The 144,179-nt window shown below is 38.8% G+C and overlaps 1 protein-coding gene and 1 long non-coding RNA gene across 2 annotated transcripts; one reads left to right on the top strand and one right to left on the bottom strand.

Annotated features, from left to right (window-relative positions):
- Positions 1 to 54,553: 54,553 nt before the first annotated feature.
- COLEC10 (collectin subfamily member 10) lies at positions 54,554 to 91,202 on the top strand. Its single transcript, XM_032858431.1, has 6 exons — positions 54,554 to 54,835; positions 75,864 to 75,935; positions 77,458 to 77,529; positions 86,628 to 86,681; positions 88,079 to 88,174; positions 90,037 to 91,202. The coding sequence occupies exons 1-6, from the start codon at positions 54,688 to 54,690 to the stop codon at positions 90,426 to 90,428; spliced, it is 834 nt and encodes a 277-aa protein (XP_032714322.1). The 5' UTR covers positions 54,554 to 54,687; the 3' UTR covers positions 90,429 to 91,202.
- On the bottom strand, positions 69,430 to 121,966 carry LOC116868293. The gene is made up of 4 exons (XR_004382794.1): positions 121,638 to 121,966; positions 77,583 to 77,699; positions 71,112 to 71,149; positions 69,430 to 69,732 (listed from the first exon to the last, which is right to left on the bottom strand). It is a non-coding gene; the product is annotated as an uncharacterized LOC116868293 (long non-coding RNA).
- Positions 121,967 to 144,179: the final 22,213 nt, after the last annotated feature.

Raw genomic sequence — 144,179 nt, 5'->3', positions numbered from 1 at the left:
CCTACGTTCTGGCACTTCTAGATAATGAATCCTGGGTATGACTCTCCATATCTTTGTAAACTTGAGAAAGTTACTTAAATCTTCAGAGTTTCAGTTTCTTCATGTGTAAAATAGGGATGATGATACCTACTGTCAAATTGTTGTAATGATTAAATGAGAATAATATGCATGTATTATCTAGCACTGTACCTGGCACTTAATAGATACTCAGTAACAATTTCTCCCTCTTCCCCACCTTCCTTCCTCCCTCCCTCACGCCCCTCCTTCCCTCCCTTCCATTAGAATTTTAATTAAGCAAGAGTAAAAAGAGATGGTCTCAATGAGAAAATCAAATTAAAAGTGCATTGAGCACCAAGAACCATAAGATACCTGGGAATAAACCTAACCAAAGAGGTAAAGGATCTGTACTCAAGGAACTACAGAACACTCATGAAAGAAATTGAAGAAGACACAAAAAGATGGAAGACCGTTCCATGCTCTTGGATCGGAAGAATAAACATTGTTAAAATGTCTATACTGCCTAGAGCAATCTATACTTTTAATGTCATTCCGATCAAAATTCCACCGGTATTTTTCAAAGAGCTGGAGCAAATAATCCAAAATTTGTATGGAATCAGAAGAGACTCCAAATTGCTAAGGAAATGTTGAAAAACAAAAATAAAACTGGGGGCATCACGTTACCTGATTTCAAGCTTTACTACAAAGCTGTGATCACCAAGACAGCATGGTACTGGTATAAAAACAGACACATAGACCAGTGGAACAGAGTAGAGAGCCCAGATATGGACCCTCAACTCTATGGTCAAATAATGTTCAACAAAACAGGAAAAAATATACAGTGGAAAAAAGACTATCTCTTCAATAAATGGTGCTGGGAAAACTGCACAGCTATATGTAGAAGAATGAAACTCGACCATTCTCTTACACCGTACACAAAGATAAACTCAAAATGGATAAAAGACCTCAACGTGAGACAGGAATCCATCAGAATCCTAGAGGAGAACATAGGCAGTAATCTCTTCGATATCAGCCACAGCAACTTCTTTCAAGATATGTCTCCAAAGGCAAAGGAAACAAAAGCGAAAATGAACTTTTGGGACTTCATCAAAATCAAAAGCTTCTGCACAGCAAAGGAAACAGTCAAGAAAACAAAGAGGCAACCCACGGAATGGGAGAAGATATTTGCAAATGACAGTACAGACAAAAGGTTGATATCCAGGATCTATAAAGAACTCCTCAAACTCAACACACACAAAACAGATAATCATATCAAAAAATGGGCAGAAGATATGAACAGACACTTCTCCAATGAAGACATACAAATGGCTATCAGACACATGAAAAAATGTTCATCATCACTAGCCATCAGGGAGATGCAAATTAAAACCACATTGAGATACCACCTTACACCAGTTAGGATGGCCAAAACTAGCAAGACAGGAAACAATATGTGTTGGAGGGGATGTGGAGAAAGGGGAACCCTCTTACACTGTTGGTGGGAATGCAATTTGGTGCAGCCACTTTGGAGAACAGTGTGGAGATTCCTCAAGAAATTAAAAATAGAGCTTCCCTTTGACCCTGCCATTGCACTACTGGGTATTTACCCCAAAGATACAGATGTAGTGAAAAGAAGGGCCATCTGTACCCCAGTGTTTATAGCAGCAATGGCCACGGTTGCCAAACTGTGGAAAGAACCAAGATGCCCTTCAACGGACGAATGGATAAGGAAGATGTGATCCATATACACTATGGAGTATTATGCCTCCATCAGAAAGGATGAATACCCAACTTTTGTAGCAACATGGACGGGACTGGAAGAGATTATGCTGAGTGAAATAAGTCAAATAGAGAGAGTCAATTATCATATGGTTTCACTTATTTGTGGAGCATAACAAATAGCATGGAGAACAAGGGGAGTTAGAGAGGAGAAGGGAGTTGGGGGAAATTGGAAGGGGAGGTGAACCATGAGAGACTATGGACTCTGAAAACAATCTGAGGGGTTTGAAGGGGCGAGGGTGTGGGAGGTTGGGGGAGCCAGGTGGTGGGTATCAGAGAGGGCACGGATTGCATGGAGCACTGGGTGTGGTGCAAAAACAATGAATACTGTTATGCTGAAAATAAAAAAAAATACAAAAAAAAAAGTGCATTGAGTACCAACTTGGAATTCTTGAACACGAAATGCATACACTATTCCAGTTTCCTCCTTTAGGCAGGCAGGGACTTTCATACCTTGCTTGGGCTCCTGCCAACATTTCCCCATAAAATTCACCTGTGAGATTCTTTTTGATAAAACCCTATAGGTACAGACAGGTGAGTGAGGGAGGAAGGAGCATTGATTCAGATCCGCTGCACAAATCCCCTCCCCTTGGGGGAGGATTCTGTAGGAAGTTAGAATAAATCCTACAGAAGTGACAGATTCCTGGGGCACAGAACAAACTGGGGTTTGGTTTTTCTTTCCTCAGTTTCCCTGGGAAGCTTGGGTAATTCACCTTTGATCTGCTAATCTGCAGATTAAGGATTAAACGCACTTCAAGAAGACTACTTTGGCTTGGTTGTAACACAGTTTAACAACTTACTCCAAAGGAAGCCAAGAAAGCTTAGCTTTTCATGCTGTCTTTATTAGAGTTAATAATAACAAGTCCTAGAACACATAGTATGTTCCCGGGAGTTACCTAATCCTTACATCACTTAGGATACAGGTAGACTATCATTCTACCTTTCACGGATGAAGAAAGTGAGGCACAAAAAATCCAAAGTAACATGCCCAACATCACAATACTAGGGAGTGGCAGAGTCAGAATCTGAATCCACCAGAGGTGCCCCCAGAAGCTTTGAGCTTAACCATGACGTCCTACTGCTGAGTTCCTTTAGCAGCTCTTAATTAAAAGGCAATGCCTCTTGAGAAAATGTGTTGCATTCTTTTGAAGAATTCTTGCTGCAGATTTTTACTTCCAGTGAAGTCCTCTTTGGCTTGACAGAGAATAAAAGTTGCCAGTTATGTCACAAGATGCTGGCTTTATTCAAATAACACATTTCTCTTCAACTTACAGTTATATATTTTTCTTTACAGGTTTTTTTTTTTAAACCTAAATAAATCCTGTAGAAGACGGTCTCTACATGGGGTATAAGAATCACAGGGGTCTGCACAGGGCAATCCACAAGGGTGTAAGAAGAAATACTTGAGCACCTAATCATTCCATCTCATCTGCTTAAATATTCCACTGTTAGTACCTTTTAATAAATAATATATTATTTATTGTTACAGTAGTTCTTCTATGTAATTTACAACTAATATTCACCTCTATTGGAGAGTAACCCTCAAAAATGTTTTTGATAAAGGTGAAGATTCACACAAGTTGGCAGATCACTATTTTAGAGGTCCTAGAATTTAGGAATTTAACCTTTAATGATTATTGCAATGAATCGATTTCATCCCTTTCACAGGAGAGTTTAAGTTACCTTCTAAAGACTCACTGGATTTATGGTCGGTATCAAAGCTACATATACTTCTGAGGGATGCACTGTAACACAAAATTTTGAGATTTCTAGCATAGCATCTAATGCGTAATGAACTCTCAAAGAATATGGTTGGAAAGAAAGAGGGAGGGAAGCAGCAGGGAAGGATGGGAGGAACGGAGGGAGGAAGGAGAGAAAGAAAGAAGGAAAGGAAAGTTGACATCTTTTTTTACATAGCCTTAAGAGATGTTTAAGATCATGGATTTTGTACACAGTCTTGATTTTTCCCCTAGAGTTGGGAAACTTCCTAGGTAAGAAACACAGACTGTTCTTAGACTCAGCTCTATTAGGATGCTCATCCTGGAACTAAACAAATCTGGGGTCTTATGGGAGTCAAGGGAAATTTCACAACATCATTGTGAAACAGATTCTGTTATTAACCTCATTTTACAGACATGGAAACTGAGGCCAGAGAGATTAAGTAATTTGCCCAAGGTCACAGAGCTAGTGACAGATGGAAAATTTAAACCCAGATAATCTGGCCCCCAAGGCCTTGCTCCTACTCTCTACATTATTACATTGGAACTCTTCATCTCTTCCTTCTTTCACATTTTTAAACTTCTTTTCCCTTTTGAGGATGACTTTGATTTTCATTTGAACATATTTATCTCGGATTTTGCAAGGTGGGGGCTGGGGGGCTTGCCACGGAGACTTCCCAGAATACTATGAAAGATTAGTTAAAACCATAATACCAAGAATATTGTCACAATAACCCACATCTTGTGTTGGTTCAACCCTTCAGTTTTCAAAGTACCCACAGATACTTCTATATTTAACACCTCAGATGCTTCTCAGGGAGACAATATTTTCCCATATCTGATAAAGAAAGACGATGGCATATGAAAGGTTTAGTCACAATCACAAACCTAGCTAGAATTTGGATCATTTGATTCCTGGTCCTGTGTCCTTCAAACAATTTGTCCAACTTATATCCTTTGACAATGGGCAGTATAGGTGGGCAACTGTTCTTAAAGCACTCTAATAGCAATTCCTTACACTTGTAGAGAGCCAGATTAGCAAGTAGCTTCTGTGCCAGCTCTTAGTTACTGATGGTGATCAGTTGTGTTAAGAAGGATTCTGAGGCTCAAACTCAGATCTATGGGAAATGAGGGCAATCACAGATTAGTGACGTCTTTCACTAGCACCTGTGCCATGATTGAGGGTGCACCTCTAGCATAGTCACTGAACCTCTTATTGAGATTTATATTCCGGAAATTGATGTCTTATATATTGCTTCTTCCAGATAGTGTTATCCCTTTGGGGACCCTACAGCACTATATTCATAGTTCTATGTTTTTTTTAATAACTACATAAATATCTAATGTCATTTCTCTCTCTCACTCTTAAAGTCGGAGACTTCATGTATCTGAGTATTTCCTTAGCCTGACACGAACCCTGGCACATAGCAGGATTCAATAAATTATTGTTAAACATTTTACAGCTGAAAGTAATTTTGTGAGATGAGCATTATCAGCTGTCAGTTGAAGAAGGCTGAGAAGTCCATGAAAGCCATCTTGAGTCGACACAGAGCTAATGAGATTTTTCTCTGCACTCTGTCTTATTCCTAACATGCAAATGGCTTTCCTCATGACCACTGGGACTTTTGAAAGCCATTAGTATTCTAGGAGGGGACAAAAGATTTCTAAAGTTGCTCTCTCCAGCTGACCTACTGCACTTTGTTTGAAATTACGCTGCCTGTGTTTCCTGCAAACTTCATCGGTTCCCTACAGACATGAAAAGGAATCGTTTCCACTGAACCATCTTGCTAGAAGACCTTTACTAAAATTGTCCTGAAGAAGAAATTATTCTTCCCTCCTGGGGTCACTTGGTAGCTAAAAGAGACTTCTCCTTTTTCTTTTAATCTGTTCTACTTCACTGCCTCCCTTTTTGTGTGTTCTTAAAGGTATTGCCTTATTTACTTTGATGGTTTCTCAACTAATTGAACACAACAGTGAGTTCATTCTTCCTTGACTCTTTTGGATGTTTCTACTACCCTAGGGGGAAGGGTCCCTATCAGACAGCTTGACTTTGAGATACTTGCTTATTGATATCACTTTAAATGCTATTGTTATATATGATGCTGTTAAAAGCTTGTACATTTGACTAAAATGAAACATAGAGACTGCAGTGATACCATACATAGCATGTGATGGCAACATTCCTGATTTATGGATAGGGAAATGGCTTCTGAAAACAAAAGGATGGGTAAATCTTATAGCTTGATCTTAGTTCCATGTAAGTTGTCACCAAAGGTTCCTAAAAGATTTTAAAAAACACAACTAAGGAATTATCTTATGTGAAGAAAAGGAAAATGAACTGTGAAGTCCAAATCATATCGAAACATTACTTAGGAGAAAGAAAGAATTGTCTTAGAACTGGATTCTTCCTTCTGACATGGAGATGACTTCTTTCTGACTCCATGGTTAGCAAATATTTTCTGACTCCCTGACGCAGGTGCACATGTGTATACATAGGCACACACACCCCACAGAAAAAGGAAATCTTCCCCAACTGGTCATGTTGATAAGTATCTCGTCACTTCCTTTCTCCATCCTTCTCTACCAAATTCATGTTATGAAACGCTCTCAAAACCATTTTCACCACAGTCAGGGTTTTACGTGAAAAGCCCTAAAACTCTGAGAAAACATTACTACTACCTTCTCCTTCTGCACGCTGGCCCATACCCAGCAACTCTCCAGAGCCCAGGATTTTCCAAGTTTCTATCTTTAGTGAGCCATGTGTGTAATGAATCATAGTGTCCACCTGTAAGTGTCATAAACAGATGGTATAAATATGCTTGCATAATATGACTCAAAACACATCTCCAGTTTTAGCTGGAGTTCAAACAATATTTGCAGTTCCAAGAAACCTGTGGCTGGCAGCTTCAGGGTCAGTGGGAGGAGAATACTGGAAGACTGAAGCCCATGTTCCCTGCTGCCTGTCAATGCAGACTCCAGGGCAGGGGCCAGGGAAAAGGTGGAGTGGAGGAGGAGTGACAGGAAAGCCTGTTTTCCACTGGCTCTTGAAGCCATTCAAGACCAAGAAATTGGTCTTTGGATCCTATCGGAGTGGGTGGTTTCACATGCAGCCTTCCCTTTTCCTGGAATGCCCTTCCCTCCCCCAGAATCCCTCCCATTTTCCCTGTTTGTCTCTGCTCTGCTTATCAGATCCCAGCTTCCATGTGCTTTCCTGTGCGAGGGGAGGCCTTCCCAGCCCCCAGACCAGCGGAAGGGGTCTGTGCTTCATGCTCATGATGCACCAGTGTGGGAATCGTCTAGGGCAAGGGTTGTGCCATCTCCTACGTGGACGGAAGCCCAACCTTGCACACAGACACTGCTGGGCAATTAATACACCTTGTTCATTTGAAGGCCTGTCCCAAAAACACTGACCAAGCGAAAGAGCCCAGTTGAAATCTCAGGATGAGGTGATCTGGCTTCTTAAAGAACGTTGAGGATTGACTTTTGAAGAAAAAGGGGAATAGAGTCATCCTTGATTCTTGAGGTTCCATTCCTTCTTCAGCATGTATCCCCCAGGAGATCCAGATGAAGCATCCTGTCCTCTCGGAGATCCTGTCCAGGCTCCCCAGGCAAGCAGTAGTTTCCTCTTCTGTGACCACATAGTGCTTACTCATAGCCTGGGTTTCTTTTCATCTCTTTTTGACCTTCCTTACCAGGTCCCTAGCTATTTAAGGTGGTGAACTGAGTCTCTGGTTCTTCTGCCTTGGTCTACTTTTCCTAGGAACCAAGTACGCTGCTGGGCATTGGATAAGCACTCACATTTGTTGAAATGATTGAGATGTTGGTGAGGACAATAGAACATCTACTCAGTTAACCAACATTCAATAAATATTTATTGAGAGCTCCACTGTTTACCAAGTCATGTTTCAGGTGCTTGGAATGTATCAATAAAACATTGCCTCTTCAAATAAGCATTTGGAGATATTTAACTTTTCCACAAACTAGAGAAAGGTTTTTGGGTTCGTTCTGTAACTCTGTTGACCTAAGAGATGCACATAGCCAGTACAAGTTGCTAAACACTAGGTGTTAAATCCTAAGGTAGTGATTGAGAGTCAAGCTCAGTGTTATTACCTTTCTTTCTTTCTTTCTTTTTTTTTTAAGATTTTATAATTTTTTTGAAGAGAAAGAGAGTGAGCAAGAGGGAGAATGCACAAGAGCCAAGGGAGGGGCAGAGAAGCAGACTCCCTGCTGAGCAGGGACAGGATCTCTGGGATCATGAGTTGGGCCAAAGGTAGATGCTTAACCGATTGAGCCCCCAGGCTCTCACGGTATTTCTTCTTAATGGTATCCTTAATGGATGAACTTAGTACACTGAAAAAGTGTATTCAGTAACAGAAATAAAAGAAGGGGCCAAGTTAGCAAATAATTGTTATGCTTACTAGTGTCACCATGGGCACAAATATCAGTGTCATGGTGAGCGTTCTTTTCACTTTTTTCATTATAAGCACCCTAAAATGTCAGAAGGCTAAGAGCTTGGTAATCTTGAACCAGTTTCTAAAATTGTACTCAATTAAATTTCATTTTTAAAAAAGTGTCTAGTCCTTCTTCAGTACATAATCCTCTTTATCATGTTTAAATTAAGTTCACCTAGAAATAGATTTTTTGTAGTTTGTTTTAAGCTAGCATCATTAAAAATGCACACGAATTTCATGCTGTGCAATCTTTATCTTTTCTAATGATGTTACTTTAGTTGAAAAGTGTTTAAACAACTAGGACTTGCTCATTATCAGTCATTTTGACATTGAGGGTGATGTGTGGAATATAGCAATTCATGTCAATTATTATCCACTGGCACACTTTATTTCTGAGCCAGTAAGCAAAATTTTCGGGAGCAAACCTTCAATGTTAATTGAAAAATCAATAAACTTCTGATGGAGTGATTTTCGTGCCTTCTATTTCCCTAATTTTAGAAGCCGCCTCAATTTAAAGCCGTGGTGTTAGCCCCATTAATATTATTTTGTGAAAAGACAGATGGTGACTTTTTATTCTTCTAGCCCATAATGGAGACATGTATCAAATTATTTCTAGATTTATACTAACAGGATTTAACATTTCTTAAAGGGCTTTGTGGCGCTGCAGACTTCATAAACAGATCCTCCCATTCATCAGGGATCCTTACTCCCTGTGGAAGAACTACAGCAGCAATTACATCTGAGACAGGGACTCTCGAACACAGTTTAGGATCAGGGAATGAATGTCTTCTATAATTGAAACATAGAAGCTGGAAAAAATTATTCCCACTGGACTTGGTAGAGGCTCACTGAGTCTGAATCCCAGGTCAAGACCTTAGGGACCGTAGAAACTTCCTGAACCCTTTCGCCTTTGGTTCCTGGAAAGACCAATCCTCAGCAAGACTGTGAACTAGAACAATGTTCACTTCTGGTTCCCCTTCTCTTCACAGAGCCATCAACTGCTGCAAGGAGGAACATGCCTCGGCCCCAGAGTAGAGTATGACTAGAATTAAATTCTGAACCCAATGTGGAGCATGGCTCAGTCATTTCCCAGTGATATGACCTGGGGAAATCCATTAGCCTCCTTGAGACAACACGCTCCTCGTATGATACACGCAATGACACATAACTCCCAGGTTTGTTTTGAGGATTACATAGGTTAATGTGTGTAAAACAGCTCAGTCAACTGAGCAATTGACACATGTGGTAGATAATATCATCATTATCCATAAAGCTGGCTCCTGCAGAGAAACTGGCAAGACCTTTTCATGGTTGGTGTTCATCCCCCTGGCAGTCATCTTGTTCAGATGCCAAGATTCCTCATACCTCTCTCCTGGCAACATCCAAATTTAAGGTCTTGATGTTTCAGAGACAAAATAAAAACTGTAACTGTCAAAACCCTGATGGAAATTTTTTTTTTTTGAGATTTATTTATTTATCTTAGAGAACACACAAGCAGGGGAAGGGGAAGAGGGAGAGGGAGACAAGCAGACTCCCTGCGGGGTGGGAGCCCAATGTGGGGCTCAATCCCTGGGATCCTGCCTGATATCAAATGATCTGAGCTGAAATCAAGAGTCAGACGCTTAACTGACTGAGCCACCCAGAGACCCATCTGATGGAAGTGTGAAAGCAAATTAAATCAGTTACATAAATTGTGAAACACATATGAATTTTATTTGTTCTGTGATAGTTTAAACATTGCCTTTTTTTTTTTTTTTAAGGAGAGTAAATGAGAAACAGACTATGGGCACCCCCTTTTGAGAGGCAGGCTGCTCCCATTGTCAAGCAATCATGCTTCTTAAACCTTTTTTTTTCCTGCTAAGTTTGTGATGGATGAAACAGCAAAGATACAAAAATATTAGCAGAATGTTAGCATTACATTAAAAGGATTGGAATATTAAGCAGAAGAAAATGCTCAAAGTGGGAAAGATAGAAAAGAAATGTTTGTCATTCGTGCAGCATAACAATACTGGGGAAGGCCAGCCAGGTTCCTCACACCCACATCCAACCTCTCAGGAAATCCTGTTGGCTCTTCCTTCAAAATAGATCTAGAAAGTGCCTTGCCTGAATCAGTGCAGTAGCCTCCAGACTGGTTTCCCCCAACTGTGTCTGCCTGCCCAGTCTTCTCTCAATTCAGCTGCAGAATAATCCTTTTAAAATGAAAAAAGATCTTGTCATTCTTCTGTTAAAAACCCTTCAGGGGGTTACATCTCACTCAGAGTGAATGCCAAAATCCTGAAAATGCCCAGAAGGCCCTCTTTATCCCACTCTATCTCTCTGACATTGGCCCTTTTAGCCTTCTGCTGCTCACTCTGAATGCCTACATCTTCCTCCTTGTCAACAGGCATCTTCCCGCCTGAGGGCCTTTGCACTGGCCATTTGCTCTGCCAGGGGCAGCTTCAGTAATTCATGATCTTTTCCAAACACCAACCTGGTTGTACTTGCATCTGCTTCCATTCTTTGCCTAAATAGCCTTGTCTCCAAGTCCACCCTGAACAATCTGCCCACCAATTCCCAGCTTCCCGATATTGTTGAACCTGCTTTATTTTTTTCTGTAGCACTTGTCACCATGTAATATACCATTACTTTATTTATTTATTATGTTTATAATTGATTGCCTCTCTTCCATCCGTTTCCCCAATACAAATTCCAAGAACGCAAGGATACGTGTCTATATGGTTCATGTATGTATCCGATTTGTAGAATGAATAAATGGGTGATATTCCTGACCATATGCTTTAAAGAAGGTATTTTTCAAGGGAAACTTGAGAGAGAAGCACGGAGCCTGGAGGATAGTACTTTGTCAACAAGGTGCAAACCCAACAAAAACAGAGGGCAAGTTATAGAAAGACAAATGGAGCAACTGAATTTAATGAACAGAACTAAAATGAGATTATAAAATTCCGAAGACTCATTTTAAGCCTCCAGTGTCTTTTTTTATAAAAAAATGTTTTGTTTGTTTGTTTGTTTGTTTATTCATTTATTTTAGAAAGAAAAAGTGCAGGTGCCAGCCTGCTGAGCAAGAAAGTGTAGGGGCAGAGGGGGCGTGAGGGGAACAAGAAGACTCTGTGCTGGCTGAGCACGAGCCCATCACAGGGCTTGATCTCATGACTCTGAGATGATGATCGCTGAAATCTAGAGTCCAAAGTCTAACAGAAGGAGCCACCCAAGCACCCTATTAAACCTTCAGCTTCTAAACACATTAATTATTCAGCTTACTTCTCCCTTTGTGCTTTCTATGAAAACTGGGAAACATTCTGATTTTACATTTTTGTTATGTTGAAAGAGGGGGTAAAATTTGGTGAAATAGAACAATGATATTCCTGCTAGAATTTATACCTCAATTACTATATCTTACAGCAAAAGTCACAGCCCCTTCCATATTTATCTTTCAGTCAATGTATTTGATGTCAATACACTCTGGGAAAGCTGTAATTATGCACCACCATTTGAAATCAGAAGAACAGCTTTTGAATAAGCAGAAGCAGGATTTTGTCACTGCTTTTGTCCTGGAAGACTGTGTGACAGTCCTGTATTCCAGCCAGCTGCTTTTGTCCTGAGCGAGGCACTGAGGGTCAAACCCCCATGTGAATGCCTCTTCCTTCTGGACGGTCTCACTTGTCACACGTTCACACCGATATGGTAAGGGCTGGAAGGTGGGGAGGATACAGTACAGCTTAGATATTAAATTTGCTCTGTACTCACCATGTTTCAGCACTTCATTTCAAGAAGGTATTTTAAACTTTGTGTTTCCATGCCTTTGTTTGGGAAGGGGGTGGCCATATTAGCCATTGACCAAAGACAAAGTTGATGGGTTTGATGAGAACCCAGAAGTTCTCTCTCACCCATTCCTAAGGTATCCCTTGGGACTGTTTGGCGTCGCCTTTTATAAAGAAAATCTTCAAGGACTGGGAAAGTTGGAAGTAAAACGAACTAGGAAAAGTATTTGTATTATTTTTAGAGCTTCCCCGGGGACGGGGCCAGATTTATTTTACTAGTGTTCTTGTAGTGGGACCCCCTGTAGGGCCTAGATTACGTGTGTGACCTCAACTGGGAACAGGTGCATAGAACATCTTGGGTGCTGGACACTGATGGCCAAGGTCCTCAGGGTAGAAACCCATCTCTGCCACCCCATGTACCTACACACACACACACATACACACACACGTGTGTGTGCACACACGTCTGTGATGATGTGTGGCCCCCTGCCTTAGGAATGGTGGGTAGAGGGTCCTTCACTGAATATTCTAGATGGCATGAGGCCTCAACTCTTCTTATATGACACTGAGGACAAGGTGTCATATGGAAGCCTGGATACAATTGTTCAGTTTTTCCAGAAACATGGAGGCTCAGAACAGACCATCCAATTTCCTAAACTAAAGTAAGATGACATTCCTTGCTTCCAAGTTTTGTGGAATAAAAGTCATACCTGCTATTTACATGGATTATCATAACTAACAAAAAGATCCCATTGCAGTGTTACGACTGCAGTAACACGCTATTGCATCTGCACCGTGCCATTTTTCAGAGTGTGGTCCCCAGCTCAAATCGACGGAGTCTGTTCCTTCTAGAATGTGGAAATTGACTGCAAGGTCATGCATTTGATCTCCGCTTTCCAAAGCTAAATGCAGAGAAAGTGAGACTGAAGCATCTGGCAATTCGGTCCACGGAGTGGAAAATCTGAAATGTTCCAGTCCTCAGCATCCACTTTTAAATTTACCACAGAGATTATTTTTTAAAAGTTGTAACTGCTATCGCCTCCATTACATAATGCTCGGTTCTGCACCCTGCTGAGGAGAAACGAGCTGAGAAACACGGGCATTTCAGACATGGATCCTGTGCTCTGTGGGTTCGTGGGAAACACTTTCTGTGGTTAATCCCCCCAGGCCACCCACCCTGTGGCCTTAGGTCAGGAACGTCTTACCTGAAACAGCTCTTGGCATTCCTCATTGTGCAATGGCAGGGCAAGGCCTTAAGGAGAACTCTGGTTCCTAAAAAATCGGCAGCGGGGACACCGGGCATGAAGTGACTAAGAACGCGGCTTGACCACATCACAGCGTGGGATTTGGGAATTCACTCTTGGGAGCCTCCAGTTCTTGAGAAAGGAGAGGACGCGATGTGAACGGCTGTTCCCAGAGTCTTGTATGTTTGTTCAAGATTATTGCAAACCTCATTACTCTGGATTCCCTGTGCATATGCGGCGGACATCGACCCCACTCGCCTTTGACAGTGGGCAATGTTAGAAAACAGCAAGACTCTATTCTGGCTCCCTTGAAAGCTGGGCTCCTAGACAGCAGAGTTTACCATCAATCATCTTTACATCTTCCCTCTGTCCTCTCTGGAATATACCAATATGGCGATGCCCGCCTTATGTCACGCCAACAAAAGTCAGATTGCCCAAACTTCCATTGCCAACGCCATTGGACAGTTTTTCGCCCTTATCCCATTTAATCTGCCCTCAGTATTTGATGCATTTGACTAGTTCCTTCTTTATTTAATTTATTTGTTTAGATTTTATTTATTTGACAGAGAGAGAGAGAAATCACAAGTAGGCACAGAGGCAGGCAGAGAGAGAGGGAAGCAGGCTCCCCGCTGAGCAGAGAGCCCGATGTGGGGCTCAATCCCAGGACCCCGAGATCATGACCTCAGCCAAAGGCAGAGGCTTAACCCACTGAGCCACCCAGGTGCCCCTAGTTCCTTCTTTAAATGTTCTCCTTATTTGATTTTGACAGTGCCTTGTTCAATATCTCCTCAATTCTCTCCTTTTCATTTCAAGTACATTTTTATTGAATGACTGTACTGCACCATGAACTAATACAAAAAGAAGAAATCATCATTTGTCCATTTATGAATCATTTTTGCAGTACCGGGTATTGCCCTAGAGTCTTTGACTTTGTGAAACTGTATGGAAAAGCATTTAAAACCATGGCTACTGCAAGGAATCTATTGGAGTTCAAATGCTAGCTCTGCCACTTGGTGGCTGTTCAGAAGGGAGTCCTCGGAGAGCAGATTCTGAAATGATTAATTAGTAGGATGTTTATTAAGGAGTGCCCTTGAGACCAACACCTTGGGCAGGAAGCAAGATTGGGCAAAAGTAAAGTCTGCTGTGTGCACTCTCTCATCAAAGGTAATCGCATGGGGATCTGAAGTTGGAATAAGCTTTCAGAGTTATCTGAGCCTGGAGAGAAAAGCCTTTGCCTTTGTACCCCTGGAATTTGCCAATTATTGGTTGTAGGCTGCCCCCTGGAAGGGGCTTTATGACTTTGGGCAATGTGGCACTCCTCCCAATGGGGCTGAGAACCGAGGGCTGTTAGGCAGCAACACTGCTTGCCATTAGAGATATTTGTCCTGGTCCTAAAGGGAACCCAGGCAGAGCCTCATAGTCCCTATTACCATTGCTCTATATCCTTTGAAGTCATCTTTCTGTGCCTCACTTCCATGGCTACAAAATAGGAATCACGAGAAGCACCTGGGTAGCTCAGTCGGTTAAGTGTCTGCCTCCCGCTAGATCATGATCCCAGGGTCCTGGGATGGAGCCCCACATCAGGCTTCTTACTCAGAGAGGAGTCTGCTTCTCCCTCTCCCTCTGCCTCTACCCCCCTGGTCATGCTCTGTCCCACTCCCTGTGTCTCTCTCCCTCACTTTTAAATAAATAAATAAATAAATAAATAGAAATCTTAAAACAAAACAAAACAGGGCCGCCTCAGTCGCTCAGTGGGTTAAAGCCTCTGCCTTCGGCTCAGGTCATGATCCCAGGGTCCTGGGATCAAGCCCCGTGTCGGGCTTTCTGCTCAGCAGGGAGCATGATTCCTCCTCTCTCTCTCTGCCTGCTTCTCTGCCTACTTGTGATCTCCGTCTGACAAATGAATAAATAAAATCTTTAAAAACAAAACAAAACAAAACAAAACAGAATATATAACACATGGTTTTACTGTGATTGCTTCAAACTGTATCTGACACAAACTAGTGTCCAGTAAAATTAGTTACTGCTTTATTCCTCAACCACTCAAGACAACACATATTAGAGGGCTGAATTCAACAGATTGCCAAACTATAACCTTGGACTCATTCTAGACCCCTGCCCGCATTCAATTCATAAATTCTGTTGATTCTTTTTTTGTTAAGATTTTATTTATTTGGGGGCGGGGTAGAAGGACGAGGTGGCAGTGGGGCAGAGGGAGAGAGAGAAGCAGGCTCCCAGCTGAGCAGAGAGCCTGGTGTGGGGCTCGATCCCAGGACCTATGATCATGACCTGAGCTGAAGGCAGACACTTAACCGACTGAGCCACTCTGGCGCCACTACTGATTCTTTTAACCATATTTTTCTTATTAGTGACCTCTTCTCCAGCTCCCACAATACTTCCCTAGTTCAAATCCTTATTTGCTGTTATCCGGACCATGTCTTTGCTTCCAGTATTTCTCTCTCCCAAATAATCCTTTGTAAATAGCTAATGATATTTTATACAAATTCAAATCCAACCATCCTGTTCCTACTTAAAACACCATTACCAGTAAGACAAAGTACAAGTTTCTTAGCAGAGAGACAATCATTCCAATTCTTGCCACTCCCTTGAATGTAGCAAATTCTCCAGCAACGGCTAATTACTTTTAACTTACCTTACGAAGCTCTGGCATTGCTCTGAGACCTTAACAATTTTTTCTTTTTCTTAGTTTAACTTCTCACCGTAGCTAAAATATTTTTTTCTTTTATGAAGCCTTCTCCAACTTGTATACATGAGTGCACAGATACACAAAGACCTTCCTTTCTCTGCCTGTGGGAAAATTCCTATCTCCTCCCTATGACCCTGCCTCTTCTGTTCAGGTCTGGATTTAAAGCACTTACCATATTGTATCATAATGTGATATGGTAAGCTCTGGAATTGAACAGTCCTAGATTTAAACCATAACTCAACTCTTAGTGGAGTGGCCTTTGACCAACTGTACCCTTGATTTTCTCAATTTACCCTGGGAAGGTATACGTAAGGGTTAAGTGAGAAAATACATACCAAAATACATACCAAATGTATAAAGTGTGTACTCAGTACTTAGTAGCTATGAATATATTGTGTTTATCTGCCTGTCTCCTTTATTGATTATAAGCTCTTCAACAGAAGAAGCCTTACCTTCTACATCTTGGTTTCTTTGACATCTAAGAGAATGTCTGGCATATTAAATGAATAATTGCTGGATACATGGCTAAGGAAAGGTTTGATATGTATCATATATCATATTGAAATTGCACGGTAGTGTAAAGGACAGACTTCTGGAGAAAAAAAGTAAAATGTCAAGTGTATGACACAGAAACTTAGGAGTTATTATTCTATTTTAAAATGAGAATGCTTCCTAGTCTCCCTTTTGAAAAAGTGAAAGCTGCTTCAAAGGTTAACTCATATGTGGTTGTGTCATCTCAGGTAGATAAGCATTATTTTCCCCTGCTGATGGGAATAAAAATCACACTGGCTAGTTAATGGTAGTATGCTATTTGTTCATTCATTCATTCAGCAATTATTTGTTGAGCATCTGCTAAATGTGAACCATACTAGATGCAAGTCATTAGAAGATGAACAAAGACCAATATGGCTCCTGCCCTCAAGAAGCCTGCAGTCTAGCTGGGGGTATGGCTGTTACAGCAGCAAGTCACAATCAACGTGTAAGACCTCTCATAGCAGATATACACGACGCTACCACAAAACAGACCACCGAACTCGTCTGGAGGTAGCCGGGGAGGGAAGAGTATAGTACAGCAGTGCAGAGCACAGAGTTCCTAAGGGGCTTTGTGGTCCTAATTAAGTCTTTGGACTTTATGCAAGGGTACTTTGTAGGATGAAACAAGGGAACAAAAGAATCATATTTCTGTTTTATGAAGACCACTCTGACTTCTTTATGGAGGTTGGATGAAAAAAGCCCAAAATGAAGCTAGAAAGATCATCTGGGGGGCTACCAGAAATCTGGACAGTCAAGTCTTCAGTCTCAGAATCTGATGATCATTCACTATTTCTTTTTGTTCCAAGGAATGAGTATTATGGTATTAGGCTAATAAAGAGTAGGCACCCTAAGTGTAAGGACAATAAGGACTCTGATTACACAAGAAAAATTAATATTTACATATAAAGGAGCAATTTAGAAACCATCTTCTCTATGACTCTTTCAGGTGGAGAAATTTTGGCTCACAAAGGGATGTATCTCACCTAAGTCCCACTCACTAAGCTTCACATTGTACCATGTCCTGAAAGCAAGAGAAAAGAAATAGAGGCAAGTTCTCTAGTTCCAAGAATTTTTTAATCCGGTTGAAGAAAATAGTCTACTTAAGTGAATTGCAACCAAGGATGAAGAATGAATTTGAGGCTAATTTTTTTCCCACTCCTCTAACTAAGCATCCTTGATGATGAATGAGAAATCTTTACGGGCCCTTCAGCTCTATACAAACCTATATAAGTTCATAGCCAGCAGTAGAGTTTCTCCAGAAGGGCTACCACTACTGTGCCTGAAAGAATTCCAAATTCTCCTCTTCTCTATAGGAATAGTTTGCAGAAATAGGGATAGAGTAGGAATATCTCCCCATTCATACTCCTTTAACCTCTCCCTGCATGCATTGCAGACCTATTCAGATGATTGGTGGCTTGGAGCCATATATTTAACTCCTTATCCCCAGAGTGGACAATGAATATGACCACACAAAAAGGCTTGAAGACCCACAGTCTGATACTATGGAAATATTGTAATTATGGAACAAAGCTTTGAAGAATATCAGATACGTAGTTATTGGACATCATGTCTTCCCTGCAATAAAAATGTATTTTTAAAGCATGGGCAGTTTCTTATTTTAAACATAGCACTAATAATTTAATATTTATAAGGCAACTTAAATGTTTCTAAAAAAGAAAATACAGTTTAAAATACAAAGTGTGTCAGGACTTTCCTGTGGTTAGCTCTGGAGTTTGAATCTTGGTTCCACTCTGACTAATCATTTGAACATAAACAGATTATTTATCATCTATGTCCCTCAATTCCTATCACTAAGATAGTGATAATAAGGGTGGTCACTTCACTGATGTTGTCAGGAGGGTTAAATGACTCAACACGTGTAATGAGAATGATACCTAGAATGATACTTGGCACAGAAACATTAATTATTATTATGTTGTTATTTTGAAGACTTTGAGAACATGTGGTCTTGTCCACCAATAAATTTCCATAAAGCTATGAACATGTAAATGCTTGCCTATAGAACTGACCACATTTCATATCAAAAGCAACTATTACCCTACCTCTCACCTACAATTCTGAGTTATGTGGCAAAGTATTTATAATTATTCATCCTGTATTTTACATGGAGATTTCAAAATTCCACTGATGACTCTAGGATGGAGAAATGAAAGTTGAGAGAGCATCACATCATGTCGGGCTCTAATCATCTCATACAGAAACCATATGTAAAGGTCCAACATATTCTTTGAAAAGAAAGATGTAGGGTGGTGCCAGGCCAGATTAAAGGTCTCTGGAGTTGTGGTTGTGCACACCCTGTTTAACGGTTGCGAGAACCCACTTCACAACCAAGGACACATGGAACTTCCTTTAAAGTTCCATCTCTGAAAATTGTAGGGCAAATGATATATCATGTTGCAACAAATGATTATCAATTGCAAGAGAGTGGAAGGTTCTTATGCATTAAAAGAAATCTTTTGAGTACCTACTCTTTGCCAGGTATCTGGATAGACATGAGGCTTTCAATAAGAAAACTTAACCCTCCAGTCAAGAAAGTTCCAATTAACATGAGGCTTTCAATAAGAAAACTTAACCCTCCAGTCAAGAAAGTTCCAATTAATGGAAGAAAGAGAAAAGTAAAAATTTCCTATACAGTGTGATAATAGAGGTATGTAAAATTCAAGACAAGCAGACAAGGGGAGTGAGGACAGGGTGCTGTTAGAGGAGGCTGTCCACAGAGAGGCAGAACCTGAGCTGAACTATGAAGGACAAATAGGAGTCAATCATTAAATAAGATATTATCATGCGAAGAGCATTTTAGTTAGAAGGAATAAAGTCCAGGAATTCGGCATGTTTGGCAAACTGCAATCATCTCAGTACATCCAGGACACACAACCTGGGGTAAGTATTGGTGGGAGTTGAGACCGGAGAAGGCTTTTGTCTTGAATATCTTGCTGAACAGTTTAGACTTTATTCTGTGGGCAGTAGGGGCCCCTGGGTGATTTTTGACAAGATAGTAACACAATCTTACTTTTTGTTTTAGAAAGGTTCCTCCAGATGCAGTGTGGAAAATGGGGTGGGGGTAGGGAGAGCTACAGAGATTCTTGGATAATAAAATGACAGGTGATGAGGGTTGGCATTTATCATGGTGGGAATGAACATAAGGGATAGATCAGATGCAGAGTACAGTGATAAAACTTACAGGACTAAGTCACTGATTAACTGGAAGTGTTGGGAAAAAAGAGAGAAAGTAGGAGTCAAAGAAGATCGCCATATTTCCAATGTAAGTAAATAAATTAGCAAAGAGAGATGCTGATGATTGACATGGAGCACACGATTGAAACAGATGGTAAATCAGGGGATGGGCTAGAACAGTCTCAGAGTGCCTTCCCACTCCCCTGTGACGTACTGCAAACACTTTCTGGTTATCTAGAATTCTTTCCCTGACCACGTTACATATTAATTCATAAGAAGAGCAAACAAGAGGAAGAATTATATTTAGATTTCTATTATGTTATCATTGCCTTTAATTCACTTGCAATGAAAATTGAGCACTTATAGAGAGTAAATGCAATTTTTAAAGCCCATATGTGCCACATCTTGGAGAAAAAGACTTTGATTTAGAAAGCATTGCATTAATAATAATAATGATCATAATAACAGTAATAATAATAATTGATGTTAAATTGGCACTTACTGTGTATCTAGCTTTGTGTCAAGCTTTTCACAGGCATCATTTCATTTAAGCCTCACAATAAACCTATGAGGCAAGTACCAGTATTCTTCCCATTTTACAGATGGGGAAATTTGAGGCTTAGAGAGTTTGATCACCCACCTTTAGAAAATTAGCCAGGATTCAAAGTGAGCTCATCTGCTCTTGTGGTATGAGCAAAAGAGTGGGGATTCAGAAACCTGGTTTAGTGTCCTAATATCACCATTTATTGGCAAAACACAGCCATATCACCCTTTTTCATATGTAAAATATAAGTCAAAGGATGAGTTACTTGGGCAAGGAGATTTGAAAATGTTGGAATCAAGACCTTTGTAGCCCTTTCAAGTGTTGGCATTCTGTGATTTTGATGTGCACAACAGAATGTTCATTCTGAGAGTGACTCTGAACTCTCAGGGATATGGTGACTGGTCCATACCATAAGCCAACGGGACAAGCACGTCACTGAAAGGAAGGCAGAACATTGTCCAATAAACGAGATCACTGGTTTAATTCAGACATTTATAAAAGCCCCTCCACATTTCTCCTGGCTACGGTTTTGTACTCAACCTAAGGAATTATTTGGCTTGTTGCCCTTTCCTTTATAGGAAAAGGAGTGAGAACAATTTCTCCAGAGGAGAAAAATCTTGTTCTCACATAAACAAAAATCTCCATCCCTGTCTATGTTTTAAAACGATACAGAAAGGGACTTTTTGTGTTCAGTTCTCTTGAATTTTGCCATCTTTTACCTTGTAGTTATATTGCCCAAATATGGTAGAATAAAAACCCTTCTAAGTAGAGATTTGGAGAGTATAAACATTTCCAGGAAAACCTACAGAAAGGGTCTTTTCAAGCTGCACTTGGGGGCAGCAAAGTGAGAGGTGAAGATCCTAGCTGTTTCTAACTTCCATCTTTTACACCGAGCTTTGAACAGCTCTTTCATTGTGGCTATAGGGAAGTTATTGGGGTTTTTTGGTAACTCCTTCTCTTAGGAGATAAAACAAAATGGCCACTTTGGACATTAAAAGTTCTGTGATGTTAGTCCTACTCTTGGGGTTGAGAAGAAAATACATAGACACTCAAGTCACAATACTTATTAACTGTGTGATTCCAGATAATATTCCTGAACCTCCATTTCTCATTTGTAAAATTGAATCAACATCCTTCTTTCAAAGGTTGTCAAGAACTTTAAATGCAATAATATATGTAAAGTACTAGGGCCAGTGCCTGGCTGAAGTTCAATAGATGAGAACTAATCACATTGTTCGAAAGGAGCAGACGAATATTCCGAGGTAACAGAAGTAATGCTAACAGCGTAGTATGCCCTATCCATTGGGCGTGACCATCTACGAGTCGTTCTTCCATCTACCATATTGAGCCTTTTTATAGCACATGTGAGTAACAATAGCCAACAGATGCTGCATCAATAAACAAACAGAATAGAAAATAATTAACACAATATGCTTGCATGCATGGAAGTTTCCATCAGAAATTACAACACTCAAGATCTGAATTCTTCTTGACAGCAATTTGAGCTCAAAATAGCTCTGTATGTGCATTAGCTATTATTTTGTGTCCTTTCAGGAATACCTGCTCTCTATGGTTGGTGGTGAGTATTGATGAGAAGCAGACACAGGAAGAAGAATGTCTGAGGCATAGAAAGAATATTAATATACTTTGTGCAAAAATGGGCTGAGCCAGATGAGCTCGGATATCAAACCTATCTGTGTATACAAGGATGTTAATTTTCAGTGAAAAATCTTGGCTGAATACCAATACGTTCTGGGAAAAAGAGGTCATGTTATACAGACTTCTTCCCAGAGACCTTTGCTGTCCACAAAGAAAACTTTCCTGAAAAGATAATTATTTTCTTCTTTGGCTCATCTTTGAGGATTGGTCGAAGTAGGTCATTTTGCATCTGAAGACCACCACAAAGTTCAGAGAAGGTAGGAGGGGCCTTCCCTTTAAATTCTTGGTCAACCATTCGCATTTTCCAAAAGTTAGTTGACAATTATAAGGTTTAGGGACTTCCAGTTATAATTGTATTGCAAAAGTAATAAGAGAGAAAACAAGCAGAGGTTATGTTAACAGGCCCCTGGTGGCTCTCAAAGACATGTGGTTCAGCCTTTGAAGTCAGTTTCAATAGGTTTTCATGAGAAATACGTAGAGTAATATGCTCTCATTTTAGGTTTTACAAGTCATACTGTTTAATGTCCGGATGTTGTTTCTTGTAAATTTGTTTTAGAGACTTACTTTATTTCCTCTGAATTACTACTGTTTTGGAAGTCAGAACTACTATATTAAGCTAATAAGGTAGGGGGTTGAGATTTCATCTTTATTCCTATTTTTATGTTGTTTAATAAAAATAATTCAAGCACATAGTTTTTAAAAGATAAAATAGATACTGAAAGCTGAAAGAATGTGAATTAACAATTTCCCTTCCTTAGCATTGCTTTACAAAAGTATCCCTTTCAAAATTTCTTTTTCTGTAAGTCCAAAAAATCCCCACCCCAAAACCCAACTCAAAAACCAAAACCAAAACAAATTTTATGTGTAGACCTACTCCTATGTGTTTTGTTTTTCACAAATAATATAACATACTGTCAAGTACTTTAATTTTCTCAATATATCTTGGAAACTTTTCAATGTTAACACATACAGATCTATTACATTCTTTTTAACATATGCATATCATCCCATTGTTTGGTTGTACCATAATGTGTCTTAACAGTGATTTCTGTATTTTGTTATTACAAATAATGCTGTAGGTAAATATTTTGCATGGTGTTTCTGGGGCAATGGGTAAGTATATTTTAAATTTTGACAGACATATTAATTAAGCTCCTACTAAAAGTATGTGACAGTGCTTATTTTAAGCAGACCTTATTTGTCTCTATCTGTGTGTCCTCCTCTACACCTGGTTGAAGGTATGGTGTCAATCAATGTTAGCAGAATAAGTAAATGAAGGATAGAAACTTCAAAGACAACAAAGGTGTTATTTTAATCAGGGTCCCAACAGGGAATAGGAGACACATTCAAATAGGAAAATTTAAGGATGAGTCATTTACAAAGGGACTATTTATGAAGATGCAGGTGGATATGGGGGAAACCCATGGAAATGTGCAATTACCTGGAGCTAGTAAATAATGGCTGAGTTGTTATCACCCCTAAGCCATCATGGAGAGAGAAGGAAGCTGATGCTGGATCTTAACAGGAGTCATGTAGATAGATTCACTTTGAGAAGAGCAACAGCCTTACATTGAGGACCAAGGCATCATGAGGGTCCCTTTCCCTGTGATGCTGCTGTGGCTTCCCATCAGCTTAGCCAAGAGGAAGCCAAAACACGTGCCCTGTAATGGGATCCATGCTGATCAATTTCGTGAGGCAAAAAGGACATTTGCTCCAGGTGAGTACATCTGATGGGGCAGAAAATTCAAATCACCCAACACAGAGGTGATTTCTATTATCAGTGATTTTAAGACATCCGTTCCAAACCAGATAAGGATCCATACAACTTTTATAAACATTAAGGAGCAAAGTCTGTAAATTTTTTTTTTTTTGGTAAAATATGATCCTGTCCATTATAAACTTATCTTACTTTGTTAGTTGTCTGCGGTGTGGACCATGTCTAACTCACTCATCACACTTTTGGCAGAGCCCAGAATAGGGCCTGACATTTAATAACTACCTGCTGAATGAATGTGTGAATAAATAAGTTGTCAGAAAAAAATATTTATTTCTGAACTTGACATTTTATATTGTTATTGAAGCCCATTTCTTCATTGTTAATGAATTTTTTAGTGCTGGTGGTGAACAATCTCCTTGTGGAGAACGGCTGGGCTTCTAAAACCTGAAATCATACTTAGTTTTGTTCCTCCAGTGTGTTCAACTACATGGTGAGTCCCAGGTGTATGGCATTTTACCCACACAGAGAGCATAACTCATTATATATTATAAATATACAAAAGGCACTCTCTCCAAAGTCCTTTATTTTCCTCCAGCTTTACTGACAATTGACAAAGTTGTACATATTTAAGGTGTATAGTGCGATGATGTTATGTGGTTGCCACAATCAAGGTCATTAACATATCCATTACCTCCCATAGTTACTATAGTCCATGCTGTGCATTAGACGCTCAGTCTACAAAGTTTTCTGAACCCTAGTTACTCATCTCAAGCACTGCTATATGTTATCTACTTCCTTGGTGGCAACTTTTCTTCTTTTGCTCACATATATCTAGATTATTATTCTCAGAAACTTTCTCTGGACTTGGTTGATAACTCTTTCCATAAAAGCATTTATCATATTGAATTGTATATTTTCCTTGAGTGACTGTATCAAATACAAAATCTTGTTGTATAGCTGCCTGAGGGATTGGACTCCATCTTTTTCATGATGGACCCACAAACATGGAGCCCAACACATAACAGACGCTCATCAAATAGAATGACATTTATTTAAGAGTACAACATTCTTCTCTTTTCTAGGCTCTTTCTGACACATTCTTTAGAGATGCAGCAGAAAGTGGATTCTCACTCTGTTCTGCTGCTGAAGTGAAAGTGTGAAAATCAACATGGTACAATAGAATAAACTGGGACTTTAACACGAAACATATCTGGGCTCACATCACAGTTTTGCCATGTCTAGCTTGGTAACCTTGAGCATTATTTGATTTTTCTGAGGTTCCTGGGAGAATGTAATAAGATTACATACATAGTAAATTCACTGAAATGATAAAGTATTAGATTCCCTTCCTCTATCACCCTGCCCTTAAGGATATCAAAACTGTGCACTCATTGAAGTTGAAGGATGAGGTAATGGATTTAAATAGGGGATTTAAAGAATTTGTAATTTTAGGAAAAGGGCATGACATCATGGTAAACAGCATTCTCTTAAACTTTCTTATCCCTTAGGATGGGGAATATTAATGTTAGTACTATTTTATCTAAATAAACCACTGAAAAAATACCATAAAAGTTTATGTAAGGGACACCTGAGTGGCTTTTGGCTCGGATCAGGGTCCTGGAATCCTGGGATTGAGCCCAGGACTTGGTGGGAAGTCTGCTTCTCCCTCTTCCTCTGCCCTTCTTTCTCCCCAGCTTGTGCCCTCTCTCTCTCAAGTAAACACAACCTATAAAAAAGAAAGCTTATGTACATTCACTCTCCCTTTTTTATATAAGTTGTTATTTCAACTCTTGTTAGGAATGTATTTGAATCAATGGATATTGGAGTCTAGATGGCGATGAAATATCCTTGCTCTCATCCAAGAACTATCAAAGGAAGTGGAAGACATGGAGGGGAACTGGGTTATTGGGGTTCCATGACACTGAGCATTTGCACTGGTCTGCAGGGAGACTGTGGAAGGGAGCTCTCGCTTCCCTCTCTCCTCATCTTGTGAGCTCCAACCAGTGCTACTTCCCTGATGAACACGTTCAAACCTGGAAGCCACAAGGCAAATAAGGCTGTGACATCCCCTAAAAAGTACAATCTTCCAGGACAAAAGAACAGAGGTAAACGAAGAATCAGTAACCTAGAATGAGTCCCAAACATGGGAAATTACAGTTTGTGTGCCTGGGCATAACGGCAGTGAACTTCACAGTCAGTCTGACACAATGCCAAAGGGGCACACGGATTCTCATCTAAAGGTCTGCTTGTAGCCAGAAACAGCAATGGGGCTGCTTCTCTATCCAGCTTTGCTTGCTCCAAGGCCCGCGTTGTTATCTACTTGCCTGATGCTGGCTCTTGACAGATGCTCAGCCGAGAATATGTTCAAGAAGCATTTTTTTTTTTTTTTTCTGCCCTGATCCCAAAATGATTGGGTACCATTCAATTCTGGTAGAAAAACCTGAAGGTCTTTTTTTTTTTTTTTCTTGAATAGTGTTTGTTGTTGCTGTTGTTGTTTTTATCCAGTACATCAGTACAGTAGCAAACACGATTGGAATGTCTTTTTAATATTTTTATGAAATGAATCAGAGACGTAAAGAATACCCCCAACAGAATTGCTAAGTGGTGATGAGTTAGAATTCTTAATTTTTTCTAAAGTGCATTAACTGGGTTCAAATTCTCACCTTGCCTCTTACTCTGCCTCTTACTGCCAAACTGCTTAAAATCTTTGTACTTCAGTTGTCAAACCTGGGAGATTGGGGTAAAAGAAGAGAGCTATTAGGATTAAATATTTTAACATACTTAAAGTACTTAGCTTCTGGCATATGTTAACGATTCAGGACTTAATGTTATTTTACATGTCTTAGCAAAAATACCCTCTGCTTATTGTCAAAAACTTTTAGTGAGCACTTACTTGATGGAAAGACCTACAAAAAATGGTTTCTGTACTTAACACTAGGAATGAATAGGAAAACCAGGCCATTCAATGTAAGCTGGTACATGATAACACAGGGAGTCCTAGAGATGTGGTTATATTAACCAGCATGACTGGGGTTGTCACAAATTCAGACTGGCCAGCCATTGGCTGGGATGTGAACTAGTAAAGAGAGGGGAAAGAAGGATTTGTTAAATGGTACCTCCAGGGCTGCCTGGGTGGCCCTGTCACTTAAGCATCTGCCTTTGACTCAAGTCACAGTCCCAGGGTCTTGGGATTGAGCCCCACGTTGCACTGAGTTTCTTGCTCAGCAGGGAGCTTGCTTCTCCCTCTGCCACTCCCCCTGCTTGTGCTTCCTCTCCCTCTCTGGAAAATAAATAAAATATTAAAAAAAAATAAATGGTACTTCCAGCATTTGTGATTAATATGGCAAGTGTTCCTTATTTAAGATTGATTAATGTATGCTTTCAAATTTTTCTTTCTTTAAGGCTTTATTTATCTTTTTCTTTTTTTAGTTTTTGAGGAAATTACTCTAGTTTTAAGGACTTTGCCACCAGGACAGCTGCCCAAAGACACAGGTACAGTCTTATTAGCACCAGGGCTTGCTAGCTTTGGGACACTGGATCACCCTGTCCGGGCACTGATTCCTCATCTATGAAATGAAGCTAACACACACCCTTTTTGCTGCCCTCATAGAGCATCGTGAGGACCAATATGCTAAGTGCGTGTGCGAGGAAGAGTTTTTAAAATGTAAGCCTTGGGGCGCCTGGGTTGCTCAGTGGGTTAAGCCTCTGCCTTCGGCTCGGGTCATGGTCTCAGGGTCCTGGGATCGAGCCCCGCACTGGGCTCTCTGCTCAGCAGGGAGCCTGTTTCTCTCTCTGCCTGCCTCTCTGCCTACTTAGTGATCTATCTCTCTCTGCTCTCTGTTAAATAAATAAATAAAATCTTCAAAAAAATTTTTTTAAAATGTAAGCCTTTGTTCAAATGTAAGGAAGAGAGTTGTTACCCTATGGAATACCCACCGATAACACACTACAGTAGTTAAAGGCACAGGTTTTGGATTTCAGACATGCTTGGGTTTGAATCCCGGCTTTGCCACTTACTAACTGTGCAGACTTGGTTGAGTAATTGACCTTTCTGAGCCTAAATGTTTTATCTGTGTAATGGATCGTATTGAGGATTGATTGAGTTTATTTGTATAAAATGCTCAGCACATTGTGAAGCTCACAGCTTGATAAATTCTTTTTTAAGAAAGTTATTCCTTGTGCTGTAGGTTGGGTAAGAATGAATTGCAGTAATTGAATGAAAAAGCAATCTTGTGCCTTTACCTTACAACAAAGAGTCAAACCTGGCTGGCTCAGTCTGCAAAGCGTGTGACTCTTGAACCTGGGGTTTTAAGTTCAAGCTCCATGTTGGGTGTAGAGATTACTTTAAAAAAGGGGCGGGGGGACAAAACCCTTATTTAAAAAAATAAAATAAAAGGTCATAGCTTAAGGGAGAAACAACCCATGTTTGCACTTGTCTCCCTGGCTCAGCAAGATTCCTTGAGGAAGTTTTGAAATGTTAGAGTAAGACAAGCAATATGGAAAGACAAAACACTGCCCTAGATTGTGCCTGTGACATATGCAGAAAGCAGATAAGGCTTATTGCTTATAATTTAAAAGGGGGATTTATTAAACTGGATAAGGATCTAGAATTTATGATAAATTCTGTTTCTGTTTCTTATCCAACCACTTTTATGTTTTTAATAATTCACACCTCTGAAGTTACATGGGCCGTGTAAAGCTCTTTTATCACCTACCCAGTCTTTCCTTTCAATAGACACATAAAAGATAGCCAAGGCTTGCAGACACCCAGAGACAATAGCAGGAAGCCAGAGAATTTGCCTAAAAATTGAAGGTGAGTCAAATAGGAAAAGCCTTCGTAACCAAGAGCAACCAGACAGCGTCTAATGTGACTTTGCCACATAAAAGACTTCGTGTAACAAAAAAACCACCACTATCCCAAGCTGAAGAGTCTTGCCAAAAACACACATGAACAAACATTTCCTGTCTGTCACTGAGCTACCAAGTTGCTATAACATTATGTCTCTAGGTGTGACTTTCAATATAGATAAACAATTTTTGCTTTCTTTTCAAAGATAACATTACCAATGGCATACTCCAGACTCAAAGTCTGGTTATTTTCTTATTTAGTATTTACTGACACTTTATGTCCTTTTCATAATTGACCTGTGTTTTTTATACATGCATATGGATATGTGCAGATGTATGCATGTACGTATGCATACACATGTAAAAATACATACATGTTAAATGGAAATTTGGAGAGCATATAAATCCTAGACCTTAGGTAGGAGAAAAGTTAGTGATGACTTAGTCTATCCCTGTCTTTTAATTAGGAAAAATACTGAATCCAAAAGAGAACAATGATTTTTGCAAGTTTCACAGTTAGAAGCAAGGCTTGGACCACCATATCTTTTTCTATTTCTTTTTATCTTTCCACTACATAACAGTGCTTTTCAAAATAAAACAAAACAAAACAAAACAAAACAAAAACATCAAATACCTACTAAATAGACAGAGATGAATGTCTGAATGTACAGGGAGATTTTTATTATTATGGATGTTGGAATCACTAACATGAGGGAGATCACATGTCCTAGCTTGCCAAGAATGGTTTCAAGTTTGCACCCTTGTCCTTTTGTAGTAATGAATACCACTCTGTCTGTTTCCATAAGTGTGTGATTTGGAAGATAATTTATATGATCTCCTTAATTAAAACAAAAGTTTCAGGTTGAATGTAAAGATTCACATTTTACATGCAAAAAATCTGAAGATACATTGTAAATCTTGGCTTTCTGTAAAGAAATATACAGAAAACCTCACAAGAGCTTGGGACTTAAAAGGGGGACATGGGATACTATGTACTTGAAAATGATCATGGTCACACACAAAGGCCGTAGCAGGGCTAACCCTTGCCAGGAAGACCCAAGTGTGTATGTGTGGCTTTGCAAGATGCCTTCAATGAGAATTTTGGTTCTCTTTTTCATTTCTGTTTATCTTTAACAAACAAAATGAAAATACATGAAAGAGTTGCAAAACCATGCTGTGACCAAAACAAACAAACAAAAACAAAAACAAAAAAAACTATAGCTGGGAGTTGAGACCCAAATACATGTCTTAGCAAAGTGTGACTTGAGGTTAGTTGCTCTATATCTCTGGGTCTTATCATTTCTACCATCCACGAAATAAAGGGATTTAATGACTCTATCTCTGGTTCTTTCCATCTCCAATTTTAGACTCCCATAGATTGTTCGTTAATTTCCATAATTGTATCATTTCCCAGGAAAATGTATTACCCACCTCTTCCCCCAAACAGCAATTTGCCCCAAGTTCTCCATGATACAAATTTTCCCCAGAATTTTCAAGAATGTGAGAGAATTTCTCCTTTTGGAATTTAGCTTAGGCATCAACACAAGCTAAAGACATAAGGTTGATACACTGAGAGTCCATCTCTCCATCCCAGTGTCCAGACTGGCTCAGATATTTCTTGTTTGTCTCACATTTTTATTCTACTGGCTTCATGGCAAACCAAGACACTGTCTGTAGGTGTGGATGGAAAACTGTGGCATGGCCAATTGGCTCAACTCTGCCTTTTCCCCTAGTTGGTGCAGACCACGGCTCAGCAACTTGTGTTGACAATAGAGAAAGCCGAAAACGACAGATTAGATATGCTATAACCCTATTTGATGGCATGAATAGACCCCGGTTCATTTTTCCGGCCTCAATTGCTGAGTTTTAATGAGAAGTCCAAAGGTCAATTACTTTTTGACCGACTATATGAAGAGCAAACTGATAGCTGGGGAAAGTTGATTGTATTATCCGCTCTGCGCACACATGGCAAATTGGTTTTCTATTTATGGAGAATGTTTTTAATCAGCGCTCAAATTGTGCATTAAAATGGGGCATCTATAAATAGTTCACAGATGTGATATTTTATACCTTAAAATTCAAAACTTTTTTCTTCCTCTCATTTGATGAATTCTAACCCATAGCTCTCTGTTTACATGTTTGCTATTTTGGTTCTGTGTAATTCTAGAAATAACTAGTTTCAGACAGTTATGGTTTAGTGAACGCAGGGAATTGCTTTAGCTAAAATTATTGTTGCTTGTTTCTAAAACTCCTACAGAATAAATCTACGGTATTCGGAAAAGCAGAAGTTATTTCCAATGACACATACTATTTGCTGAAACTTTACGGTAGATTGACTCATGTGTCTTTGCATTGTACTTAGATTAAAATACTATAGCTTTGGTTGAAGGGTAGATGTGTCAGTGGCCTTGCTGTGGCCTAACAGTTTGTTTTGATAGGACGGAGAAAGTTTGCCTAATTATAGGAGGCTCATTATTGGTTCTGAAGAAGGAAAAAAGTCACCTCAACATTGATTTCTTCTGGAAATGAATCATGCATTTGTATAACTTTTAGCACCACTGTCTGTCTCCATCTATAAACATTTTTTTCTCTTTTAGTTAATGTGAAGTTTGTCATTTCAAATAATGTCTGATGTCTGGCCCCAGGCTATTTGCAGATTTATCCTACCCAACATGTGTCACTCATCTCTGTTTAGAATTTGCAACCTTCATCCTAGCAACCTCTTTTTATTTTATCCTTGCAGCTGCTTCATTGGTGGCTCTGTCCGGATGATAATGGGCTCTCTCAGTAGAAGTATGATTAATGGTGGGTATCATAAGTCCATAGCTGTCCAGTAAATTGGAATTCCTGACATGAATTTCTCATCCAGATAAATATTGGCTGCATCTTATTTTAGCAGTTGCTTTGCTCAGATTTTATAATGGCCAACCCATCCTTTTAGTGGCGCTTCTTAAAGAAACAATGGACAGTTCAAACGATTCCCCTTACACATCTCATTTCTAAATCGAAGTTGGAGATGGCAGACTTCTTCCAAATATGAAAGAAAAAAAAAAAAGACTTGGTGTTCCAACCATTGTAATTTTTACCCTCGTCTTTCATGATTTTTATGTGATGGCTGCTTTGTCTACCTGCTTACAAGCACACAAATAAAAAGTGGAATCTGGAAGGTTGTTGCCCATTTAGGAATCAACTTTCTCATCATTTAAGCCCAATCCTGAGCCATACTTTATCTTCCTATGGCCTCATTTGTTTGACAGTGGCCCCAAAACACATGGAACCACAGAATTTTCTACTTCGCCTTTGGCTTTTACCATGAAGTAAGCAGCGTGAACTTGTACATCAAGAACTTAGCTAAGAATGTGACAAGATGTTGGCGACAGCATTCCTTTGGAAACCCCTAAATGATGATTTAGCTCTCCGAAGTAATCAGATACTTCTACCTTGGACTTTATTCAAAAGTGTGTGTGTGTGTGTTTTGGAATGTATGTAATTCCAAAAAACAACAGATATTAATGGGTACCATCTCCAAAGAGATGGTACAACATTTTCACAAAGTAGCAAACAACTTCAAATAAGAGAGTCTATGTATCAGTGTACACGGTAAATATTTTGGGTACATCTGAGCCTTGGTGAAGCTGGTTTACCACTTTGGCTCTCTTGTCACATGGGTACTGGATCAGGCAGCCAGAAAATCATGGACTCATTTCAACTGTGGAAGTTCAGGGCGCAACTCCAAGCCAAAAGCGTGGCCATGGCCAGCCATCTCGAGCCTCTGTGTGTACTCAGTAACCAACAGTGTGTTACAACATACACTGTGTCAAATCCAGCCATTTGTCTTCCAGATCAAGTTGGGAGAGTCTTTCTCCTATTTGGTGCGCCAGCAAGGAAGTTTCCACTGAGGTATAGGGACAGGAAGTAGAAAGGTGCACAAACTAAAGATCAAAAAGCAATTTGGATTTTCACTTTCTGTAAAAAGACAAATGTCTATCCATGTTTGTCTTCTTATAGAACTAACCTATATGTATTATGCAGATGTGGATTTTCCAAAACCTTCCCCATCAGTTGGAATATTGAAGAGTTTCTTCTCTGAAAAATGTGCCAAAAAGTAAATATGTACTCTGATAAACACAAACGCCATTGACTTAGGGTTTGGGTTCATTTCTGTTCTAAAGCTCTCCAGTTTTCTACATTTTTTCTTCTGTAGGAATAAGATTGCCTGATCTAAAGAAAAAATAAAAACTAATAGGATAAAACAAATGGCTTTCAGTGTCCAGTGTCAAAGGTGTCATGTCAATTACAATTTAAAAAAGCACAGCTCTCAGCAATGATGCAAATAGATGGGAAGTCTGGATTGCCTTCTTTTAGTAAAGAAAGAAAGAAAGAAAGAAAGAAAGAAAGAAAGAAAGAAAGAAAGAAAGAAAGAAAGAAATTTTTCAGCAAAAAGTTTATTTTACAGATGTTAGAAAAATATTATATTTAAGGTAAATCCCAGAGTTTGAACAAATCTAATGTTATCTTACTCCTCTACTATAGAATAAGGACCGTCATTCCACATGAGAACCCCCAATTCTCAAGGCTCAATCATCAAATAGAGAAAGGAATTTTTAGCATACTTACTTACCAAGGCACAAGAATAGCATGCTAGTATTTTTAAAGTTTGGTTTCTTTTTTAAAATTGTTTTTTTTTTTTTTTTAACAAAAAGGGATTCTCAAGTTCAAGGACCAAGTCTTACTCATTGTACTATCTCCACTGACTTGGTAAGTACATGGCAGAGCAGGTACTCATAAATTTCTCATGAACCTGGAATCTTCTTTTAACATCAACTGCAGAAGCTGTTAATTGGCTCTGAAGAAGAAATGAAATCTCATCTCTGCACTGATTGACCTTGGCAAAGAGCCATGCTATGACTTCTAACACCCCTGGCTGTCTCCATCAAAGAGATGAGAATGCAATTTTTTAAAAATTAAATTTCATCCATTTTCCAGGGAATGCACTATTGGTATGGTTGAACCAGCTTTTGGTAGGCTTTCAGGGCTGAAGTTGATGGCTTGGTTTTTTGTGAGAATCTAGTTCGTATATGTAAAGAACTTATAAAATGGGATATTCCCCAGAACTTCATAGGTCTTAACTATGTTATTTTTAATGAGATTGTTAAAAGTAAACATTCAGTTTAAAGTATGTGTCATTTATAATTTTTAAGAATTTCCACAGTAACCAGAGAATAACTGAGTTTCCTTTTAATATATCCTGGATGTCAAGGAAAAGCAACAAATAAGGAAGTTCATTTTCCCTTTAAAATTTGAATTATAAACCCACAGTTACCTATGAAAATCATCTTACAGTAGCCCTAAAGTGATAAATTTCTTGGAAGTTGGTCAGTAAAGAGAGTTTCTATCCAAAAAAAGCTTATAAATTATTAGCTAACATCTGGAAGAAACAATATAGACACATTTACAGTCTGATTAAAAGTCAGGGTGGATGTGTTTTTTTAGGAAAAAGTTTTCATTTTGTTTGGCTTGGTAATTTATTTTATTTTAATAAAGCTACCACCTTTTAAGACAACATGAAATTAAATAAATGACTGCATGGTTCTAAGATCCCCGGAAAAAAAAAAAAAAGTATTTTTGGAGATAAAAAGGCCAATAAATCAGTCCACATTCTGGTCACTAATGCAAAAGAATTCTCTGCCACTATGGGAAAATATTGGAATGGCTCTGTCCTGGTTATACAGACTTGATTCTAGATGGAAACAAGGCCAAAGTCATGTTTTTGTTGCATGTGTTGGTCTGGTTGCTGTTTTGTGCCCATCACTCCTACAGTGCTCCATATTCAATTTAGCCAATTAATTTTTCATACATCTAAAAAATTCTGAGAAGTGTCCTCACCAACAAGAAAGACTGAAGTATCAATAAATACTTGGTCTAAGGATAAAATAGAGTAAAAGAGAATACAAAGTGCTTTTTAAAAAATGAGTAAGTGTTTAAGGGAAACACATGTGTCTTTCAGAGCTATTGACCGAAGCTTGTTTCCAAGTTGGAGGACTCAGAGCTGCAAAATTAAAAACACACTCGTATTTACTTATGGACATTAAGAGTCTATAATAAAATGAAATTTAAAAATTTCACCGACTGTGGGAATTGGAGTATCAATGAAAGCGTGAATTACAAGTAATGCACCCATTCTTGACTCTTCCCAGATAACGGTTTTAGGTAGAACTTGGATGACTGCAACTTTTTTCCTTTTTAGGGCTAAAGGGAGATAAGCAGAAGATAGCAAAACAGAAGATCTGGACTCAAGGGCCTACAATTTTCTAACCGTCTGGTTGAAGGCAAGTCTCTTGACCTTCCTTGAAGTTGAGTTATTATATTTATGAAATCAGGTTTTTATGAGGAAGGTGGAGATAAGGTATCTAGAGAAAACATCACTGGTGTTTGACAGCAGCAACGAAAATACTAAATACTTTACTCAGGAAGTCTGGGCCGTCATCACAAACAAGAGTATCTGGCACCCAGATGGGGCCAAAGAAATGTTTGTTGAATGTACATCAATGCATAAATGAATAAATGAATGTACGATAGATAAAGGATTGTGACATTATCTCAGCATGAGGAAAAAAGTTAAAAACGCATCTCATATTAACAGAGGCAGAGACATCGCCTTCATGTGGGGCAGAGAGAGCATTCTTTAAGTTGTCAGTTTCCCCAATGCATCGCATGCACATTGCTAACCGTGTTGAAGCAACATGGCACACCGTAAAGGTGAAGATTCTGGATCTAGTGGCAGAGCACAGAGACGCTCAGGCTCAGCTTAAATGCAGCCTAATTACAGGCTTGAATCCTAGCTCCGCCCCTCCCTTGCTGTCTGATATTAAGCCAGTTGCTCAAACACTGTCTCAGTTTTCTCTCAAGCACAGTGGGAAAGAAAAGTTTTATTTATTATAGATTTTTAATATTGTACAGCATCAAAAGAAATAGTTGAGGTACTCAGGACTCAGCAAAATATGACCTTTCTGGGGTAACTTGATCAGCCCCTGAAGGATTGCTAGAAAAACACATCAGGCTGGTAAAATGGCTGTAATGATCCTCATCTACAAGATTACTGGCATTTCTAATTAAGGCTCCTATGGCTATCATTACTGACTTCCATTTTTTTCTGATAAATTTTATTTATTTTACTTGATTATTTTTAACTGAAGTACAGCTGACAGACAATGTCACTTTAGTTTCAGGGACCCAACATGGTGATTTGACGAATTCCGTACATTATGCAATTCTCACCAAAATAAGTGTACTTATCATTTGTCACCATACACCATTACTACAATATTATTGACTGTATTCCCTATGCTATGCTTTTCATTCCATGACTTATTTATTTTAAAACTGGAAGTTTATACCTCTTAATCCCTTTTACCTATTTTGCCCATCTTCACACTCTCCTCCCCTCTGGGACCACCAGTTCGTTCTCTGAATTTATGAGTTGATTTCTGTTTGTTTGTTTGTTCATTTATTGTTTTATTTTTAGATTCCACATGAGTGAAATAATATAATATTTGTCTTTTTCTGCCTGACTTTTGACTTAGGCCCATCCATGTATTTGCAAATGGCAAGATTTTGTTCTTTTTTTTTTATCACTGAGTAATATTCCATTATCAATCTATCTAGCTACATATCTCAATTTCTAAGTTCTGAACCCAAATTCTCTTTGTGGTACTTATTAGTTGTATAAATTTATCATGTCACTGAAAGTCCCTGAACCTCCATGTCTTCACAGTTAATCAGATTCTCAGATTAATATAATACCATGGAACAAATTATAAATAGTAAAGCAAGCCAGTGTTCTCTCCCATTAGCTGGTGACATTGCTTTGTGCCCATTCCATTTCTAGAGGAGATAAAAATAAGCATTTTCACATTTTAATGGAATCAAGAGAAATGTTGCTGGTGGCAATTCATACCAGGAAAAGGGCATTTTATTTTTAGAAATTATTGGGGAAATTCAGCAGAAGGCACACAAGGAGAAGGCAAAAGTATCTGCAAAATGAAAACAAAACAACAAAAAAATGGTTTTGGAGCTTCATTGGCAGCCCTGGGAAGATGGAACGTGAGGGTACCGGGAACCAAGAGGAGTGGAGCAGGGGTAAAATTGCCAAGAAAAATGTGGAGAAGGAAAGCCGAGAGAAGATGGCAAAGAGGAAATTCTCAGTGTCTTACTGGCTCCACAACGTTGAAGAAGAGGAACGCCTGCTACTCAGATTTAAGTTGCTTGATATTCTCTGAAATAGCCTCTGATATCCTCAGAACTTCAGTAGAAAGACACTACACATAACTACCTTGTACTAGTGATGCTTCGGGAAAATCAAAGTAAAGGATTCACCTACTTGTGTGTGAAAGAGGACGGAGGACTGAGATGAGGTGTCTGTGACAGACAAGGAAACACTTAGCAGAAACACCATGGATCTGAGTCTGAAAAACAGAATGCAAAACCCAACTTGAGTAGAGCTCAGTGGTATGGTCCTGATCACCTAACGCATTAACCTATACACATGTCCTCACAGCGCCCAGAAACATGAGCAAAATTATGTCTGGGAGTCCCAAAATTCTGGCTTCCACTTTCTACAGTGTATTCTTGTCTCTTAAATGAACATGTTTAAAACAATATTTTTAGTCACAAAATGCTCATTTTAAAACACACTTGTCCTTTGGTGTTATATACATTGTGATGTGTCCTTGTCAGCTTTTGGACACTTTGAATGAAAAAGTAATTACGTGAAAGATTTCAGGATCTCTGCATGTTATCAAATAGACATTTGAGAGTGATTTATGGGAATTTAGGATATGAAGGATATTTGCTTAATTATTAAGTTTAGGTCTTCTCAAAAGTATTTTATGAAGGGACACCTGGGTGGCTCAGTCATTAAGCCTCTGCCTTCGGCTCAGCATGATCCCAGGGACTTGGGATCGAGCCCCACATCGGGCTCCCTGCTAGGCGGGAAGCCTGCTTTTCCCTCTCCAACTCCCCTGCTTGTGTTCCCTCTCTTACTGTCTCTCTCTGTCAAATAAAGAAATAAAATCTTTTTTTAAAAAAGTATTTCATGAGGGACACCTGGGTGGCTCAGTTGGTTAAGCAGCTGCCTTCGGCTCAGGTCATGATCCCAGCGTCCGGGGATCGAGTCCCACATCGGGCTCCTTGCTCGGCGGGGAGCCTGCTTCTCCCTCTGCCTCTGCCTACCACTCTGTCTGCCTGTGCTCATGCTCTCTCTCTCTCTCTCTATCTAACAAGTAAATAAATAAAATCTTTAAAAAAAATAAAAAAAAATAAAAAAAGTATTTCATGAAAATATGTTCTGAGATTTATATATGACGTCAATGACCAAGATTTGTGATGTGAAGTCCCTAAAACATAAACAGGCCATTAAAAAAAAAAAAAAAAGAGCATGTCATTTATTGATTTCATGCTTCCCAGCACAGCTGAGATAAATATTTATCTCTATAATGCAGGAAATATTTTCCCAGGAATGCGTTATATTCTGCATTTCCTCAGTTCAACAAATGCCTGATGGTTTGTTTCTCTTAACTCCTCCGTGTTGAGTATCAAGCAGGTACAACAGGTCAACCACATACTGTCTGTCTGTGTGGAAACCCTGCTTCTTCAGGCTTTTCAGAAGCGAGGGGGTAGGGCAAGAGTGTGCTGTAGCGATTATGCTGAAGAACACCCATCCCTGACCTCTGTTTACAGGGAGAAGAGAGGTGAAGTTGCCCTTCAGTTACTCAGTCTGTATCTGCCTGGTGCCTGTGTCCTGGAGCTCGGGTACCGGAAATCCTTTTCTGACCCATCTCTACAAGCTGGGAACGGCAGGGAATGGGTGTGGGTCTCCACATTGGCAAAACAGAGAAGTGAGATGTAGAACAAGTAAATAATCTTCCCAGAGGCAAAAATCTGTGCTGGAATTGGAAGTTGAGCTCAGGCCTCTTAAATGTCAAGTCATGACGACTGTTTAACAGAGTTTCTATTAAACGTATTCAGTTTAATCATCTATTTGTCCTAGAGAGCATAAAGCAATTCAAAAGAGATCATGTATTTGAGCTGACTGCAAACAATAAAAAAATGCCTTGTCAAAAAGAAAAAAAAAAGTGCCATAAAGAATAATTTCCTTTTTGGGCTGCCTAAAGCATCCAAGCTTCTCGCAGTTATAAAATGTGAACTTTCTTCAACACGGATTGGACTATTTCCCAAACTCTCTTGATACTTCCTTTTAAATAACATGACAGTCTTTTCTTCTCACTTTTTATTCTCTCAAGCTCTCCTTCATGCCCGTGGTTTTAATTACAGTCTATATGGGGATGACTTTCTAATCTGTACCTCTGGCGGGGCTATCTTTTGGGCCATCAGATGTGTCCCCTTGAATATTACAGAAGGAGGTTGAACCAATTTAATTCACCATCTTTTTTCCCAAATTTGAATTCCTTGCACCAGTAAATGACACCACATCCAATAGCTCAGGTTAGGAACCTAGGAATCCACTAGACTCCTGCCCCTCTCCTCCCCTCCATTGCTGGACAATCAGCAAGTCTTGTTACTTCCACTTTGTTTTTAAAAATCCATTTACATCTTTGTATTCTCATTGCCACTGCTAAAGCTCAGGTCATTTGGATAATCAGGCACTACTGGTTACCTAGTTAATTAAGATCCATTCTTGCTTCCAAATCCCTGGTTTACGTAACTGAAATATTTGATCGCTGAGCCTCCTTAGCTGCTACCAAAGGACCTAATCCTGGCCAATGAGATATAAGTTGATTTCACCCCAGAAATTTTCCAGAAAGTTTCTTTAAAAAGATGACCTCGTTAACAGTCTTGTTGTCTTTGACCTTTGTCACAACCATTCTCTTCATCCTGCATGTAGGTGCAATGTGTGAACAGTAGCAGCCCTTCTGTGACTATGAGGAAGGAAACCACAAATAAAATGGGAAAGGCAGAAAGCGGAAGTCATGGTGCCTGGTGATAGCATGGTAATACTCTGTTGGGATTCTCTGCCTTCAGATTCCTAATTATCTAAACAAACAAACAAAAAACAAATAATCCTGTCTCATTTCACTAAGCCAGTAAGTTCCCATTCCTGGGTTCCTATTACATGAAGCTGTTGAAGTTTTATCTTGACACATCTCTCATATTCCGATTACCAGCTCTAACAGTGACATCCCCTTTCTTAAAATCCTTCACGTGCTTCCACTATTTCTCAAACTTTTAAGCAGCACATACAACACCCTGTGGGGTCTAGTTTTTAATCATTACCTTGAGCCTCATCTACCCCACCAAGTTCTAAACTCTAGCCTTAGTGAACTCCTTTTACTTCCCACAGACTTGCATATGCTAGTCTGTTCATGTAGATTATCTTCTCTTTATTCCTTTTCAAGTTTGCTTGGCTAATTCTGACAGGTTTTTCCAAAACCCCATTTAGGAAATATCCCCTAAAGGAAACATTTCTTGATCTACCAAGCCTAGACTAGACCTCTCTCTTCTAGGCCTCCATGAGAGCTGGATACCTGGTATTTATCTCTATCCAAATGGGAAAAAGAAAAAAAAGAATGGCAACTACTTTAAACTTCTCTGTCTCCTCAACAAGATAAAGGGAAATTCCTTGAAGAAGAGACTGTGTCTTATGGACTCCTGTAACTTCAGATATTGTACCATAATATCTGATAAATAATAGTTGAATGAGTAAGTGAATTAATGCATCTTCATCTCACATTTCTATCGAACTCAAACTCCCATCATTATGTGCCTGTATAATTATCCATTCTCATTCATCCAATATTATTCAAGAGATTACTATGTATAATTAATCACAGAACAGAAATAATGAAAATCAAGAATTTGCCCCTTGCTCCCTTAGAGCCAAAAGAAAGTACTGACCCTTTTGTAAGTGAAAAAGATTGGAGAAAGCTCTGCTCTTTAATGCAATAAATTTTTATAATTAACTTTATACTTAGATGCATTTAAATAATAAAATTTAGTTGTGCATCTATAGTAATATTTTTTCATTCCTCTGATAATTTTCTATTGATGGTTTAACTGAAAAAAAAAGTCTCACATAAAGATGCTCTTTGGGTGTGCTAAACCAATACACTCTGAACTCAAAACAATCTTGAGATTGATGACTTACTGAATTTATAAGGACGGCTCTCTAAAGGGGAGCAAAGCCAAGTTTGTCTCCTTCATGATTTCCAGGCTTATAAACACTTCTCGGGTTTTAAAACGTTCTAGGAGTTTTGAATGCCATTTTAATGCTAATTATTTACAGTTTTATGAGGCATAAATTATATATCACACAATTAACCAGTTGTAAGTAAAGAGTTGGGTTCTTCGGTGTATTTATGTAGTTGTGTAACCATCCCTGTAGTTCAGTTTTACAACCTAACCATCACGTGCTGACGTTCCATTGTGCCAATACGCAATCAATCCCCACTTCCACTCCCAGTTCTAAGCAATCACTCACCTACTTTCTATCTTTAGAATCTTGCTTTTGTAGGGGTGCTTGGGTGGTGCAGTCCGTTAAATGTCTTACTCTTGGTTTTGGCTCAGGTCATGATCTTAGGGTTGTGAGATCGAGCCCCATGTCAGGCTCTGAGCTCAGCAAGAAGTCTGCTTGAGATTCTCTCTCTCTCTCTCTCCCACTTTACCCCTCCCTCCTGTGCTCTCTTTAAAATAAATAAATCTTGTTTTCAAACTCTTGCTTTTTTTTTTTCAGAAATTTCATGTAAAAAAGGCATATAATATGTAGTCATTTGTTTCTTATTTCTTTCACTTAGCATAATCTGGAGAGAAAGCAGAATCCATATTGCTACATCTAGAGTAGTTTGATCCTTTACTACTGAAGAGTATTCTGTTCTATGGATATACTACTTGATAGACAAAATACATTCACTGCTGGATGGACACTCGTATTGTTTCCAATTTTTTACTTCTATGAATAATACTATTACACACATTCATGTACAAGTGTTTGTATGGACACAGGCTTTAATTTCTCTTGGGTAGAGTTGAATTGCTGAGTTATATTTTAAGTTTATATTTAACTTTCCAAGAAACTGCCAAACTGTTTTGCAAAGTGACTGTACCATTTTATATCCTTATCAGCAATATATCAGAATTCCTCTTTATTACATCCGAGTCAACACTTACTCCTGTCACATTTTTTATTATTATGGTCAGTCTTATCTGTGTGTATGGTATCTCATTGCAATTTAATAAATAATGACATAGGGCATCTTTTCATACATATATTAGCTATTTGTCTTCTTTGTAGATATATCTGCTCAAGTGTTTAGCTCATGTTTTTTATTTAGTCATTAGTATTCTTATTATTATTGGATACAAGCTCTTTATTAGATTTATCACTTATAAATATTTTCTTCCAGTCTGTGACTTGCTGGTTTTATTGTCTTTTTTTTGTTTTGTTTTGTTTTGTTTTTGCTTAAAGATGTGTGTGTATTTCTGTGTGTGTGTGTTTGAAGCACAAATGTTTTAAGTTTTTGATTAGAATGACTTATCAATTTTTTTTATGAACCATAGCTTTGGTTCAATACCTAAGAAATTTTTACCTAATGCAAGGTCACAATGGTTTTTTCTTATGTTTTCTTCTACAAGTTTTATACTATGCTTAATTGCTTATGTTAAATACAAGTACTTATAAATACATAAAAGTAAGTATATTATATATACCATATGTATATATATTATTTATATGTAATTACTTTTTTAAAGGACTTACATTAATCTTTTATATTCAAGTCTGTAATCAATTTTGAGTTAATTTTTGCTGACAGTGTGAGCTATGTTTCTAAGTTCATTTCTTTTCATGTGGCTATCCAATTTTCCACATGGCACTGTTTGTTGACTATCATTTCCTTCATCAAATTGCCTTGGTATTTTTTTTTAATATTTTATTTATTTATTTGACAGAGAGATCACAAGTAGGCAAAGAGGCAGGCAGAGAGAGAGGAAGGAAAGCAGGCTCCCTGCTGAGCAGAGAGTCCGATGTGGGGCTCGATCCCAGGACTCTGGGATCACGACCTGAGCCGAAGGCAAAGGCTTTAACCCACTGAGCCACCCAGGCGCCCCTTGCCTTGGTATTTTTGTCAACCTTCAATGAGCCATCAATGTTAGGATGTACTTCTGTACTCATTAGTCACTTACATTAATATATAACTGTGTCTTCACACTCTGTACAATATTGAGTTTGCCTGTGGCAACAAAGTTGCTGGATTTTTTGGCTATGCTTGCGCTGATAAAACTGCAATTTTCACCAGCAGAGGTAGGAGAAGGATGGAGTTGGCTCCATGCATGAAAGCCTCATACTTCCACTAGTCTTATACAAAGCTATGGGATTGGGGATCCTGGGTGGCTTAGTGGGTTAAAGCCTCTGCCTTCGGCTCAGGTCATGATCCCAGAGTCCTGGGATCGAGCCCTGCGTCAGGCTCTCTGCTCGGCAGGGAGCCTGCTTCCTCCTCCCTCTCTGCCTGCCTCTGCCTACTTGTGATCTCTCTCTCTGTCAAATAAAATGTTTAAAAAAAAAGCAACCACAAAGCTATGGGATCTTTTCAAGAATAAATGCTTCTAAGCTTGTATTCTTTGGTCAACTTTCAGAATTCCTAAAGGTTATTATTATTTTTTAAAAAATTTGTCTAGTTTCATACATGTTATATGGAAAGCATGCTCTGATCTCTTCACATGGTCAAGTTGGAATTCCCTTCTAAGACTGATTTTTAGGGGCAAGAATAGCCTTGGCAAACCTCACCTATAGGAATTGTTTGAAACTGTATTATAAGGTAATTGAAATATCTGAGTCTGTATAGAAATTTGAATCTCTATGCTTATGTTCTGCTCCCTGCAGAATGTCACCAAAATAGCAGTAATGGAATAAAAAATAATAATAATCTACAAAGACAGAGAGAAGAGAAGAAGCAACAGAAAAGTGACTACAGATAACCCAGTGCAGTGAATATAAAAAGACCCATATTAAGGTCGTGTCACCAAAATTTCAAAACATAACATATAAAGAAATGCTCCTAAAAGTTTCCAGAGAGAGGGAAAAAAAATATTCTGTACGAAGTATAGAGAAATTAAACAACATCAAAATTCTTAACACCACCACAAGAAACTAGAAGAAAATAGAACAGTTTTACACCACAGGTTGAAACCTACTTTCAACCTGGGATTCCATACCTAGCCAAAATATTACATAATTTGGAGATAGAATTATTATGTTTTCAGAAGTGCAAGATCTCAGAAACATATCTATAGCTCCATGATCTATAGGAAATTACTAGAGAACATGTTACAGTAAAATGAGAAATGAAAACCGAGAATAAAAAAACAATGATGAAACCAAGAAAAAAAAAAGATGTGGATATAGAAAAAGGACTTATAACACAGATTTCTAGTCAATGGTGAAGACATATCCCAAATGAATAGCTCTATCAAAAGCCAATAGAATATCTAAACCAGATGGAGCAAGATGCATGAGGGTTCCAGAAGAGGTATTTCTCAGAAAAGCAATGAAACTAATAGAATATTTTACATTTTCTGCAGAACTGACAAATCTCAAAGAATGAGTAGTTATTGTGGGATTGGTACATAGAACACTGTGCAAAAGAAAACAACCCAATTACTAAATCTTGTGAAAACAAAATTAGTACAAGCAACAAAATGTAATCATAATGCACCACATGATTCAGCTATGAATAACTGTTACAGAGTCATTATGATATAAACATTGAATATTGTATTAGTGATAATATTACTAAATTATAAAGAGAAAGAAAGGAAATGTGTGTCGAGGGGATGTAGGATTAAGAATGGAAGAGAAAGAAATCTCCGTGTTCCATATTAAGAAGACATTGAGTATCCAAATTGAATCAAATAAAAATCAAGAACATTAACATAAATTTATTTTAGAATACAGAAGAGATAAAAGAAGCAGCACTAAAATTATTAAAATAATTTCTCTCCAGAAGTAAGAATCAAGAATGGGGCAAGAACAGCAGGAGGCTTCAACTTAATCTCAGAAGCTTGTTAAAATCATTTTTAAAAAATATGCTTTTATAAATGTGAAATTTCAAAAGCAAACAATAATAAAATAATTTTATGAGTGTGTTTGCTAGCATGTTGTTTTCTAATTATATGTCATTTTAAAATCTGTTCTACTAATTCCATTTTGTACAAACTGCATTCAATTAACTCACAAGAGAGGTTAATCCAAAAAGATACTTTTGTGAATGGACAAATACAAAACCAGGTCCAAACCTGAGGTTTATCAATTTGTCAGGAAATTCCTTCAGGAGAGGAGATTGTCATTTTGTTGCTATCCTTTTTCAACTAGTAAATCATTCCTGCCTTATGATGTGCTGGTTTCATATCCTGTATTTTATCTCCCTCCAGATATCATATAAGCTGAATGCATGATAATTAAAATGTACAAGAACAGATGTTGCTCAGTCTCTGTCAGGCACTGAGTAAATGTTTTGATGTGTCATTCCTTCCAGTAACTGTGGATGGATATCACAAGAATGGTGCCTTAATTTCCTAGGGTTGCTATAACAAATTACCACAATGTGGTGGCTTAAGAATGAGAAAACCTTATTAATACAGTTCTGAAGGCCAGATGTAGGAAATCAAGGCGTCGGGAGAGCTGAGTTCCTTGTGAAGACTCTAGAGGAGGACTTCTCTTAACCCTGCTAGTTTCTGGCAATTCCAGATGTTCCTTAGCTTACAGCTATAGAACTTCAACCTTTGCCAGTTTTCACATGGCCTTCTCCTTTTGTCCCTGTGCCTCTCCTTTGAGAGTCTCCTAAGGACACTTGTTCCTATCACCCAGATATTCCAAGATTCTTTCATCTGGAGATCCTTAGCTTAATTACACCTGCAAAGACCCTTTTGTCAAAGAAGATCATATTTCAGACTTTGGGGATTAGCAAGTGGACATAACTTTTATGCGCCTACCATTCAGCCCATGAAAAATGGGTAAAAGAATAACAGGGGAGAAATACCATATATTATTCACTTTAGTGGCATGTCATATGTAGACAGGCACAAAACCAAGCCTGAAATTTCAGTGCCTCAGGAAATGGAAGACAAAAATATTTAAGAAAAGATGGAATCACAGAGAGAGTTTCATAAGCCAGTCACTGATTTCTGTCTTGTTAGAATTACCATTAACTTCTTCCAGTTTTATACCTGCTGAAAATTTGATTGGCTCATTGTCTATTTCCAAACCATATTTTAAAGAAAAAAAGCAATGTCACTTGTAGTTCTCAATGACCTTATTTTCTAAATAACTGAGAGTGGGTTGTTTTAAGTCTCAATAGAAATCTTTTGGGACACTAGATATTATCACACATTAAGAAGAGTACACTTAACATAATTTGATCCCTTCCTTTCATTTATCCAATCATCTGTCTTATTTTAAAACTTAGGTCATTATTTACTCCACCCCTTATATATTAGGTTATCAAGGAACCTGTACAAAGTTCTTAAATAATGGCATCAGTATCATGATTTTGGTCCATATACATCACTTCTTCAATGATTCAGATAGGGTCCTATCAATACCTTCTTTACATTAATTTTCTTTTCCTCCATCAACAAGTTTTGGAAACTTAGTCTAGATTCCATTGCCTCACATGCCATCCCATTCCATTTTAACTGCACTCTTGTTTAAACACTGTTTAGAAACATTAAGAAGAAAACATACATTCTTAGGTGCTGAGAATAAGAGAAACTTGGGTCAATAAACACAAGCATTATTATTATTGTTGTTTTCATTACTATGACTGTTCAACAATGACTTTCCCAGTGGTCATGGGACTCTGTCACTCTTTTCCTTTCATCTTTATGAAATCTCTTTCACTTATAAGGTTCTATTTGTAGAATCCCTAAATCCCATGTCAACCTTCATCTTATGGTTCCATGCATTAATTGCCACCAGTTATATGTTTAAACTTCCTTGTCTTTTGGCTTCCATGACATTTTGCTCCCTCTCTGATTTATTTGTTAGCTTCTCCTCCTTTAGGTCCCTGAATATAGACTCTGACATTTATACTCCTGAACTTTATTCACTCAACATTCTACTTTCATCTATAATCTCCATACCTTGTAACTTTAAACCTGAAATCTCAAATTCTAGATTATCTCTTAGCATCAAGACCTGCATTCCAAACTGCCTGCCTACTATCTCCATCCTGTTATTTTCCTGACCCTTAAACTCGCCCAGCTTCATTACTGTCTTCTCGAAACTAGTTCTTTTCTTAACCAAAGTTTCTTAGTGGCAATAGTGTTTTTCCAGTCACCCAGATTGTAGCTGAAAAGAGATTTTTAAGATCACATTTCTTAGTAAATCCTTGCTAAAAGTAGAGCGGTTCTTTCCAGTTTATGAAAATATTCTTCTTTGAATATCCACCTTGTTACAAGCTCCTCATATTTATCAGTCAGGAAAAAAGGGAACTATAATGTTTAAGGAGAAGAAAATATAACTACAATATATGAGATACTGTTTAAAAATTTCTCCTTTTATGTTGCTCTCAACATTCAGTGAGTTACCAAGCCATATACATTAGTCTTCTTCAATGTTCAAAAGGAATAGGCACGTAGATTGAGCTCTATGGGGTGCCTGGATAGCTCAGTCAGTTAAGTGTCTGACTCTTGATTTCTGCTCAAGTTATGATCTCAGGATCCTGAGATTGAGCCCCACTTAGCACAGAATCTGCTTGAGATTCCCTCTTCCTCTCCCCCCACTCATATGATCTCTCTCTCCCTCTCAAATAAATAAATAAAAATCTTTAAAGATGTTCTTTACAGTGTTACTTATATTAATAATATTATAAACGTTAACTTTCCAACAGTAGAGCATTGGTTGGATAAGTAGTACTTTACATACAAAATATGTGATGAATAATCTATAGCAATTTGAATCTTGGTATAATGGTCTATTCATTCATATAGAAATATATTTATATGCATTTGTAAAAGTTTTTATTTAGATCCCAGTTATTTAACATACCATGTAATATTAGTTTCAGGTATACAATAGAGTGATTTAACACTTTCATACATCACCTGGAGCTCATCACAAGTGTACCCCTTAATTCCCATCACCTATTTAACCCATCTCCCCCTCTTTGCTACACCCCTTTTCTTCTCAGTTTGTTCTCCATAGTTAAGAATCTATTTCTTGGTTTGCCTCTCTCTCTTTTTTCCCCCCATGCTCATTTATTTTGTTTCTTAAATTCCACATATAAGTGAAATCATATGGTATTTTTATTTCTCTGACTGATTTATTTCACATAGCATTATATCCTCTAGATCAATTTATGTTGTTGTAAATGGCAAGAGCTCATCCTTTTTCATGGCTAGGAAAATTTATATATATAATATATATGTGTAAGTATTATATATACATATATATTATATATTATTTTGATGTAATCTCAATAGTTTATTTTTGCTTCTACTTCCCTTGCCTCAGGAGCTATATCTAGAAAAATGTTGCTACAGCTGATGTCAGAGAAATTACTGTCTGTGTCCTTTTCTGGGATTTTTTCACATCTTCTTTATCTATTCATCAATCAGTGGACATTTGGGCTGCTTTCATAATTTGGTTATTGTAAATACTGCTGCAATAAACATAGAGAGGCATATATCTTTTTGAATTAGTGTTTTCATATTCTTTGGGTAAATACCCAGTAGTGGAATTACTGGATCATAGAGTAATTCTATTTTAAATATTTTGAGGAATGTCCATGCTATTTTCCTTTTTTAAAAAATTTTTAAAATTTCTTTTCAGCATAACAGAATTCATTGTTTTTGCATCACACCCAGTGCTCCATGCAATACGTGCCCTCCTTAATACCCACCACCTGTTACCCCCAACCTCCCACCCCCCACCCCTTCAAAACCCTCAGATTGTTTTTCAGAGTCCATAGTCTCTCATGGTTCACCTCCCCTTCCAATTTCCCTCAATTCCCATGTGGTTGTACCATTTTACATTCCCATGAACAGTGCACAAATGTTCCTTTTTCTTTACATACTTACCAAAACTTGTTTTTTGTGTTTTTGTTTTTAGCCATTCTGACCAGGCATGAAGTGATATCCCATTATGATTTTAATTTGCTTTTTCCTGATGATGAGGGAAGTTGAGTATCTTTTCATGTGTCTATTGGCCATCCAAATTTCTTCTTTGGAGAAATGTTCATGTCTGTTCATGTCCTCTGCCCATTTTTAGACTGGATTATTTATTTCGGTTTAGTTTGTTTTTTTTAGTTTAGCTTAGTTTTGTTTTTGTTTTTGCGTTCATTTGTACTAGTTCTTTATATATTTTGGATACTAACCGTCTGTAGGGGGTTAGTGGTAGAGTGCTTGACTAGATACTAAACCTTTATCAGATATGTCATTTGCAAATATCTTCTCCTATTTATTAGGTTGTCTTTTAGTTTTGGTGATTGTTTCCTTTGTTGAGCAGAAGCTTCTTATTTTTATGTAGTCCCAATAGTTTATTTTTGCTTTTATTTCCCTTCCCTCAGGAACTATATCTAGAAAAATGTTGTTATGGCCTATGTCAGAGAAATTACTTCCTGTGTTCTCTTCCAGGATTTTTATGGCTTCAAGTCTCACATTCAGGTCCTTAATCCATTTTGAGTTTATTTTTGTGTATAGTGTAAGAAAGTTGTCCAGTTTCAATCTTTTGCATGTAGCTGTCCAGTGTTCCCAACATCATTTATTGAAGAGATTGTATTTTTCTCATTGCATATTCTTGCCTCCTTTGTCAAAGATTAATTGACCATATAACTATCGATTTCTTTCTGGGCTCTCATCCTGTTCCATTGATCTAAGAGATTAAAAGGGGTGCCTGGGTGGCTCAGTTGGTGAAACATCTGCCTTCAGCTCTGGTCATGGTCTTAGGGTCCTGAGATTGAGCACCAAGTTGGTCTCCCTGCTTAGTGGGGCATCTGCTTCTCCTTATCCTTCTTCCCCTCCCTCACATTTGTGCATGCTCTCTCTTTCTCTCTCTCTCTCTCTTTCTCCCTCACTCTCTCTCTCAAATAAATAAATGAAATCTTAAAAAAAAAAAGAGCAAGCTTTATCTACATGTTGCCTGCAAGAAACGTATTTCCAACACAGATTCAAAGTGAAGGGATGGAAATGAATTGATCATACAAATAGAAGTGAAGAGAAGGCTGAGGTAGCAATACTTTGTCAGACAAAATAGACTTTAAGATGAAAACTGTAACAAGAGACAAAGAAGAACACACCATAATCATAAAAGGAACAATCCAACAAAAAGATAATAATTTTATGCATCCAACATGGGAGCACCCAAATAAATAAAGCACCTAATAACAATTATAAACTGATAGCAATGCAATAATAGTAGGGGACTATAACTCTCTATTTATATCAATGGATAGATCATCCAAACAGAAAATCAACAAGGAAACAGTGGCTTTGAATGACACATTGGACCAGGTGGAACTAAAAGATATATTCAGAATACTCCATCCTAAAATAGTACAATTCACATTCTTTTCAAGTGCACATGGGAACGTTCTTCAGAATAGATCACATATTAGGACACAAGATAAGTCTCAATAAGAATCATACCAAGCATATTTTCCATCCACAATGGTATGAAATGAGTAATCAACCTCAAGGAAAAAATCTGGAAAGAACACAAATACATGGAGGTTAAGTAACATGCTCCTAATCAATGGATGGATCAACCAAGAAATGAGAGAGGAAATCCAAAAATACACACACACACACACACACACACACACACACACACAAATGAAAATAAAAACACAATGTTTCAAAATCTCTGGGATGCAGCAAAAGCTATTCTAAGAGTGAGAATTATAGCAATACAGACCTACCTCAAGAAGCAAGAAAAATCTCAAAAAAACCAACTAGCCTTGCACTTAAAGAAGCTAGAAAAAGAAGAATAAAAAACAGTTAAGAAGGAAATAACAGGTTTAGAGCAGAAATAAATAACAGAAACTAACAACTAAAAAATTTAAAAAGCTAAAAAAAAAAAATAGAACAGATCAATGAAACCAAGAACTGGCACTTTGAAAAGATCAACAAATTGATAAATCTTTACCTGGATTCATCAAAGAAGAAAAAGAGAGAGAGAGAGAGAGAACTCAAAATCAGACGTGAAAGAGGAAGCATAACAATGGACACCACAGAAATACAGATTATAAGAGAATATTATGAAATATTGCATGTCAACAAACTGGACAACCTAGATGAAATGGATAAATTCCTAAAAATATATAAGCTCCCAAACCGAATCAGAAATAAAAAATTTGAACAAACTGATTACCAGCAATACAATTGAACCAGTTCTCAAAAAAACTCCCACCAAATTCCAGAACTATATGACTTCATAAGTAAATTCTACTAAAACCCTGCTTTCCATTACTCTGTCCTCCAGGTTGCTGATTCACTCTTCATCTTCCTCTAGTCTGTTATTTATTCCATTTAGTGTATTTTAAATTTCAGTTATTGTGTTCTTCATTTCTTTTGGTTCTTTTTCATGTTTTCTATCTGTTTGTTAAGGGTCTCACTAAGGTCCTCCACATTTTTCTCAAGTCCAGTGAGTGTCTGATGACCATTACTTTGAGTACTTTATGAAGCATATTACTTACCTCCACTTCATTTAGGTCTCTTGCTGTGATTTTGTCCTGTTCTTCATTTGGGACATATTCTTGTCTCATTATGTTTAACTCTGTGTCTATTTCTATGTGTTAAGAAAATCAGTTACATCTCTGCTTTTGAAAGCAGTGGCCTTATGAGGCCACTTCCTACCTTCCTACCCTTTTCAATATAGCCTCTTCTCTACACTTAGCTGGAGAATCTGTTCTGCTAGTCTTTGGGTCATTTTCTGGGTTATTTTCATTGATGTTGGGGTTTTCTAGGTGTATCTGTGGGATAAATGAGTTTAAGGTCCTCCTATTCTGCTATCTTCCCTGGAAGTCTCTATACTTTGTTAAACTCAAAGAGAGAGAGAGAGAAAGAGGGAGAGACAGAGAAAGGTTAGAAAGAACAGGCATAGCATATCCCAAGGAAAAATACTAAGGACTATTATTTGCTTCAAATTGTCACCAGTGGATTTCTACATATAAATATAATGAATGTATTTCACTATGTGCCAGGGAATGCTTGAAAAGAAATGAAAGAAAAAAATATATTTAGAATAATCTAAACAGCTTAAAAATACCTATTTTAAAAGAATCTTAATTCAGAAAGTACATTAATTATCAAGTCTAAACTCACTTTATATGTCTTATGGCAATTGAAATTGAGTGATTTGCTCTGTATCATTTATCTGCTTATCATAGATGTAGAATTTGAGTTTCTCACACCATTCTGTGGATTCCCACTATTTTCCTATCACTGTTAATATGACATATGCAACCATTTTGATGTTTTAAGAATGTGTGAAAATTAATGCATCTTCAAAGCTTGAGCCTGCTCACCTGTATGGAATACAAGTAGCATTTTATAACAGGAACTTTGGAAAAGAATTTACATTTGAATTTTTGGGGGGCATCCCATTCTCAATTGGTGACTTTTAATCAGGGTTCTCCAAGGAAACAGACCATCAAGATATATCTATATTGATATCTGTATGTATCAATATCTATATCAAGAGAGAAAGATTTGGTAAAAGAAATTGGCTGACATGATTATGGAGGCCGAGAAGTCCCACAATCTGCCACTTGCATGGTGGAGGCACTAAAAAGGTGGTGGCAAAGGCCCGAGAATCAGGGAAATAATGGTGTTAAGTTCAGTTCAAGTCCAAAGGCCCAAGAACCAGGGAGATGATGCCACAAACTCCCCCGTTATTAGTGCAGGAAAAGGACAATCTCAGCTCCACCAACGAGGCAAAAGAGGAATTCTTTCCTCTATATTTTCACTCTGATAAGACTCTCAATGATTTCGGTGGGGCCCACCAAGATTGAGAAGGAAAATCTGCTTTACACAGTCTATAGATTCAAAAGCTAATCTCATCTGGAAACACTCTCATAAGCATGCCCAAAAATAATGTTTGGCCAAACATTTGGGCATCCCATAATCTAGTCAAGTTAACACATAAAATTAATGTTCACAGTGATGTTAAATTGCTTAATTTTTCTGAGCCTCAAGTTATTTGTCTGCAAAATGGGGGAGGTACTATCTATTCCAAGGGTTATATAAAGGCTTAAACAAGATACACTTAGGGATCAATGCAATTTAGCACATGACTATTCAATTAATGCCAGTTCCTTTTGCTTCCTCTTCCTGAATTGCTAATAAAAAGATCCAGTTACATCACCCTATAAGCCTGTTATGGATTGAATCATATCTTCCCAGACCAAAAAAAAAAAAAAAAAAAAAAAGAAAAGAAAAGCCTCCTAACTCTCACTACCTCATAATGTAACTGTATTTAGAGGTAAGTTTTTAAGAGGTTTTCTTTCTTTCTTTTTTTTAAATACAGTTTGGTTATTTATTTATTTTTTAAATTTTTATTGTGTTATGTTAGTCATCATACAATACATCATTAGTTTTTGATGTAGTGTTCCAAGATTCACTGTTTACATAATTGAAATTAGATCATTAGTGGGGGGGTGCTAATCCATTATGAATGGTATGCTTATAGAAAGGGAAACATTTTGATGCAGACAGACAGACAGATACACACAGAGAGAATGCTGTGTGAAGATTAGAGCTGTGCTGTCATAAGCCAAGCAAATACCAGAAAGTAGGAAAGGGGCTTAGAACAGATCCTTTCCTGGTATCTTTAGAACAAGCATGGCTTTGCACCTTGATATTAGACTTCCAGCCTCCAGAACCGTGACACAATAAATGTTTGTTATTCAGGCCATCCCATTGGGGGTATTTTGTTACAGCAGCCCTAGGAAACGCATACACCTGTATTTCTTAGATTGGCCATTACTTGTAATGACATCTCATAGAAACAATTCTTCATTAGCCCTTATGAGGATATATAAGGTGTTTCTTTTCCAATTTCAAGGAGAGTAGGTCTGAAACCTCTTCTGGCCTCTCAGTTAACATGCTTCTCAAGAGTAAAGAAGGTATTTGAGCCCCGCGTCGGGCTCTCTGCTCAGCAGGGGGCCTGCTCCCACCTACCCCCCCAGCCTGCCTTTCTGCCTACTTGTGGTCTCTGTCAAAAAAAAAAAAAAAATCTTAAAAAAAAAAAGAGTAAAGAAGGTAAGGTAATTCCCTATTATATCTGATTTAAAAAAAAAGATTGTATTTATTTATTTGATAGACAGAGAGCATGAGAGCTCATGAGTGGGGGAGGGTGGAGGGGTAGAGGGAGAAGCAGACTCCCCACTGAGCAGGGAGCCTGATGTGGGACTCAATCCCAGGATTCTGGGATCATGACCTGAGCCAAAGGCAATCATGTAACTACCTAGGCTATTCATACAGACCATGGGTTGATAGAATAGATAGGTGGATGGTTGGATGAATGGATGGATGGATGGATGGAGAGAGAGATGATAGATAATAGACAGGTAGGTAAATAGAAGATAAAGGAAGAATAATCTGTATTTCTATCTCTGTATATATGTCTGTATCTGTATCTCTCTTATCTATATCTATCCTACTTTTTAAGAAACGTAGTAATAGCATAAGCTTCTCTGCTCCATTTTGTCAAAAACTTGCTACAAATATCATTTTAATAAAATTTCCATGTCGTACTCTCTCATATGTCTGTATTTACTATGATTTGCCAACCATAATGTGTTGTTAGGCAGTTAATGCCCCTTCTTCTTTTTGCCATATTTTTTCAAACAAAACTTTGTCCACATTTCAGAATATTTTCTTAAAATAGTGTACCAGAAAGACAATTATTAGACCAAGGTTATAAACATTTTTGATATTCTTGATACTTACTGCCAAATTGCTTTGCAGTAAAGCTGGTGTTCTTTCCTTTGGGGCTTAATCCCCAGACAATCCTTTGTAAAGAGAGAAGGAAATAAGTTCACATAGAGCAATGGGAGTGCTAGCATTCAGCTGCCACAAACAGTTAATGATTATTTCCTTACAAAAAAGCTCAAAGCCCTGCATAGTGTACCTATAACAGGCAGGTAATTTAAGCAATCTCTGGATCCATCCTCCTGGAACCCAACATAAAAATGCAATGTGGGATATGAAATTGTCGGCTCCGGTACTGAACAGAAGTCATCTCTATCCCCTCCATTCTCTGGGTTGTTTCTCCTTGAGTGTTTAGCTCAGAGATAATTTTCAGTAAACTATTGTCACTTGAAAATAAACAGTCTGGACAATGTATGGTCCATTTGGAATACTGAGAAAGTAAACAACTTAAGATATGCTTCCTTCTTGTCTTTGCAGCCCTTTCTGGAATGTGTACTCCAGATACTTTACTTTCTTCCCTAAAGCAGAAGTTTTATTTAAAATAAAGCTACTTCTTTGGCACTTCTGGGTAATCCTTTTTTGAAGAACCACAGCAATGAACGGTTTGGGAGCCCTCCTTCGAAGAAACCAGTCCATCCTTCTGGTGCTCTTTCTTTTGCAAATCCAGAGTCTGGGTCTGGACATGGATGGTCATCCTACCACTGAAGTTTGTGCCACACACACAATTGCACCAGGACCCAAAGGTGAGAAAAGCAAAGCAAAATGTTCATATATAATAAGTGAACTCTCTTCCCTCCTCCCTCAATCCTACTGTAACTCTGAATGACTTTCTGTTCTCCCTAGTGTCCTCCTTCTTTCCTCCTATTTTGGAAAACCAATGGCCTATTATTTAGGTAAAAACCTTCCTTGATGTTAGGTAGGAGAATGTTGGCAGGGGGCGGACCTCACCCAGGGCACGGGAAAATTCCCTCTTCCATGCTGTTCCAGGGGGAAGGTACAAAGCCAAGACCTTAGTGTTTCAGGAATGCTTTTCTTAAGACACTCTCTATTCTTCAGCTGTTTTTATTCCAATGCCTTTCTAAGCACAGATTTTGGTAAAATTACCAGGCAAAAACCTCAGTACAGAGAAAATTAAATCTTTCATATATTTCATCAATTAGTGGGCTTCCTACGAAGAAGAAAATTTTTGTCAAGGATTGCAGATAGTGTATAAATGAAATTTCTTCATTGAAAGTGGAGTCTTTGAGGCCAAGTGCCTTCAGCTGAAGGATGATAGACCATTGCGGAATTTTTTCAAGTAGAGCCAAGGTCTAAATGTGCTTTAAGCAACTGGTTGATAATAGATGCTGTTTTCCTGGTTTTAGTTCTGACCCTTTTGTTCTGAGAGTGGTCACTGCAGTGCAAATTTGGTGCTCCCTTATTAGTAATTCATGCTATGTTTCTCCAGGCTATAGGATAGAAGAATTGCAGCTGCTTAAAATTTTAAGTAGAAAAAATGGGTCTTTCAGAAAAAAGTAGAAATACATCGCCCTATGCTTGTCAGTTATTTAAATGTGTATTGCTGAAAGTGCATTTTTCTTAATCAGTGAATTAATTTCCTCCAAAGATTGCAATCCAGGCTTTAACCTTTGATACCATAAAATAAACGCCAGGGAGGAACAATGAGACCTTGGGGCTTCCAGATAATTTCTTGGGTGAATAAATGAATAATGTGTGGGCAAATGTTCAGAAAAGAAAGTTTTGATTAGAAATAAAAGTATTTACTTAAAACTATTACTGGACTTTCCAATAATGTACCTGAAACTTTGTTATTCCTGGGGTAGCAGGGAAAATGCTGAAAATTAAAGTTTCCCTTGTCCCTGCAAATGGGAGAGTCCATTTGAAAACTGCACCATCAAAACAATTTTTCTTGCCCAGAAACTACAACTTTCAAGCTAAAAGAATGGACAAAGTATCGTCAAAATGACATCCCAAATATCCTGCATTCCAATACAACAATTCTATTTATTCCAATTCAGCCAACATATACTGAATACCTATTAAGTACTGAGCATTATTTTAAGCATAAGAGACACATTAAATAACATATATTAAAAATAATATATATTATTATCATGAGTAGTAGTGAAACAAAAAATTTAGGAGGGAGGAGAGGGCAATTAATTTTTATTGGATACCAGCAGCCTATTCATCGTAAGTCTTCCTACCCTCATTTCTTTTTTTTTTTTTCCTACCCTCATTTCTTAATGCAAAACTTACCCCTTCCCACTAGAAACCTTGCTAAGATTTCAAACAATGTAAATCTTTCACTCTTTTCCTGAGCTTGTGTCCTCTAGAACTCCGGGGGTTCCAAAACTAAGTCTGCTGGGAATCTGTTATGATTTCTTCTTCCACCAGAGTCAGAGGACTTTGCATCAAAATGAATTCTGAGTTCCCTTCTTCTTCTTTTTATTCTTTAAAATTTATTATTTATTTATTTGACAGAGAGAGAAGGAACACAAGCAGGGGGAGTGGGAGAGGGAGAAGCAGGCTTCCCGATGAGCAGAGCGCCTCATGCCGGGCTTGATCCCAGAACCCTGGGATCATGACCTGAGCTGATGGCAGACACTTAAAGACTGAGCCACCCAAGTGCCCCCTGAGTTCCCTTTTTAAAGAGATTCCACAGTTCTGGAAAGGAATGTACAGAATTACATTCATCCTACATCTCAGGCCTCATGTTAGGTGCTAAAATTAAAGCTCTTCTCCTAGAACTTGTCTACATTTCAAAATGAGTATTAGATTGCAAACTCTTGGACTCAGGGCTCAGTTAATGCCCTTTTTTCTTGGCAAATTGCCGTTATTCGTGCAGATGGAGCACCGTGCGCATGCTCATTTCCGCCCCTTTGCCCCCCAGGCGTTGCGCCGGATGCCATGCCTACAAGTGAAAAACAAGACTTCATATTCATCTCCACTCAACATATAAACTGCCATCTACCCTACCTCGTTCGTTCATGAACGTGATAATAGCTGCTCCCTACCCCTGAACAAGGCAGATTTGCGTATTTATTTCTACAAAAATAAAGTGCTAATGATAAAGAAAAGGGAAAAAAAAAAAAAAAGCTTGATGGCCGAGGAAACATTTTAAAGGAATGGAATTATTGCTTCTGTTCAATATATTTTTCTTAAGAGCAGGCTGGTCTATATTTTTCTCCATGGCTAATCATGTCAATACCATAGTTCCTTCCCGGCACTGTGCTCAGAAACTTCTAGAAGCTCTGAGAAACAATAAAAGGAGTTTCCCCTGAATTCATTTGGGAGGCTGGGAACTAAAGAAACTATTTAGAGTTAATGTTAACCTGTCCTATATTATGTTGCCCAAGATAGACTCACCATTTTCTTACTGCATTATTTCCCAAGCATGACTTGGTGGGAAGAAAGATATTGAATTAAATCTGTTTGATCTTCAGTATGCTATTACATCTACTTATGCTTTAGTTTCTTTATTTGAAAAGTGAGCTTCATTAGAGAACTGTTTTAAGAATAATATAAGCTAACAAATGTAAACTTTAAGCCATGTAGACATCATAAATAGATAATTAAATTCTATTTATCTTTCCTCCTTCTCCCTATTTACCTAAGTCTGCTGAGTAACAATTATGGGAGTAAGCAATGTTCCAATTATCAAAACTTCTTTGTTGAAATCCGTCTTTATTTTTCTCTCTATGCCTTAAATTTATTATTTTATGCTGTTTAGTAGAAAAATGTTCTTTCCCACCTGCATCTACTCTTGAAACAATTCGTGTAAAATTCTGACCTCTAGTGGTATTTCTTGAAAACAGCAGTGGCAAGAAATTTCAGCAAGAAAATGTAAATTTTAGCAAGAAAAGAAATGTAAGAGCAATAAGAAATATTTGAGTGATGATTCACTATTTCCAAAGCATTTTCAAGTACATTATCTTGTTTAATGTTCACAATTGCCCTATGTGGTAGCAATTACTTTAAACTTAAAAGATAAGGAAATAATCTCAACAAGGCCAAGTGGAACTCTCAAGGTCTCTCACATACCTATAGAACAGATAGGCAACTTGAAATTTAGTCCCGGCCTTCCGGCCCTGGGTCCAGTACCATTCCATGACATCCACTGGTTTCTAGTAGAATCAGGTTTGAAAATAGAGTCCACTGACCTTTGTGTGACAAGAAATGGATGCGACAATTAAGAACACCATGTTCAGGCCACCTCATAGCTCAACATGGTACTGGATACTAAAATATGCTGAAGGTAATGAGATGACTCCTCTCTGATAATCAACTCCATTATTTCATTAGTCTGTTTGGAAATTAAAGATATGTTGCCTTATTGCTTATGTTGGCTTCCATTAGCCTTTTTGTTTAGGAGCTTTATTTTATTATTATTATTTTTTTTTTTTTTTCCCCAATGACTTTTGTGTGTGGCGTAGAAGTTCCTTTGCAATCCATCTGGCTTCTCCCTACTTCTCCCACATCAAACTACTTTTCCACCCATAGTCTGAATCAGGCATCCTTGCTTTGTCTCTCATTCCTGGCCCAGGATCTTTGGACTTGATGCTCTTTCTGTCTGGCCTAAATTTTCCTTTGTTCCAAGGATTGTTCCTTCTCCTCATTTAGGTTTTAGCTCAAATGCCATTCGCTCAGTAGGCCCTTCTGGATACCCACTCACTCTCTGGGTCCTAGCAATTGGCACAACCTGAGTTATTTCTGGGAATCTTCTCAGCCTCCAACGCAAACAAGCCTTCTCATGACTACCCCCAACAGATGGCCAGATATGCCCAGGAATGTGTAGATCACGTTCACAGCCAAATTGGGAGTCTCACTCCTGTAATGTAACTATCAGAGGTAACTTGGTTTAATCCCAGTTATTTTTGCATTTGTTAAAGCTGAAGCCCAGAGAGGTAAAATAACTTGTTCTGGATCACACAGTAATCAACTGGCAGCAGGACTAGAACTGGAACACCTATTTCCATCCCTGGGCCAGTCATCGGTCCATTCTGCCATGTTATATCATCATCCTCACGTTCCATCTTTCTCATTAAGCATGAAATGATCCTTCCTTTAGTTTTTTAAATTAACATTAGAAAAGGAGTTCTGTGGGGTCAATGCATACACATTATACGGAATTATTTTAGCTCGGTCACCTTGACATAAATTAAGTTGTTAATTTCTTTCTGGCGGCTTTACCAGAGAGGTTAAGCAAGTAGGTATTTTCCTAAGACCTTTATATTAACTATATTAATTCACTATATTCTTTCATTGAGAGTTTTATTATGTATTTTATGCATAAAGACAGGTTGAGATTTTAAGTGGCTTGGCCAGGGTGTTCTGAACCATTTTTTCCTCTCCTTTCCCTTTGGGTAGATACCAAGAAAGCATCTCAAGGTTAGATCAGAAAGGGGAAAGTAAAAGTCCAGTCAATCAAGGTATGGGCAAAGATGAGTCAGGATATATGATATGATAATGTTAAAGAAAAATTTAGCCTGTTTTATTTAAATAATCATGTATCCTTTACCCAGACCACCCCTTCCCTCAACTCCCTTGCACAATAACTTGGCTAGCCAACCATCACCGCTAGGGCCATAGTAGTAGTTTCCCAACAGGTACTTGCATGTTGGCAAAGATCATGGACTTTGAATCTGAGCTCTGCCACTTACCTGTCTATGAGACCTTAAGCCTCAGTGTCTTCATTTTTGAAATAGGGATAATGTTGTTATCCATCTCAAATGCTTAATTTGAAAATTAAAACGTGTAACATATAGCTTAGCTATATTTTCCCATTAGCTTCCATTTTCCATTACCATAAGCTCCCTCTCTGCCCACATCCCTCATGAAAGGCTCACAGACTGTAAAGTTGGTTCCTCAAATAGAAATCTACCAGGGAAATGTCACCACCTTCTACTCCTTGCTGCAATTTCCTGCCTACTGTGGTCCCACTGCAAAATCAACTCTCATTGTCCGTAGTTCACAAACCTGAGATCACCCTTTCTCTTCACTCGTGTTTCCTTCTTCTCCAAGTGAGTCTGGTGTTCTTGATCAATGGCATAGAAATGACAATGGTGTAAATACCCTAGGGATGTAATAGGACTAAATGAGTTAAAACCCACAAAACCAAACCTCAGTGTTTTTTTGTTTTATTTTATTATTATTATTATTATTATTTGTTTTGTTTTCAGTAAGAAATGGAATGATAAGTGTGACTACCTCATAGGGTCTTGGTGAGGAGAAATGAGTTGAGCCACACAAAGCACTTAGTGCTGTTCCTGACATATTGCCAAGGACCCTTGAAATATTCAAAAACCATGGATTAACAAAACTCAAGAGAAAATGAGAATGGTTTTCCTGCCTTCTAGTCTTTTCGTCTTCCATAGGGAATATTTTCCTGTGCCCCATGCAGGCAGTTTTTTTGGCCTTGGGTCATCGACCATATGTGTAGGCCTGATATAACTTAAGTCTCTCACTCTTTATTTGTGTTTATGAAAATTTTAGTTCTGTTAGAAATGATGTTTTTTGGCCTTTTTTGCCTCTTTTCTAGATATTCCAATCCATAAGCAGTCTGTCTGGTTTTTGTACTACATATTTGATCTGTAATGTTCTATAACTTTATAAAAATCTTTAAATTATATTCTAGAGCATTCTCCGCTCTTCTATAAATTATAAATGTCTGCTGTGAAAATCCAACACTCAGAGATTCAACTGAAGTAGCATCTAAAGAATTTAATTGTTTTCAAATTATTTATTGTGATTGTTCTTGACTTGAAAACTCTAGGACCATTATCTCACATCTCTTATAGCCACTTGAGAATACTTGTATCTGTTAAGCAAATTATATGAGTATGAGTCTTTAGAATTTATGAAGGGTTTATCAATTATTTTTCTTTAGTTCCACTGATTGATAAAATAATTGATAAAACATTCTACAGGAATCATTATCCCTATTTAAGGAGGGGGGTAAACAGACAAACAAACAAGCAAACAAACAAATAAGTCAAGGAACTAAAGCATACTTCTCTTGCCCATGACCCTTCTGAAGGTCATTTATCTGACATCAGCCAGGGATGAGTGTACGTGCAAGACACTACAGTATGGAGTGCAGTCAAAAATAGTTCACATGATCTTGTTCTGCCTCGTTTGAGATGCACAAAAATCTAGAAAAGGGTTTTGATATTCAGAACCAAAGTACTGCCCCACTTCAGGCCACGTGCTGAGTGACCAAAGAGGCCCTTATGTCCAACAGGAGCATGGGAGATGGCGTGATGCCACAAGGGTAACAATATGCTGCAGACCAAAGTGTAAGTCCCCAAACAGACAGAGGGATTTGGATATATTACAAAGGAAGGTCTTTAGAATGGATTTATCTTAGCACGTGAAGAGCAAAGCTAGAGCTTGTCACTGGTAATAGTGGGCAAAGTCACTACTGGCCCATAGACACAAACCAAATACACTGAAATAATGCTCACAGGGAGTGTACAAAGTGTACTAAAGTGTACAAAGGGAATATGACCTTCTTTCCTACCTTAGAGGAACCCGAAGGGAGGTTATATCATGTTGGTATTATTTTAAGGTGGCTCAGCCATGCTAATATGGAATTTTTTCTGGCTCCCTCTTCCTGTTTTTCTAACATTGTAGCTCTGCACAGATGAGGGTATGCAAAATTAAAATGCTTAGCATTTGCTGATGCCAGGGTATTCCTGCACCTGCCTATAAGGCTTTACCATTGAGAAACGAGTCTCCCCAAATGCATCATTTTACTGCCTGTTCTCCTGTCTTCCTTCCTGTGTAACTTTTTGTAATTAGAAATATGGGTGGGTGTGGGAGGTTAGGGCACAGTACTCTGTCATGTCAAAATGTATCACTAATGCAACAAAGTTATTGACTTAATTTTCTTGTCAGTGGGGACATACTCTTGGAACAGGGTGTCCAGTGGAGGAGAAATTAAGTGTTATTCTACCTCCCTTTAGGTAAATAGAATCAATCTTTTAATAAGGTAGAGCACAGAATGTTTTCCCTATCCTGGCTCTACTGGCTTCATTGTAAATGGAAACTTACTGCACTGAAACTTACTGCACCCTAATTTTCATTATACCTACGGTTTTCTTTATTTGGTTTTCACAGCTATTCTATAGAAATTTTAAGACTGTATCAGGTCTGACTGGCCAAATGACAGTTTAAACCAGAAGAGCCAATGGAAGTCTGAGTAGGAGAATGAAGCAATTTAGTTTCTTTCTTTCTTTCTTTCTTTCTTTCTTTCTTTCTTGTCAGGTAGACAAATCTCTTGGCAGGGCTAAAGATAGGCTGAAGGACTGAAAGGATGTGAGAAGCTCCTGGTAGGACATGAACTAAAAATGAGAGATGAATTAGGGCTGTTGGGATAGGAAGAAAGAGGGGAGACGAAAGAGAGATTTCAGAAGCAAAACTGGCAGATGATAATGAGTTCTAAACAGTCTGAGCTGCCTCTGGACATCCATATGGAAAAGTCCAGTAAGAAGGTGAAAATAGATATCGTAAATATTTTTAAGGCATTTCTTCTCTACAAAAACAAATCACACTATTTGTCTTGACTCATGGTTTTTGTGACTTATCTCATTTAGCAGAATCATCAGGGAGGACGTTGCCGTTCTCACAGATGGGTGGGATGTCCATGGATTGGGATGTTGGGATCTAACCGCATAGTTGTTACTTATAACGCTTTTCTTTTTCTTTCCATTAGTTTCTGCCCCACTTTGTACTGAAAGGAATTTTAGACAGAATATTGTATGCTATATCTACAGAGTGCTGTAAACGTTTCAAAGCCAGGGGCACAAATCTCTGGAAGCAAAACTACACATCAACCAGGGAGTTGCAAATCTACACAGCCAAGGTATGAGCTAAAGAGGCATTGGCTGCCCTTGGCTGCTTCTTTGTAGCCCTCCAATTTCTAGCAGCTAGAATTTCTGGGTGGCCTAGTGGATGATACTGCCATACTATACATTTTTCGAGTGCTCACTGCATTCCAGGCATCGTTTGACACTTCATAGACATTATCCCATTTACTCTTCTCAATAACACGATGAGGGAGATATTTCACTATTCTGGTTTACTAACAAGAACACTTAGACTTATAGAATTTCATCAGGCTGCCTGCGAGCCAGTGGTGAGACCAGGACTTGGTCCCATCACCCAGACCTTCCACTCTTAACTACTGCATTGTGCTGCGGCAGCACACCACTTTGTCCTGGATGGATGGGATTCCTCCTTGCATTTGTTTCTACTGACTTGGCTGTGAATGCATTTTAATAATGAATGAGACGTGCAGGAGGAGGAAAGCCTGCCCAACAAACTTTAATATTGTATTTTTCATTAAGTACAATGTTAGTTGTTTTCTTTTCTTCTCCCTGTTACTCAGACATGCAAAGACGATAAAAGACTTGCTGGTTCCAATGAGTAATTTTTCTTAAACCAAATAAACCTGAAAACAAGAGGAGGTGCTTTATAATTCAAGTAGGAAACACTGCAGGATCCTTGAAATCCTCACTTTTCTTTGCTAGGTTATACAGGAACTAGCTGAAGGGGGAATAAAGTTTATGGGTCTCTGAGATTGATGGGGCACAACAAAGGGACTGGTTGACATCACGGTCATGCACAGCAACAGCCTGGGTTGGATCATAGGAAGCAGTAAACGTAGCTGTTATTAATATTGTCATTGATATTATTGTTAGATAAATTAATCACCATATATGCCCTTACATATTGTATTTCCTTACATTATTTAGCATATCAATACAGAAAAAAGATTTCTGCTCTATTTCCTAATTTGATACATTATCTCATCAACTGAGGAGGGAGCATATAGATAAATAAAAGCCAAATCTTATCAGGGAGAAGAAAAAAGATCATTGATCTTTTCAAAATCTCACCTTGTTAGATGCCAACGACACACATGACAATTTCCCATTCATAATACTTATAACATTTATAGGACCAACCTTTTAGGCTTAGATCATGTCTAGTCAGAGCCAGTGCTGTATGCCTAGGACTCAACACAGGACTTAGTAGCTTAATAGAGACTCAATAAATATTTGTTCAAGGAATGAATGAGTAAGTGAGCAAATTGTGAAATTTTGAGTAGCTTTTGAGAACAAGGTATAAAATATCTGCCCTCAAAACAAGCAACTTGCACTCTAATTAAGTAATTGACATTAATACAAAAAGTTAAATAACAATGTATTTTAAAATAATACTCTAAGGCAACAATTAGAGAGTAGTAACAAGGAACCAGATGGTGAATTACCAAGGAAATAATTCTATCAATAAATTTAGGGAATTTAGGATTTGAGACAAGACTAATGGGTTAAATTTACAAAAGGAGAGAATATCCAGTTTCCTTATATTATTATTTATTTTTCAAACTCCGAGAGTATTTCATGCTTGTTGAAACACATAGCATGTGTGTTATGCTAAGTGAAATAAGTCATTCAGAGAAAGACAAATGCCATATGATTTTATTCATATGTGGAATTTAAGAAACAAAACAGATGGAACATAGGGGAAGGGAAGGAAAAATAAACCAAGATGAAAATAGAGAGGGAGGCAAACCATAAGAGATGCTGAACTCCAGGAAACAAACTGAGGGTTGCCAGAGGGGAGGGGGGTGGGGGGATGGGGTAACTGAGTAGTGGGCATTAAGGAGGGCACCTGATGTAATGAGTACTGGGTGTTGTATGCAACTGATAAATCACTAAATTCTACCCCTGAAACTAATAATACAGTATATGTTAACTAAATTGAATTTAAATAAATAATTTAAAAATCCATATAACATGTATAAATATGTACAGAATAAAGACGTATAAAGAAAAAACTAACAATCTCACTTTTCACTGTGACTCTTCCCTTTCCCAACCCACTTCTCCCATGTAACCCTCATGAATAACTTGGTATTAACACATTTCTCTGTATTTTTTCTGTTTATTTATGCTTTCTTCTAAATAGGATCATATGCATATGACTCTCCAAGAGACACTTTTTATATACTAAAACATGGAGATCACACCTTCCTCAGAGGTCTTTCTTGAACTCATTATATTTGGCAACTGCATGATATTTCTTCTGGGATTTCCATCAGTTTCATGATGATACACTTCTAGATTGTTTATGGTTTTTGTTTTTGCCACTACAAACATTCTTATACATATGAATACACACACAGGTACATACATTACTTCTTACAGATATTCTCATAAAATAGGTTCGCTATGGTAAAATGGAAGGTGTGGGTTCTTTAATCCCTATTGACAGACTAGCTTCCAGAAATGCTATAGGTAATTCATGTTGCCAGAAGCAATGACTGAGTGCTCTCTTCATCTATGGCATCTTTGGATGCTATTAGTTTTTTTTAGATAACTACTAAATCTAATGGCTACATAGGATAATAGACATTTCCACATGTACTTTTCTGACTAATAGTGAGTATGGACAATATTCATCTATCATTTATTTTTTATATTTTCAGATCATCTTTTTATTTCCCTTATTGTCTTTTTGCAAAAGCTTTTCACATGTTAAGAATATTAATCATCTTCTATGTCTTAGTGCTTGATTTTTTCCATCTGTCATATATTTGTTTATAAATTCAATATAGTTATGTGACTTCTTTTACCCATATAGAAACTTTTAATTTCTCTGTGGTCATCTATGTCTTTCTTCTCTTTCATGACTTCTGCTTTTTTCCTCAGGAGAGTTGAACTTCAAACAGAGAGAAAAGCCTTTCAATGGGGGCATAAATTGAAAGACCTTTTAATGAAAAATGAATAAACAAGTTGAACAGGCATAGAAGGTTATGCAAGTCAATGTCAGAAAAAAACACCAGAAAGTTGCAGTGATGTCAGTCTCTGAAAATCCAAACGCTAGACTAACCAGTTTGGACTTGGCCTATAAACACAGAAGAACTGCTGAAATGTTTTGTCATGAAAATGTGATTTTCTAAAGAACCATCTGCAAGACAGCTTGAAAAAGTGAAGCTCAGATCTAAGGAAACCAGTATTTCAATAATTATTCACTTAACAGACACTATTGTAGGCACTTGGAGTCACCAGTGAATAAAACTCCATGAAGACCATTTAGGGGCCACCTGCAAGGAAGGGGGTTAGAGTATGAGGACAGCGGGAGGTAGAATAATGGCAGCAGGGATGAGAGGAAAAAGAAAGGATGGATGTGAGAAAAAGTAAGAATCAGGGTGGGAGTTCGGAAGGAGGAGTAGCCAAAACCGATCTGGAGTCTGAGCCTGGGAGATGAGACCATGGTGGTGACACTGGGAGACATGAGCAAGTGTCCCAGTAATGTATTGGGAGACACGGGCAAGGAGGAAACAAAAGCGTGGGGTGGCGGGCAGAGAAGAGTCAGGCTGGCTGCCCTCCTAGGTTAAGAGCCTTCACACCTCTCTTGGCCGGCTCAGGTCCATTCATTAATCAGCCATTTGTGAGAATAACATTTTAATCAATGACTAATTTATTTCACTGTAGTAAGTTCACGTTTATCAATCTTCACTTTAAGGGTGTTATTCCTTTCCTTTTGAAAACCTTCACTGAGGAAGTACCTGTTGCATCTGAGTGGCTGTGCCAAGTGCTAGGGATACAAAGGGAATATTGTCTCCTCCCTGACCTGTCCCACCATCTGACGGGGGTGAGGGGGGATGGAGGAGCTGGTGTGGATGCTATGAAGTACAAGGGCTGTTCCCTTCAGGAAATGAGACTAATCCTGATGGTTGAACAGGGAGATGGCAGCAGGACAGTCTGCACTGAGCAGACTCGTGGGGAGAGGAGGGCAAAAGTGAGCCAAACCCATAGAGATGCATGGTTTGGACAGAAGATACAAATCCACACGAACTTGTATGGGTGAGAACGTTTTAGGACCAGCCCACTCTCATCCAATGACAAATTTGTATTTCAGCTTATTTTCTTTTTCACTTACCTGAAGATATAAGCTTATTCTGGTGGAGCCCAATGCAAGGGATCCCATTTACTTCTTCCTGAGAAAGACTAGGGAAGCATTTCAGGTGTGAGCAGGTAGGGGCAGGTGTTTCCTCCCTTAGGCTCCCCCAACAGCTGCTCTCCCAGCACTTATGACAGTAGTCCTTATGCTTCCATGCCCATCAAGTTTCCATCTCCTCAGAGGAAGGCTCTTATTTTCTTGATCTGTGTCTACTAATTGTACTGGTAAGGAAACATGTTTGCAGGTGAAAGAAACCAAATACAAACCAAGCCTAAACTGGTTAGTCAAACAAGCCAACAGAGGAGAGAAGGGGCCTGTGTAGTCTCCGTAACAAGGAGGGAGTCAAGCTGTGCTACATCCGGTCTGGGATCAGTGGCTCAGGACTCAGTCTTCATACCTTGGTTCTGCTTTCCTCCATAATGACTTCATTTTAGAGAAGTTTCTCCCTTCGTGGTGGTAAGATAGATTCTGACACTTCAATAATCGTCTGTCCTCTCTGCAATCCCTACAGAAAGAGCAAGCCACCATTTTCGAAAGTTGTAACTGCTTGAGTTATGGGAGAGGCTTATCTACAAATGGAGACTCCCTGGCTCTTACCAGTCATGTGCCCACTGCTGAGCCAATCACTGTGGGTTAAGTTCAAACCACATGGACTAAAAATAAACAAGTGTGGTTTCCTATGGAGATGTGTGGGGCTGTTACCAGAGGCACAGATGCAGGATACCAGGAAGGTGAAACCTGTAGGTTCCCATTCTACACTTAATATTTAGTGGATGGATAAGGGCCCACTCATTGCACAGGTTTCCTCTGTGAGCTCTGCCATCAATAATATCATTTAATCTTCAAGCAACCCCATAAGAAAAGGGTAACTACCTCAGTTTTCTAGTTTAGGAAGCTGAAGCAGAGAGAGTACTTATTTAGTATAATATTAAAGAGCTGTTAAGTGGAGATGTGGGATTTGAGCCCAGGTCTCTGTGACGATGAATGAGTTTGCTGGAGCTGCTATAACAAAATACCACACATTGGGTGGCTTCAACAACAGGAAGTCATTGTCTTGCAGTTCTGGAAGCTGGAAGTCCAAGGTCAAGAAGTCAACAGATTTGGTCTCTTTTCGCTAAGCTCTCTCTCCTTGGCTTGCACATGGCTGCCTTCTCACTGTGTCCTCACATGGCCTTTTTAGGGATTCGTGCATTCATCCCTTGCATCCTTTTGTGTGTCCAAATTTCCTCCTCTCTTAAGGACACCAGTCAGATTGGATTAGGATTGTCCCAACAGCCAGAATTTAACTTAATCTCCTCTTTAAAGGCCTTCTGTCTAAATATAGTTACATGATGAAGACCTGGGAGTAGGGCTTCAACATAATGAATTTTGGGGGTGAGGAAACAATCCAGCCATGACAGACCATAAAACTCCTGTTCTGCCCATCGCACAAAGCTTCCAAAGATCTGTGGTTCCAAAGGCTGAAACCCTTGGCAAACTGCATCTTGGTTGAGAGCAGCTTTCTTCCTCAGAAGAGTCTCCCTTGGACAGCTTTTCTCCTTAGAGCCAGGAAGTTTCCTATGGACTGACATGAACTTGGTTCTTCTGTAACCATATCCCTGCTGCAGGACCAAAATAAACATTTTTCAAGTGCTTTAAAATTATTAGAAAAGGTGTTAATTGTTTTATAAGGAGGTTCTCATTTCATGCACTCTCATCATAACAGAGTGAGGAAGTGTTAGGAATGAGCCTCAGAAAAACTCTTAGAGGACCCCTGTCCTACTGTCATAGAAAGATTTTTTTTTTCTATTCATAGAGCATAATGTTTATTATTATGTTGTTTGTTCTTGTTGTTGTTAAGCCAGGTTAGCCAAGGTCTGGGTCTCCCTTGACCACAGATCAGTTGCCTCATGGTAATGAAGATGGAAATAATATCTACAAATCATTCTTCTTTTAGAAACCACCCTTGCTCATTTTTTATGCTTCCATTAAAAGAAATATGAAGAAAAACCCCTCAGTGTCTCAAAAAAGGAAAGAAGAGCCATGATGAAATGTCACCACGGGCCTGTAGTCTCTCTGCAGTTTATGACCACTGCTCCCTTAGGGGGTCAGGGAGCCATGCTTGCAGAGGCCTGGTTTTAATTATAGATTGCCTTCTCCTGATGGCGCCTGTTAACCAAGTGGCTGGCACCATTTTAAGGGTATAAGGCCTTTGGAGAACTGGAAAAATCCCACCTTTGGGGAATGGGCAGCAGGAGTCTGGGTAACGCTAAACATTCCTGGCAACATGTTTGACAAGGAAAAAAGGAATTAAGAAAACTTTTTATTGATTTCTTCCTCTACCGGCAATTTCCACCACAAAGCTATCACAATGAATCAAAGTACCGTGTGTCGCAGAGTAAGCAAACAGCCCTCCATTTGGGAGACAAAACAGGCAGGTACTCTAATTCTTTCCATTTACAGATAAAACAGAAATTTTGAAAGGTTAATACCACACCCAAGTTCACAAAACTGGAAAGGAATATAATGAGGGATTGAATTCAGGATCTGTAAGATCGAAGCCCATGGATTTCACCGATATATCACCCCCGCTTCACAGGAACTATAGTCTTCGGTGAATGACCAGTGGACCTGTATCTTCTTCCAGCCACTGTGGTCTTGGCAGTTTCTTGATTTATTAGTAGTCCTTCCAAAAGAAAAAATGGAATTTTTGTCATGATTTGTTTTCATCGAACCCAAGTTTACTCCTCTGAATGTCTGTTCCTCTTTCTAAGTGCTCATCTCTTTTTTATACTTTATATACAGTGCAGTAGTTTGGGCTCAAGATGATCAAGGTCACAGAACTCTATAAAGGTGACTTTAGCAAATCCCTACAGCCAAGTTGAACTGAAGATTGACAATGATATTATGTGTACATAGGAGAATGTTCTTACCGTTTTGAGATTTGCTGAAGTATTTAAGGAAGCTGTGCCATAATGTCTGTAATTTACTTTTTAAAAAAATCAGTAAAAATACATAGATGAAGCAATAGCAACATGCTAATTGCCAAGTCTCAGTAATAGGTATATATTAATTTCTATTTATCTTTAATTGTGTGAAAATTTACTTAGTATACAGAGTCAAGTATAAAAGTAAGTGATGATTGTAGGATAAGGATTGAGGTAGTGAATAGAAAGGAAGGTTTAGAAGAGATGTCATTTCTGATGATGATGATGACGATGACGATGATAATCATTCTTTTACCTCCCTTCTGTTCTCAGTAAAAGAAGAACAGATAATTTCGCCAAGCACCAGGCACCGTGCAGAACACTTTTCGTGCATCATCCCCTTAGGCCACAATAATCCTATGAAGTAATGGTTATTTTTTTTCCCATTTAATGGGTGAAATGGAGACTCAGAAAAATGACATGACTTGCTCCAGAGCCCTCTTTACCAAAGGAAGGCTCTCCTTTTGCCTTAGGGAGAGCTATGGGGGAATGACTGAGTTGAAGGAATTCAGGATATGTAGGGAGGTAGGGAAAGGCACAGAGGGACGGATGAAGTAAGTGAATGAAGAGAAAGCCAACATAGTAGGTCCTGAGGAAGGCTGACTATTTCAGTGAAAGGACTAGGTGGTGATCAAGGAAGTCAAAGCACTGGGAGATAGTCCATTTTACCACCATACTGATATATCTGGTATGTATGAGATGTCCAGGGAATAACTGATATGACTAGAGAGCTTTCCAGGAGTGAGAATGCAATCGGCAAGAAGGGGTAGCTAGAGATGGGAAGGATATATTTTAGGGAACAGTCCTGGCCCCATTAACAAAGCACTCCATACCACTTACTTCACTCAGTTCTAAGGAAAAAAAATGCTAACAACTTTCCCCTAGTCCATAAAATTATTTTGGCAGTGGGAAAAGTACAGATTCTGGCGCATTTTCTTTAGCATTTCCAAAACCAATTCACTAATTTTTAATAATTGCTTCCTTTGAGCTGGGGTTACTGACCTAGGTTAAGCTATTTCATTTCAAAGTAGGATTTAATTTTAAAAGACTTTTTGCTTGTTAGGGGGTACCCCTTTACCTGAGAAAAATTGGTCAACTGTGTGCTCTGCTGGAATTCTGCTGGAGAGATTATCCCAGCAAGCGGGTGGCCGGGGGTGGGGAGGGAACAAATCATTTTTGTAAAATTGAAATTAGTTCATTTCAATGGATAGCTTTTTATTCAATTTTTAAAATGTAAGTAGCTATTTTTAAAAAGAAAAAAAGAAAGGCTAAATTGCACGATGAATCCAATGAAATATTGCCAAGAGGATGAAAGCAGACAACTGTGAGCCATGTGGGGGATCCTTTCCATAGCTTGCTTTTATACCTCTCTTCTGTTCACATTAAAGCAAGTCCCAAAGATCAAATGATCCCAGGATACAAGCTGAAGGCAAGGGTACAAGTTGTTTACTTCATCTCTGCCAGCAGCCTGCTCACCATGAGGCTAGGAAGCAAGCACAGAGACCAGAAGAATAATCCCATTTTCACCCTCCCAGGTCTCCATCAGGAGCCACCAGGGAGCAGTAGATGACTAAGTCACTCATCTAGCTGCTTTCACTTAGATACTGGCTTGAAAATGAATGGGAAAGCTCATAGGAAGGGGTGGGGGCAGAGGAGAAATCATGATGGCACCAGTAGTTCACATTTGTGTGGTTTCATGATTCACAAAGTGCTTCCCATACATGCCTGCATTTGATCTTGCCCTTTAGTGAGCAGACAGTACATCTTTGGTCCCATCCTACAGAAGAGCAATCCCAAACCCAGAAATGAATTTGTTCCTTATCATGGAGTTTGTTCAGAGCATGGGCTTTGAAGGCAAATGCCCTGGTTTGAATCCTGGCTTTGTTGCTTGCAAGCTAGGTGACCCTGAGTAGTTACTTCACCTTTCTTTGACCTGTTTCCTCATCTGTAAAGCAGAGCTAAGAATAGTATGCATCTCAAAGGCTGTTGTAGAGACCAGATGATTGGATGCTTATCAAGGACTAGAAACTCCTTTGGCACTTGGTATTTTGTAAACACTACCATTGCATTTGTAAAATGTTTTATGGCTCACAAGATACATCCCGTTCAACTGTATTTATTAAGCATTAGAGACAAACACTGTGTCAGATGATGGGGATGCTAGAATAAAGCACTCGTGACCCCAGCCATCCTGCAAGTCACAGATGAGTATAAGGAACAGCACAGAAAAATGGGCTCACTCAGTCTAAAGTTCATTATTTTCAACAATGGAGGTAATTAAACGGATAATTTAGGCCAGCCTAAAAGTGTTAGAGATGGCTCCTTAAAGGAAAATACTTTTTTAATTTTACCATTTCTAAAAACCCTCTGAAGAAGATGGTATTTTGTTCATTCTACGAATGAGTAAATCGAAACTTAGAAAAGGTCAAGGACTTCCCAAGTTCCCTCGGCTAGTGAGTGGCAAAGCCAGGTCTCAGTGACACCAAACTACTTCAAGGATACATTCCCTGTGAATTAAGTCATTGAGATACTAGGCTTTTTTTTTTTTTTTCCTACCCCAACATTTTTCTTTTTCTTCTTCTTTTTTTTTTTTTTTAAAGATTTTAGATATTTATTTGACAGAGAGAGATGAGAGAGAGTGCAAGCAGGGGGAAACAGCAAAGGGAGAGGGAGAAGCAGGCTCCCCACTGAGCAGGGGGACTGATGTGGAGCTCAATCCCAGGACCCTGGAATCATGAACTGAGCCCAAGGCAGATGCCCAACGACTGAGCCACCATCATTTTTCTTTTTAAAAAAGAAACAAAGACAGTCATTTTTTCCTGGATCTCCCCTCCCCCCCCCGAAAAATTTGGCACAATGTCAAATATCTAAACTTCAAAATCTGCGAAGGGTCACAGAGTCCTAGACTGGAAGGGACAATTGTTTATTGGTAGGGATCTGTAAGCACAGAGATAATACATGTTGATTCTTAGTTCTACCACCCACAAGCTCTATGATAATAGGCAAACAATTAATCTCATTGAGTCTGTTTTTCCACTCATAAAATGGCACAATAATAGTTTCCACCTTCTAGAATTAACAGCGTTGGAACACATTATAATTACTTCACAAACATTTGCTACTAACTTTATCTAAAGAAATGCCACTTAATCCATACACTTCACCCCTCTGGTCTGATCACACAAGTCATCTGTGTGTTCTTTTTTGAAAGCCTTCTCCAGAAGGAGACTTTAGAGCTCCACATGTGAAGTGTTTTAATGCTTGACCAATCTCATGACTGGAAATCGAACTCTTCCATACTTGGCTAATGCTTTCATTTAGATATTAACACTCTGCTCTCAGAAAAAATAGAGAATGGCTGATTATGTTTCTTTTCTGGATGAATGAATGACATCTCCACTTTCCCTCGCCCAAACTGTCTCATCCAAGGTACTTCACTTTGCCTTTAGAAGTCTTCTTTCCATCGGTGATGGACGGACTCCTTCCTGTCTTGAGACTGTGTGTGAATATGCAGATAGCTGGTCATAATGTTGTGTGTGTGTTGTGCTCTTTAGTTTCAAAGCACATTCACATACTTACTTTGTTGATCCTAAAACAACTGAGAGAGGTAAGGAGGGCAGGTATGAAGTCCACATTAAGGATGAGGAAAAGTAAAGAATAGCAAGAGCTACCATGGCACAATTATGTTCCATATCTTTAATGCATTTTATCTTATTAAACTTCTTACAAGGGCCCTCCTTTTGTAGGTGTTATTAGTTCAATTTGCAGGAGGGAAAAATGAGACTCAGAAAAGGGTGTCACATACCCAACTTTCCCCAGATAACGAGTGGTCAAGCTGAGAAAGGCCATATCTGTCCTACTTCAAAGCCAATAAGCTTGATCACTGACTTTTGAAGGTTTGCTCAGTCCATCAGTGACTGACATAATGTGAAAATCCAGGGCTCCTGATTTACAGTCCAGGACATTTCTCTTTCCTTTTTTTTTCTTTTGTAAGATTTATTTATTTTAGCGAGAGCATTTAAGTAGGGGGGAGCAAGTGAGGGGTCAGGGAGAGAGAGAGAGAGAGAGAATCCTAAGCAGACTCCCCAGTGAGCACAGAGCCAACTCGGGGCTTAATCCTATGACCCTGAGATCTTGACCTGAGCTGAAATCAAGAGTTGGATGCTTAATGGACGGAGTCACCCAGGTGCCCCCAGGACACTTTCATTAAGGTGCTCATTCAGTTCTTGACTGGGTAGGTGCTAGGGCTAGAACCATCTATGACCAAGACAGTCACTGCTCACACAGAACTGCTTTGCATCCCCATTCTTAGCTGTCTTCTGTTCTTAGCTTCCTGGTTTATGCCTACAATTTGGGGGCTCTCAAGCATGCAGTCAGAGAGTAGTAATTTACAAAGGATAAATTATCATTTATATATTTTTATGTATTTAGATAATTATATAAAAATATATATTTATATTCTTTATATATGTATCACACATCAATATACATGTTTATACATGTTCATGCTTCTAGAACTGGCCAAATTCTCTAGCAAAAATAAAGATTTGCCATACCAGATTTTTATATATATATATTTTATATATATATTTATATATGTGTGTGTATATGCATACACACATATAATGTATATGAATATACATGTATACACACAATAGAATATTACTCAGCCATAAAAAAAGAATGAGATCTTACCGTTTGCAAAAGCATGGATGGACCTAGAGTATATTATGTTAAATAAAATAAGCCAGACAAAGACAAATACCATATAATTTTGCTTCTATGTAGAGTCTAAAAAACAAAATAAATGAACAAATAAACAAATAGTAGAAACAGATGCATAAATACAGAGAACTTGCTGGTGGTTGCCAGAGGGGAGGGAAATAGGGAGATGGGCAAAATGGGTGAAGGGATTTAAGAGGTACAGACTTAAAGTTATGAAATGAATAAATCATAGAGATGAAAGACATAGCATAGGGAATATAGTCCATGCTATTTTAATGGCGTTGTATGATGTCAGATGGTGGTTATACAATCAATAGACTTGTCAGATCAGTATGTCGTACACCTGAAACTAATGTAATATTGTCAACTACACTTCAATTAAAAAAAAGAAGATTTGTCAAACCAAATAAAGTTCTCAGGAAATCGCCAGCAAAGATATGCCTTTAAACATAAAGTTAGTAGGTTTGAAAATTGGGAATTTCTTGCAGAAAATTTGAAACTGCCCCCCACCCCCACCTCATACACTGAGGGCAAGGGGAGACAAGGGAAGAGGCAGACCAATCCAGATTGGTGGGTGGTAGTGTTAATAAGTAAGGGAAGTTACAGATGAGGCTTGTCTTCAGTGGTGGTAGGACAAGGTCAGCACACTTGCCTGCCAGAGTCTCAAAAGTTCATATAGAGCCTATCAGTATTTGGTCACATATACCAGCCAGATGTCTCAACAACACTTCACTCTCTCAAGGCTGCATCATTGAAATGGCTCCTACTATGGGAATGGTGGACAGCTCGTATGTTTCAAGAGAGGGGATGGGGTGAAGAGCTTTTGATCGATTGCCCAGGTATAGTTCACAGGTCAATGGGCAGTCACATCATCTCAATGACCTCCCCCAACAATGTGGAGAAAAGTGAATGACAAAAGATACTGGGAGTGTCCTCTCTTTCCCTGAGTGTCCAGTCCATGGGAGCCTGTATACACATAGTCACATCGGAGTTATAAGGCCTGGGCTGAGGAATGGATTCCAACCATGTTCACCACCATATCCTGGGGAGGATGTGCTGTGTTATTATTTGAGCTGCTCCACTCTTTCATTTTCCATTTCAAAAGGAGATGATGGTGAAAAGGGAGATCCAGGAGAGGAGGGAAAACATGGCAAAGTGGGACGCATGGGGCCAAAAGGTAAGTGCAATGACATGAATTTGATGTTCTAGTATTAAAATTACTTTCCTCTCCTGGCCTTGCCCTGGAAATTAGCAGCTTTCATAACACTCTGTGCTCCAAAGGTGAATGAAATCTATTTCAGACATGAATTTACTTGCCACCAAAGAGCTCCTATGACATTGTCCCCAAGACTCAATTCATTTCTCAAGCTTCCTCCTTAGGGTGGGCAGGAGTGGGACACTCCAAGAACTCTAGGCAGTAGCAGTCTCTAGAGACATCTAAGAGATGGTGAGTTTTAGAAACACGTTGGGTTGATAGCTGTCTCTTCTCAGAAGCCACTGCTAAGCAACTCATTTTGGCTCGCCTAGAGTGTAAGGAGAACAATAAGGAGGGACAGAAAGAAGTTGTCTGATCCCTTGACTTATTCACCTAGTTCCAAAATCTGTCAGCAAATGGCGGGGCGTGGGAAGAGCAGAGCAAAGATGGGAATGACACAAAGGCTGTTGTGATGTTTAAGTGTGTGTCTTCCAAGCACTGGACATATTTCCTGCCAGCTACTACAAGGTGGTAGCCCTAGACCACTGATTTCAAAATCTTTAGTAGTTATAGAGAAAAAAAAAAAAAAAAAGACTCACAGGTCTTTGTGACCTCAATCTGAAAACTGCTGATTTAAACTCTTCTTATTCAATAAATATGTACAATATTCTATAATTTTATACAATCAGTTATAAAATTATTATCACAGAGGTACAGCTCTATAACCAGTGAATGTTTTTTTAGGTCATCATAGAAAAAAACAAAATCGATAACTATTTTGGAGGAACTCAGTGATCCCTGATTATATATATATTTTATAAAAACTTGGTGGGACAATATCTGATGTTCCTTTGATCACTAGGTTTTATGACATGTTCCCTTCCCTTTTTAAAAATGGCTAAGATAGTCAAATTTTAGGGAGGAAACAGACTCCCAGAATGAAACCAAAATAGATCTATAGAGGAACAGAATTAGAAAAAAATGCAAGAATTCTTCCACTCAGCCCTTTATTTGACCTTTAGATTAAACATTCTCTGCTATGGACCTTTTAGAAATACTGTGTTGGTAAGCATTTCAATATCACTAGGTCCAGGATTTTCATACTTATCCACATTTAGTTTTAATACATACACTATCATGTGATTAAAGTAGATAAGGAAGCCTAGGATATATGTCACATGCCACAGATAGAAGAATGCACATTTTGGTATTTCCTTCAAGTGAATATCATGCATTAGCCACATCTTCAAAGGGAATATAAACCTTAGGATATAAAGATGACATGCTTTGGGGTGCCTGGGTGGCTCAGTGGGTTAAGCCTCTGCCTTTGGCTCAGGTCATGATCCTAGGGTCCTGGAATCGAGCCCCGCATCGGGCTCTCTGCTCGGTGGGGAGTCTGCTTCCCTTCCTTTCTCTCTGCCTGCCTCTCTGCCTACTTGTGATCTCTGTCTGTCAAATAAATCAATAAGATCTTTAAAAAAAAATGACATGCTTTGCTTTTCAGGAATTAAGGGGGAGCTGGGTGATGCAGGAGACCAGGGCAACATTGGCAAGACTGGGCCCATTGGTAAGAAGGGTAAGTTGCATTTTCCTTTTCTCCAGTGGCAATTTGAAGCAAATCACGCATACCTTGATATATTCTGAAAGGTTCTGTATCATGAAAATGATCCTTTTTCTTTCTTGTAATATAGGAGTTCTTCTCTTTCTTTGTGTCTTAGCTGTTCCTTTCATACATAAACAATGTGTCTAAAAAAATAAATAAAGACCTTGGAAAAGATTAAACAGAAATTCAGGTACAGAATCAAACGTAAAGTTTTGGTACTTTCTGTATTGAACTATGTCCTAGAATCTGCTGGTTGTAATCCTTGATATAACTAAAATGGGTATCATGACCATGAAGTGTGTTCAGTAGTAGAAAACAATTATTAAAACTTAAGGTAGCAAGTCAATTATCATATGGTTTCACTTATTTGTGGAGCATAAGAAATAACATGGAGGACATGGGAAGATGGAGAGGAGAAGGGAGTTGGGGGAAATTGGAGGGGGAGACGAACGATGAGAGACTGTGGACTCTGAGAAACAATCTGAGGGTTTTGAAGGGGTGGGGGGTAGGAGGTTGGGTAAGCTTGGTGGTGCGTATTATGGAGGGCATGTATTGCATGGAGGACTGGGTGTGGTGCATAAACAATGAATTCTGGTTCAACGAAAAGAAATTAAAAAATTTAAAAAATTTAAAAAAACCTCAAGTTAGCAAAGGACAGTAGAAATTTCCTTCCACCTCCCTCTCTCTCTCTCTCTCTCTATCCTTACTTCCTCTTTCTTTCTTTCTTCCTCCTTTCCCCCTTCTTCTTCCTTCCTTTTTTCCTTTTAAAGATTTTACTTATTTGAGAGAGAGAGAAAGAGAGAGCAGGAAGGAGGGGCAGAGGGAGAGAAAGAGTCTCAAGCAGATACCCCGCTGAGCACGGAGCCCAACCTGGGGCTCGATCTTATGACCCAGAGACCATGACCTGAGTTGAAATCTAGAGCCATACACTCAACTGACTGAGCCGCTCCAGCATCCCAGTGTAATTGTCTTCTTTAACTGAGTGAAATAATAATGATTCTGCATCTGGGATTTAGTAACAGATTAGAAACTCTAAGTATATGTATTCATACTCTTGTATTCTGTCCTGTCCTAATCCTACATAAAACGACTGCTTTCCTGTTATAAAACAGAGGTGGCCTCCTCTTTATTATCCAAGCACTCCTTCATCTCATCTTCCCATGAGCCCTCACAATGATAGCAGTTTCCAGCGGCCCCTGATGGTCAGCAGTCCATACTGGTGTTTCTCCACTTAGTTTAAAGGTACAAAACCAAATGAGAATCACAATTTTATCACAAGGAGCTCATAGACTACTTATGAAGCTAGGATACAGGACTTTCTCAGAAAGAATTAGAATACGGAGTAACTATATAACTACTATAGGAACCATGTGGGAGAGTAAGCCTGGATTGATAATAAGACCTCAGCGAGGTTTTGAAGAACAGTGACATGTTTATGGAAATGGGAGGAAAGGCCTTTGAGGGGTGGCAAAAGATACTTGTGCAAACGTACAGAACTGAGGAAACTCAGTGCCACAGGTAACAGAATTCTGCAGCCTTGATGGGTACCCTGAAGCCTTCCTTCCACATATGCCTGAGCAACTACTTGATCAGTTGTGGCCTCCCCGTCACGTATGGTGTGTTCTTGGGCAGGCGAATTGGTGCAGGGTAAGCTGACGCTATGGTTCCTCTCCTCGTCCCGTAGCTTAATATCTCCTCTCCCCCTGTCCTTTTCCAACTCATACCTTTGAGAATTTTCCTTCTGCCTGCATTTGAGGGCAGGGACAGAGTGTAGTAGTGCTGTAAAGAATTTGCTATACCTATTACTGATTCAATGGCCGGCACTGTATGTTCACTTGTGATTGAAATTCTCACAGCTGGGGATGAGCTAGAAGGACTCCTCATAATGATGACTCTTTCTGTAATATGGATTTTGGGTGGTTTTACCATGAAGCTAATGAAGCTTTGGCTTCAGAGCCTGGCACTTACTTGGGCCCTTCCTAAGACCCTAACTGGAGCCTTATCAATGCACATGGCCATATGTCTTGGCAGAGTTTGTAAAGTAAAGCTCAACAGGTTAAAAGAATATCTCTCAACATTAAAAAAAAAAGAAAGAAAGAAAGAAAAGAAACTATTTCCTCCTTAACCAGCCTTTTTAGACATTTTTTTCTAATTGCCCTCCCCTATGAAATTTTAATACCACCCATGGACTATAAATCTATTGTGCATTGTGTGTATATTTTTGCTTTATGTATAAAAGAGTGTAAGATTTTCCACCCCCTAGAACCGACTTTTATATCCTTGAGGTGATAGCGTCCTCATTGAGAACACACAGCTTAACATTACTGTCTCCTTCTGCTCCAGGTTCCCTACGTCAGACTTCTCTTTGTATCACCTGGTTATGGAAGTGGACACAAATATTTTGGGAGATCACCAGGAGGAACTTGAGTGGGGGAAACATTTAGTTTGGACTTCATGGGACAGGCTTACATCGTTTGCAGTTACTTCCGTGTATAGTCACTGCTGATAATTTCAGTCTAGGACTAGCTTCCAAGAATACTCTTACCACTTACTGTGCAGATCTATCCAAAGTCATGGTGAAAAAGTGCAGGGGCAGAGATCAGATCGTCACAGGAATGTGTCTTGGGGGCATCCAGCACAAGAAATGTGTGAGTTGTGGAAAAGAAACAATGTTTGAAATGTACAGGGTCAGAGCTAGCTAAATCCACAGCTCATATATGGAAAGACCTTAGAGAGATATTCTCAAATTTGACAATATTCTTAATTTACATAAATCATCAATGCTAAGGTGTAAAGGTGAAAGAATTTTCTTATACCATTAATAAAACAAAATTCAGATTTCTGTGCATAAGCTATGAGAAATTCACTTGCATTAATCCTTCTGCTATGAATGACTACCTGAGTCCAAAAAAAAAAAGACAAGACAAAACAAAAAAACAGATACAAATTTGAAGGCACAGGGGAGCTACCAAATTGAATAGGACTTTAGGGGCCTGATCTGGAGGAGAGGAGAACCACACCAGGTGAGCTATGCATTCTGTACTATTATTCCTTTCAAGTCATTCACCAATTTATAAGCAAGGCAGCAGTATGAGACTGAGAAGCTCAAACAGAAAGTTGCTCAAACTGAACTGATATTCAAGGCCTGCCAAAGAAGAATGACCTGGGAAAATGCCACTCTTTTTCACTTCAAAAATAAACATTTTCAGTTAGGACTCCAGAAATTCTGAAAAACATTTAATTAAACATACACCCTTTCATGTTTCAAAACATATTAGCAAGCTAGACATAGAGGGTACCATGTTTAATATGAAAGGGAATATCAACAACAACAACAGGAACTATTAAATATCGTATTCAGTGATGAAATCTTGACCACTTCTCTCCTGAGGTTGGGAATGAGATGAGCACAGCTCTCATCACCAGTTTTCACCAACATCATAGCAGAAGTTCTAAATTGCAAGAACAGGAGGTAAGAATCACAATAAGTGGAAACAAAGAAATAAAAGGATCATTATTTACAGATGATATGAGTGCATATCCAGAAAATACAAATGAATCTACAGATTGACTATTTGTATTCAGATTTTTACAGTTCAGCCATACTAAGATCAATATTTCTATATATCAGAACCATCATAAATGAAATTAAAAAGATGCCATCTATTACAGCATCAAAATTATTAAGTTTCTAGGAATAAAGCTAATAAAGAAAGTGTCTAAGCCTTCTACAACAAACATGATGTAATGATAATGAGAGAATTTAAAGAATGTTTAAGAAAATGAAGGTAAAACTACATTCATAGATTGAAAGGCTCATTATGGTTAAGATGATCAATATGGTTAAGACGATACCCCAATTTATGTGTAGATCAATGTTGTCTCAATCAACATCACAGAAATAGCTCTCTTAGAATTTAATAAGCCAATTCGAAACATATATGGAAATGAAAGGAACCAAGAATACCCAAAGACAACCATAAAAAAAGAAAAACCTGGAAGGATGAATTGAAACATTTGTTTTAAAGCTACCATCATTAAGATAGTGTTAATTTATGCAGAGATAGATAAATACACCAACAAAAGGGAATGGAACATGCGGGAAGACTCTTAAATTTGGTTTATGCAAAGTTGATGTTACTTGCAAAGGGAATTGATGTACTTATCAATAACTAGTGCTAGGTCAATTGCATATTCATGAATGCAGCCAAACATATGCAACCCATAAGTACGAAAAAAGAATTATAGAGGCACAAATTTATTAATTTAAATGTTACGATTCTTCGTGAATTTTGTAATGTGGTGTCTACTTCTAAAATTTAGTGATTTATTTTTATTTCTTGTCTTATAAGCATTCATTTTTATATCACTTTTCGATTTGTAATTGGAATAATCTTTCTTAGAGAGGGCTCTTCAAATTGGGTAAGTTCAGATAAAATGCATCACGGATCTGCCCCTGGCTGTATCAGCTTCCTGTAACAACTGGTTAAGGGATGGGGAGATGTAGCCAGAAAGTGGGATGCTGGACTTTTAAGACTTCTGAGAAGTAGCCGTATTCCATGTGGTTGAGATCCCAAGTATTGCCCTGGAGGTGAGCAGATGTGGAGGGGGAGAAGGAGTCATTCTTGTGAACACGTCCAGAATTCAAGAAGTTCTTTTTTCAGTGAGTTATTCTAGATGGTACACTTGCCGAGATTTAGACGTGTCAGATACCGATGAGGCTCCACCTAAGAGGGTTGGGAGTTCATGATGTTGAGTGAAGTTCTTAAAACTTTCATAGAAAAAGACGAGGTGTCTTGGGAGGGTGGTAGATAACAGAGACAGGAAAAGTAGAGTTCAGTATGATTTTCTGAGCCTCACAGTGGATAAACTTCCACAAATGTTGAAAAAGTAACAGTCTGGAAATGATAGGGTTAACGAACCATGTCTTCTTCAAGCCAATTCCTTATTTGCACACCACTATCATTTTTACTCATTGTCATGGCTTATTAGCTTGTCTTTTCCCTCCTACAGACTGTGAACTTCTGGAGGAAGAAATGAATGAAAGATTTATTGGATCTTTTTGCTTAAATAAATATGAGTCCTATGTGGGGATCCTACTTTTTAATCATTTTATTCTAATGTCTAATATACAGTGGAAACTTTCTAAATGTTTATTGCATTAAGAACAAAAAAGTGAATGATAAAATACATTATTTTATATGATGTAGCTCTATTTCTACCCTTTATTTCTATAAGTACTACTGTCCCTTAACACCAATTTCCACCATTCACTAAGATTTCTTTCTCCTCCAGAGATATGTCATCAAAATTTATGAACATGTCCTGGAATTTCAAAAAAAATTGAGGGTTAGTGCTCTGGCTCACCTGGATTAATTTCATTTTTAATCTGTACTTTGAAATTTATTGTCCTCTTTTTGTCAGTAGCCCTTCTAAATTTTTCACTGACTCAGATTAATCTCAGCTTTCTGGGCTGACCTTAATGTTGTCACTTGCATGGACAAGGTAGCTTTCTGGATGTCAATATTCCATTTTAGGAATAAGAGAGAATGATGTAGTACGGGCAAACTCAATCTCAGAGCAAAATAAATGTTTTTACTTAAGGTCAATAATCCTTTTATAGTGGAAGCATTATGATTTTTTGTTTGTTTGTTTGTTTGTTTGTTTAAATACAACCTCTAATACTTTAGCCTTAAGACAGTTATTACTGACATGTTCCTACTCATGGGCCCAAATAAGTTTTCATGTATGGCTTTAAACCAGAATTCATTTTTGGGAAATAGGCACTATCAGCTCACCTCCTCCATGAACCAGCTAAGTATGTGGCATGCTTTCTGGCTAAGTGTGTGGCAGAAATGAACATTGTTAACCATTCTTTATGACTCAAGCACAGAGTGAATACCAAGAGAAGATGACATGATCTAATTTATCCTCCTTTACAATATTCTGATTCTAAGTACCATTATTTCCACTGAAAAAATGAAGAAATAGAGGTTTAAAGAAGTTGTGTAACTCGTCCACATTTAGCTAGTAAGTGGCAGAACCAGGACTCAAGCCATAGTTTTTCGGACTGCCATGGATGTTCCCTCTACCACAGTGCTTTGACTTTACCATCTGTTAAAAAAGGAATGAAATTCATGTGAAAACATTGGAAAGTAGGGTGCCTGGGTGGCTCAGTGGGTTAAGCCTCTGCCTTTGGCTCAGGTCACCATCTCAGGGGCTTGGGATCGAGTCCCTCATCGGGCTCTCTGCTTAGCAGGGAGCCTGCTTCCTCCTCTCTCTTTGCCTGTCTCTCTGCCTACTTGTGATCTCTGTCTGTCAAATAAATAAATAAAATCTTCAAAAAAAATACTGGAAAGTAGTCACAGTGCTTACACCCTGTCAGACAAAAAAGCCATTTATCAATTCAAAAATCTGTTCTCCACACTATTAGGATCCAGCTGAAGCCTCTTGCTTCAGTGAACGTCTTCTCTACTCTGATGCACAGCCATTTTTGCCAAATAACTGGCAGGCACTTCTTTTATTTACTTCACTCTGTGGTAGGTAAGAGTGATAGTGTCCCATTTCCTTGCTCTCTGATGTGTGCTTTATTTTCCTGAAAACCCCCATTATTTTTATAAAACAAATACTCCCATTAGGCTTCTTTGATGTCCACTATTGTATTTAGCCCAGAACTAAGATCGTAGTAGGACTAGAATCAACTTTCAGCCCACATTGAACTGAAAGGGATCCACATTTAAAGAAAACACACTATTTTCAAAAGATAAAATATTAAACTGTATCATAAAATATTAAACTATATTCAAACATATATATGTTTGAATATAGTTTAATATGTATCATATATTATATATTATAGATATAGAATATATATTATAGATGATATATATATATGATCTTTAAGTCCATATTGTTTCTGGTAGTGACAAGGACTTGGAGTTCCTCTCAAGTACTGATAAGATTTTTTTGAATACTTTGCTTTCATTCATTAAATCATTGGTTCACTCATTTGGGAAACACCATGAACTGGGGAGCCAGAAATGGTTGGGTTTCAATACCAGCACTGCCATTGAATTGCTAGATGTCCTTGAACATAGAAGTTACGTTGCCTCTATGATCCTCCATTCTTTCCATTGCAGAATAAAGATAACAATAATACCTAACTTAGAGGATTTAATTTGATAATATCTATAAATAATATGATAATATCTATGAAGTACCTGGAACTGTACTTATGAAACGTATACCCTTTCTTCCATTAATATATTCTCAAAATCTATTTTTATCTTTAACAAATTACATGTAAGAGAAATTGAGAAATTTGCAGGACACAACTTAGGTGTGAGTAGATCAATCTTCCTCATCAGGATGCATGGCATATTTCCATGCTTTTTTCCACCTTGTGCATTGTCTCCTACCTTGCTCCCATCTTCATCTTCTGAAGTTTTTTAGAACTGAGCTCCAGTGCTATCCTCCCAGGAAAGCCTTCCTTCATCCTTCCAGCAGAAGCACTATGTCATCCACCTTCCTCCCAGAGTCTATTATCTCTGTTCAATGTCTCTCTTACAGTATTTGCTACACTCTACTGTCATGGATTTCACCTTTGTCTTATTTCATTCAAGTGCCAGTTCTGAGGCTTCCTCCCACATGTTTAAATTGCATTCTGGATTTCAAGGACCTCTCCTGTTTGGGGAGCTCATGAATATCCACCATCACTGTAAAGAGAAGTGTCTTTACGGTCAAATTGACTTGGGTCAGTTTGGAAAGGCTTAGCAAATTCTTGGTGCCCTGGCAAGCAGGCTTTCCTGGAAGATCAACAGTCAATATGTGTAGGACTCTTAATGAAAAGCTCTCAGCAGACAGTAATGAAAAGAATGGGTAATGAGCAGGCAAAATGGGCTACCTTACGGGTTTTAGAGTGGCTCCTGTTTTTTTTCCCTTTTGCTGGTGAAGGATGGAGGTAGGCAGAACCTCAATCCTGACACTGTTTTCCCTCAAATTGCCCCCTCATATTGCATGTAACTAATTTCCTCGTTTCACCAAACTCCTACAGAGGTAACCAAGCCCGCATCTTCTTCTAGCCTGGATGACCTTCATCTTATATTCTTTCCTCCCAAATTCTTTCTTTTTCTTTTTCCAGCTCACCATTGAAGCATAAACTCTATTTTACTTCCATCAGGGTCTTCTCTTTTGATTCTCAAGAACTTCAGCCAAACATTTCCTCTTGGAAATCAAAAGCTTTTGCTTTCAATTATTGTGTCTGATGTGGGCTTCAAGGGCTTATTTTGAAGTTGAAAAAAAAAATCAACACTTTTTTCTCTTTGCTTTAATAATCCTGATTCTCTGAGAATTATTTTGTGGATGCCTCTGACTGAATAAGAAAATGACCACATACAAAGAAGAGCAGAAGGGAAAATTATCAAGGTTGATATTTCAGCATAATATATTTGACACAAGTTTATGTTATAGATATTTGCATGCATCACATCTTTTCAAAAAGTGTAAATCCCTTCAAGTCAGTTTAATCTTGTCTCCTTTTATATCCTCTCAAAGTACCAAGCCTTTTTTTATCTTACATAGAGTAAGTAATAAATAGTAAATATTTGAATTAAATTGAAAAGGCACAAAATATGTTTTTGAAAATACAAGGGTAAAGCCATATGGAAGAACTTGGGGGAACAATAAATACAGGCACTGCAACATGCTAATCAATTAATTCAGATATACAAAACAATGGTACTTTGAAAGTTAAAAACATGCAGAGAATTGTATTAGCCTTTCTCAGAAGGCCTTGTTAGTAGGACAGGTGACACAAATTTAGATATTTCTTTGCCCCCCATCTGAATTCTACATTCCATCTAAATAAATTAAGACTTGTTTGACTAATTGTAACTGTGCAGCCAACTCAAAATCAAATTATTTATATAAAACCAAGGAATATTAGTTGGAGATATTGCAAGTAAAATTTAAAAACTCTTTCTTATGCTTTTAGGTATATAAGCTATTGTCTATCAGAAATGATTCCGCCATTTTAGTTAATTGTTCTTTTCACGGCTATTGTTTTTATTCAGGTGACAAAGGGGAAAAGGGTTTGCCTGGGATGCCAGGAGGAAAAGGCAAAGCAGGTATGACACGTTCATTTTTGTTTTAAATTTCTAGCATCATTCCAAATGTATTCATCTTTAAAAATAAATACATTTTTATGAAAAAACAATAGTCCTCTCAATGCTTAACCTTGTTTTACTTGGGCTAGAGGGAAGAAAGAAGGGAACTTTCCGCTCTATCTGCTGGTGACTTTCCGAGCCCTAGGGTAGGGAATGATGGCACATTCCATCCTAGTCATGCTTAGTGGGAGGAAGCAAACCCACACATCAGGAAGCAGCCTTCATTGTCCTAGGCAGAGGGAAATCCACCATTGTCTCAACAGGAGGACTACACCAGCATGCCCTACATTCCACCAGCATCTCAACCAAACAGGGGCCAGCCCTGTTTGCTCACAGCAAACTGGTCCAATCCGGAAAGACCCCATGGATACAGAACATGCCTTCAGTGGTCAGGGAGAGTATCCCTGAGTCCTGAAAGAGTTTTATTTCCAGTGCTACATGCAGGGAAAGAAAGTAGATCTCCCCCTCTCTGGGGGAGATCACAGAGGTATACTGAAGACTAATTCTAAGAACTGTTTTAAATTCTGTATATTTAACTGTGAATGTGAATAAATAAAGCCACAGATTTTCCCCCCCTTTGGCTAATAAAATTCTTTTTGCTTTTCAACTGCCAAAGAAGAAAGCAAAAGGGACTGATTACATGAAGCAGCCATTACATAGAAAAAGAGAATCATTTGAATTTCACATCATTTTCCTTACACTTCTTTCTCTGTCACAATATCAGCAGGTAGTTGAAAAGGTAAATGAGCAGAGAGGGAATGAATGGCAGAAATTAAAATCAGCGTTAATCCACAAATGGGATTGAAATTAGAAGTTGAATCTATTCACAAGACTTCAGCTTAGTCCTTGAAACATTCAAGGATCATTCAAGCTGTATTTGAAATGGATAATCAGAATTATCGTTTGGTTTCATCATGAAAGTTTTCTTTTGTCTTGGAAGAGTTGTATGAGCCAGTAAGCAATATGGTTAGGAGAAGAGAAGACTGACTAGAAATTTGTTTTAAGAAAGCTGTAAAGATTTTATTTTGAGATTGGACGGGCGCATTCTGTGTTTGACAAAAAGGCCAACGGTCCAGAGTATGTGTGCAGGGGTTGGCCATATTTATTCTTCTCTTTACAAATCTGGTTTAGAGCTGTGTTTTAACTCATCCAAAATACTTAAGAAGATATTTTATAAATTCCGGAAGACAATGAAATGTGGAAGCCTTGTTTTAAGTAAAAGACTAAAAGTATAGCCATTCACACAAAGATATGGCCAAGCTAGGAAGAGATAGTAAAGATTGAGAATAGAGCAATTGCCCTTTCCAACAGATCTATATGTGCTCCAACACGGATTCACAGTTTTTGTCATTTAAAAGGCACTGTCTGTGACTGTGGAAGGTACCGGAAAGTTGTCGGACAACTGGATATTAGTGTCGCTCGCCTCAAGACATCTATGAAGTTTGTCAAGAATGGTGAGTATATCCTTTTTGCCTTGTGCCATCTACCAGTTTGCTCTCTTTTGACATTACAATTCCAGTATGTGTAGTGGGAAATACCTAGGGTCAGGCAAAGGCCTACTGAGATAGTGTCACCCCTGTACACGTCCCTCAAAGTGCTAATGATCCGCTCAGACTCCAGGACACTCTAGGACCACTACCTACATATATTCACACATATTGCATTGCCTATGAGTAGAAAAAGATATTTTCTGGAGAGAGGGGAATGGAGAAAAGGGTAGAGTTTGGCAAGACATGCCTTAAGAAGAGAAAGGGACAGGAATTGTCAAAGAGAGCTAGCATCTCAGAAAAAAGAAATAATAGTAAAAACAATAGTTATTTTCTTGAATACTTGAAATAATACGGAGGGTGCGTGTATCACGATTACCCCGAGGCTTAGAGAAATTACCTTGCCCATAGATACAGAGCTAATTAACAGATCAGGGATTCGAATACTGGTTTCACTGATGGCTCTAGCCTCAAAACACCTCAACAGAATGTTGTGTTTCTCTGAATTGTGCAACTTCCCGCATTAGCCATTTCTGTTACCCCTTCTCATTTCCCCATTGTAGTTAGCAGTGAAGCCCTTCAGGTAGGTTATATGCTCTCTTCTGAGACAGGATGAATGAGGAATCTATTGTAGTTGCAGGTGAAATTGGTCTTCTTTTGTTGTACTTTTATTTATTGTAACCCAGCTATGTTTGTTGTACATTATTAGAAACACACATATGTCATCTTGCATTCTTCATCTTGTAATACTCTTAATTATAACTCTGGTTATATTTAGTACTGAGATGCTGTCTCTGACATGACTCAGATTCTCATGAAGAAAACCAGACCCTACAGGTTCCACACAGAGCAGTAGTTCTTGACATTTATTGTGTGGTCACAGATTTCTTGGTAAATTTTGATTTTTAGACCCAAAGAAATATACATAGATCCCCTCAAAACCTAAAACACATTTAACATATTATGAGCTCAGGATGACTCTGGGTCCCCAATTCTGTCCTGAAAATTTTTCAGTAGCTCAGTACTTCGTGTATGTGGAGGGAACGTGGACAAACTCAGTCTATGTACATGTTAATAGCCCAGGAATTCAACCCAAATGGGACAAATTTCTATATTATTCCTATGTCTATTCAATAAGCATTTACCATCCAAAGCACTTTTGCAGGCTCCGAGGCTACAGAGTGGTAATGACATGGTCCTTTTCCTCGAGACATTCATAGTTTAGTATGTGAGGCGTGCAGACCAACAATTAGATTAGAATGTGTTGAGTGATGCAAAAGAGGAAGAGGAGGGAGCTATGGAAACATATGGGAGTGTACACAAGAGCCCCATGCCTGTCCAGAGACATTGGGAAGGCTTTTATAGGAGAAAATACTTCCACTGGGATGTAAATGACAAGTAGGAGTTTTCCAGGTAAAGCAGTGAGAAGACTTTCCAAGTATGAAAGAAGTCATGGAAATGGAAGAGAGAAGGGCTTTTTCTTGGGACGCTAAGTATGGCAAAGCATAAAGTAGGATGGAAAAAGAGTCTGAGAGGCGTTGTGCGGCAAGACATATAGCATATAGCAAACCTTTGTTAAAATAGTCTCCTCTTCACAATTGTGTGAGGAGTTAAGGAGGAAGGACAGGGAAGACAAATGGCAGGACTTTGTTCTCCATTTGATAACTACAAAGGTGATAAAAATATTTAACCAGTGCCTACCTCATACTAGGGACTTGCAAAATAATTGTTGAACATCAAATAAGTGAAGTTAAATCCAGCAATATTATATACTTGCCTTTTCTTCTTTTGAGATGCCTAATCATGCTCATCTTTTCCTCTCTGCAAAGTCATAGCAGGGATTAGGGAAACTGAGGAGAAATTCTACTACATCGTGCAGGAAGAGAAGAACTATAGGGAATCCTTGACCCACTGCCGGATCCGGGGTGGCATGCTGGCCATGCCAAAGGACGAAGCTGCCAACACACTCATCGCTGACTATGTGGCCAAGAGTGGCTTTTTCCGGGTGTTCATTGGGGTGAATGACCTTGAGAAGGAGGGACAGTATGTGTTCACAGACAACACTCCCCTGCAGAACTACAGCAACTGGAGAGAGGGGGAGCCCAGTGACCCCTACGGTCATGAGGACTGTGTGGAAATGCTGAGTTCAGGCAGATGGAATGACACAGAGTGCCATCTTACCATGTACTTTGTCTGTGAGTTTGTCAAGAAGAAAAAGTAACTCTGCTCATGCTACCCATTTGTTACTTCTCTGTGACTGTCATTGCAGTTATTTTTATACATCCTTTTCTTTCTAATTACGCCAAATTCATTCTGACTCAAGACAAGTAGAAAACGCTGAGTTGGGGTTTGGAATCCCCATTGCCATGGTCTTCTTTGATGATTTTGAACATTTTCATACACAGTATATGATCGAGCCAATAGCTCACCAAGTTACATGGATCCACAGAGAGAGTTTGAATTACTAGTTGTGCAGGATGTGGTTGTCTATGTGTCAAATGAAATGTTCTCTTGGCATTCGCTCTGCTGCCTCTCCCTAGACCCTAAAACCACTGTCTATTTAGCCCTGTGGATAATTGGACAGTTGGTTGGTGATGATTAGGCTAACTTGTCCTTGTTCAAAGCCAGACATATGAGAAGGCCTTCTGTTAGGAATGCAGAGATATTGTCTGTCTTTGAAGCCAAGAGCCTCTATTCTTTGACTGGTCTCTCACCATGGCTATAGTCACACTTGAAAGGTCCTCCTGTTTGCACAGATATAAAAGGACTTCAACCCCAAACCTCTGTTTGAGAAACTTCTGGTCTGTGACCCATTCCAGACCATATGGAATCACACAGACAAATTCCGTGCTTCTAATTCATTATGGTTTTCAATGAGGTCTACCAAGGATTTGCCGTGGCCTCTTTCTATAGGCCCACAACTGCATCCCAGGGCTCTAAGTTTTAATTCTGATTTGTGGAAAGGGAAAGATTAGAAATTGAAAGAGAGAGAGAGAGGAGGGGGGAGGATTTTTCCCAAACACTATTATCTATAATCTTCCTGTTAAATTGCCCACTACTACTAATATGGCCCCATTATTCTTTGTCTTGGGTTTAGCCTTATCAATTTTTCTTCCCTTAGGCATGGGGAATGAAGGAAGGAGTTTGTGAAGCTTTCAGAAAACTCTAGAAGCCTCAAGATGCTACCAATGTCAATTCACCATGTTCTCTCCTCCTTGCCTCTAATATATCAGTTATGGTGACATTTCATGGGAGGTCTTTTACTTTCTGTATTCATATGTTATAAAGACCCCATACCAGGGATGCTGTTTGTAGTACTCTGACATCACATGTATGTGGCAGGTGTGGAGTTTGGAACATGCCTCTGACTCACACTTATCAAAATGGTAAAATTCTACATTTTGCTATTTTACATCGTAAACTTGATCTACAATCAAAACTCAAAACACCTTTCATTTCAAATTTGAAAATAATATAATCCAACAGAACTCTAGATTTTCCCCTTAAAAACTGCTGTTCTGGTTATAGTTTGTGACATATGATTACACTGTTTAAAATGCTGGCAAATGGTTAACGAAATAAGAGAAACAGATCAACAACATATGTTCACCTTAAACCATCTGTCCATGATTTCACCCATGACTAACTGGTTATGAGATAAGATTTAATTAGGTTATTTCTGTGGGTTTATCCCAAGCCACAAACTCAGGTCCTACAGGGGCCATAGAAGATGACATAAATAAATCAAATTGAATGGATGGGGATCCTAGTAGTGAACACAACTTATTCTAAAGGAACTAGCTTCCCTCTTCTCCACTCCCACACCAGTCCCCCTCACTGTTACGTTTGCTGTGGAGGACCCAGTATCACTACATTTCAAGAGAAGCCAGAAAGCTGGAACTTGATGATATATATTCATATTTTTAAATATTGGCAACTAGTTAGTTTTCAGCTCAAGTTTTAAGTCACACAAAATAGTCTGCTAGGCAAAAAAGAAGGGGGGGGGAGGATTTTTCATTTCTCATCTCTGGGGAAAAGTTCTGAAGGTTCTAACCATGTCGAATGTCATGAGGATACCGTGACATCAAAGTCGAGGTCTTCAAAAAAATAATTTTTTTGCCCCATGAAATTCATGAGCATTCTCTTAAATAATTAGCATTTAAAATCAATTTTATTCCCCAAAAGTTGAATTTATACTCGACTTTCCAAGGATACACCTGTGTACCTCTCAAGACTGCATAAAGTTTCCAAGGGAAGAAAATTTAAAAAATATATTTACAACCTCACTTCCCAAAGCAATTGACTTCAGTCAATTCAGTGTAATTACAGGAATTTGTTCAATGTTTGCCATTTGTCAGGCTAATAAACTAGTTACACACTCAGATTTTTGAGAATGTGGCCTATGATATTTTGAAGGCAAGTCAGGTTAATAAGAATTACAAAGCAGAACACTATATCAAAGCCAGTAACCTTGGGTGGAAGGCAAGCCAGTCAAGACCATGAGGAACAAGAACCTAGGAATGGTTGGAGGAAAAGAAAGGGATTAGAGGAAAGAAGAGAAGGGATGGACAGCAATCATTGCCTAGAGGCACGTAGCAGTGGGATCCATGTTCTGATCTGTTCTGGGTGGCCAAAGTATGAATATTTAGTGTGTGTACTCTAAGTACTGTTATTATCATTATTAAAGCATTTCTTGTAATGACTCATCTTTGCTGCCAATGCTTCCAAGAGAAGATGACAGAGTATCTAAGGCACCACACACCTGATTAGATTTACTAAAATTTTGTGAAGCCCTTTGTGCTTTGTAAATATCCTCACACATCATTTCTCATTTGATCCTGATAAACTTAGTGCAGTAGGAAGGGAACGTGTTTCTACTGCCATTTTCCCAATGAGAATACTGAGAGCCAAGGGAGCTAAGCAATTTTCCAAAGTTGACTCATTTGGGATAAAAGTAGACTCCAGCCTGCTGATCAAAACTACCAAGCCAGTGTTCTTTACAGCCTGTTTGTTGTTCATTAAATAGGAGCTCATCCATGATTCTCTCATGATAGCAGGAACTCAACTAATCTCTCTTGATTACTTTCCAAAGCTAAGCATTAGAGTCAATTAACAAAGATACAGCGGATTTGGAAACTTACAAATTTGGTGCTCCCTGGTTTGTTTCTGAATTCATTAATGTCTAAACCTGGCATGAATGTTGGGGAGGTGACTTAGTAAAGCCTCACTAGTTCTGCAGATAGCTACAGATACAGGGAAAGCAAAACAGATATATGAAAATTGAGTTTTGCTCAAAATAAAAATGGGGAAATAATTTTTCGCCCCATGAAATTCATGAGCATTCTCTTAAATAATTAGCATTTAAAATCAATTTTATTCCCCAGAAGTTGAATTTATACTCGACTTTTCAAGGATACACCTGTGTACCTCTCAAGACTGCATAAAGTTTCCAAGGGAAGAAAATTTAAAAAATATATTTACAACCTCACTTCCCAAAGCAACACATTCCATGATGAGGTAAGAAGAAATATCTTTTGTCCAGAGTTATTGCCCAAACACTGTGGAACGTGCATACCCAGTGTTGAGACACATATAATAGACATTCATTACACTTTGGACAACTCACCCATAAAAACTGGTGGTACTTAAAAATATATATATGCATATATATATGTGTGTGTGTGTGTGTGTGTGTGTGTGTATATGTATTACTGCTTAGATCTATGTTAACCATATATGGGCTGATTTATTATTAACCGACTAATTTTCACCTTTCTGGATTGCATAATTTGAAAAAAATAAGATATTTTGTTGACTAGGAAAGATTAATTAAATAGCAGTATCCACTTCATTATTAAGAGGTTGAGACTGAATGTAGGTATTCTTTCTAATAAGAAAATTATGATGATAAGATTCCATTTAGTACCGTGCAACTGTAAGCATATCGCTTTAAAGATCTAGATTTGGTGTCATGATGTCTTGAATTCCAATGCCAACTGTGCCACTTACCAGCCCTATTAGGGGAAAATTTCCATGCTCTGAACCTTGTTTTCTTAATTTGTATGGTTCCTCCACACAGAGGAGAACTAGGACATTTAAAGATGTAACATGACAAATAGCATGGAGGACAAGGGGAGATGGAGAGGAGAAGGGAGTTGAGGGAAATTGGAAGGGGAAGTGAACCATGAGAGACTATGGACTCTGAAAAACAATCTGAGGGTTTTGAAGGGGCGGGGGGTGGGAGGTTGTGGGAACCAGGTGGTGGGTACTAGAGAGGGCACGGATTGCATGAAGCACTGGGTGTGGTGCAAGAACAATGAATACTGTTATGCTGAAAAGAAATAAAAAATTTAAAAAAAAATAAAGATGTAACATGTAATGAGTTAAGAAACAGGGTACCAACCAGACATATTACATGGGGTAATAAAACTTAACCATTACTACCAGCTACCTGTTGAAAAGAAACAAGTTATATTTTAAGATACAGGGTTCCCCCTATTCTTGAAAGTAGAGCATTCTATGAAACCTTTACTAACTGAAATGGTGTGAAGTTAAGAAATGATTGCCATTAATTTATATGGAACACTTTTTAGTATTCCCACCGCCCCCCCCAAAATCACCTCTCTTAGGCTTTCCTGATACCTTAGGACACATGTTGCTAATGATGCATGAAATAAGTCAAGGTAAAGCCCAGATGTCCATAGACACAGATCAGAACTCTGGCAGTTGATGCCGGACCGGGAGTGTGGGTCCTGGGGAAGGAGTTTGGTGGGGCGGCTGTGGTTGCTTGGGGGTACAGCTGCCTTTATCAGGGCCGCTGCCAAACCAACACTGAATCCTGTGTTCACTTTCGGGCTTTTCCCCATAAAAGTGAAAATTCTCTTCAGATGTCTTTCAGTTAGTGAGAGCAGGTACCAATGCAGGTCTTTCATAAAGGCAAAATGGCGTCATGCAAACTTACACACAAAAAATGACATAAGGAACAAACTGTACATATCTAGCACATAACACTCTATGTATGTACATACAGATGTACTGTACATGTGTCTTTGTGTGTGTAAACCCAGACAGGTAACTTTTCTCCTCCTCATTTCTAGATAAAATTCTTACCTTCAGGGCAGGGAATACATCTGCTGAAAGTTGCACTGCTGGTTGGAATTAGCATTGAGATTGATTCTGAAACCATTTCTACTTTTGGTTGATTCTAAACCCATTCCTACTTTTCCTAAGATGCAGTTCATCTGAACCCATGCTTATCACATAAAAAGTAACTATTTTTTAAAATTTAAAAATGAAACCATCAACTTGTACCACCTTGAGGTTGTAAGACCCTCATAATCTAGCTGGTAAAATTTGAGGGGTAAAAAAGAAGAAGGACGATGAAAGGAGAGGAACCATTTGCCACAGATATTGGATACACAGATCTTTTTATGAATATAGGCATTTCTTTCACTGCACTCCTAATAGTCATGTAATTTATATTTGAACATTTTTGGCAATTTGCTAACCCCATTAGCAAAATTTTCCTGATGGTGAACTAAAATAGGCTTCCTTCTAATTTCCACTCATTGTCCTTGTTCTGCTCTCTGCTGTTTATAACTCTGAGAGCTCTGGCCCAGAGACAAGCTGGAGCAGGCTCTGAATGGAAGTACGGGTCCGGGCAAGGAGAACTGTCCTCACTATGGCACTGACTACTGAGATGGATACCCAGTTTTTTGGCCTTTTTTTTTTTTTTTTTAAGATTTTATTTATTTATTTTTCAGAGAGAGAGAGAAAGAGCACAAGCAGGGGGAGCAGCAGGCAGAGGGAGAAGCAGGCTCCCTACTGAGCAGGGAGAGCCCAATGCAGGACTCAATCCTAGAACTCCAGGATCATGATCTGAGCCAAAGGCAGACACTTAACTGGCTGAGCCCTCCAAGCATCCCGAATATCCAATTTTATATGTTTCTAAACCTAGAGGGTATGCCTCATATCCAATGAATTCAAATTTTGTTGGTAAGGCATGAGATGCACAGAGGTAGAGTATGAATGGTATTCAAAGTCATCTGGGGGAATCTCAATCATTAAAAAATCAATTTATTAGGAAGTTATATAGTGGACAGGGTTCAACCCCCCAGAGAGGAGGTTGTTAAAAGGTGGATGGTTTGACCAAACTTCATTGAGAGGGTTCAGGGCAGGTGTCCAGTGCTAGTGCGAGAGTGAAGTCAAAATCGAGTCCACGTGCATAAAGCCTACATGAGGAGCAATTGGCTTGGGTGGATAGGAGAGTTCATTAATTCATTAAATGCAGTTGTGGAACATCAGACATGTGTTAAGTGGCACCATGATAAGGGCTGGTACACAACGGAAGTGAAGACAAATCAGATTTCTAGACTCATGGGCAGAACTCCCCTCAGGCTCACTGAACATCAAGACTACCATGCTGAGGCCCCAAATTTATTCCATTATCATGAATGGAATACATAAACCTATCCTATTTTTGTATGTACTTCCTCTTCAACATAACACCTCTTCAAAGATACACTGAGATAAGTTGGACAAGGAAATTTTCTTTTTGTAACAGTACCACATTACCCTTTCTCGAAGAGCAACATAGACACCTCTCTTTGAATACATTTACACATTGAGTCACTTTGATATGAGCAAAAAGTTCTTATATCAATGTGCATACTCACCCACACCCTTTTCTAGCAGAGATAGAATGTATCCTTGTGGTTGTACATAAATGAGCATTGACACCTTGTAAATGTTCTCTTGACTTATTTTTTCCTGGCGACCTACACCAGACAGTCAGTGAAACCCAGATTTGCCATACATTGTCACTTTCATAGTAAAGTAAGAATAGACAGGAAGAAGGGAGAAGTGAGTCAGCCATTTTACAATTTGTTAAAATGTGAGTACAGCCACCCCAAATTGATCACTACATTGGCCTCTGCATTTCAAAGATAATGGAGAATTTAAAATAATAAATTTTAAAGCTATATAACCCTTTGGCATGTGTACTTTTCACTTTATAACCCTTAAGCAGAATAATGTATTATTAGTTAACACTTATTCTTTGTGTAAACCTAGCTGGTGGGTCTTTGGGAGAGGGGAGGGAAATGAAGACCTGAGGAATGTCTAAATCAAATCCTGCATATATTGATAGAATGTAAGCCCCAGGAAAGAGTACTCATAAGCTTTCCCATGATGTGTGAAAAGCCCAGGAAGGCACAGGAACATTTTCTAAATCTTAAGAAAATAAGGTAAAAAGAGATGTAATTGCAAACATGTTTAACTTAAATCCAATAAAGTCTAGATGGATATTTCTAATATGTATAGTGAGCATAACATAGAATTATGGGAGACTCTTCCCATAGCAGATCATAATTTCACATGGATATTTCCTAAATCAACTTGGAGAAGGTGATTCTGAAGAAGGCTACCAGAAGAAACATATAGGTATTATAAGTGGATGCTTTCTGGCAATGTTTACGTTTAAAAACATTTTTTCCTCAATTCCCTGTTTTGTATGATCTTAGCTTTGAACTTGTCAATCTTGGTGCTTTTCAGGGACACAACCTCCAGGATGGGTGAGGATTTCTGTACTGGCACTTATAAGCACTGTAATTCTCTCTTCCATAGAATAAGGATATTCTCTTTGCCCTAAAGGACCTTAGGACTTAAAGAACAGAGTGGACAAACACAAGAAGCTATTTCTAATTTTGGTCTTGACATCAGAGAAAAAGGAGATAAGTTGATAAATCTAAAAATACATATTGAGACATTAAGATAAAATATCAAAGAGCACAGTTTTTAAAGAAGCTTGAAAATATTCCTTCTGGGTTTCCTAACACCAAACACCTATGCATAGAGAGAGTTTATAAAAAGAATATGGAAGGAGGTAAATATATATATATGTATATATATATATGTATTTGTATCCCCACCTTTGAAAGTACAAAAGAAAAAAATAGCTACGCTCTTCTTTTTTCAGATACTCTTTTATTGGGAATGGGATGAGGCATGATAGTACTGCTTCTCTTTTCGAAATGTTGTGTCACAAGTTGCCCTCATTCCTACATTTTCACAAATTCAGTAGCTTTATATGCACTAATGCTCTTGCCTCACTGATTCATACTCCTATGAAATATCGAGATAATATTTACAGAGTGAAATTATACACAGTAAGGAATGTGTTCCTCTGATCACCACAAACAAGCCTGCAGATCCATATGGACAAAAAATACATGATATTTGGGTCATATTATGCAAACTCCTTATACTAGAAATACTTACTGTTACATTATCTACAAATACTCCTAAATGATTTAGTATGCTTGGGATTCTAAAACATCCCTGCATTTAACATAATCCCTGCATTTAACATAATCCCTATTTCAGGGGAATTCCTAGCCATGGTTGTTGGAAAGTATCTTCAGCCTTTTCTGAAATATAATTATCACGTAGATATTGGGATTAAAACCCCTTAGTTTCTTTACTCTTTTTTTTTAAGATTTTATTCATTTATTTGACAGAATGAGATCATAAGTAGGCAGATAGGCAAGCAGAGAGAGAGAGAGGAGGAAGCAGGCTCCCTGCCGAGCAGAGAGCCCAATGTGGGACTCGATCCCAGGACCTTGAGATCATGACCTGAGCTGAAGGCAGAGGCTTAACCCACTGAGCTACCCCGGTGCCCCAGTTCCTTTACTCTTAATATGGTTTCTTCACTGGCACCAGTGATGATGAATTTGTCGACATGAATTCATACAGGAACTTAGCCTAAGTCTCAGGAGTATGATGGAGGCAGAAGTCAAAATAGAGTTGGGTTGATGAAGAAACGTGCTGTAAGAAGGTAGAGATGGTATATATAGTAACATCCGATACACAGAATTCCAGAAAAAAGACCATTTTTTAAGGTGCCATGTGAGAAGTATATTTTAAGTTAAAACCATGGGATTTAACAGGAAAGGAAAGTTATACCTTGTGATCGAAGAAAATATTTTTAGGAAGCTTGCTATAAAGGAGAGTTGATGAATACCCAACATTTGCATCAACATGGTTGGGACTGGAGGAGATTATGCTGACTGAAATAGGTCAAGCAGAGAATGTCAATTATCATATGGTTTCACTTACTTGTGGAGCATAATGAATAACACGGAGGACATTAGGAGAAGGAAAAAAAAAGTGAATTGGGGTAAATCGGAGGGGGAGATGAAGCATGAGAGACTGTGGACTCTGAGAAACAAACTGAGGGTTTTGGAAGGGGGGTAGGGAAAAGTTGGCTTGGTGGTGGGTATTAAGGAGGGCACGGATTGTATGGAGCACTGGGTGTGGTGCATAAACAATGAATCTTGGGACGCTGAAAAAAATAAAATTAAATTAAAAAGCTAAAGGAGAGTTGAAGCAATAAGAGCAAGAGTGGTGGTTGGACACTGTCAATCAAATAATGGGAATAACTGATATAACTTGAGTGTAATACTAAGCATTTGACATGTGGTTTTAATCTAAGCCACAAACCAACACTATGTGGTACAGACTACTACTATCTCTTTTTCCTATGAGTAAATTGGGGCACAAAGATTAAATTCACCCTGCTGGGATTTCAAGGCAGACTGTCCAGTCCAGTGTTTGCATTATTAACCACTGCACTATTTGGTCTCACCATAGAATAACGGGCATATTTGGAAGGTCCAGAGTTTCTGTCTTGCTACTTATGTTCTGTGTGGCTGCTCACAACTCACGTAAGTTTTCTGAGCTTGTTATCTGCATGTGCACATATGCACATACGTGCACAATGCACATATTGATGGATGCATGGAAAAGAGGGAAAACTGTACAAAAACATGACTGTTTCACAACACCTCCATCAGTCATGAACAGTTTGGAAACTTAGGAACATTTCATCCATTCTCCAAAAGGAATAAATAGATATTTCAAGAATTCTGAAGACAGCTCTTTTTTTCCCCTGTCCCTTAAGAAGGCAAGGAAAAATACTGCCTCACATAAAGGAGGAGATTCTAATAGAGATAGAGTGTTCCAGGGGGATCTTGTTGAAAACACTTGAAGTCAAACATGAAGTTTCTGAAAAGAACCTTGAGAAGCAATTGCTCTGACTGAGAGAAGGAAAAATGACATAATCGGGGTCTTCTGGGCTGAAGTGGTATGATCCTGGGATGGAGAATGACAGGAAGACGGAGAGCACAGGACCCTCCTACAGGACATGGCCAGTCCCTCTGGAGGAAAGCATAGCCTATGGGAGCCAGGTGGTAAGGACGTCAAGTCCTCTGTTGAGATTTATGAAAACATTCAGGTCTCTCTGCTGTAGAGATAGTATTCTCTACTGGACAAATAACTCCCCAGAACTTTTAAATGATTCTTAATTTCCACTCTTATTATTGTGAGGTATGTAACAGGATATGTTGTTTTTATTTAATTTTAAGAATGAAATATCAAGTATTCCACAATGGCAAACATTTTTTTATCTTTTGCAGGTATACAATCACTTAAGACTTATGTCCAATCCTATCTCCCACTCTCACAGTGCTATAGAATAGAGTCACAAATTCAAGACATAATGTATTACCCAACATAGATGTTTGATGAGTACATACTCTTCCTACTGTGATTTCTGCCATCTTTTTAAGCCCCTCCTTTTGATACCCACTGCTGGGTGCATACCTCCGAACGCACACATGTGCTAGAAGTTTCCACAACAGGTTCATCTCTCTGATTTGTGTATTTTGCCCATATGTATCATTCCCTCTTGTCTGTGCAGCAACCTCTCATTCATCCAGTGAAATGAAGTTTATAATCTCAGTTTCCCAAAGGCCCTCAGGGCTCCTCCCTCTGATCTGTAAGCATAGCTCTCCATGTTTCTGTCATGGCATTTTCCGTTGAGGATAGGGATTAAAGGCAAAGGCAAAGTGCCTAGAATTTAAGAAGTAACCGGTGCATGCTTGTTCAATAACTACCTCATAAGTGGCGAATCTAGGAATAGAATTCAAGGTGTCCTAGTGCCCCCTGGTCCTACTACATTCAGGGCAACCCTCTAGAAACAAAAGGTGATTTAATCAAGGTCATTACAGGAGAGAGATGGCACACATAAATGAGGTAATTGAGAAGAGTAGAAAGCGAAACCTTATATAAAAGTATAAGCAGAATTTAGGGAAACCATCAAGGGGTCATGACACATGTAGGGCAACAAGTGCACAGCCTGTAGGGCAGTGTTACCAGGCCTAGAAAGAGCCACATGTGAGAGCTACCTGATGGGACCTACCACCTTAGCAGTGAGGGAACAACCTACTACTGTGACCCCAGGGAAGCCAGGAGGTCATTAGCTGACTCATGTCTCCCACTGCTCTCCGCTCTTCTACAAGTGCTTGCCATTGTTCAGTCTCAACTGGAAGCCAAAAGGGAAAAGATCCAGTTGTTGGAAACTATAAAATTCAACCTCCTGAGGCTTCCAACATGGTGGAGCCAGACAGAGTTGGAACTGAAGGTCAAACAAAGATATTCAGCTCAGAGTGGAGTCCAAACTCTCTCCTTCAGCAAGCAGAGTCTCATGATGGCTTATTACAGATTCTGGGAACAAGGATGAGATGACGTTGGAAGAGTTTCAATATTAGAAAGGCAACAAACAACGGACAGCCAGGATTAATAAGGGCAGTCCTAATAAAGCATCAGAGTGAAGAAGAAGGCAGAATGGTGGAAACCAGATATGAGGTAATGGGACAGGAACCCAGAATTGAACAGGAGAGTTTTAATGAAAAATAGAAGGAGTGGCCAAGAGAAATTCTCTAAAACAACATTGTCGGTCGCAGTGCCTTTTTCCAAAATATATGCAGATTTATTCATAGATCAAGAAGGGGCTGGTGGATCTGCAGAACCAGTTTTGGCAGATACAAAGAGGGCTAAGGCATGACTCCTAACTTTAGGAACTCTAAATTTCTAAATCCAAACGAGCCAGACATAATCGAAGAGTGCTGCCATCCCTTGGCATATCCTAGCATCTCAGGCCTGTCGGGTCTCTCCTATGACCCAAATCCTTCAGAACTATTTTTTAAGATTTCCACAAGATTCTGAAATTCCTTGACATCATAGCCATCTGCTTATGAAGTAGAGATATATATGTATATGTTCATATACAACAACATATAATATAATAAGAAAATAAATTACTAATATATACTAGTCAATCATTAATCAAATCATTATAATCATTAATTAATATCATTATTAAGTATATATTAATTATAACAATATGTGGTTATATGTGTTATAATTAGAAACATAAATATAATTATGATAATTATAGTTGAGCATAATTACACCATATATAATTATATTCTTATATTCTTCAAAAAATTGCCAGTAGGTTGGGTTTTTTTAATGTCTATTTGAATTCTAATAAAAATCTCAGTACCTAAGACATGACTCAAGATTTTACTTTCAATCACAATCAACTCAACCTAGAGAAAGACCATTTGGAAAAGTCATGGTTACTTTAGAACTGTATCTCCCTGTTCCTTCTGCACCACCAGTTCTTGTAGACTCCCTTTTGTGCTGCTTCAGCCCAGAGTCTTTTAATGGGAAGAAACAGAAACTCAACTCAGACTAACAGGGAAAGAAAGGAGGAAACACAGGGCCACAGCTGGACTGTGGCTTATCTGGACCTGGGCCCTGAGATGGCTCCGCCTCCCCTGGGTTCTCTCCATTGGACTCCTTAGAATAAACTCATAGGATAGGAAAGATGATCAGCTATAAACCCAGACCCCCATCCTTCCACTTCACCAACTCCAGAAAAAATAGGGTGTGCCCCTCTGTCTGGGACACAGTGTCCTGTTGTTGTCCCCAAGTAGTGCAGTCTTGATCTTGTGCCACCACTGTGGTGGGAGAATGGGCAAGATGGGGACAGGTAGGGGGAGAGTAATGATTTCATGAGCTCATGCAATCGCTTTCTCTGTGCCTTTCTTTTTCTATCTTTCTATCCATATATCCACCCATTTACCTACCTATAAACAAATACACCTTTGTTTAGAGTAGTAGCATTTTGAATTATGCCAACTTGAATTGAACTGAAGTCTTAATGAGAGAAAGGGAATAAATGAAAAGGGATAAACAGCGCAGGCGTGCTGTTTCTCCACCTTCATCCTGCCAGGAGACATTACAAATCCTAATTACTTGGAACATTTACCCCTTAGAAATGCCAGGACTGAATTTTGCTCTTCTTTCCAGTGGCCTAAGACCACCAAGATTTCAGATCTAAATATCAAGAAGCACGAAAGAAAACCCATTTTGTTAAATTGCAAGATGCCTCCTACATCCCTTCTTCCCTCTGTTCCCTCTCACCTCCCAGCTTCTCCTTTAACTCAGACTCGAAAACTTGTCCCTGCCAAGTGATTCAGACCCTGGGAACTGAAGCCTGTTGATGAGGCAAAAATAAATTTATTTGTAGTTCTAGATCTTATCTCAAAAATTCATCTAAATGTTACAATCTAATCTTCAGTGCAATGTGTTGGTTTTAATGTGAAACAATGTGTCTACCAGTCATCTAAGTAAAAATGGCAGTGGAAAAATACAGCCATATTTCTTCTTTGCAGGGCACCCCCCCATCCCCAGCACACTGCTCTGAATACCCAAATCCAACAGGCAAGGTTCTGCTTACTCCCTCACAAAGAAATTAAACTTGGGTAGGCCCACGGGGATAGAACTGCCAGCCAAAAATCAATCCTGTTGTTCTAATGTCACTTTCACATTCACTGAAATTTCAGTTTCCCTAAGTGATTTGACAATTAGTAGAAATTTCCCAAATGAGGAAATAGCAATCATGGTTTTTCCAAAAGAAATGGCCATGAGATATTTGAAATTATTTTAATGTCATGGTGATTTGACTGTTACTTTTTTTTTTTAAATCAGGTTGGCATTTTTGAGATGGAAAGGGCTTTTTCGAATGACTTAAAATAAGATATTGCTGTGAAATTGACACATTGTACCTGGCAATAAGACAGGGCCAGCAGCCAAGTTGAGGACGTAAAGTTGTTCAGGCTGCAAGAATAAGTGTGTGTGCCCTTTTGTTCTGCTGACCCACCAGTCTTGTTCCACTCCTAGTGGTGATGGATTTGACCCTTGTTCTCTCCCACCCCTGCTTCTTTCGGCAGGAAAGTTCCTCCTTCTTCCTCTTGCTCCTTGGACACAAGGTCCTTAGGGACCATACCTTCTTCTGCGGGTTTATAACCTTTGAAGTCTGATTCTTTCTTGAGTGTCTCCTAAAATCTCATCTTTAATTAGCTGGCATCTTCTAACACAGCAAGACCCCAATTTCCAGAATCTATTCTTTTTCAATTCTACCTAATGGTAGGCAGCTGTTTTCTGACTTTTTTTTTTTTTTTTTTAGTAATAACCTTGCCAAAGCAAGCCAGCAGTAGCCAGTAGACACTAGTTTTCTTATCATATTCATACACGTCTTCTAAAAGTACAAGTTAAAGATATTTACTCTGTCTCCCAAGTTACTAAAGGCAACAGTTTTGGGGCTGCAGTTTTAAACACAGTATAAAACGGATAGCTAGTTTCTTATATGTCTTCGTCTCTCATATTGACCCTATTGTTGCCTAACAATGAAGCCAATGCCGTATAGTATTGTTTTACTTTAAAGCAATTTGATTCAAAAGAAATTTAAAATATCCTTGTTAGCACACACTAAGCTACATCTGAATAAATGTACCCTTAAATCGTAATAGTCTAATGCCATCAAAATTTATTTCTTGTTCCTGTCACAGTTGAAAAGGAGTTGGGCAGCCCTTTGCCATCTCATAGTGGTCCCTCTGGAGCCACTGGCTTCCTAAATTGTCAGAGCAGAGCTGGAGGACTGCATCGGGTGATTTCAAAGGCCAAGCCTGGAAGGGGGTTCCATCATTATTGTCTACATTGCCAAGGTCAGAACTCAGTTATTGGGTTCCATCTAGTTGCAAGCTAATCTAGGAAATGCAGCCTTTCTGTGGGATCTGAAAGAGGAGGTGTAGTAAACACATAGAATTTTCTCTGCTATTGGCGACTACAAGCTGGTGGTTAAGGCTATAGTTTCTGACTCACCATGTATTGGCCATTGAGCAGGTTACTTAACCTCCATGTGCTTCTGTTTCCTTCTTTGTAAAAGGAGGGTAATAAAGGGATAACTACATGTGGGGTCATAAGTTTTTAAGTTTTTATGTTTATAGGTTTTACCATATATATATATAATCTCAGTGAGCCTGGCACACAGCACTACATAAGGTTATATAAGTATTGCATAGAAAATTGTTACTCTGTTTTGGGATAATCAGCACATAAATGTGCCATTTTATAGAAAGTCTATTTGATTAGAAAGCCAGACATTTTAATATCCTAGTCCACATAGCTATAAGACCAAAATAGTGCCTACCTTCATGACTCATGTTGTGTCCTTTTACTTGAGCTCATTGCAATTTTGCAGGATTTATTTCAGACTGTGTGCTAAATCAATGGGATGAGACATTAGTGAAAGTTCTTCAGATGGGTTCTCACTCAAGGAATATTCTTTTGAAACATTCTAGAGGAATTACCTGATTAATGACTGCCTATTTTACCAAGAAGGGAGTCTGTATGAGAAAAATTGTCTTTTCATTCATAAAATAATGTTTTCATATATCAAAACTTAACAAGCATTTCATATGTGCCAGACACTGAGTTAAAAAATATATATATATAAATAATGGATTCTTGCCATGGTAGTAGAAGATTGTGCATCTATGCAGTAGCCTTTATTATTATCTACATTTTTATAACAAAGAATGTGGAGTTTGAAAAGGAACCATCGATTCTCTGAGTTCTCCACTTACTATAGGAAAGAGTTAAGATTTGCATCTGGGACTGTCCCAATCAGTAGCCATACACTTTTCACTCCTCCAGCATGTCAGCCTGAATGCTGGCAGGAAACATCCAGTCCATTCAAAATAGGTAAGTCAACATGAGTTCTAAAAAGGGACTACAAATAAGAATGTGGGTCAAGTATGAGGAAACACCAAGGATCATGTAGTGCAATATGATGACCGTTCCTACCTGGAGGTGTGAAATGAAAAGAGAAGGAGTAGTTACCAGGAGCCACAGAGAGAAAGCAACCTGTCAGAAAATGAGAATTTCGCTCCAGGAGTGTAGCCAACCTAATGTGATCCCACCAGGAAGGAACCCGTGCAAGAAATACTCAATACCTCCCTCACTCTGATCTCCTGCCAGTGATTCTCACTGACCAAAACAAGCAGAAGTCAGAGATCGGGGGAGTCTGTTCATGAATAAGTCCCTATGGGTCAGCCTCCCAAAGAACCAAAGAAGATGGGAAAAGGAAATAAGAGTGAATTTGAGGGGGGCATCAGAAGATATCACAGGTGAAACATGGAGGAAGCTGAGTCTGAGGGGAAAACAAGATGGTCAACGTAACCACTTTAAAATCTGTGCATGCAAGGCGCCTGGGTGGCTCAGTCGGTTAAGTGTCTGCCTTCAGCTCAGGTCATGATCCCAGGGTCCTGGGATTGAGCCCTCATTAGGCTCCCTGCTCAATGGAGAGCCTGCTTCTCCCTCGCCCTCTGCTTGCCACTCTGCCTACTTGGGCTCTCTCTCTCTATCTCTCTGTCAAATAAATAAATAAAATCTTTAAAATAAAATAAAATAAAATAATAAAATAAAGAAAATAAAATATCTGAGCATGCACCTAATTCTACAGCATTTAAAAATTGTATTCGTCTAGATTTTACAATGGATTTAACCTAATTTCCACATCAACAACTCTCCTCTACTATGAATATTACCTCAATGTATTAATATTTCATTATTTTATTATAGTAATAGATGAACTGGCAAAGCCAGGTTCGGGAATAAACACATTACACATTTGAGTCTTTGTAGGCACACGTGTCAATGGCTAACCGCTGAAGCACGCAGACGTAACACAGGTGCCTGGTCTCTGCAGGAATTCACTGGCCAGAGGAATGGGTCATGGCAATTTAGCAAGTGAGCAAGTACATATGCAAAACCAGCAAATCGGAATGAAAGGACAGAAAAGAGAGCTTCCAGTGAAGTTCTATGCCGAGCATCTACTCTGCTTGGAACCTTAATGGAGAAATATGTGTCCATCTAGAATATTCTACAAGTCATTTTTCCTAATATTTTCATCCTGGTGGTATCAAAAATCTTATTGAAGCTGTTTTGGGTAGTTCACGTCTGTGCAGTCCTGTCTGAAAAGTTCATGGATCAGTGTCTCCTCCACTGAATGCACGTCCATTTTCACAGACCTGTTTTGCAGGCAACAGAAATGATTAATGAATCCGGGGTGGTGAACTAGCAGCTTGTTTGGTGTTTCTGACCCAGGTGCTTTAAAACTCATTACTGGTACCTACCGAAGCTTTGCTAATGGACCTAAAATAGATTTCACTACTGTTAACATGATTCTGCTCTTGCGTGATCTTGATTTTCATGTTCCTTGTTTATGTGTTGTTACTTGTCATTGTTAGGCACTATCAACAAGCCTACATTTTTTTTTTAAAAAGTCGATCTGCATTCAAGGTGGCAATTTACATGTTCCATTTAGAAAAGAAAAGCATTTGCTACAAAATCGCAGGTTTAAACCACGGACATTTGACACAAGATAGCACTTTTTAAAATGCAGAATCTGTGAGCTTAACATTACAAACAAAGTGCCCTGGAGTATTCCCAATAACGGACATCAGTAATGCGCTCAACACTTCTGTGGGGCTGCGACCCAGCCAACAAACATTAATTAGCCTCTTTCTCACTGTGGGTGGGGACAAGCCTTCAACTGGCCAATCAGAGCAACTCTTTTCTCCAACTACTGTGATTGGTTCAGAAAGGGACATGTGACTCCAGCACAAGGCCAGTTCCTTTTTTCAAGGTTTAATAGCGGATGGTGGGAGAGATTATGCGTCTGTCTTCTCTGGGATTACAAACAATGAAGGTTATGGAAGCAAGAGCTATCACAGAAATCTCTCTTTCTTGCGTGAAGGAAGCCATCTGCCCTAGGGAATGGGAATAACTCATAAAAGATAATCACCTAATTAGTACATGAAGAAAAATATATCACCAATCCTTTCCCTTGTGGAGGGCATAAAATCTGTATCTTCTACGTTCCTATATGACTCATTTATGCAAATTTATACTTCAGTCTTTGAGGCTACTCCCCCCCCCCTTAGTTAAGGAGGGCCAAGGAACCCTAATGGACAATCTCCACTATTGCCCTTAGTGCAGGTTGTACTGAAGGCAAATGGGGTTAACAGAAGAAGAGGGAATAGATGTAAATGACCAGGAAAAAAAAAAAAAGTAGAAGAAAGGAGAAAAAGAAAATATGAAAAAAAAAAATGTAAGCAATAAATCACCAAATCTGGATTGAAAACCAAATTATAATCAAACTTGGTGGTTGTGTAAAAAATTAAAATAAACAAAAACAGACATTAGATTGTGTGTGTGTGTGTGTGTGTGTGTGTGTTTTAAAGATGTATAAAGGCTTGTGATTTTAAATTTCAGGGTTCCAGAAGGACTGGTGGTATCACTAGCCAAGAAACGTTATAGTCATTCAGAGAAATTGGGTACGTTAACAGAAAAGCCTTGAGTAGATGGAATTGCACACCACAAATGGAAGATCATATAATCTACTCATATTCTTGACTGTGGAGTAACTTTCAAAATACAATGTGTATGATAAGAACTTCTAAATCTTTGTCATTCACAAAGTATGACAGACTTAAACTGATACCTCATTGAAGAGCAGAGGCAAATCTTTCTGTGTATCAATGCTTAGAACACTGTATTTGTTTAAAGAAATCTCATCACCCAGATCCAGAAAGAAAGAGATGTGTAGGATTAGTGCCCAGGAAAAGAGAGTGACTGTCTTATTTACACAGATACTAGGTAATAAAGTATTTCAGAGGAGGGTGTCAAGATTGATGGAACTTTCCCTATGCAGTGATCAAACTCTTAAACAGTGTTAACAATTTTGGAGGACAGCTTTATACACTGAATTATTGTAATTACATTTCTTCTTCAAAAGACCACATGTAATGTAGAAATATTTTTGATAGTTGAAGTGATTAGTATGAATATAAATTCTGGTATTGTATTACAAAATAAGAATGTCTTGAGGACTTCTAAAGTATTTTCCCTAATCCAGATGTCTATGCTTTCAGAATTTTTGTATCTGGATATTGTTATTATTGTCATCATCTTCATCATAATCATTAGCTTACTTCATGTCGAGTTACCAGTTATCCTTTCCTATTATTGGTTTAATGACTTAACGATGTACCTGGCTGTTCAGTACCATTTAGTGCCCTTATTTTCTAGGGAAGAGGAGGTGTGTGGAAGCTGGAGTTGAAGACTGAAGGCTTAAAGCCACCTTGTAGTCAAGTTCATTAGCCTTCTAAGTTGTGCTGTTTGCCAGTTATTTTTGGTTCTCAGTAAATCTAGCTCTCTGTCTGTCTCTCTCTCTTGGACACTTGTTTGTTCATCCTCATTTCTAAACATCTCACTGTGCCCTGTTTATAGAGTGAGCCTTTATTTGATGTGGAAATATATTTTTGTGTGTGCATCCTGTGTGTGTGTGTACTGTGTGCACACACACGCATATCATGAGGCATAAAGCATATATTATAATGAAAGGAAGGGGTGGTAGCTTCTGATTATAATAAAAGACAATTATAACTATATTTATATACTTGAGTGTATAGTAAAGTGACTGAGATTAAGTAAGAAATCAAGACAAAGACTTTGATGGAAAACTATGAGACTGATGACAGTACTATTTCAACTATAAAAGAATTGTAATGCAAAAATTGAAAATTATCTGAAGAAATATTTGGCCCACACTATTCTACAGCAGTCTAAATTACATGAAATTACATGAATTACATGGTTTCAAGCATGAAAATTCAGTGTCTTTGAGCAAACTCACATAATTTATGATATTTAGAGAATGATCTCAGTTGTAAAATAATTGTAATAATTGTAAACCACTTGAAGTCAGGGACCAATCTTGTTCATCTTTGCCTCCTGTCCACACCTAGCCTAGAACTGCATACAGCAGATGCTCAAAAAGGGCTTTTGAAAGAATTACTGTCAACTCTGCATAAACTGAAACACATGGCTGGCTGCTGGTTATGTAGATGAGCATATGTGTATATATATACATAAATATACTAGGAAAAAATCTTTCATTAGTTATTCAATTAATTATAAATCAAATCACTTCATTCCTTGCAAAGATATTCATTTACTGTTTTTAAGTTAAATGGGTCAGTAAGACAAACTCTGCCTTAAAGAGGATTGTAGTTCCTTTGAAAAATATAATATATGTTATTATAGCTAAGGGTTGTTTGTTTCTGCACTATTTGGCAGTATAGCTATTTTAAATGTCAAGTAAAACTGAAATTTATAAAATCTCATAATTTTATTTCTCACATTTATTTCCTAATTTTTGTTCAAAATAGTTGATGTGGTTTGCTTCTAATTATTTTGTTTTGAGAGAGCAAAATCTTAGTAATCGAGATAAAATATGACTTGCCAAAGATTATAAAGTCAGTATCTGACAAATCTAAAATTAAAGAATGTATTTCAGGATTGTACACTCATAATTAAACTTCTATCCTGCTTACTGAATTCATTTATTTACTCATTAAGTGTACTGTTCTCTCCAGAGTATGATTCAGTGGTGAGAAATTTGTGCCTGAATTTCATTCATTGACTTTGTACATTCTGATTATGGGAGTAACATGGTTCAGAACCTTTGTTCTTTTATCCTAAGATTTTTAATGTCTGATTACCAAGGTAAGTTCACTGCTCAAAGATTTTGTTTTTAAAATAACACAGGCAAGAAGTGCAAAAGTTTCCTTGTATGGGAGAGATAGTCTGAAAGACTATTATCAAAATGAATTAAATAACTCAGTTTATGCATTGCCTGGAAACTCATAAATCAAAGGATGACAGCTGCACCTTCCCACGGTACCATTCATTTCCCCAAACATAACATTGATCAAACTTGTAATCTCTTGTTTAATATTTACATTTATGGTTAGACTCTCAACCCCACAAGAGCAGGGATGTATTAATACAATTTGCCATTTGGTGTCCATTACCACACAAAAGTGTCTAGCGCAGAATATTTGACCCCATAAATATCAGTTAAATGGAACCAAATTGAACAGGCGAGGCAGTAGGGAAGTCATTTCAGTCATCTCTTGGAAATATGAGAAATTCCTTCTGCAAAGGAAATTAAAACTATATCAAAGAAAATTAACTAAAATCCTTAATATGTTTTTATGTGTTATGTATATATACAGATATTGCTACCTAAATGTGTGTTCACGTACCCATTTTGATTCTATCTCTAGATTGCCATAGAGTTTGAATGAGTTGAGAAGGTAATAATAATAAGGTGAGGAACCACAAATAGTATATATGAACATCTATTGAGTTCTTACTATGTGCCTGGAACTATATGCTTTACATGAAATATACATGAATGAAATTATTTGATTCTCACAGCTGCACTACTAGGTAATTACAGTTCCATCCCTATTTTACAGAGAAAGAAACAGCCTAATTCTATATGTACTTTAAAATAAATGGAAAACAATGTCACCTTTAGTGTCTGACAAGCTTCTTGTATGACCACAGGAAAAAAGAAAAAGGAAGGGAAGGAGGGAGGGTGAAAGGAAGGAAGGAAGGAAAGAAGGAAAGAGAAGGAAAAATTCCTCGCCAGAACTTTTTTTTTTTAAAGATTTTATTTATTTATTTGCCAGACAGAGATCACAAGTAGGCAGAGAGAGAGGCAGAGAGAAGGGAGGAAGCAGGCTCCCTGCTGAGCAGAAAGCCTGATGCGGGGCTGGATCCCAGAACCCTGGGATCAAGACTGGAGCCGGAGGCAACCCACTGAGCCGCCCAGGCGCCCCTAGCCAGAACTTGTGAAATATACATCAGAAGAGACCATTAAGTTAGAAATTCCTTTGTTCCACCTGTTGCAGAAAGAGAAGGGAGTTTAACTGGGTGTGGCTCTGTCCTATATTCACTGCAGCACATTTCATGGATCTCTGATTCTTTTCATCCTCAGCCTTGCTTTTTGGATAGTATAGAGTGGACAGCAATGACTCAGTAAGTTGCAGTAAGTTATTCCAAGATTTCAGAGATGCTAAAGACGTCCACAGAATCAAGCTAAGTCTATGAATAACAGGTGAAAGTATATAATTTATTGATCTCTTTGGTTGAGCCAGGCACCATGTAGAACACGTTTTATGGATTGTTTCTTCTAAGGCTCCTCAGTGAACTTTGACAGTAGGCATGGTTTCCTCGCTGTGGAGATGAGGAAGTCAAAGTGAAAACTGATCCCAGGTCACACATAGTAAGTGGCCGACGCTAGCTCCCATGTCCTCTTGGGAAGCCAAGCTGCATTTGATAAGAGCACACTGGCAGGGGCCCAAACACAGTAACTGTAAAGGTGAGGCAGAAGCAGAAGTATAATGCAGCAGGTTACTGACATTGGTCAGCCTTGAGCTCATAGGAGACCCAACAGTGGCTCTGTGGGGCCGTGGGGGAAAAGGCAGGAGGCAGACGTGAGAGTGAGAGACACTTCAGAGACCGAATGGCCAGAGCTTAGCACCTATGAGATGCACAGTGGAGGTAGGGGGAAAACAAGGGGAACAAGCTGGCAACTGAAAGGACCCTTCAGTTCCCAGCTAAGTGATGATAAGAAGTTAGGGAAGTGGTTTGTTAATTATTTCCAGCAGGAAAATGTTGCATTTGAGGTCATTGCCATTCAGTTGGAGATACTCAGAAGGCAGATAAATATGCAGGCATGAAACTCAGGAGTGAGATTAGCCCTATATACAAAGGTATTGGAAGTTGTTAGCTTGGTGGTGAGGTAGTTATTGAACGTGATTAAGGTCACTCGAAAGTGTACCTAGAGTGGATAAAAAGGTAAGGAACCAAGGACAGGAACCCTGGAACCAACCAATATTTAAAGAGCTCTGCCATGCTTCCCAGGATCAAGGTTTGATTTCTTAAAGACATTCTTTACTGTTTGCTTTTAATTTTTTTTTTAAAGATTTTATTGACTTATTTGACAGAGATCAAAAGTAGACAGAGAGGCAGGCACAGAGAGAGGGGGGAAGCAGGCTCCCTGCTGAGCAGAGAGGCCTATGTGGGGCTCAATTCCAGAGCCCTGGGATCATGTCCCAAGTCAAAGGCAGAGGCTTTAACCCACTGAGCCACCCAGGCACCCCTGGTTTTAATTTTTTAAACAGCATTTATACTGATAAATTATGTTTGGCTCCCAATAAATTTGATTTGGATAAAATAATACAATAAATAAAATAAAATAATATATAAATATAACAAAATGTATATACACAACTAAATATAATGAAATAAGCAATACAATATATTATAAATGTACAAATATAAAATAAAATAAATAAATTTAATATAATAAATAATATTAATAAAGAACATATAAGTTAAATAAATATAAAACAGGATATGAAAAATTACAAATACTTTTGTCATAGGTCTGACGTGTGTGATAGTGGCATTTATTAAATGACTTTATTATAAACTATGAATTGCAGAAAATATTGAAAGGGTAAAGAAACAAAAAGACTAATCTTTTTAAAAAGGTTTTATTTATTTGGGAAACAGCAGGAGCAAAGGGAGGGGGCGGTCAGAGGGAGAAGCAGATCCCACCACGAGCAGGGTGTGAGTCACCGGACTGGATCACAGGATTCTGAGATCATGATCTGAGCTGAAGTCAGATGCTTAACTGACTAAGCCACCCAGGTGTCCCAAAGTACCAATAATTTTACCACTTGAAGATAACCCTTATTCATAAATCAATTTATTTACTTCTAGTAATTTGTGGAAAACATAAAATATACTTTCGCAAAAATAAAATCAGTGTAATGTTCTGTATTTAATTTGTTATTATTTTTATTTGCTTTTTAAGGTAAAATTAGTATACACTAAAATTCACACATTTTATGTATTTATTCATTATTATTTTTTTTAAGATTTTATTTATTTGACAGAGAGAGACACAGCAAGAGCAGGAACACAAACAGGGGGAGTGGGAGAGGGAGAAGCAGGCCCCCCACGGAGCAGGAAGCCAACAGGAGGCTCAATCCCAGGACCCTGAGATCATGACCCAAGTCGAAGGCAGACACAACGACTGAGCCACCGAGGTAGTACTCCAAATTCACACATTTTAAAAATGCAGTCCAGTGTGTTTTGGAAAACGCATATACCCACTACCCAACAGTCTCAACAAGATATGGAATAGTTCCATTACCCCAGAAACTTGCCTTCTGTTCCTTTACAATCAATACCCCCAAGTGTGGGAAACCCTGTTCTGATTCTCCGGCCATGGGTTAGTCTTGCCTCTTCTACAGAACTTCTATAGATGGAAGCGTGAAGGACATACTCTTTTCTGTCTGGCTTCTTTCCGTCAGCATGATGCTTTGGAAATGCACCCAGGTGGTTTTGTGTATGAGTAGCGTGCGTTGCTACATAGTATCACAATTTATTTAACCATTCGCCTACTCATAGATGCTCTGGGTGTTTTTAGTTTGGGGCTCTTATGGAAAAACCTTGGATCATGCATTTACAAATTTCGTGCATGTATGTTTTCACTAATTCTGGCTTTCAGAACTGTCAGATCATATATTTAAGTTTAGGGGCTTCTGGGTGGCTCAGTGGGTTAAAGCCTCTGCCTTCAGCTCAGGTCATGATCCCAGAGTCCTGGGATCGAGCCCTGCATTGGGCTCTCTGCTCAGCAGGAAGCCTGCTTCTTCCTCTCTCTCTACCTGCCTCTCTGCCTACTTGTGATCTCTGTCTGTCAAATAAAGAAATAAAATCTTTAAAATATACCTATATCTATATCTGTATCTATCTATATGTATTTAAGATTATTCCACACCACTGAATTTATCACAGAAGCAATAGAAAACTAATGCATTTTCTTTTATTCTTTTCAGAATTGGCTTAACCCAATAGCTGATGGGTAGATGCAGCACATGGAAATCTCTCCAAACTCATTCCAGATTGCTACAGCCATTCATAGGAATATAACTATAATCCCCAAATACGAGATACCTAAGTCAGACGTCTCTTTAAATGCAGAGTTCTTAAATAAAAGGGGCCAGAGGATGTGTATTTGCAGGTATGTTGGCAGGCAGTCACTAAAACTACTTCTAAATAGTTTTTTGCTTTAAAATGAATGCCTATTCCTGATACAAATATTCCCGATGATCCGAGAATATCCGCCATTGGAAAACTTGTTCAGTTTGTAGAAACCAGGATGTACTTTGACATGGTGAGAAAATTGTTTTGTCCTTTCCCTGCTCTTGAGACAAGTTCAGGCAGGGCTGGAAGCCTCCACTGTCAGGGGCACCACCCAGCCCACCTCCTCCCTTGGCATCCACACCCAGCTTCTTGTGCAATAACTTTAATCGATTCCCATTCGTAGATGACATGAAGGGAAACCTGCTAATGTTTCTGCCCTTTTTCCCATTTACACTAAAACTTCACCTGTGTTCATAGATGCAGTTAGCATCTCTGTTGACTCAGTCCCGGGGCTGGGAAAGAATATGTAGGATGAAAGACAGAGCTTCTGATCTCCGATCTCAAGTGAAAACATAAACAGTAAGGTACATGGCCTTGATCCAACACTCCTTTATATATATTTTATGTATTTTTACTTCCTTGTATTAAGAAACAGGTAATGCTTTACCAAGAATGTAGACTAACTGGTTTGGTGGTTTTATTTATTTTTAAAAAATTAAATAAAAGGAACAGAAGGAGAATGTTTTCTTTAAGTTCCCTTAAAAACTGCAAATCAAATGTTTCTGTTAATCACGGAAAAACACATGGAAGAACAGCTATTTCATTAAAGAGCAAAAAAAAAGGACAAGGGTGGGCTTAAAAGTTGACTTTTTTGCAGCACCCAAATTCTAGTTCTGATGAAGAAAATTCCAGGCTGCCCCCAGGGGCATAGTCATTTAAGTATCAGACACTTGATTTTATCTCGGGGCTGTGGTCTCAGGGTCCTGAGGGTGAGACTGGCATCCGTCCCCCAGCTCCGTGTGGAGTCTGCTTGAGAGTCTCTCTCCTTCTCCCTCTGCCCTCCTTATAAATAAATAAATATTTCTTTATTTGTAAATAAATAAATGAAATCTAAAAAAAGACAAAAAGAAAATACATTTATTACCAATCTGCATTCTGGTTCATAAGATTTTTTTTTTTATCAGTCTTGAAACTGAAAGTTTCTCACACTTCCCTCTTCCCAAGATGAATTCTATAAAGCATAGACTATAGTAATTTTCCATTTTCATGAAAATCTGAGAGTTAGGGGCCTTGGGGGAAGGGAAGGAAACACCTGCATTGTGGTATCACTCTCCCTTTTAATTTTCTTGACCAGTCAACATCCTGTTAAAGCCATACCTATAAAGTGCCTCTGGTGGGCATTATAGCAAAAAGGTAAGACCAAGTCCCAGCTTGAAACATGCCTTAAGAGGACAACTAAAATCTATTAGCTATTTCTAAAGATCTATTTTTTTACCTCAAAATCAACAGATTCCATTTTTAGTGATGTTTGGGGTGGCACAAATTTTAAAAATACACATATGTAAAAATAACACTTCCCTTGCCCCTACTCAAGGGACATAATCCAGGTTTACCCAAGAAAGTCCTAATTTTAAAATTGAAATCCCTATGCTTAAAACCCCCTCAGTCCTGAGCAAACTAAGAAAGATGGTCACCCTCACATACACAACCAGATTCAAGTTAGTTTAATTTAAAAAGTACTCCTTGGTAGGGGCGCCTGGGTGGCTCAGTGGGTTAAGCCTCTGCCTTCAGCTCAGGTCATGATCCCAGGGTTCTGGGATTGAGCACCGCTTCCGGCTCTCTGCTCGGCGAGGAGCCTGCTTCCCCCTCTCTCTCTTCCTGTCTCTCTGCCTATTTGTGATCTCTCTCTCTCTCTGTCAAATAAATAAAATCTAAAAAAAAAAAAATTTAAAGAAAGAAAAAAAATACTCCTTGGCTTTTCTCAGGGGTGCCTAGTACTCTGCCAGGAATAGTATATGAGGTAACTATTGTTCAAACCAAGCATTTGATCATTTGGCAACATAACATATAATAAACAGTATGTTTTAGGGTTTTTTTAAAATCTCCTTATTTGAAAAAGCAGTAAGAAATTACAATGCCTTCTACTTTTTCAAATGATAAAAAGAGGCAAGCCTTCAAATCATGTGGTTTTCAGTTACATAAGAAATGTCAGCTGAACACAAGCAATTTAAAATTGCTGAGGGAACAGTAACTTCTAATTGCCTCACTCTGGGACCTTGTATCTATATTTTTAAGTGACAGTGTGAATGAACATCTGTTTTTTACAGTGATTTAGATTAAATATTTCAGGATTTGAAGGAAAGGTTTTGTGCCATTTGCTTTTTCAATAATGCTGCTGTTAAAGTAATTTGTAGCATAAAACAAACACATTAAGTAAATCTAAGAATGGTATATTGTCTTTTCATATAACTATGATAAAAATTGGCGAGTTATCATCTGGCTTTCAAAATTATATGATTCTGTTGACTGATTTTATAGACTGAATGAAGTAGAGGTCTCCATTTCAATTTGGCCCTCAGGATTTATGTTTGTATTTTTTCTATTTGTATGTTTTTTTTTTTTAAATCATGGTTTTAAAAAGTTAAAAAATTCTGACATCATTTAGTACACTGAATTTAATTGTGATAAAATTACATCTTGCCAAAATAGAATCCCCAAATTTTTGAAGAGTTATTTGTGATTATTTTAGGTTCCCAAAGAAGAATTGCTAAGAAAACACTCCAAGCAACAGCTTCATCCAATAAGGATATTAAGCATATTATTATTAATAATAAATGGCACTTACTTGTTTTCCTGCTGGGAGAAAATGTCTGTACTTGAGTTTCTCCTTTGAGAAATCTCAAATTTAGCACATGTTAGAAAGAGCTGCTGATTTGATTGGGCCATTTCCTCCCTCCTCAGTCCTCTCCTCAGCCCCGTAAATGCCAGGGCCACCCCACCCAGTGAATTAGCTGGAAGCCCATGTCCCAGTCCTGATTCCTACTTTTGCATCTCCATTTCCTTACACCAGTTGCCATCAAATCTTCTTTATCCTGTCACAAGTACATCTGGAACCCCTGTCCTTCTCTCCCTTTCAGCCCCTACCCCCTTAGACCAGGCCACCATTGTTTTTTTCGTGGATGAGTGCAACTGCCTCCTGATCGTGCACTCTCCTCTCTTAACCTGCTTTAGATCCATACAGCATTAGAACTATGCCTGAAACATACACCAGAGGGGCTCCTGGGTGGCTCAGTCAGCTAAGCACCCAACTCTTGACTTCTGCTCGGGTCATGATCTCGGGGCCATGAAATCAAGCCCTGGGTTGGGCTCCATGCTCGGAAGGGATTCTGCTTAAGATTCTCTCTCTCTCTGTCTGCCTCTGGCCCACCCCACTGCATGTTCTTTCTCTCAAATAAATACATCTTAAAAACAAACAAACACACAAACAAAAACAGGGCACCTGGATCCTCAGTCAAAGGTCTGACTTAGACTCAGGTCACAATCCCAAGGTCCTGGGATGGAGTTCTGTGTCAGGCTCCCTGCTCAACGGGGAGTCTTTTTCTCCCTCTCCCTCTGCCCCTATCCCTGCTCAGGCTCTCTCTCTCAAATAAATAAATTTTTAAAAAATAAATAAAAAATAAAAATAAAACAAAACATCTGTTATCTGTTTCAAAGCTCTGATTTCCTGTCGCTTTTGGAAAAAATTCCTAATTTCCAACTCTACCTCTAACAGCCGGAATGAACAGATTCCAGGCTCATTTTCTGCAGCCCCATGACACACTGCCGGCTTTATCTCCATGGATTGTCTTAGTCCATTAGTGCTGTTATAACAAAAACACCATGAGCTGGGTAGTGTATAAACAACAGAAATTTATTTCTCACTCTTCTGGCAGCTGAGAAGTCCAAGATCAAGGCGTCAGCAGATTCCGTGGTCCGGTGAGGGCTCACTTCCTGCTTCATAGACAGCTTTTCACTGTGTCCTCTTGCGACAGGAGAGTCAAGTGTCTTTCTTATAAGGGCAATTTATTCATGATGGTTCCACCCTCATATACCTACTCATTTCCCGAAGACCCCACTTCCTAATACCACCACTTTGCGGGTTAGATTTCAGCACACGAATTGGGGATGACAGGGGCGGGGGGTGGGGGAAGGCGCAAACATTCAATCTAGAGTGGATTCCACAAAGAAGACAAGGCTTTTTAAAATTTTCATACCTCCCTCTCCCACCAATATTTCCCCCTCTTTTTGCATTGTTTAAATATCACCTCCTCAGAGAAGCCTTCCCTGACTACCCAGAATGGGACAGTTACTTTCCTTCCAGCACTTAGTATGACTTATAATCTTTTCCTTATGTGCCTCTACACCATATTTGGTGTTGTCCCACTACAAACTTGTAAGTTTTATGAAGCTGGAGGCTGGGGTGTCTTGTCCACTTTCTATTTTTAGTGCCTAGAGCAATGTCTACAACAAGTGAGTGTTAAATTAGTGCCTTTTGCAGAGTAGGGACTTAAGAGATTTTTTGTTAATAAAGGTTCAACAATTTATGTCTTTTTTTTTTTTTTTAAGATCCTATTTATTTGACGGAGAGAGATAAGAAGTAGGCAGAGCCGCAGGCAGAGAGAGAGGGGGAAGCAGGCTCCCAGCTGAGCAGAGAGCCTGATGTGGGGCTCGATCCCAGGACCCTGAGACCATGACCTGAGCCGAAGGCAGAGGCTTAACCCACTGAGCCACCCAGGTGCCCCTCAACACTTTATGTCTTATATCATTTCATCCTTAGTGAGAGACAGATACAATCCATGGTACCATTTTACAAATGAGAAAATTGAAACTTAAACTCTCTGGCTGTGTAAAGTCCCCATGTAGTCTTACTGGTCGAAAGTGGTGAAATCAGAAACATATCGCTGTGTTCAATTCCCATGTCATTACTGGCCCTGGGACCTTGCAGGCTCTCAGGAACTGGGGCAAATCATAAACATGAGCCCTCCAGGCCCTTCTTCTGCCTGATTAGGAATTACAAAATTGTGATTTCTCTAATTTTATCATTCTTTCTGCATTTCTTAGCTGGAATTTATCTATTACCAAGGAAGCTTTATGCTGTATGTGTTTCATATATGTCTTATTGTGAGTAATTGAAATTACTAAATCATGTGGGTTCCAAAACTCAGGAAGGAATTTTGAATAGAATTAAATTCCTTATAGTTCCTTAATTCCTTATAATTCCTATTTCTAACAGTCCTTAAAAACTATTCTGAAAGTAATGGGAGGGGGCGGGGATGAGTGGTCTCTCCTGTTCTCCCTCCCTGCCATGATGGCAACACTCTTCCCCTTGTGTAGGCCATAGCACACTTATTATCTTCCCACAATCAGTAATAAGAGATCATGTCTTTTCTGTTAGCACAAATTACAGTTATTAGAAATCTCCCTGCAGAGATATTATACCGAAATATCACGGACTTTCTTGTTTAAGTGCTGGGAGTGGTGGGTTTAATGTGATTTAAGCAATCACCATACACTAAACTGCAAGCCACATGCTCACCCACACAAACTTCTGCCTTCTACATCATAGGCCCTCTGGATGGCCTCAAAAGAGAAATTGGGGGAGGAGGGGAAGTAGAAGAAGCAAAAAGAGAAAAGGTCTCTTTTCCCCCTTAAATCCTATTATTATATCCATAAGTTAACCAGAAAAAAAAAAAAAAGCAACAACAATGAACTTAAATTTAGCTGCATAGGAGACTCAAGTGAGCCAATAGACTTCGAAGCCATGAGCTGGGGAGACCCAGTGAGAACCAGAGATCAATAAGGTTGTGCCTTTCTCACAAGCCTCTAGAACTCTACCATCCCAAAGGATTCCTGCTCCTCCTCTGTTTCTCAGGGGCATTCATGAGCATGTCTGTCCTAGATCTCTGCCTTCCCTTTATCTCTACCTTTCCCTTTGCCAAACCAGCCATCCAGCCTGTCAATTGCACCTCTAAAATGCCCCCTGGGTCCCTCTCCTCCCTTCTGTCTCTGGTGGCATTACCCTAGTACATATTCCCACCATGTTGTGTCTGGAATAATAAAAGCATCACAGCTTCTTAACTGGTCTCTTCCATCTCACACTACCTCGCTCAGGCCACCACTGACCCCTTTTTCTCGTAGTAGCCAGTAGGACCTCTTTAAAAACATAATTGTGACTCATAAAGCTTCTCTGCAAAGGCCCAGCAATAATTCCCTATTGTGTTTAGGTTAAAGGCTAAGATTCTTCATAACTCTTTTTAAGATCCTGCAAGAATTGACTGAGACTGACCTGTTGCTCCTCTGTCATGACTGTCTTCTTTTCCGCTGTGGTAAGCTTTCCTGAGATCCTTGAACACATGATGCTCTTCTCCTTGAGTCACCACATGGGCAAGTTGCTTCTACAGGGCTCTTGCCAATACACTCTTCTGACGCCAGATGAATGATCTCCTCCTCAGGGGAGTTTCCCTCATCATCAAAACTTCCTCGAATCAGGCCTTATTGGAACCCCGTCTCATATCCTGGCACATGAGGGCTCCACAAGATCTGCTCACTGACTTTTAAATTCTCTTCCAATTCACAAGGGCCAGAAAGCTACCACAACTAGATGTGAATCAGGAGTCGTGGAGGATTACTCACCCTAGCATTTGCCCACAGTCAGCCTTACTCGGAGAGGATATGATAGGTGCAAATGGAAAACTCCATACCACCCAGGTGTCAAGATAAGCCCTGGGAACTGGCTACATGACCAGTTGCTGTCAAATTCTGTTTCTCCTTCTATGGAGATGTGGTAGCTAGGCAATTTCAGTAACATTTGGAATCCAACCCACAAAAATCTCACTCTGAGACAGGATGAAGTGCCAAAACTGGTCGGTTTCCCTTGAGAGCACTCTCCCTTAGGCCATGGACATGGGCCAACTGTCTGGGAAGAAATTTGTATAAATACCTATGCTGCAAACGTGCATAGTTATGTTTTATTGAGTTAATTATGTGACATGGTCAGAGTGTCTGATACAGTATGTGGAAGGCCTGGATTTTCCTACTATAAGATGAAGTCCATCTGTAAATAATTACCCTGCTAATGTGGCACTGACTGCATATGGCAACATAAATGAAGCAAAATGAGTGGTTATTTCAAGAGGGCATTTCCAAGCATGAAATCCTTTGTGCAAGATTTGTGATGTAAATAACACATTCAAATGAAGTAATAAATCAAATGTCTTTTGCATATATCTTTGAAGAAAAGGGGCTCAGCAGATAACCTTACCAGATAATGATTTTAAGATAGAAGCAACTATGGAAACAATAATATTCTTCAGACAAAATTTTATCTGTTCCAGATTCACATTAGCTGGAGACTGAATGTATCTACTAAGGGGCTCTCTGAATGTCACCAACATTAAGAAGATAGAGTTATCATAGACTGTAAAGCTGAATAATGGCTCTGTTCCCTCAAAATCCTCTACTGTAAAGTGACTAAGTACTTCCATTTATTTTTTTCAACTTATAAATGTGTAGATAAAACCATAATGAGAAAGTGTTATGCTTAATAATATTTATTCCTTGATACAAACAGTATTTTAATACATAATTAAAACTTCCCATTTGAGGAAGATAAGTGACATGGTGGAATTGGTTGGCTAGAGGGGGTTAATTTTTTTCTCATTATTTATTAAACAACCTCGCTAATCACTGTCTTCCTATTTCCCAATTTTTTGCTTGACTGAACTTATAAGCACATTCTAACTTTCCCTAATACTTTTGATTAATTCCCAAAGGTGTCTTATTTTGAACATGGTTGTAATACTTTGTCCCTTTACAAACCTATCCGTCAATTAAAACAAAGCAGTATCATTATCTTATGTTATTATCCCTAGGCCCTAATGAGTATTTAGCCCAGGATTTGCTCAATAAAGCGAACCCATTGCCGTGCAAATAATGACTATATATTTCTTGGACTCACAAAAATATATGTTCATGGTGAATATATAAACCTCTAAAAATGTAATAAAACCTCTAAACATGCAATAAAATTCAAATATTTAAATATAGATTCAATTTTAAAAAATTATTCTCCAACTTACCCATGCAAAATTAACAACCAAAGTTTTACTCCGCTTTAGTATACACTTTCAGCTAGTTGTAGAATAAACATATTTTGCTAAATCGGTTCAACACAGAAAAATAGCAGTAGTTAATTTACCAGATAGAAATTGGGGCCTATCCATCAGTTATCTGACAGCAGGATCATCTCCAAGAAAAGTTTGGTGCCAAGTAATTGAGAGACCGCTTGAATGCATTTTATGCTTTGGTTTCTGAACAACTGTCAAGACGTTTAGTCCAGCGCCCCTTATGCAGTATCATGCTTGACAATCAGGAAACTGCCTTAAGATGTTACTATCATTTATAAGATATCTCAGACAGCTCATTCAAGGACAGATAAGGTATTTTGCTGTGATGCAGCTATATTGTACTGGAAAGCAAAACAGTCCTAAGAAATGGATATGAATCCTGGCTCTCCCATATACTACTCTCATGTATAATCGTGGACAAGCCATTTAATGTTTCAGTCTCACTTTTATCATCCTTAAAAAGGCTATAATACCTGCTTCAAAGGACTACAATAAGGCTCATATAAGATCATAAATGGGAAAGCACTTTCTGTTCTAAAAGACTACTCATCTAAGAGATGATGGTTCTTATTCTCCATTCAATTGTCCTTGCCATGGTATTAGTGAATTTATGACCTTGGATGTTGTGTTCTAAAGACCCGACAACTTCTTCTTCTGGATTGTAGCCTGAATGAATCAACATAGAGAGAACATCTGAGAACTGTTAAAATGCTAAAGGAAATATTACTTACCTGGAATGAGATGCATTTATGTCCAACCACAGAACTGATACGTATCATCAACAGCAGGCCAAAACCTTACAAATTTAAATACGTTGGACAATTTATTTGTGCTTAGAGGTTTATTTTTCTTCATGTAAGAGATGTATCTTAATATGTTACATACAAAGTGAGTCATATTGGAAACAGGATTTTTTTTTTTTAAGTTGGGTGCCTCACTCATGAAGTGGGAAAAAGTATCTACATGGAACCATGAGTCAATACAAATGAAGAATTAAAACAGTCACTTGAATGGTCTCCTGTTAAAATCATTGTCTCAGTGTCAGAACCAGAGTTCAGAATAAAATCACTGTCTTGGATGGGATATCCACGTCCACACCATCCATTTAACAATGAGTTTCCTTCTGCAAGTGGAGTCACAGTCACCCTTTATTTTTTTTTTTTTAAGATTTTATTTATTTATTTGACACAGAGAGTGATCACAAGTAGGCAGAAAGGCAGGTGAAAGCAGGCTCCTCACTGAGCAGATAGCCCAACATGGGGTTTGATCCCAGGACCCTGAGATCATGACCTGAGCTGAAGGCAGAGGCTTAACCCACTGAGCCACCCAGGTGCCCAACACAGTCACCCTTTAACTGAAGTAATGGCCTCTTTATATCAGTGCCTGAATATTAGCATCTCCATGATAGACTGACTCTTACCTACCCATTTTAGCCTGTTCGCTCCATTTGATTATGACCAGTCACAGACTCTGGCTTTTGACCCCCTTTGATTGTGTGTTTGTTATTTTTGTTGTTTACTCTGTGACTGAGCTCATAAGGGTTATAAGATTAATAAGGTTGGACTCTTGTACTCAGCTTCTCCTTTGCCCCTATCTTGAATCCCTTACATCTTACTTCTGCTTAGAGCCAGGCAAGGGCAACATCCACTCCTCAGTCACATCCAGCTTCAAGTTCTCCTATCTTGGCAGATCCTAGAACCTCTTGTTGGCCCTGGAGTGAGAGTTTATGGAGTCTTGTTTTTTATCTTTTTTTGTTTTGTTTTGTTTTTAAGAATTTCCTAAGTCAGGTTTATTTCCAGTTGAAAGTGACAGCAAGCCAACAAAAAACTAGTTGAGCCAAAAAAATGGAAATTTATTGGAAGACTTATAACCACAAAAAGAGCAAATATGGCCCAGAGACCAACTGGGAATAGAAACTCAAATGTCTCCAGAATGTGCTACATGTCTTGTATCCACATGTTGGCTTCATTTTCTTAGGAAAGGTTTTCCCACCAGCAGGAAACTCAGAATCTGGCAGCAGCTCCATCTTCAGTCTTCCAGAGTCATCACCAGAAAATGACTGGCTTCTGCTGTCTCTCTCTCTCTCTCTTTTTCAAATTAAAAAACCAGGGAGAAGATATGTACTTTGTCTAGTGTGAGTGGAGGATTCATTCCCAGACCAATCAGTTAAGGTCAGGCAGTGAGTGGTGTTACTCTGGATTTATTTACTCACCTCAGATCATTAAGTGTTGCTGGGACTTAGAACAAATGACAGCCCCCATTCAAAATAGATGCCTTCAATGGGAGAAACACCATTTCCCAGAAGGAGTGAGTGAGTGCAGAGAAACAATTTCCAGAAGGTAGAGGGGTGAATGACTGGACAGATGTGGCAATGACTGTTAACTGGGATAGATAACCAGTTGGCATATTACCTCTTGAAATTTTGGTTTTCTTATTTTCCTTATTAATCCCTTTGTTTTGTTTATATCAAACTTTTTTTAAAGTCAAGGTGACTAGTAAATAGGAAAAGGAAATGAAGCTGAATAAAGCTTATTAGAGAGTTAATACTTCTTGAGAACCAGCCAATTTCCAGAAATTTCTTCTATAATCTTTCATTTTCTCCCTCAAACAACGCTAAAGTGAGATAACTCCATTCCCATATAAACAAATTAATACTCAGGGATAATAAATAGGTGCTTCAAGATGATAAAATTAGCAAGGGCTAAGCTGCAACTAAAGACCTGTGTATATTCAATTGGAAAAGGAAAATGCACTGGGGCTTGTGCAGTTTCAATTCATGGTGGAAATTGTGAGAAAGTAGTGATTGGTGTTCAGGGCTCATCTTTACATGTCAACCCTACCAGAGATTTGTTGCTCTGCAGGGATCAAGTCCAAGGACAACTCGGGACATATTACCAGATTATTAGTACAAGAAATATAAATAAATTATTGCTCTACTTTCTTTTCTTTGGGATCTGTTTTATTCACCATCACAGTATTAAGATGGAAAGATGAGATTAGGGTGTAGACCTAGAGAAATGAGGCCAAGGAGACCAGCTGTCCTGCTGACTATAGCCCATGCTAAAGGTTTTCTCACAGCATTATATGATAAGAAGACTCTATTGGGATTTGGTGGAAAGTCTTTAAAAAATAAAAGGAATGATTTTTCCTAGAATATCCCTTGGGTAGAATGCATTCTTGAATCAGTTGAAGTGTTGGCCAGCTATTGGAGAATTCCTGGATCTTGAGCTCCTGTCAAATGTCATTGCATCCTGAATAAGAAGTAACAAGAGATGTCTATACAGACCGGGCAAGAAAGATGATAGGATATTTACTTTGTATCCACAGAATGAAGTTGAAGTCCTTCTTTTCATCTGATTACATTTAACACTCACCCACTATGTACCTGCCTTCTGCTTGGCACCAGGCAGTCAAAGATGTATCTCTCTTCTCAAACTCACAGTATCATGGGTGTACTTTGATGCATTTCTGACTTCAAAACCTTAATTATTGAGATACTTTTGTGATGTGAGTCCTTCGCATAAATCCCAGGCTACTTGGATGACAGATTCATAATGTAGCTAACATCTCTCCTGTGTTGTAAAGGAAGGAACCATCTGAAGGCCTGAAAGAGGCATGCAGTGAATGACTGAGCAAGGCAGGATTTAAGTCCATCTGCCTGGTTCTGGGGCTTACGCATGTGTCCCACTCCTCCATGCTCCTATGTTAAAACTGCAAGTGGGAGGTGAAGTCTTGTCCTCCTCTTTCCTCTCCTCTCCCCTTACACATTTAGCAGAACTGGGAAATGAATCTGGGAATGTGCTGACACCAATAGAATTAATTTGCTTTTGACACTACACTTCATGTTTGTTCAAGCTTATATTTAATTTATAATAAAATTGTGAAAGAACATGGCCTGGAAAATTGAGATGAAATTAGAGTTTTTTCTACCTAATTTCAAAGCCTAGAATTCCAACCAATTCTAAAAAGTCAATTTGGTTAATTTCATCCAAGGAATTCTTGGATGAAAAAATATTGCTCAATTGAATAGTAACATGCAAAGAAATGCCTCTGATATAAGAAGAATTTCTTAATTTTATTCCTGAATTTGGGTACATTCTGTTTTAACAAAAACTTCTCTGATTACATTAATCAAATTTTGATTTTACCTTCTAATATTTTTGCTACACATTTCTCATCACTGACTATCATTTAGGCAGATAAACTGCCACCTATCACTAATATCATTTTAAATAAAGTCTATACCCACATGAAGATCCTAACAAAAATAATACTAGCCCTAAAACCAACAGATAATGATATATGGACATTCAGTCGACCTTTTCATAAAAATCATCTTATTTAATCCTAAATGAAACTGTTTTGGGTGGGTGGTATTATTATCATCATTACACAAATGAGGACATGAAGATTAAAGTGTTTGAGCCCATGGTCAAGAGCAGCAGCCTTCCAAATGGTGGAGCAGAACTGTGAATAAAGAAAACCTGTCTTGCAAAGGAAACATTTAACAAAACCAAAAGACAACTGACAGAATGGGAGAAGATATTTGCAAATGACATATCAGATAAAGGGCTAGTATCCTAAATCTATAAAGAACTTATCAAACTCAACACCCAAAGAACAAATAATACAATCAAGAAATGGGCAGAGGACATGAACAAACATTTCTACAAAGAAGACATCCAGATGGCCAACAGACATATGAAAAAGCGCTCCACATCACTCAGCATCAGGGAAAAACAAATCGAAGTCACAATGAGATTCCACCTCACACCAGTCAGAATGGCTAAAAATAATAAGTCAGGAAATGATAGATGCTGGTGAGGATGCAGAGAAAGGGGAACCCTCCTACACTGTTGGTGGGAATGCAAGCTGGTGCAACCACTCTGGAAAACAGCATGGAGGTTCCTCAAAAAGTTGAAAATAGAGCTACCCTATGACCCAGCAATTGCAGTACTGGGTATTTACCCTAAACATACAAATGTAGTGTTCCAAAGGGGCATGTGCACCCGAATGTTTATAGCAGCAATGTCCACAATAGCCAAACTATGGGAAGAACCTAGATGCCCATCAACAGATGAATGGATAAAGAAAATTTGGTATATATCTACAATGGAATACTATGCAGCCATCAAAAGAAATGAAATCTTGCCATTTGTGACAACGTGGATGGAACTAGAGAATATTACGCTGAGTGAAATAAGTCAATCAGAGAAAGACAATTATCATATGATCTCCTTGATATGAGGAAGTTGAGAGGAAATGAGGGGAGTTTGGGGGAAAGTAAAAGAATAAATGAAATAAGATGGGATCAGGAGGGAGACAAACCATAAGAGACTCTTAATCTCACAAAACAAACTGAGGGTTGCTGGGGGAGGGGGGTAAGGAGAGGGTGGTGAGATTATGGACATTGGGGAAGGTATGTGCTATGGTGAATGCTGTGAAGTGTGTAAATCTGGCGATTCACAGACCTGTACCCCTGGGGCTAATAATACATTATATGTTAATAAAAAAATAAAAGTTATTTTTAAAAAAAAAGAAAACCTGTCTTGGCTTTTCTAAGACCTATTTGTCTTGGCTTGTAAATATGAGACAATTTCTTCCTCATCCTCTGTGCAATATCTTAACAGTTCATTGATCTCATGGACATTCATTTAATATTCAGTAATTATTACTTGAATCCTTGCTTTATGAAAGGCATCATAGCCAGGCACCATTGGGAATAGACATCAATAAGACCCAAACTATGCCTTGCAGAATTTATACTCTAGTCTGTGAACAAATGCAAATATGCCAGTATGCAGAATTCCAGGAAATTGTGTTAAAAGTGCCATATGATACTGAGGGTTTTGGAGGGGAGGGAAGTGGAGGGTTGGGTGAGCTTGGTGGGGGGTATTATGGAGGGCACGTATTGCATGGAGCACTGGGTATGGTGCATAAACAATGAATTCTGGAACACTGAAAAGAAATAAAATAAAATGGAGAAAAAAAGTTGAGAAAAAGTGCCACATTAGAGGCTTTATTTATTTATTTATTTATTTTGAGGGGGAGAGAGTATGCACACGTGAGTTGGGGTGGGAGAGGTTGTGGATAGGGGCAGAGGGAGAGGAGAGAGAGAATCTTAAGCAGACTCCATGCCTGCATGGAGCCGAACCTATGCCGGGCTCCATTCCACCACCCTGAGATCATGACCTGAGCCAAAATTAAGAGCTGGACACTTAACTGACATGAGCCACCCAAGCACCAGGAGAAACATATTTTAAATGCCATGGGGTTTAACAGAAAAAGGAGGTCACATCTAGTGATAGTTGTGTGATGACATCATGGAGGCGTGGCCTCTCTCTCGAGCCCTCAAGAATGGGGAGGATTTCAGCAAGAGGGAGTAGGAATTCCTGAAGAAGAACAAGAGCATAAAACTGCGAATGTGTTAGAGATTTCAGGGAATTGTGAGATATCCAGTTCAACTTGGAATATATAAGAAGGTTGTGAAAGATAAATACCAAAGGCAGAGTTAGAAACCAGATGATAAGGGACTAGAATTTTAGTCTAAGTAGTATACTCTTGGGTCCACATATGTTCTATGTTTACTAAGTTGGTAAGTCAGTTCTTCACGAGCATTGTTGTATGCAGGCAAAGGTTACTGAATTTAGAACAATGTGTTAGTTGCTTAAAAAAAAACGCAAAAAGCAATGTAAGGAATTACTGCTATACTGGTGCTTACTGTTCAAGTATTCTCCTAATTACTTGTCTAAAGATGCTTTAACATCTTTTTTGTATTTGTATTGCTACAAATCAGGTTAATCTTTAATTCTCAGTCTACCCAGTAGATAAGGACAAAGTATTTTGAGAGAATTTTCTTTTTGTATTGCCAATCTCCTCAGATGTAATCTTATTTTGAAAAAAACAATGCAGTTCTTAATATACAGTACTAAAAAAAAAATGCATGTCAACAGACAGAATAAACTAAAAGAATGGTATGATCATTTGCTTTATATATATGATTTGTTTATATTTTAACCCTCAGTCTTTGTGACTGAAGGATTCACCTGCTAACCAGTCTCAAGTGTGTTAGCTTTGATGAGATCTTCAATCAGAAAACAGAAGTCAGGGGCGCCTGGGTGGCTCAGTGGGTTAAAAAAGCCTCTGCCTTCGGCTCAGGTCATGATCCCAGGGAACTGGGTGGAGCCCCACGTCAGGCTCTCTGCTCAGCTGGGAGTCTGCTTCCTCTTCTCTCTCTGCCTGCCTCTCTGCCTACTTGTGATCTCTGTCTGTCAAATAAATAAATAAAATCTTTAAAAAAAAAAAGAAAACAAAAGTCAGTGAGAGCTAGATAAGACAGACATCTGTGTCAGTGGCAGACATTCCTAACAGAATAGCCTTATTGGGAACAAATATGAAGAAAGTTCAGTATTTGGCCTTGATTCATTAAAATTCTTCTAGTGTATTATTAATTAGCTCCATTTATTTCCAATAAGCTTAATAGTCTAGAAAATGACAAGAGGTCACAGGATATGAATCACTTAGAAGAAAATAAATATAGATTCAGATTATTAGGAACAAAAATCAGAATGTATAAGGAACTCCTGCAAATCAATAAGGCATGGAACCAAGTAGGATAAAAAGAGACAAAAATAAGATTAGGCAGTATTCAGAGGGAAATTTCCAAATGGACCCAAGCATGTGATGAGCCACTCTAGCCCACTGGTAGTATGAGTAATATAACTTAAATAATAATGGAACCTCTTTGTAGCCACCAGGTTGGTAAAAATGAGAAAGTTGGAAAACACTCAATGACGTTGTGGACCTGGGAAAAGAAACCCTGACTCTTACACACTATTTGATGGGTACTTTCTAATGTAGCTTTTGTGAAGAAAAATCTGACACTGTAGTGAAATTAAATTTGCAATCTCACTTGCCAGTACAGTCCCCAGAGACAAAAATCACCCACACCCACAGTTCCATTAGGGAGTATGTCAAGGATATCAACTGTAGCAGGAGGTGAATGCAATCTGGGTCTCCATCCTCGGATGCAAGGGTACACCATGTAAGCCAAAAGCAGTGTGCTGGAGGCAGATCCAGAAACATGAAAATATGTTAAAAACATAATATTGAGGGAGAAATAGGAAAAAAATATATCTCAGCAAACAACACCATACATTATTATCAACACATGTATATCAAACATAACACTGAGAAAATGAGCTATACTGAATATATCTGAATATATACATCTATATCTATATCTACCAATACATATAGATATAGAGATAGAAATATATATATCTGAATATATCAGTATATATAATACTGAAAAATGGGCAAAATATATCTCACACCAAGCACTATGCATTATTATAGATGCGTGTATATCCAAGAACATATAAAGACAGGTTAAGGGTGGGGTACAGTAGTGGGGATCAGAAATGATGGAAAATATTAAAATAATATTTTTTAAAAGTAAGATCTTTCACAGGCCAATAGTGAGAGTGTGCCATGGAACGAGACCTAGAGTGAGGGGAGGAAGGAAGGAAGGAAAGTATATAAGGAAGGAAGGAAGGAAGGAAAAACTGAAGTGTCATTATAAGGAAATGATACTTTCACTTCATACAACTAATTTGTATTGAATGTTTACTGAGTACTAGGCAACATAAGATACCATTTATTCAAGAAACAATAACTAAACATTCAAAAGCTTGTTACCCTTCAAACTAATCACCTTGGTAAATTATATGCTCACTTTTCCACACTGGCATTGCTCAGAATATTTGTGGAATTGCTATATATTAAAATCCAATTATGTCCAAGCACATCTGAGTGGAGGAAAAGAAAGCTATCTCATCACTTTGCAATATGCCTTTTTAAAATATATGTGAGTGTATGTATATATTTATGTGCACAAACAGTATGATACACACACACACACACACACAAATGCAAAAGATGCTTCTATATAACTTTTAACAGTTTCAAAAAATTAAATTCTTTCGCAAAGGATTGAGATTTGCCACTGTCTGAAAGAATGCATGGCTGACTCTGAAAATATATGAAGAACAGCAGCATTGTCAGAATGTCTTTGCCTACTGCCTACCCTAAGGTGATTACTTAAGGGACAACAGTCATTTGCCTGGATTAATTCTTGTGTATTTATTTAAAAAATAGAAGTGTGGGAGCACCTTGGTGGTTCAGTCAGTTAAGCCTCTACCTTCAGCTTGGGTTGTGATCCCGGCGTCCTGGGATGGAGTCCCTTGTCTGGTTTCCCGCTCATCAGGGAGTTGGCTTCTCTCTCTCCCTCTCCCCTGCTCCTCTCCCTGCTCATGCTCTCTCTGTCTCTCAAATGAATAAAAAAACAATCTTGAAAGAAAGAAAGAACATATGAAGTGATATGAAGAAAGGCTACTATCGTTTACTTTTGTACTCTTCTTCTTCTTGTCATTCATTTCTCCTTCACTAAATAAATGTCTCTAAATCTCTCCTTTATGTTAGGGTCTGAGCTATGTGTTGAGGATGAAACAAAAAATAATAACTCATGCCTAAGGTTATTCAAAGCCTGATGATTATACTTTCAGAGGTAGCGGATTTATGTAAATATCCGTGTGGACCAAAGTAACTAGAGCCAAATGGTGAGATGTATGGTGAAAATGTAGCTTCTCTGTTTGACTCTGCTTTATATTCTAATAAGCTTCAACTCTCCACTGGAGGAAAGCAATAGAAGGGGAAGATGAAAACGTTTCCCAGTATTTATCTATTTATACAAGGAAGAAGGTCAGGCCAGAGCCCCTCAGCATATCTAGCAGAACCCGGCCCTTGGAGGGGAGGGGGTCAAGAGAAGGAACATCTCCTAAACGTCTAGTGCCTAATTGTGCCCAACTGCTTAGGTAATTTAGGGACTGGGGAGTTGGGTGTCTGGACCATACAGATGGCATACCTCATATATGGGAAGACAATTGAGGACCTACGAATAAAGGGACCACTTACAAGAGGTGGGTAGGGTGAGAGAATCCACAAAAATCAAACAGTACCAGGTCCAGTAGCTGTAGGGCCAAACACGAAAGCCTAAACAGGCAAAAGGAGAGATCAGGGAAGATGTGGAGGATAAATAGCCAGTCCTCACTGTGTTCACGTTTTCAGTCTCCTACGGGTGCTCCCAGAGGCACAACATGGAGCCACAGTGAAAGGGGGGTCCCCTGAGTGGTACTTACAGCCCAGCCTCCTTGGCACAGAGTGGGGTGGAGAAAAGGGGAAACAGAGTCAGGAGGAGCAAATAAAAATGACCAGGGCTGGGGCGCCTGGGTGGCTCAGTGGGTTAAGGCCTCTGCCTTCGGTTCAGGTCGTGATCCCAGGGTCCTGGGATGGAGCCCCGCATCCGGCTCTCTGATCAGTGGGGAGCCTGCTTCCTCCTCTCTCTCTGCCTGCCTCTCTGCCTACTTGTAGATCTCTGTCAAATAAATAAATAAAATCTTAAAAAAAAAAATGACCAGGGCTGGAAGCTGAGCGGCCTGAGGCTCTGATGTATTGGAGCTGCCCTCCGCCAACTTCATTTCGTTGTCATCCCTCTAGAATGGACATTTTTTGAAGCGGGACCAGAGACTCTACAGCTCTATCGTGAATCTCCTACACTCAACACTGTGCCTGGCTCACCCCAGGAGCTCTCTCAATACCTGTGAAGTGTCCACTGGGGCTTGTGTTGAGAGGAAGACACAGGATAACACAATACATCATCACCAATCACTCCTTTGAAGCACATCTCTGACTCCACTCCCCTCACTACCCCAGCCTCCAGCTACACATGTCCTTGCACCTGCTGAGGCACTGCCACAGAAGACGCTGAATGACGGGCACCGGCCAGCAGCTGTAGGTTTTGCAGCGACTATCCAGGCATCTTGGAAAGAGCTGGCTCTCAACAAATACTGCATTTGACAAAATTGAATTGAATAGTCCATTGAATGTGTCCAGTGCTATGCATAGAGTAAATGTGTGTCCCCAGGGGCCCTCACCGTCTGTCTCATTTCTGAAGTGACAAGGAAGGAAATTGCAAGTGGACATTGCAATGGGAGTCTCAACACTGGAGCTTCCCTCGGTAATAAGAAGGAATTACTCTGCGGGAAAGCACGTCTGTGAGATGAGATACAGACGATTCCCCTTACCTTTGACAGCTTTCACTTGCCATGTCAATGTGGCCTCTTGATGGTTAGAAGCTCAGCTAAATTCGGGGAATAAAACAACCCAGACATTTGTATCTTTACATGTTGTTGTTGTTTTTTTTAAAGATTTTATTTATTTATTTGAAAGAGAGAGAGCACAAGTAGGCAGAGAGGCAGGCAGAGAGAGAGAGAGGGGGAAGCGGGCTCCCTGCTGAGCAGAGAGCCCCCCCATGCGGGGCTCAATCCCAGGACCCTGAGACCATGACCTGAGCCGAAGGCAGCGGCCTAACCCACTGAGCCACCCAGGCGCCCAATGTATCTTTACATGTTTACAGTGAGAAATGTACCGGCATCAGGCTTTTAGTCCCAGAGGACTACACCAACAGCCTCTATCTTAACAAAAACTGTAAGTTCTCAGTTAGGGCACTCAAGCTGCAATTAAGGCAATGATGAATCTACCATCACTATTTTCCAAAACCCACTCTGGGTTATTTTCGCTGCGCCTGGTTTGAGTTGACAAAATGATAGATCTCGGGAAATTGTCTGATCTAGAAAATGTAAGAACTTATCTATGATAAGTCAGGCAGAGATAGACAAATAATGTATGGTATCACTCACTTGCAGGATCTAAAAAGGCAAAAACATAGAGACAGGGTAGAATGGTGGTTTCCAGGCACTGGGGTGGGTTGGGGGAGGAAATGGAGGGATGTCGGTCAAAGGGCATGAACTTCCAGTTGTAAGATGAATCAGTTCTAGAGATCTAATGCAGAGTGATAGCTGTAGTTTAAAATACTGCATTGTACAGTTAACATTTGCTAAGGGAGTTGATCTTAAGTGTTCTTAACACTCACACACACAAATGGGAGGTGATGGATGTGTTAATTAACTGGGTTGCGGTTATATATATATACATATATATATATTGCAAATCATCATGTTGTGTACTTTAAATTATATGATTTATCAATTATACCTTAGTAAACCAGGGGGAAATAAGCCTATCAAGGAAAATTATCCTCAAAAAAAACAAAAGCGCACATGTTTATGATAACACAATAATAACATACATTTGTTAGTTTTATCTTAATAATACTGTAATACTCTAAAGCAGCTTTGGATATAGTTATTTTATTTTCAAACAGATCCATTCCCTTTGTCTCTTGTTTCCTATGACCTTTCTGAACTGTTTAAACTTACAGGTCTTGTCAAATGTCAGTTTTCTGGCAAAAACATTAGCTCCTGTGCTGCAGAAAACGTGACTGACTTTGCAGGAGTAAGAGTTATCAGCATAACTGCATCCTTTTCACAAAAAGTGGGGCTCACAGTGCTCAGGGACACTCTTGAGAATCTCTCCCTGGATGCCATGTCCCAGCCACAGCCACCCTACCCAGCAGACACACACCAATTTCTCATATGCTATTTGTGGTGCTAACGCCTGACTAGAAGTGGTGCTTCTTAAAGGCAATGGAGAATGGTGGGGCTTGGAGTCCCTCTGAATCTGAATCCCGGCACTACCACTAGCAAGAAACATGACCCTGGGCACACCACTTAAACTGTCTCTGTCTCAATTTCCTGGTCTATAAACTGAGAATAAAATAGCATCTACTTGAGGACCGTTGCCAGGCTTAATGAACTAATTCCTGCAAAAACACTTTATATGATGAGATCCAGACTCCTATTCTTTGTCTTATGACTCTAAATTTGCTAACATTCAGTAATTGGGTGCAGCTATTGTATTTTTGGGCAGGATTTACAGGGAAAGAGGTTTCCAGCAGTGGGACTCCCTCACTCATGTGATCTTCCCAGATTCTCTGATTAGGAAACTGCAAGAGGTAGAGATGGTGTTCAGAACCAGCCCCTGACACTTAAAATGCCCTTCTCCTTCAATGTGTGTACTCCACACACCTTTATTGAAAACCTATTGGGTTGATCATATGAATTGCAAATGGTCTAGCTTGGGTAATGTGAAAATTAATAGAAGGAAATTTTGCTTAGAATGAAGTTGGGAGGTTGGCAGGGGGAGCTTTCATACCCTATCACTCCTTGTCAAAAGCACACCACACAGAAAAACAGGGACCTAGCACATGAATACTACTTTGCTACCCCAGCAGGAGGAAGAAAGGCTTTTCTTCTCCCCTGGCAACAGCCCAGCCAATGAGAGACAGTCACAACTCAGCCAATGAAAAGCCTCTGTTATGTCAAGCTCCCAGTTTACTCCAACAGGACTTTTTGTTTGTAAGAGTCCTCCCAGGGTACCTGAGTGTCTCAGTCTGTTGAGCCTCTGCCTTCAGCTCAGGTCATGATCATCGGGTCCCGGGATAGAGCCCTGTGTCTTGCTCCCTGTTCATTGGAGAGTCTGCTTCCCTCTTTCCCTCTCCCTCTGCGTGTGTTCTCACTCTCTAGCTCTCACTCTCTCAAATAAAAAAATAAACTAAAAAAAAAAAAAAAAAGTCCTCCCAAATCCCTTTTCCTCCATAAAAGAGGATTCTGTGTTCCTCTCCTTTGTTCTATGGACTTGTCTCTGTGTTTTTTTCTTTTTTTCTATAACTTGCTTATCCTAGACTGTAATTCTCTGCTCTTCCTGAATATACCCCTTGTTGCTGATAAAAATAACTGGCAGTTTTATTTTTAAGGTTAACAGTAATTTCATACAACCAGATGCAAAATACCCAAGACAAAGGATTAAGGATGCCAAGATTAACAAGACAAGTATGGGCCCTCTCCTCACAAAACTAATGATTCAGGTAGTGAGACACACAACAAATGTGCTAGGAGAAACAAAAAATGTTATGGCAAAAAATAGCATCTAACCATGAACCAAACTCAAAGAGAAAGCTCTCCTAATAGAAACCAAATGAGTGGGTCATAAGCAGTTTGGAGGGATATTAGCTTCCCTAAGGCCATTGTAACAAATTACCACAAATTTGGTGGATTAAAACAACACATCCCTTTATTCTCTCATTATTCTGGAAATCAGAAGACCAAAATCAGTTTCTTTTCTTTTAAGATTTTATTTATTTATCTGTCAGAGAGAGCACAAGCAGGAGGAACAGCAGGCAGAGCAGACAAAGGGAGAAGCAGGATCCCCACTGAACAGGAAGCCCGATGTTGGACTTGATCCCAGGACCCTACCATGACCTGAGCCCAAGGCAGATGCTTAACCAACTGAGCCACCCAGGCATCCCCAAAAATCAGTTTCATGGGCAAAATCAAGGTTAGGCAGGAAACTCTGGGAGGAATCTTTTTCCTTGACTTTGCCAGCTTCAATAGATACAGTCCTTATATGCCTTGGCTCATGGAACTCTTCTTCTATCTTCAAAACTGGTGACATAGCATCTTGTTTTAGTTTTCATACGACTTCCTCTGTTTTTCAAATCTTCTGCTTCTCTCTTATATTATAAGGGTGCTTGGGATAAGACCCACCTAGATAACCCACGTTAAGATTCTTCATAACATCTGCAAGATCTCTTTTTTGCCATCTAAGATATTGTCCACAGGTTCTAGGCATTAGGACCATGCCATTGAGGGCCATTATTCGGCCTATTATCCAGGGGTTAAAAGCTAACTCATTACAGAAAAAGCAGTTAGTAGGTTGTTACTATAGGACAAATGAAGATTCAGTCTTGCTTGCTCAGCAAGGGGATTTGGGAAAATATAACACCCTAAACCAAATCAGCCATATGAAGAACAGGGAAGGTGGTGTTCAGGCAGATAGGACAGCTAGCATGAAGGCCCAGAGGTGGGAAAACATGGTATATTGAAAGACCTTAAAGACTGTCTTACTAGATACTTTTTACACATGGAATGAAAGTAATGTGGGGTAATGGTGAAAAGATGAGCTTGTTAGGGTGGGCAATCATTTTATAACATGGTGTCTTACGATTCAACTCTCTTAAGATTATTTTCCCCTCAAAACTCAGTGCTGAAATTTTAATATGATGTCAACGAATGATAATATGGGTTTGGGGGAGAGTAGAGTCAACAACAATAAATTATATTGTTCAAATCATGGGATATATCATACATAAATAAAATAAAGAGATAACTTGAAACTGGGCCAATACATTATAGAGTCTAGGGGAAAACAATGACCATGAAGGGTGTCATCAGTTCAAAACAAAGCCCAAGGGATTATGACAAACTCAAATCCATTATGGGTGAAATTCAATGGTCAAAGATTGAGGTACATATATGGAAAACCAAGATTTCAGAGTACTTGTGATTCTCAATCGCAATCCATTCTTCTATTCCAAATTCATTAAGGTTTTGCTTTCACATAATATATAGTTTCATCGGATCACTCAGCATTTAAGGAAGTCCTTGCAAAAACAGCCCAAGAAAGAGGGAGAAGTTATTTAAATGTCAGAACCTCTCGTGTGTCCATTGATGTTCAATGCTGAATGCCAGCCATTACAAGAAGTAGAGTGTATCTGAAAACAAAGACCAAGGTAGAAGGTGATGGCTCCAACACATGTCACACCATAACCCTGCTTGGGTATAAGCCCAGAAACTGAGCAGGAGGTGTCAGAGATCATTCAGGAGCTAGGGCAAAGATTGTACAGGCAGAGACCAGTACAAAGACTTATCGTGAGATCCAAATAATAATTGCATAGCTGAATCTCATTTCTTTCACAATGATTGCATTGACTCATTCCTTTAACTTTCCACTCTTCATAACTTGGTGCTATGCACAAAGTACACATTTCAGTTCCAGAAATATGGAGATAAGACACAGTTCATTCACTCATTTATTTAATAAATATTTATTGAATATTTACTACCTTTCAGGTGTTCAGTATACAGGATTGCCTGGATACGTCTTATCCCTCACTTTCATTTTTATTATTATTATGTTCAATTAGCCAACATATATAGTACATCATTAGTTTTTTGATGTAGTATTCAATGATTCATCAGTTGCACATAACATCCAATGCTCATCACCAGACATGCCCTCCTTAATACCCCAAATCCAGTTACCCCATTCCCCCACGCCCCTCCCTTCTGCAACCCTCAGTTTGTTTCCTGGAGACCAGAGTTTGTCATGGTTTGTCTCCCTCTCTGATTTCTTCCCCTTCAGTTTTCCCTCCCTTCCCCTGTGGTCCTCTGCACTATTCTTCATGTTCCACATATGAGTGAAACTATATGATAATCATCTTTCTCTGCTTGATTTATTTCACTCAGCATAATCCCCTCCAGTTCCATCCATGTCAATGAAAATGGTGGGTATTCATCCTTTCTGAAGGCTGAGTAATATCCCATTGGATATATGAACCACATCTTCTTTATCCATCCATCTGTTGAAGGGCATCTCAGCTCCTTCCACAGTTTCCCTATTGTGGACATTGCTGCTATGAACATTGGGGTGCATGTGCCCCTTTTCACTACATCTGTATCTTTGGGGTAAATACCCAGTAGTGCTATTGCTGCCAGAGCCGTCTATACTTTCTATGCTATCCCTATCAAAATACCAACTACATTTTTCACAGAACTGGAATCTTAAAATTTGTATGAAACCAGAAAAGACCCCGAATCACCAGGGGACTATTGACAAAGAAAACCAAAGCTGTGGCATCACAATGCCTGACTTCCAGTTATATTACAAAGTCGTGATAGTCAAGACAGCACGGTATTTGTCTTGTTCCTTAAACATCCACAGTTTTTTTTGGGGGGGGGATGTGTACTTAGATAACTACTACAATGGAGTGATTTTTGCTGCAATAGAAAGAGACACTAGGTACTAGAATAGCACAGGGTGAGAAAGACATTGGCCTGGTCTTAGGAGACTCAGGGAGATTTTCTGGAAGAAGTGACTTCCAAGCCAGGATGTAAAGCAGAAGTAGGAGTTTGAAGATAATCAGGGTTGAAGGAGAAAAAGATTGCAGGTAGAGTGGATATCATTTACAACAATTCAGAAAGCACAAAGGAAGCTTAAATAGTTTAGTCTGGCTTCAGGCTAATTGTGGAAAAGTGGAGAAGTGACCAGTGAGGCCACACAGAATGCTAAGGATAGAACAGGAAGGTTTGTCTGTCACACTGAGGAGCTGGGTGCTCCTTGGGGCACTGGTATAGGGTATGGTGGTGGGGGGAAGGCCACAGGAACACTGAGGGTTATAACCAAAGGAACGACATCATCAGAATTTACCTTTAGATCATCTTTTTATAGTAGAAAAGCTATCTTCATCAAGCCCCCTCCCACACACACGCCTAACAACCCCTTTCAAATAACACATCATGGAAGCAAAAACATTACACTCACTTTGCAAACACAGCATCAAGACGATGCTTCTCCCTTTCCTTACCTGTCACTGCATGTAGACACATATTTCTCACCAGACTGCCATGCCCTCCTAAGAGAAATTTTATTGACAATGGAAATAAGGTCAAGAGATCACATATAGAAATTAACCAATTTAAAGAATTCAGTTATTTTAGTTCAAAATAGAAAACATCCTACAATTCTGTCCTAATAAGAATTTGCAGCTGGAAGCTGCTTCTAAAAGGTACCAATAATTTAAATACACCACATTCCCCTGACAAGTCCCCAACCCTGTTCCAGCAGGACTCTTTCTCTCCTGCTTCTCACTTCCCTGTCAAGCTACATAAATCACTTACCTTTGCTTGTTATCATTCTCTGTCCCCTGCCCCAACCGAAAGTAAATATGAGAGATCATAATTGAAAAGAAGGAAAAGAAACTGTTACAGCACCTGTTCAAGGCATGTTAGGTATTTCCTGATACCTTTACTACATTCTTTTTTTTTTTTTCCTGAGAGCAGCCCCGTGGGGCAGGTAAAATCCCTATTCTGCACTGGAGAATTGGGTTTCATGGTAATTCATTTCTCCTTCCTCTGTGCCTGGCACCGGGCACTGGGCTGGAAGTTCAGGGTCACAGGGCACAGTCAAGGAGAAATTTGAGGCCAGATTCTTTTGGCTCATGTCTTTCCAACTACATCATAAACAGGGTGTGGCCCTTTTATTGAGGTCTTTTGTTACTGGCATCAGTGCTCACATAGCTCCCTGAGATTCTGGTTCCCTGTCTTTCCCTCCCTGTGGCACTCTCAGTTGGTAACTACCTGCCCTTTCAGACTTTGGAGTCTCCGTGTTACTTTCCGCCTGGGTGTCCATAACCTCCTAATTCTTGATTGTTGATGTGAGGATGCCCATTTCCTCTTTGGTTTGTGTCCAACTCTGAGCCACCCATGTTCCAGGGTCAGCTCTGCTCTGTCCCCTACACACCTATCTCCCAGCACTGCCCAGGTGGGACCCAGTCTCTAAGCACCTGCAGCACCTCCAATCTAGGGCCTGCGAGTCCTTTTTATCCTACCGTTCATCAAGAGAGATCTTTAAAAACTGCTTTGTTTCCTCCACCTCCTACCAGTGACCATTTAAAAAAATATTGCCTTATTTTTCCAAGTGAAGCCGTGGAAAGCTTCCTGATGAGATACTCATGCTTTCTATTATGATTAAAGACTTAAGAGCTAAGAAGACTCAGCCATTTCTTTCTTTCTTTCTTTCTTTCTTTCTTTCTTTCTTTCTTTCTTTCTTTCTTTTTGCATTTCCTAAAAGAGACATAATTTTATTATTTTTTATTAACATATGATGGGCTATTTGTTTCAGGGGTACAGGTCTGTGATTCATCAGGCTTACACAATTCACAGCACTCACTGTAGCACATACTCTCCCCACAATGTCCACCACCCAGCCACCCCATCCATCCCACCCGCCTCTGCTCCAGCAACCCTCAGTTTGTTTTCTGAGATTAAGAGTCTCTTATGGTTTGTCTCCATCTCTGGTTTCATCTTGTTTCATTTTTCCCTCCCTTCCCCTATGATCCTCTGTCTTGTTTCTCAGATCCCTCGTATCAGTGAGATCATATGATAATTGTCTTTCTCTGATTGACTTATTTTGCTTAGCATAATTAAAAAGGGGCATCATTTTAAAACTCCTATGCCATTATTACACGTAAGCATAGCAATAATTCCTTGTTAATGCGTAGTAATAAGCAAGTCCACAGTCACCCAATTGTCTTCATAATGAAATGGGTTTTTTTTTACAGTGGGCTTGTTTTAATCAGAAAACACTGCACTGTCTGATGTGTCTCTTTGAGGGTCCCTTAATCTAGAGTGGGTCCTCTCTTCTTGCTCTCTTTGTTTCATGCTCTTGACTTGTTCCAGTTGTGCTATAGATGGACTCCTCTTCTGACTTTGTCTGTTTGCTACCTGGTGGTGTCATTAACAATGTTCTTTACTCTCCATTATCCCTGGAGACAGAAGTTAGCTCTGCAGCTCTATTGCACTCAGGTTATTATTATTATTGTTATTATCATTATTATTGCAAAAACACTTCATAGGTCCTACTTTTAATAACGTTAAGGGTCATCAGTAGGTTAAGGTGGTAATAGTCTGATCCCTCCACGGAAAATTTCACCATCAACCGTTTATCTATTTCTTACAAACTGACTATAGACCGTAAAATCAGGCTTATGAGGGTGGCTCAGTTGGTTGGGCATCCAACTCTGATTTTGGATCAGGTCACGATCTCAGGCTCCTGGGATAGAGCCCCTCGTGAGGCTTCATGCTCAGTAGGGAGTCTGCCTGAGACTCTTCCTCTCCCTCTGCCCTCCCCCCCCGCTCATGCACACTGTCTCTAAAATAAATAAATATTTTTTTTGAAAAAAGTTGGCTTATGAGTAAATTTGGTCCAAGAATATAGTTAGAGAATCACAAGGCTATGAGATTTCTGAAAGACATTTCAGCCAGCCTTTTACCCTCAGATAGGAACATGACTAAAGTTTGTAGAGAGGGCAGGGGGAGAATGATATATTTAAAAACAAGCAAACTAACAAAAAAACAAACCCAAAACCTGAGGGGGTGATCTGTTTAGGCTATCTCTCACCTAGCACCACTCATACCTGAGATCACAAGATTTAAGAAAAAGACTTAGCTACATAGAAAAAAAGGTTTGAATAATTAAGGGGTAGAGTCTTTCTAGTGGCAATTACCTAACTTGTAAAGTTCAGTATGCAGTGGCCAAAACTGTAGGGTATTGTGTTGGTTTGCTATTGCTTTTAACCCACTGAGCCACACAGGCGCCCCTGCTATTTCTTTTAAATACGAATAACTTTTTAACTAATAATAATGTATTTCCTGATCCAAGGTAGGACATTAATGATCAGATCTCATGCTTCAGGCTATAATGCAATTATTGCAGAGAACAGAGTTCTCTTGCCTGTGTTCCAAATGAGAGAGAGAGAGAGAGAGAGAGAGAATGGTGGGGGGAGAATAGAGGGAGAGAGAACAACCACGCACATCCTCCCTCCCTGGAACCTGCACTAAGCTACTCCAATTTTCCAAACAAGGTGTCCTGACTTTGAAACAGAGGTGATAACAGCATTAGCCACAGTATATGAAGCTCTGATTTCTGTCAATTATATCAAAGTCTCTTTATTTGCCAAGATTAACCTCTTTTCTCTAAATAAAGTAAGAGAATTGTTTGACTCGTTAATAAAAAGAAGATAACACAATGTCTGTGTTAACACATGACTTTTTAAAACAATGGAA

Source organism: Lontra canadensis, unplaced genomic scaffold, assembly GCF_010015895.1.
Source record: "Lontra canadensis isolate GAN:19392208 unplaced genomic scaffold, GSC_riverotter_1.0 scaffold15, whole genome shotgun sequence".
Lineage (NCBI taxonomy): Eukaryota > Metazoa > Chordata > Mammalia > Carnivora > Mustelidae > Lontra > Lontra canadensis.
Note: the sequence above shows the minus strand (reverse complement) of the source record. Positions and strands in the feature narration are given on the sequence as shown.

Bases quoted from the DNA above. Each gene is read 5' to 3' on its own strand.
- COLEC10 (XM_032858431.1), top strand. From the start codon at position 54,688: ATGAACGGTTTGGGAGCCCTCCTTCGAAGAAACCAGTCCATCCTTCTG. The intron at 77,530-86,627 runs GTAAGTTGCATT...GTTTTTATTCAG, and splicing joins TGGGCCCATTGGTAAGAAGG to GTGACAAAGGGGAAAAGGGT. The intron at 86,682-88,078 runs GTATGACACGTT...GTCATTTAAAAG, and splicing joins AGGAGGAAAAGGCAAAGCAG to GCACTGTCTGTGACTGTGGA.